Source organism: Anopheles ziemanni, chromosome 2 (assembly GCF_943734765.1).
Source record: "Anopheles ziemanni chromosome 2, idAnoZiCoDA_A2_x.2, whole genome shotgun sequence".
Classification (NCBI taxonomy): domain Eukaryota; kingdom Metazoa; phylum Arthropoda; class Insecta; order Diptera; family Culicidae; genus Anopheles; species Anopheles ziemanni.
In genome coordinates, this window is record NC_080705.1 from 58,379,757 (window position 1) to 58,503,444 (window position 123,688).

At 44.8% G+C, this 123,688-nt stretch overlaps 13 protein-coding genes across 13 annotated transcripts; 7 read left to right on the top strand and 6 right to left on the bottom strand.

Annotated features, from left to right (window-relative positions):
* The first annotated feature begins 19,045 nt into the window (after positions 1–19,045).
* Positions 19,046–29,614, top strand: LOC131293957 (large proline-rich protein BAG6). Its single transcript, XM_058322005.1, has 13 exons — positions 19,046–19,481; positions 19,617–19,761; positions 19,834–20,217; positions 20,297–21,229; positions 22,293–22,785; positions 23,174–23,326; positions 24,323–24,902; positions 25,447–25,479; positions 25,630–25,769; positions 25,836–26,017; positions 26,088–26,660; positions 28,442–28,918; positions 28,993–29,614. The coding sequence occupies exons 2-13, from the start codon at positions 19,699–19,701 to the stop codon at positions 29,485–29,487; spliced, it is 4,506 nt and encodes a 1,501-aa protein (XP_058177988.1). The 5' UTR covers positions 19,046–19,481; positions 19,617–19,698; the 3' UTR covers positions 29,488–29,614.
* Positions 29,615–37,947: 8,333 nt separating this feature from the next.
* LOC131281657 (protein slit) lies at positions 37,948–50,563 on the top strand. The gene is made up of 4 exons (XM_058311004.1): positions 37,948–38,249; positions 47,284–48,310; positions 48,384–48,582; positions 49,590–50,563. Exons 1-4 carry the CDS (start codon positions 37,948–37,950, stop codon positions 50,561–50,563), a joined length of 2,502 nt encoding a protein of 833 aa, XP_058166987.1.
* Positions 50,564–54,214: 3,651 nt separating this feature from the next.
* Positions 54,215–67,824, bottom strand: LOC131283059 (protein zer-1 homolog). The gene is made up of 10 exons (XM_058312625.1): positions 67,584–67,824; positions 58,338–58,938; positions 58,042–58,263; positions 57,754–57,956; positions 57,507–57,678; positions 55,665–55,826; positions 55,395–55,556; positions 55,120–55,269; positions 54,797–55,042; positions 54,215–54,722 (listed from the first exon to the last, which is right to left on the bottom strand). The coding sequence occupies exons 1-10, from the start codon at positions 67,760–67,762 to the stop codon at positions 54,486–54,488; spliced, it is 2,334 nt and encodes a 777-aa protein (XP_058168608.1). The 5' UTR covers positions 67,763–67,824; the 3' UTR covers positions 54,215–54,485.
* Positions 67,825–73,555: 5,731 nt separating this feature from the next.
* Positions 73,556–74,472, top strand: LOC131282664 (large ribosomal subunit protein eL8). The gene has a single exon (XM_058312188.1). The coding sequence runs from the start codon at positions 73,604–73,606 to the stop codon at positions 74,423–74,425; it is 822 nt and encodes a 273-aa protein (XP_058168171.1). The 5' UTR covers positions 73,556–73,603; the 3' UTR covers positions 74,426–74,472.
* A 556-nt stretch (positions 74,473–75,028) lies between these two features.
* On the bottom strand, positions 75,029–76,306 carry LOC131293958 (protein yellow-like). Its single transcript, XM_058322006.1, has 2 exons — positions 75,451–76,306; positions 75,029–75,345 (listed from the first exon to the last, which is right to left on the bottom strand). Exons 1-2 carry the CDS (start codon positions 76,304–76,306, stop codon positions 75,029–75,031), a joined length of 1,173 nt encoding a protein of 390 aa, XP_058177989.1.
* A 1,930-nt stretch (positions 76,307–78,236) lies between these two features.
* LOC131281506 (protein yellow-like) lies at positions 78,237–79,540 on the top strand. Its single transcript, XM_058310839.1, has 3 exons — positions 78,237–78,629; positions 78,706–78,902; positions 78,988–79,540. Exons 1-3 carry the CDS (start codon positions 78,237–78,239, stop codon positions 79,538–79,540), a joined length of 1,143 nt encoding a protein of 380 aa, XP_058166822.1.
* Positions 79,541–79,762: 222 nt separating this feature from the next.
* LOC131282341 (ribonuclease P/MRP protein subunit POP5) lies at positions 79,763–80,362 on the bottom strand. Its single transcript, XM_058311774.1, has 3 exons — positions 80,343–80,362; positions 80,037–80,277; positions 79,763–79,966 (listed from the first exon to the last, which is right to left on the bottom strand). Exons 1-3 carry the CDS (start codon positions 80,360–80,362, stop codon positions 79,790–79,792), a joined length of 438 nt encoding a protein of 145 aa, XP_058167757.1. The 3' UTR covers positions 79,763–79,789.
* Positions 80,363–81,035: 673 nt separating this feature from the next.
* Positions 81,036–83,156, top strand: LOC131282338 (FGGY carbohydrate kinase domain-containing protein). The gene is made up of 4 exons (XM_058311771.1): positions 81,036–81,224; positions 81,567–82,661; positions 82,734–82,952; positions 83,010–83,156. The coding sequence occupies exons 1-4, from the start codon at positions 81,036–81,038 to the stop codon at positions 83,154–83,156; spliced, it is 1,650 nt and encodes a 549-aa protein (XP_058167754.1).
* A 73-nt stretch (positions 83,157–83,229) lies between these two features.
* LOC131282339 (mitochondrial E3 ubiquitin protein ligase 1) lies at positions 83,230–84,508 on the bottom strand. The gene is made up of 3 exons (XM_058311772.1): positions 84,374–84,508; positions 84,118–84,287; positions 83,230–84,046 (listed from the first exon to the last, which is right to left on the bottom strand). Exons 1-3 carry the CDS (start codon positions 84,476–84,478, stop codon positions 83,302–83,304), a joined length of 1,020 nt encoding a protein of 339 aa, XP_058167755.1. The 5' UTR covers positions 84,479–84,508; the 3' UTR covers positions 83,230–83,301.
* Positions 84,509–85,446: 938 nt separating this feature from the next.
* Positions 85,447–86,902, top strand: LOC131282340 (ubiquitin-conjugating enzyme E2 J2). Its single transcript, XM_058311773.1, has 2 exons — positions 85,447–85,574; positions 85,636–86,902. Exons 1-2 carry the CDS (start codon positions 85,505–85,507, stop codon positions 86,298–86,300), a joined length of 735 nt encoding a protein of 244 aa, XP_058167756.1. The 5' UTR covers positions 85,447–85,504; the 3' UTR covers positions 86,301–86,902.
* A 440-nt stretch (positions 86,903–87,342) lies between these two features.
* LOC131283009 (calcium homeostasis endoplasmic reticulum protein) lies at positions 87,343–93,398 on the bottom strand. Its single transcript, XM_058312566.1, has 11 exons — positions 93,295–93,398; positions 93,003–93,173; positions 92,506–92,927; positions 92,272–92,434; positions 91,480–91,552; positions 90,846–90,920; positions 90,133–90,224; positions 89,840–90,038; positions 88,661–89,761; positions 87,883–88,574; positions 87,343–87,825 (listed from the first exon to the last, which is right to left on the bottom strand). Exons 1-11 carry the CDS (start codon positions 93,320–93,322, stop codon positions 87,659–87,661), a joined length of 3,183 nt encoding a protein of 1,060 aa, XP_058168549.1. The 5' UTR covers positions 93,323–93,398; the 3' UTR covers positions 87,343–87,658.
* A 960-nt stretch (positions 93,399–94,358) lies between these two features.
* Positions 94,359–99,223, bottom strand: LOC131293959 (nascent polypeptide-associated complex subunit alpha, muscle-specific form-like). Its single transcript, XM_058322007.1, has 5 exons — positions 99,203–99,223; positions 97,880–99,096; positions 96,113–97,248; positions 94,986–95,900; positions 94,359–94,915 (listed from the first exon to the last, which is right to left on the bottom strand). Exons 1-5 carry the CDS (start codon positions 99,221–99,223, stop codon positions 94,359–94,361), a joined length of 3,846 nt encoding a protein of 1,281 aa, XP_058177990.1.
* A 16,230-nt stretch (positions 99,224–115,453) lies between these two features.
* LOC131281200 (basic proline-rich protein-like) lies at positions 115,454–118,537 on the top strand. Its single transcript, XM_058310459.1, has 3 exons — positions 115,454–115,465; positions 115,613–118,134; positions 118,285–118,537. Exons 1-3 carry the CDS (start codon positions 115,454–115,456, stop codon positions 118,535–118,537), a joined length of 2,787 nt encoding a protein of 928 aa, XP_058166442.1.
* Positions 118,538–123,688: the final 5,151 nt, after the last annotated feature.

Genomic DNA, 123,688 nt, shown 5'->3' on the forward strand with positions numbered 1-123,688 from the left:
CAATTCGTATTCGTTAATACATTCACTTATTATTGGAAAAGCGATTGGAAACGCTCAGTATGGAAATATGTTTACCCAGCTATCGACAATTTTTATTAGATCTAACCAAACCTCGAGTCTGGCACCCTCCGGTACTACGAACGGATGACCAGCAATCTATAATATACCTTCTTTTGATCACAGTAACTCTCTTCGCCCCCACTAAAGTAGGAGTCTGCATAGTACGGTCAAATCCGGACAACCAACTGATCTGGCAAGTAAGAAAATTTTCGGAGAAAAAAAACATGTAAAAAAAACATGCAAAAGAACAATTCGATCGAGTTGGCGTTGAAACTATTGTATGAGGTGTTCAATACCAGGCGACATATTCATAGATTGTTATTAGACTTTCTCGATCACATTTTACTCTTGATCGTTTTAAAAATTCACAGCTGCGTGAAACTCGTAAACAATCCGGCGGCAAAAGAATATGTTTACTTTGCATCCACAATAAGGACCTTCAAATTATACAATTCATATTTTCCTAAGATCCGTTTTTTGTATACGTATTTTTGTATCCGTCATATCCTTGTGAACAACTTGCAGTATCACAAAGTTTCTGCCCGATGGGTGCCGTAACAGCTGACCGAAGCTCCGAACGCGCTGGCTGCGCGAGGCGGACGGAGAGTGGTATTCTGCCAGCATAGACAAGTTCATCGTGCGGATGCGCAAGGTGTTGGAAAAAAAATGGCGATTATGTAGAAAAGTAGCCAAGACCTTGGCCTTTCCAACGGTGTATCGCTTTTTGTAAAAAAATGTCATTTTCTATGAAAAAAAAATTGGAGACCTTACTTTATTGTCAGCCCTCGTACCTCAAACGGAAGTTATTCGATTGCTGGCATCGATTGGATGCTACATGATCGTAATTGCGAAAAGCGAATGTCAAAACCGGGCAATGGGCTAAGCACGATCAAAGATAAAGAAGGAGAAACATTTCGAACGACAAACAAAAAACATAAACATAAAAAAACGAGCTAAGCAAGAGAGTAGGTGGAAGAAATTTGGCCTCCGTTTGACGAAAATGCATCTCAAAGAAGTGCTAAATAAACAGAAGCAATGGCAACCTCCGTTCGTTATCGGCTATAACCGAAACGAACGAATGATGTATTTTGGATTCGTGTGGTAGCGAAACTAAAATACACAATGCATTGAACGTAAGCGACAGTTTCAGCAGTTGCTGAGCCTTTGAATGAATGCTCGATGTTCTTTTATCTTTTTCCTTCTATTCAAAGATGTTTTAACAAATTCCATCAAAATTTGGACTGACATTTTTATCATTCTTGGTGTCCAAGTATTTTACGGGATGCCCTAGTCTTGCATGGAACAATTGAAAGTTGTTGGAATTAAATGTACCATTTTGATCATATTAAGCCAATGGACAAAATCGATTTAATAGGCACGATTGGCCGGGAAGGGATTGTTGCATGATTACACTACGGATAAAAAAAACATGTGACTGAAGATCGCGACGGAATGACATCGATAGTACCTTGATAGGGGAATCGTTTCAGATCATCCAAAGAGCAGAAGGAAAGCTACGCTAATGCTGCAGCACCAATTGTTGGAACTTGGCTGTTTTAATGAAATAGTAGAACCGTTTCTTCGGCGTCAGTCTCTCGCACAGTATTTGGCCACTACTTGAAAAGAATTCCGTCAACGCAACAGCAGAAAACTGTCGATCGAAAATTGAGCGTGATTAGGAGAATTAGAGGAACATACACAACATGTTGTTTTTCATTTTCGTTTGTCTTTTTTTTATTTTATTATAAATTATTTCCCTCCGGAAAACCTTTGTTTACTTTCCCGCCACCTTATTCCGCACGACACTTGTTGCACCCATGTTTGCGGGTCTGTTTCTTTCCCTCTCCGATGTGTTGCTCAGTTTTTTTTAGTAGAGTTAATTTTAATTTATTGTTTCCTTTGTTTTTCCCATTCCTCCCACTAAAATAACGTTCTTCTTCCTTTGTCTTTGTTAATTTAAACCTGGTACATCGCGTTAGCGTGTGCCGTAGAGTAGGACAATTAGGGATTCGCCAGAGACAGTTCGTAGTTGGAATGGGTCTATCGAAAACTCGTTTTGACCCGGAACCTGGGGGAGGGGAGTACCGGATGACGTAAATGGCGGAAGAGAGGGCAGCAGGATTGACGCGAGACGTGAGAAGCTGCGAAAGTGGAAAATGCTAGTTGATAGGTTTAGTCCCTTAGAAAGATTAGTTTTCTTGCAGAATCCCAGAAATGAGAAAAAAAAACACACAGATGCAAAAGAATGCGAAAGAATTAAAAGGATGAAAAGGAGATAGAGAGCAAAAAACGTTTGTGAACGTTGTCGGTGTGGAAACTCTTTCGCAATGGATTAAGCCAGTAGATACGCTACAATGCTTTCTGGTAAAGAGGTTGAGAGATTTGAAGCAGATGCGAAAGAAATTGGAACTCGAAACTAGAAGCGCGCCGATCATCCTAGCACTATAAGACTAGTTTTTAGAGTGTTTAATACATTAAGTAGGATTTTTTTCGAAGGACTTTTTCCGCTCGCGTTCTAATTTTTTAATTGTACTCTCGTTTTGTTTATGTCCTCCTATTTTGTTTTTTATTTATATTCCGTTTCGTTCGACTTTTCGAACGATTGTTCTCGTTACTTGACTTTCCTTGCGAAGGGCTAAGCGATGCTGCATATATGTAAGCAATCACCATTTAACCTTCCACCTATGCTATACTTGTTTGTTTTCCTTCTCCGTTGAAACTTTGTTTTCCCTTTACCTTTGGTGTGATTGTGATAGTGCATTGGTGGCGACGATTAAATGAAGCAAGGAAAACTAGAGAGAAATAGTAAACAAAGCATAGAAAGGAGAGAGAAAAAGAGAAAGAGAAAAAACCATGGAGAAATGATATAGGAACGAATCGAAAAGCACGTGTAACGGAACCGGCTGGTTTAAATTAGTGAGCGAACTGTGCATGAAAATGTGAATCATGATGAAAACTTCCATACAAATTCCCAATTTATCTTTTTAAGCTTCTTTTTCCACAACTAGAGCTACTACGTCTTCTCATACTGCTACCACTACTACTACAACTGCTAGTTCTGCTACTGCTACTTCGATCTACTGCAATCTGAAATTGAACATTCACCTGCTTTATGTCTCGTGCTAATGAAGGATTTATTTTCCTTTAAGTTTTTTTTTTACTTTAATTTTTACACGTTGCGCTCTCCATGTTGAAAGGCTATCAACACCTCGTTCGAATGTAGAGTAAGATCATCTCCCAGAACTGTGAATTTTTATTTGTTGTGAACGGAAAAGGGGCGCATAAATCGGCGAGCAAGAAAAAAACCGCGCCGGTTGGGGGCGTTACGAAATGCGGAAATAAACGATCATGAGTAGAACGAGACCAAAGTTGTCCCCGGTTGGCATCCTGCCAGTTTATGGTATCATGGTATCAGTGAGAAATGTTGAGCAATGTTACACGCAACATGTGTTTTCTTTTTTTGTTTTTTTGGTGAGTTTTGGTTGATTGATTTGTGTTATCTTCTCAATTTTTCTAGTGGTAATTTCGTTGTCATCTCGTTCACAGAGGCAAAGATAGAATGGCTCATGTGAGAAACATACTATTTATTCTTGTTTTCTTTATCTAGAAACATACCTCACACTGATTTTCTCATTTGTATCGTTTAGTTCATGTACTTCTAATATTCTAATATTTTCTTTCGTTTTCAGTGCGTTAACAGATTGCTTCAAATCTTGTGGTTGTGTGTTTTTTTGTTGATTCATATTGTAGCAATATCGACTGATGGATTGCGCGTGACCTGATGCTTGGCAAATTGGCAAAACACAAATAGAAGAAATTGTGCCTTTTCCCACAATTTTTGTTTTCATTCTTTTCCTACGACGCGCGCGCCACGTGTGTTAACGGTTCCGTAAGGTAGATCCTTGGCCAGGCCAACATTATTCATCGCTATCTCTTGCCACGATGAGACGATGAGGGAAAGAATGCGCGTCCACCAGCTTGTGGTAGGAGGAAAACGGAAAAGCAAACACTTGAAAGTAAGGAAAAAAAGATAGTAGGCAAGCAAAAGGTGCAACATAAGAAAATAAAAATTGAGTCGCAAATCATTCAACAAACTAAAGCAACACGGATGCATATATAGCATACCAATAATTACAAAGACGATAACACTTGATGACGACTATTCGCCATTGAGCATGCGGTCAGGAATAAGAAAAACTGAACACTGTAAGAAGACAAACGACAAATGAAGCAAAGTGAGCAAGTACGTACGGGCAACCATATAAATAATAACTTTTCTACACAAATATTTTTGAAAATCCCTTTTCCAGTTGTTGAATTTGCATTGAATAGCACTAACGGGAGGCACGAGGCAACGGTTTGATATACGAGAGCAGGAAAATGCGAAAACTAAGATCTACTGGCCTGTCAAGGGTGTAGGGGATTGTTTTTTTTTGTTGGCACACAAACAACACAATAATCATATATAGTGATTTATGGAAATGGAGTTATTATAACGAGACAACCAATCGCCCATCATGGACCCGCGTCTACAACACTCTTTATGATAGCCTGTGAGGCTGCATCGCTACACTTTAAAAAGCAATCACGTTTACCTTCTGTTGAATTGTGGAAATTTATTTTAAAAGTGTAACAATCACGTGAAAACACAACACAGATACACATGTAGTAAAGTGGTAAGACAGAACTGTATCATCTATTTTAAATTTATTCTTACGTTCTTACGTCGATACCTTTCCCTGTTCTAATTAAAATGCTGTAAACGGAATACGGTTCTCTTGCTACTTTTGACTTGATCGCTTCTTATTGCATTTCTTTCTGTACCGAAATGATTGTACCAAACACCGCATGTACTTCAGGTCTGGAACATTTTTTCCGGTGCAAATAACATCGGTGATCGCGTGTAATTTCGAACGGTAATGACACTTATAATCACATAAACTCATATATACAATGTTATCCCGTATAGAATAATGGGCTCGGATCAAATCGTATTTGGGGCGTCACGAAGGAGAGGGGTGGCACACAGGGGAGTGACTCGTAAGCAATACATAGCCAAGCAAAAAGGTGAGGGAATGGGATGTGGGAGATTGTGCTTATTGTTTAGAACAGGAATAGACACTTTGCCTGCCGATTGCCTGGCCAGAGTACCGGAGCATTATAACCAGTACGGCCGGACACTGCCAGTGCAAATAAGCTATGTGATAATATGTTTCATGCTGTGATACAGAGTAATAGTCTCTCTTGTTTGCTGCTATCGACATTATTTATCGACTGGGGCATACTTTGAATTCCAAATCGTATAGTTTACCTTTTAGATAAGTTATGTTTTTACTACGCACTGTAAAGTGGCTTTCCTTGTTGGGCTCGACCTCGTGCCGATTTAAGTTGGCAACACTCAGTCGGAAGAGTGTGTGTGCTTTTTTTTCTCTCCTCCAAATTTTGTGTTTCTTATTCATCACAAACGCTCTAATAGATATTCATGATCAAACTAGTTAAACGCTGTCGTACGTACGGAAAGACTGATTCCCTTTTGCACGGCGCTGCCAATTGAGGCCTCCCTTCGGTCTGTGGTGTTTCTACGATGACGACGATGGGAAACAGATGATGTTGTGGAAACAGCTGTGTCCGCTGAGCAACACCTCGTAAAAATCACACCTACCTGGCCCCCGTTGAGCGGGCTCCGGAGTGCCGGAAGGCAATAGATAGGGTGGAGTAGAAGCAAATTATTTTATAAACTTTTCGCGAGCCATCTCGATTTGGAACAGCGCCACACAGAGATTGGCAAAATTAAAACACACTACACGTATACCGAATATATGGAACAGCTACTGTACAAAGTCTATAGGCGCGTAATATTTTACCGGCCAGCGTCCACGATGTATCGGAGTGGACGAGTTTGAGGAAAGGGGGGTTGGGAAAAATAAAATAAAAACATTAGCACACTCACAGCATAGATGATGATATTTTCCACATATTTGTAGAAAACTTTTTTTTTATTGCGCTTTTTTCCGACGACTTTTTGCGGTCACCGATCTCTGTTGCCATCGATTGCAAAGAATTTGTGCATGAGGATCGTTTGAGTACATCATTTCGGTGCCAACAATAAGACAAAAATTCCGATCTCCTACTGCTTTCAAGTACGTTTTTTTTTGTTATTCCATTCATTTTCAATTTTACACTTATACATGAGGAAAAGAAATGTATGATATAAAAATTCATCTAATTAACTTTAAATCATACACACAATACAACATTTAAATGCAAAACAACAAACAAATAAAGCATCGATACACTCGTGGGTGCCCAATGCAAACAAAAGAAAACAGAATGTTACAAATCAAACAAGCCAGTCAGAGAAGATATGAAACAAGCATACAAAACAAACACACATAAGTAAATAAAAACATCTAAACAATAAAATGGGGGAGATCATAAAAAAATATCATGAAAAAGATGAGGTGAACGTTTATGCACAGAAATAGAAAGCAGAGTGTTCGAAACACGAAAAACACATCAGATCAAACCTTCAGAGAGGTTCAGTGCGATGATTCACGAGTAGGATCGCTGTTAGCTAGACAGGCTGAGTAGCAAGGTGTGACTAGTTTATAGTCCTGTCCCTTTTCATGATCGTTTTCGGTTTGTTGCGATACATTAAAAAAACGAGTACTAGATAAATGTCCTGCGGAAGGTGTAGATGTCTTCTGTCTTCCAGACAAGTCACGTTCCAAGGTTGGTGTAACACTCTGATTATAACTGTTTGAAAGCTGGCCACTATTGCCAGTAGGAAATAGTAGTTTCAAGGGATAAGTAGATGACGTTTACTACAAAAAATGGATAGAAACACAAACCCTGCCGATGTAATATTCGAATTGTACAAGCCGTAGATTTGTTCCAGATGGAACTGTGAAGGAAGAATAGAAAGCCTATAGAAAGGTTGGAGACAGAATCGCACGGACCTCACACCTTCATGCACGCCGCTGGAACTTGCGAGCTGAGCTGTATGATCGATTCGAACCAACGGCAGCGTTACTGTTGGGGCTGTGTATTTGCTGCTACGCTATAGCTGCTGCCAGCAGCTGAAGAAACAGCGTGTCGGTGATCTATTCGGGGATCGGGTAAAGCGAAGATAAGAAACATTAAATTAAAGACACGCAACGCAACAAACGTACATACAAAGATGAACGAAAAGAAGAGAACATGAAACAAAACAAAAAAAAAACATACAAATGATGTAATACATTACAGCAGTGGCACGGTTTCTTGCACGGTGATTTTTTCGAGCCATTTTTACCTTTACCTAGGGGAGAAAGTGTTGTCGTCGTCGTCATCGTCGGACATCCGGTTCGGCGCGAATGCTTCTGTGAATCCTTGGTCATAATCATCAACTCACTTGCAGCGTGCCGGGGGGAGAGAGACAGATAGAGAGATAGAGAGATTATCTGCAGCCCAGAAGGGGATGACTACCGACTTGGGGATAGCAGAAGGAACGATATAAATATATTTGGCGACCGTATAAACACACCGGGTTACAAATTTCGAAAAAGACTCCCCAAGGCAAAGAGGGCAGAGATCGGGTTGGTAGGCAGGCAGACGCACACACGTTAGGTTTTTTGTGGTTTTTTGAACTTTTATTAGGACACCCACATTCGGGTGGACATTGGAAGAGCCAAATGATGAAACCCATACCGTGCAGTCGTCGGTAGTAGATACTCAGTCAGGTCAGCATAGTCGGCACATTTCGCGGCAGCAGTAGCAGGCAGTAGTGGTAGTAGGGTAGGGTGTAGTAGAAGTAGTAATAGTAGTAAGAATAGTCGCCAGTAGTCGCAGTGTAGGCGCACAGTTGGGGCAGTAGTATTACGCGAACCCACGTGTCCTCCATCTTCCATTCCAGCCGTGGACAGAGATCGGAGCGTATGCTGGTAACCCCGAGCCGGGACGGCAGGAACGGTGTAAGTTGAAACACTTATCAGGACGACGTTAGTCTGACTTTTTTTTCTAGCCCATTGGCCATCTTGGTATAGTTGTACTAGACACGATTTTGACTAAAACACACACACACACACACACTAGTCGGGGTCTTTAGTAAGGTATTGCGACTAGCGCAAGTTGTTGTTATTGATCCAAAGCGAGTGTGTCTGTGTACGAGTGTATGCGGGTGGGTGAGTGGTGGGTAGTGTGTAGAGAGTCGCGTGGCAAAAAAGGGATTGCATTTCCAAGAATTAGATTTATGTTTTCTCCCCAGTATCCACTCTTTAAGAGGGCCGTTTATGAGAGTACTCCTCTCCGGCATAGCCTAGCTGTTTGTGTGTCCTTGGTTAGAGGGAAGAAAGATGCTAGGCTAGGCCGCCAAAAAAACAAGCGGTCAGCAAGATGTAATTCTGCTTTCATGCGATCAGAACCCTGTTTTTGTGACACTGCACTTACGCAGTGGTTCAATTTGACCTGCAAAGGTGCGAAAGGTGAAAATTAAATGAACACCCACAGCTTGACAGCAGCAAACCCTGCGTCGGTGAATAATTTTAGAATATTTCCCTACCGGAAGGCGCTGTTTTGGGGGTGAAGGTAATAAAATTAAGCAAAAAACAAAAGAAATAGTTTTTCTTTTATTATTGCTTGACCGATTGAAACGACACAGTGTAGACACGAGAATCGATACATAAAGAACGTGGCGCGAAGAGCAGCATCTCCTTCGAGGACTGGTAAAGCCAAGTTCATTTAAAAGTAGGAAATTAATCGATGGGTGCCGTGGCGAATTAAATGTTGACGCTCTTGTAGAATAGGAAAGCACAACCGAAAGGGGTAGTGGAGTAGAAAGCGAGAAGACGAGAGGATGGGAGGGGGACGGATAGGGAAGAACGGAGCGATTCCGAGGGTACCGAGGCCAGTCAGCCGCCCGGACTCGTCCCCTAGTCCCTTTCCAATGCATGTGGTTGGGGATACAACAGGATTAAGTAGCTGAAATGAAAATGAAATGATGAAAGCGTGTAGTAGTTTTACTAGAGTTAAGAGAAAACAGCAGAAACTCTTAGGCGTATTTATATAGGTTATAAATTTAAGGTAGATTTGGAGGAAAAAAAGGCAAATGTAACACTGCAACTCACTCAGAATGGCTTGATGAATAATGATTAATTGAGCGCATGGGAAGGAAACGAGAAAACAAAACATGGCGATCGACGGTTCCAACCGCGCGAGGCGAGTTGATGGTGTTGGAGGATGGGGACGAACGAATACGGCAATGGTTCGGCCGAAGCGTCATGCAGTCAGGAATGGCCAGCGACACACCGCGCTTAGGATGAATGGCTTAGGGAATAAGAAATTGAATGAAATTTTTGCTAGTACGTAAGAAAATATTTAGGATAAAAAATTGTTTAGAGTTACACACAACAAAAACAAAAAAAATCGAATGGAATAGGGGAAAGGTGAAAAGCAAAAGCGAATGTACTGGGAAAGCGGAAGACGTAAACAAAAATAAACAAACAAACAAAGCTTGGAAGAGCTCACGCAAGGTTTTCCGCAAATTTTCGCATCCTAAAATCTATCCCCGCGAAACGAACGACCCAGGTGAACCGTAGTTGAGAGATGATAAAATTTGTTGAATTTATTTATTATAACACACGCTTTTTCTAGTACCATTCCGGTTGAATATGTTTTTAGCACGTGTTAGCAATCTTGGTGCAACCATTCGAAAATAGAGGAGAAAAATATCAAATGCAAAACGAAACACGAACCACTGAGTTTACTGAAGGTACCCACTTAAGTTTTTGGTCCTTTTATGTAAGTTGCTGAAATTAAATGTTTAAAACAAATGGATGAATAGAAAAAATTATATCTTCTCGGAAAAGCTGATTGAAAATTATAGGAACAGGAAAATTGCAAGCAAAAAGAAATCAAACCGAAAGAGACCTTCTTTTGTCCTGCGTCCTTTTTATATTCCTGCGGCTAACAGAAAACTATGTTTAATTGATCAAAAAACAAAACGGAATAAAATCACAAATTTTGCCTACACAAACGTTTCAAAGAACGTTTCGGAGGCCACAAACACAACAAAACTCCTACGTTTCCCATTACTTCCCATTGTAAAATAATAAAATGGGGATAATATTGCAAGACGCAAAGGAATGGAGATTGATAAATGGTGCAGAACTCACGCTTCCATCTCTCTGCCGTTCACCAGCCATCCACCAATCATCCAAACGCTTGAAGGACTGGACAGGAGATAGAGAGAGAGAGAGAGAATATAATGTAAAAACAAAAAAATAAACAACCGAAAAAGAATGCTACCAATAAAACAAATCACCATTACCATACTAGAACGAAATTAAACGCGAATGGGGCTTCCACCTTCGGTTCTGTTTTATTACAAGAGGAAACAAACGATTAAAAAATAAAACTTACGCTAAAGATGCGGGATGGCACGGCCGGGCAAACCTTGGGACCCATTGGGGCCGGTCAGGCATATACCCCCTCTTCGGAAACTACTGGATTTAAAGGAGGGTTTTCCCGCTGTTCTTTTCGATTTTGCTGAGAAATGAAAGCAACACTTGTGTCAAAAATGGGTTAAAAGTGTTCTCGAACCAGACCGTTTCCGTGCCGGTTGGACAGTGTAAGGGATGCAAAGGGAGCGTGGCCGAAGTGTAGCCGAAGATGTGCTCGAAAACGTTTCTTTAGGTTGTTGGTTTTTAGTTTTTTCTCACTTTTACACCACACTTACTAATCGTGCTTTGCGACCGCGATGTACATGTACTTCCGGTGCTGTTGCCGGGAAGCGGGAAGAACGCCGAGAGCTGGGCAGGACGGTAGGTGCGAGTTCCGGAATAAGAAAATGCTAAATGTTGCGCCACAGTAGGAATCCAGTGTTGCTGGGAAATGGACAGAAAACTTATTTTTGGTCTTATTTTCGATCGCCTAGTATTAAGGATGTTAAATGAAAGTAGCGATAAAAACGAACAAAGCAAATAAAAACCGACCACATTTTCTCCTGAAACATGGGGATAATGTTGGAGAAAAAAAAACAACAAAAAAACAGTAGAACTAGCAAGGGTGAAAGAGACCCGCAAAAAAGGACACTGGAGAGCATGTGGTAGAATGTATTATGTGGAATCGTTAGAATGAAATAAATGAATAAAAAAACTCGCCATCATACGGCTAAAATGATGCGAATAAGAGGATTCACGCTTGAAACTGATTTACAAGAACTAGTCGAGGGCGAGAAGATGATTACGAATGATGAATGATAAAAGAAGGTGACATTAAAAGGAAAAACTCCCTTGATCGATGAACACAAAAAAAAAACAAAGGATGAACCCAACACTCTAAAAAAAATAAAAATTAAAAAAAAAACAAAAAAATGAAGAAAATATCACCAACTTACGCTCGGGTGGTGAACAAGGAGGAAACCACCCATCCCACTCAGTGTCATCTCGAAATGGATGGAAACGGATAAATTCATAAACTGTTGCAGTAAGCAGGGTGTAGCATTAAACAAAAAAGGGGTAAAGAAAATGCCACAAAACACACTCACACACTTACATGAGACAAGAAAAAGAAGTAGAACAAAATGCAGATTGAAACGTTGTAGCTCTAAGATGGTGTTGAAAATGGAAAATGAATGAAGAAAACACTTTAGCTTCTAAGAGAAACGAAAAAAAATTGGAGAAAAACAGAACACACTCACATCTAGCTTTTAAGTCAAAAGAAAAATCGATGCAGAAAATTATGGAAACGAGTAAATTTGCGGCATGGAATAAAAGAAGAAAGTAAATTGTGGATGTCTTTTACTAACCTATCGTACTTCTATTGATGACAGTTTATAGAAGACTCTTTAAGGTACAAAGCAAACGGGTTTAGCATAGAGAATGTATCAAGTTTTCGAACAAACTTCTTTCTGTGTTTGAAATTGTTGATTTTTAAGTTCAAGACTGGTTTTTTAAATTACAGTACCAGACATTTCAAAGTTGACGCTCGAAAATCGAACAATCGTTTAACTTTGAGTTAAGTTATCTTGTTCTTCGAAGCAGCTAGCGACACGAAACTTTACACCTTTGTTCTTTACCTTTAGGTTGTAAAAGAAACAAAAAAAACTAAAACGAAAAAACCAGGCACCATTTTGTTTCAGCCGGCCTCGATTACCAACGACTTCGTTTGAAAAGAAATGATCATCCACTTCACGGAAACACTTGAGCGCCTTAGGTATAAACGAAGCTGGAGGCTTCAAAGGATCCTTTGAACATATAAGGTATAAACGCACAGAGTTCATTTTTCACCGACCGTCGAACGGATTGTATCCGATCGTAGTCCGTGCTCTACCCGACTGTTACGGCACGTCTAACCAAGTAGATCCCGCGAAGGAAGACCTCCTTGCTTGGTTATCGGTGTGCAACGGGAAGTTAAGTTTCTGCCGGCTAATTGTCAAAGTCTCTGACTCTCTATTATCATCAAGCTAGTTGCCTCAAGCTTATGACGGAGGCCTATGCAACAGATGGGGAGAGTTGATCGTTTCGAACTTTCGGATATGGCAGTGAGTGAAAACGGATAAAAACCAACTAGGTTACCTTATCACCAAGGCCAACCCACGTAGGTGTTTTCGTAGGTAACCAACCGTAAGCAAAGCACGTCATTTGAAAAACAAGGCATGGTTTCATGGACTAGTACTGGCTGTTAAAACAAAGTAAGCTACGTCGCCAAACGAAGACAAACAACCAACACTAACGAAAGCTGTATCCAAAAGCGGATCAATCCATTCCGGAGCCCCAAGCGATGGGATAATCGGGGCCCTCCAGAAATTTCGATTGCTCTAGATCAGGGTTCTCCAAACTTTTTAACACTAGAATCCAAATTGGGGTCATTTTGAACCCAACGCAGTTTTCGATTTTAATATCCCGAAAACGGCAGAATATTTTTACAAGAAAAAATAAGGCTTTTCTTAAAATCCAAAGCTATATCTAAAACAAAAATTTCAGATTTTTCTGTTCGACCAGTTCCGAGAACCAACTTGACTATACCTAGAATGCTTTTTAGGGGTCATTTTGACCCCTACTTGTAAAACGCTATAACTTCACTATTTTTGAAGATTTTTCAAATCCGTAAACTGTTACTTTTTAGTATATTAGTTGACTATCTTTTTGCGTTTTTGGTTTTTCGATGCATTTCTTCATAATTCCGCTAGCTCGGTGTATAGCAAAAACGGTCGAAACTGCGTTTTTTTCACCATTTATTCATTCAAAATCTTTGATGTAAACCTAGAAAAAAAGTGTGCGCTAGAAAGTTAGTATGTTGAGCAACATTTCAAAAATAAAGTCATATTTTTGCCATTACATATGACTCCATCAATTGGCCTCAACGATTAAAAATAACGCCAATTCCCATAGTAACGCATCGTGCATAACGCTTCGAAACGCTCGCGTACGGAATAACAGAACAAAGCGCAGAACGGAAACTACCTATGGAAAATGTTAAAATCCACATCTTTAAGATCAATTTGTGGCGTTATTTTATAATTTAAAAATATGAAATTATTTTTCAAAGGTGGCCTAATATATCAAAATCATAGCGTACTCTTTTTTCCGAAGTTACATGATACATTTTGAAAGAATAAAAGTTGAAAAGGATTAAATTTCGACTCATATCGATCCTTTTTTGCTATGCACCGAGCTAGCGGAATGGTGAAGTGGTACATCAAAAAATTAAAAACGCCAAAAGATAGTCAATAAGTATACTAAACCGTGACAGTTTACGGATTTAACACTAGAATCCAAACTGGGGTCATTTTGACCCCAACGCAGTTTTCGATTTTAATATCTCGAAAACGACTGAATATTTTTACAAAAAAAAATAAGGCTTTTCTTAAAATCCAAAGCTATATCTAAAACAAAAATTTCAGATTTTTCTGTTTGACCAGTTCCGAGAACCAACGTGACTATACCTAGAATGCTTTTTAGGGGTCATTTTGACCCCTACTTGTAAAACGCTATAACTTCACTATTTTTGAAAATTTTTCAAATCCGTAAACTGGTACTTTTTAGTATATTTGTTAACTATCTTTTGACGTTTTTGCTTTTACGATGAATTTCTTCATAATTCCGCTAGCTCGGTGTATAGCAAAAAAGGTCGAAATTGCGTTTTTTTTTTCAACTTTTATTCATTCAAAATCTTTGATGTAAACCTAGAAAAAAAGTGTGCGCTAAAAAGTTAGTATGTTGAGCAACATTTCAAAAATAAAGTCATATTTTTGCCATTACAAATGACTCCATCAATTGGCCTCAAAGATTAAAAATAACGCCAATTCCCATAGTAACGCATCGTGCATAACGCTTCGAAACGCTCGCGTACGGAATAACAGAACAAAGCGCAGAACGGAAACTTCCTATGGAAAATGTTAAAATCCACATCTTCAAGATCAATTTGTGGCGTTATTTGTTAAGTTAAAAATATGAAGTTATTTTTCAAAGGTGGCGTAATATATCAACATCATAGCGCACACTTTTTTTTTTAATTTACATGATACGTTTTCAAAGAATAAAAGTTGAAAAGGATTAAAATTCGACTCATATCGATCTTTTTTGCTATACACCGAGCTAGCGAAATGGTGAAGAGGTATATCAAAAAATTAAAATCGCCAAAAGATAGTCAATAAATATACTAAAACGTAACAGTTTACGGATTTGAAAAATCTTCAAAAATAGTGAAGTTATAGCATTTTCAAAATAGGGGTCAAAATGACCCCTAAAAAGCATTCGGGCAAGTTTCCAAAGCAATGTATTCTAGTGTTAATGGCCTTATCACACTGGTCACCAATGGTGGCTTTGCAAAGCCACCGAACTGTCAAAATTTGGTTTTGGCATCCAGTTTGACATAATGGTGCCTCTTGGTAGTGTGATAAGGCAGGCCACCTGGGAGTGGGAGTTTATATAATTCACTTTCGGTTCATGCGGTTTTTGGTAGTTTAAGATCAAAATACCGAAATTCAATAATCTTATCATGCTTATAATTAATTATTATTAAAATTAAAAAACATGAATCACTTTCAAATCAAGCTTAACATGCCAGATACACCAAACTCCACACAATGACAGCTCGGTGATACGCGTAAGCTCATTCACCAACCGACCCCAGTCACTCGGGGTCCACACTACAGCGCGACGTCGCCTGACAGCAGCTGAACTCCATGTAAAAAAAACCTTGCGCGATGTCGCGCGAATCGCGCTAGGTTTTTTTTTGCATGGAGTTCAGCGCCTGTCAGGCGACGTCGCGTTACGCGACGGTGCAGTCTAGAAAGCGTGTCACTCCAATGTCATTCGGTTTCGATGGTCGTTTGACAATCCAGTGCTTTTTCCATGCCACCTTTGGTGACCAGTGTGATAAGGCCATAAAAAATCTTCAAAAATAGTGAAGTTATAGCGTTTTCAAAATATGGGTCAAAATCAAGGTGTATAAATATAGAAGGTGACTTTATGTCACTTTGGAAGGGGTGCCATATTTGAGAAGAGTTAACTCGCGACCTTTTCTCGTCGCGCCAATGTTGCTATCGATAACGCCAAAGTTAAACTTAACAAGCCCAAAGTGCTTCCCAACGAAACCAAACAAAAGTCGTGCGCGTGCAATTGACTGCCTAATACCAACAAAGCGCAGCTTGATGCCGACGGGCACGAGGAAGTTTTGGAAGAAAACGAGGAATTTCTGGTAGAGGAGGAGGAAGAGGAGGACGAATTGCTGGTAGAGCAGATGGAAGATCAGAAGGAAATCTTGGACGAAGAGGAGGAATTTCTGGTGGAGCAGGACGAAATTTTGGAGGAAGAGGAGGATTTTCTGGTAGAGCAGGAGGAAAATGTTATAGAAGAGCAGGAAGATGTAGAAGGTAGAAAAAAATTGCGAGTAATGGTAAGTAAGAGAAACAATAAAACCGTACCATTACTCGCAATTTTTTTCTACCTTCTACATCTTCCTGCTCTTCTATAACATTTTCCTCCTGCTCTACCAGAAAATCCTCCTCTTCCTCCAAAATTTCGTCCTGCTCCACCAGAAATTCCTCCTCTTCGTCCAAGATTTCCTTCTGATCTTCCATCTGCTCTACCAGTAATTCGTCCTCCTCTTCCTCCTGCTCTACCAGAAATTCCTCGTCTTCTTCCAAAACTTCCTCGTGCTCTTCCATAAATTCCTCTTCCTCTTCTTCCAAAATTTCGTCCTGATCTTCCAGAAGTTCCTCCTGTTCTGGTTGTACATCGTCTTGCATTTCTATTGCATCCTCCTCCTCTTCCTGCTCTTTTCGGCACCTGAAACACCTGAAACAACGGAAAAACTTGATTAAACCCATTACGTTATTTTTGAACCTCTGTATCTAATCGTTACACAAGCTCAAATAACAACATATGTATGCTGCGATTGATTTATAGACTGTTTTGAAGACAGCAAATTGCTTTTCATAGTCAACTAGATTCAATCGATATGATTTAAAAATTTTACAGATTCTATTTAGATCTCAGTTGTCTGAAATTTTAAATTGTCTCAATTCCTGATTGTTTAAAATCTACCTTCTACATCTTCCTGCTCTTCTATTACATTTTCCTCCTGCTCTACCAGAAAATCCTCCTCTTCCTCCAAAATTTCGTCCTGCTCCACCAGAAATTCCTCCTCTTCGTCCAAGATTTCCTTCTGATCTTCCATCTGCTCTAGTGTACTGAAATATGTTAGACGACATTTCAAGAATTTGGCAAAATGGGTGAAAATGTTGTTTCTCCATCGACGCGAATTGAACCCCTATCGTCCGAAATCGTGTTTAGCCGTGAACACGATTGTCTAAAATGCTGTTGGTGATGCCTCGAATGCTAAAGCGACTAAAGTACGGTACCGGCCTTTTTGATGTAAAATGCAGCTACGGAAAGCAGTTCCAATTGCACACCTCATACAACTTGCTTCACCCTGCGGGCAGGCACCGCAGGGCTGTATCTAAACGGTATCGTGCGCAATGTTGAAATTGACCGCGTAACGCAGTTCAGGAACAACACCGTACGTAGGCACCGTTTTTATTTCTTGAAGAGTGCGTTTTGAAACATGTTTCAAAACAAACCCAAACTCTCCACTATCTCTCCACAGTTCATAGTCTACGTGCAAACGGTTTGATTTAAAATTTCCGTAATTTCTGTTTTGATCTCTGTCTGCACACTGATGAGTATATTTATATGTGAGGTTTCATATTTTTCTCTTACTTAACAAAACTCCCAAATTTCGTAGTTCCTTTAATATAATTTTTTTTTATTTTAAAGACTTTGACCTATTCTTCTTTAATGTAATGATATTGATTACGGGTAATATAAACACCTTTTGTGCAGCGATTTAAATGTTTATTTAATTTGATTTGTTTAAAAACATCAACTCATGTTAGTCATTGTTTCAATTACAAAATTGTTACATTTTTACAAAATATACAAATACAAAGTACAAAAACAATAATAAATGAAACTACATCTAGCTACAAAAAAATAAAATATGTAAAACTCCCAAAAACCAATCCATGATATGTTTTTTTTCTGTGGGGCGACGATTCCGGTATCCTTTTTATCTTCCAGCTCATCTAGGAGATCTTGGAAAACCAACTCAGTTTCATCTTCTTCTTTGACGTCTTCGAGCGACGGTCCCCGGCCCTGGAAATGAGAGAAAACATGTCAATAGGTACGGTCACTCGAGACGAACCTTTGATGGCGAAGCTTTCACACACTATTACAAACGAATGCCAAAAAAAGGTTCGCCGAACCTTTTAGCGTTCACACGTAACGAATCGTTGATGTAGTTTCATTGATAGTTGGTAAGAATAAATCAAAGTAAGCATTGTAAACAAATGGGGAAATCGAACGGAACGTCAAAAAGGTTCGCGGCAAAGGTTCGTGCTATCCACCAAAATCGGTGAACCTTTTCTGCTCGAAAAAGGTTCGCGAACTCTGCTCGATTCACTAACACATTCAAGAAAAGGTTCGCCGAGCGTCCAAATTCGAGCAGGGTTCGTCTCGTGTGACCGTACCTAAAGAGAATCAATTTTTTGGCTTCTAATAAGAACTTTTTTAAATGGACACGCCGAAGCGTTTGAAAACCGACACCTTTCTCGGCCGCCTACGCTGGTTTTTTCGGCCGCCGAGTTTTTAATGAAACCCGGCCGACAAGCTTATCGAAAAAGCACGTGTTCGGGAGACTGGGCTCTTCAGTGCGAACAAAACTTCCCTCCTTTTGGTATGAATCGAGAAGGGCTGAAACAAAATTAGAAAATGTCTAGCGGGATACATCTGTTTTAGTCGATGTTTGAAAATTTGGCGCAAAACGACCTAAATCAGAAGCAAGGTTATTAGAGTGAAGCAATGCTAGAAAGTATTTCTTTTCCAGTAACCTTGACCACGCGGCAATTGCCTATTTAGGATCAATCGTTGAATTTACGCTATGCTTAGAATAGAACTCTTGTAGTTTGATATTTTGGCTAGGATCTGAATCCACAAGATCGTTTAACATTTAAAATAATTTGTTTTGAAAAATAAATTGAATTTCTTTTAGGATAAATCACCTTCTATATATATCTTGAACTCAATAAATGGTTAGTGGTGGGATACGCATTAAGGTGCGACATTTTCTAATGAATCAGTTTAAGTAGCTCAGATTCGGAGCTAATTAGCAACCATGGTACTTCATTGTTTTTTTGTTCATATTTCAGTGCTTTAGAGTTTTGATCTTACCATGGAAATATTTAATGTAATTGTTGTCGGCGGTTACGCACCAGGCTTACTTAGGGGACCATTTTTTTAAATAAAGATATTTTCATACAGATAATTTTTGGATCGGATCGGAATAAGAATCTTTCTGTAAATGACCAACGCCATCCACCCTACCTCTGCGAAACGAAACGTCGTGCGGTTAAGAACTAAAGTCGCAGGAATATCGGAACATTCTGGACCGCGGTCCGCAAGACCGATTTTTATTACGTTCTGCTAACTCTTTGCTCTGTGAATTTCCTCAATTGTGATGTAATTGCGTGTAATCCATCGACAGTGCTAGCAGAAATTGCATGTGATTGCGAGCGACACACTCGCAACATAGTCGACGTAGCAAACGTCGCGATCACCAAAAGGGAGCTACTTTGGAATGCTGGTTCGGGCAGCCTGTCGATTGCGCTACCTGATCGATATTTTCCGTTTCCGCCACCAACAACGAATGTAGTGGCTTAGTCACCAACGAAAGCGGTTGCAAGTGTTCTTTTCCGGTGGGGCCGCCGTACCCGTGTGCTTCCTTCCTATGTGACTGTGATTATATTTATCATCCAGTTATCGAGTGCGAGAGAAGGGGACGGACGTCTGTTGTTCGCAGCTTGTGCGCATCTCGCAGCCGACTAGAGAGGAAGTTCCTCGCCCGTCAATAGCATAGTTGCAAAACACCAGCAGGAAAAGGTATGCAAAACTTATGCCGAACCCAGAGGAGGTGGCCCAAGTCGATTTTTTCCCTTTTGACACCCGCGTTGTCTATTTTCCGTTCGAGTATCTCTGGAATGAATCTTTTTTAATCGTTTTATTGGTTCGTTTCAGTTGCGTGTGCAAGGTGACATCGGAAGCAGGCAGCCAAGCTGGAGGTTTAAAAGAAATCTACATCACACGTCACTCCTAAAAGATGATTAACTTGAAAGTGAAAACTTTAGACTCACAGAATCACGATTTTGCAGTAGATGATGAGGTAAATACTACATGCACTCCGTTATGATGTTTACATCCCTCGTTAAAACTTGCTTCATTTCATTCCTCGCAGATCACCGTCCGCCAGTTTAAGGAACAGATCGCTCAAAGGATCAATGTTTCCGTGGAGCTCCAGCGGCTCATCTACTGTGGTCGGGTACTGGCGGACGATAGAGCGCTCAAGGACTACGATGTGAACGGGAAGGTCGTACATCTGGTGCAGAGGGCACCGCCCTCGGCCCGTGGCACCAGCTTGAGCGGTGGTGCTGATGCGGGTGGACGTGGTTCTGATGAAGCTACGCGTGCTTCGCGTCGCTCCCGAAGCAGTGACAACGCATCACGTAACGCCGGGTTCCGTGGTTTCGAGGGACAGGGCAACCTGTTCCGTGGTTTTGACGGCCTCGATACGATGTACTTCGGTTCGATGACGTCGATACCGCTGAACGTGAGTGCAACGGTAAGTTGGGGACTATTATGGGCTTCCGCTGTCACGTCGTTGTTGAAAATTAATTGTTCCCCCTATGTTTCCGTAACAGAACGTCACACAGATTCCCTCGGTTAGCTCTTCATCGACGCTATGCAACAACCGGATCACCGTGGCGCGTCATATGCTCGACTGTGCCGACAGCATTCTGAGCTACCTGGAAAATCCGTCCCTGGGTCTGAATTACAGCGCGATGGACTACCTCTCTCAGCAGACGATGGAATCGACCGTGTTCGAGGTGGGCATCTCTGCCGTCGGCGATATGGAGGTACCGCACAGCCAGATGCAGAATTTTGTGAACGCGTTCCAGGGTGCGGTCAGTGCGGCCTTTCGCCAGAACGGTATGTCGAACGTGACCGTACAGCAGCCGGACGGGTTGAACGGGTCGGTGCAGGTGTTCGGTACGGTGCCGGACTTTGCCGTGCTAACGCCACCCAACACGAGTGCCACGGCGACACCAGCCCACGAAGGATCCGGCACGTCGTCGGCGTCGAGCAGCAGCAGAAGCAGCAGCAACGCCAGCAGTAGCAGCAGCAGCAGTAGCAGCAGCCGAGCCGGAACCGGTGGAAGCTCCAGCAGCAGCTCCAGTACCTCCTCGAGCACGTCGTCGTCGGAGTCGAGCGCTGAAAGTCGACGTCAAGCTCGCCCAGGTCCGTCCAACAATCAAACGACCAGCACGCAGACGCTTGGCGAAGTCGTGCAGCATATGAGGAACGTACAACGCCGAATGGAACCATTCATGCAGCAGTACCTGGATATCCTGCAGGATGATCCACCGTTCGAAGAGTCCGATACGGTGGGGCGCGAAAACGCACAGCGTGTGTTCGATCGGGTTTCGGAAGCGATGCACTACATGTCACATGCCCAGCATGCCATTAGCGACCTCATGCTGGACCTGCAAATGGCCACCCCACGTCATCTCTGCTGTCGACCGATTTTAGTGGAACAGAACGCGTACGTTAGCTCCGGAATGGCTGCTGTGCCGGTAAGTATTTTCATGCCTAGATCCGTGTTATTTCTCATTGAGGAGTAAAGTGATGATTTTATAAACAACTGAAACGAAAAAGTGATAACCGTCACGTATAATCAAACAATATTAGAACTTGTTATACTAGGGTGGTCCCCGTAAACCAAAACAAGATCCTTCCTCTTAATCTCCTACCATCAATAGCGTAAATGTAATACACACTAATTGTGGAATCTTGGAATTAAATTATGGTACATCTTTTGGAAACTCATCAGGCATTGGTGGAAATAGTATTCCATATGTCGGTATTCTTCTAAATGCTGTTTGGTTTCATTTATCAGAAAATCAAAGTGATTGGGTCGCACCTGAATGCCAGAAATTAATCTGTTCACGACAAACTCTAAAGTTGCGAACAGACGCGCAGTTGCGTGTTCGTTTGTGGATAGTCCCATTTAGTGAAAGAAGCTGGATCATTTTCGTCATTTTATTTTTTAATATTTATGATTAGAAGTTCCTCTCTAAACCATTTGTTTCGTTTGAACTTGTGCGTGGACGATTTAAACACATATATAGTGATATCACGTAGCCTATATCTTATGGCAACTTCGGGGAAAATTAATTTTTCCTGCTTTTCTTTGTTATACTCACACAACATTCTTTTACACTACAATATACTCACAATTGTCCTCGGTCGTTCATGGTTTTTTTCTTTTTGGTTAACATCGCACGTTTAAAGAAAATTATATATTATTAATATCAAATTTACGAAATTTGGTTATAATTACACAAAAAGCAATAGAAAAAAAGTAAAAACTATTGCACCATCTCTCAAAAGGGTGTGTGGGTCGTAACTCTCAGTAGCTCACCCAATTGCAATTCACATTACTCTTTTTTTCCACTGGTAAACAATGCTATCAATGCTAACATTTTTGTCAAGGGCTCATTCTTACGGTTTTTGTTGATATTCTTGAAAAATATAGAACTGGCTTATCCATGCTGCCATGCGTTTACCACGCATGTGTAGAAGTTGAATATCATTTCTAATTATTTCAATGTAACTTTTTTTCTCGATCGCCCCCAGCACAACATAAATTTGGCAAGTTTGTTGCGCAATAACATGAACAACAACAACAACAACAACACCAATAATAATAATAATCCTGAGGTGGGAAACAACAACGTCAGCACGCCGGTCATCAACATAGGCATAACACCGCAACCGGCATTCTTTACGGGAGTTTCAAGTGGCGGAGGATCGCCAGCAACGTCAATGCGTCCACCATCGAGTGCTGCCGTAGGGGGAGGGGGAGGAGGAGGAGGAGGAGGTAACGCTACGGCGGCACCAGGAGGGCCAGGGACGACCACTACCACCAGTAGTGCTTCTCAGTCCCAGCAGCAGCAGCAGCATCAGCAGGCTCCAACAATAGGTCAGTCTACAACACCAACACCATCAAGGCCACATGGTGGCAGTCGCGATGACGACATTGTTACCTCTGTGTACATCCCGCTGTACGACATGGACAGTGTCCGAGCGGTGCAGAACATCCTCGGCGAGATGCCTCCACCAGCGGCAGGTTAGCAATCATAGCGAATGTGTGTGTGTGTGGGTGGTTGTGCGCAAGAAGCAGCAATCTAATCTCCTTGCTACTTTAAGGCGCCCGCTCTATCAAATTTCGTTCCGTGTGTTAGCTTCCCCCGCCCGATTGGTGTTCAGGTGGATTGCATTACCTTTGCTTGGCTACTATTGTTAACCTGTTCATTTTCAAATGAACGTGTGTTATTCCTAACGTTCTCGCGATAATACGAATAACGGCGCTGGTGCACAATGTGTGATGTGGCTCAAAGGCGGCTTCCACGTTGACTAACATGCGATGCTACGTTCGACTACAGGCTTGTGCCACTTCACTATACACTTTACTTACATACACACAACGTTCCTACCTCATTCTAACGCTCTTCTAGGGAGAAGAGACAATCCCGTGGTGCTTGTCCGCGACCTGCTGCTGCCGAGGGCCCCACGGACAGCGTCTGCCGATGGCCGATTGCAACCGCCATCGTCCGGTGCGGGCGCCAACAACCCGCAAACACGTAATCAACCCACGGCCAACATTAACTGTACGTTCCATTTCCAGTTTTTCTTCCTTCCCACCAATGTTTAGTGATTTTTGTTTCATGGTCTTTTTAAAATTTGTTTTTTCGAGGCTAATCTTTCCGATTTCAATTTAACGTAACCCTCGAATGTTTAAGATGTTCTGATTGTATCCCCACTAAGTTAGTATTTGTATGCTTTACGCATTCCACCGTTTTAAAAATCTACATTTGAGTCGGGCAAACTTCTTCTTATGTCATAATATGCTCGATGATAACAGAAAAGATGAAGTTGGTTTGCTATCCGGCATAACACCGTATCTTGGTTGGGATGGTATATTTCAACAAATGCTGACGGAGGGATCGAAAGCAAATAGATAATCTTTATACGGCTTTTTTCTCACGTTTCATATTTTTTTTTTTTTGTGTTTGAGAGCTAGCTGACGCAGACATTTCCTGAACTTGAATATTGATTTACTAAAACACTGTAAAACACTGTGTTGCTCAGGTGGTCTAGACGAACTCAGGCCATCCCCGGTTGGCATAAAAAGAATCCGTCCGGGATGAAGACTAGTTATTGTATTTGTTTTTTAAGTTCGAATGTGTTATTTCTTTTCTTTTTAAATAATTTTGTCAGTTAAGTAACTAGTCATGTTATTGATTGGGAACAAAAGTACAATTTGTGTGTGTTTGCCCTATAGACAAGAAAGTTGCTACCCCGTGTGATGATGGAGTGTTCCGATGAACATCAATTCGTTTGGCTTTCACATTGATTGAATTTTACGGTCGGCCGAGTTCAAGTGTTAATTGATGCTTATTGATTGTTTTAACTTGCGTATACGTTTTCGCTAGTAAGAGAGAGGTTGGCTAAGGTTTTCTGTACCTACTACTGTTTGAAGTCAAAAGAGCTCCTTTCTCGGTACTGAAAATCTTTACATTAGGAGTTTACAGAAACAGATGAATGAATTTATCACCGCAGATGTAACTACATATTTGATTTACCATCGAATTTCATTCTTCCAGCAGCAGCAGCGGCCGGAGCAGCAGCAACAACTGGAAGGGCTCCAGCCAATAACAATAGCACCGGAGCATCCGCTGGCAATGCCGCTAATGCAGCGCAGTTTCAGAACAACAACACGCACATGCAGGTTGCTCGCCTGATACAGGCGGTCGTCAATGCTGCCCCCATCCTCTCGGATATTCACGTGCAGATCAACACGACCGGCGGGCCGGGTGGTAATCAAGGTGGTGCTGGTTCTAATCCGATCGGCAGAACACCGCCAGAAGCACCGACTACCGGTGCTAGCGCACCACCGCAAGGTGGCAATCCGACCAATACGACCACCACCAATACCAATAGCAACGGAGGAACGGCCACTGCGGGTGCTGCAGCTGGTGGTGGTGGTGGTGGGGCTGGTCCGACAGTAATGGAAGCTGCTGGTTTGGCCTTTGTACCCCGCTTCGCCACCGTTACACTGCCAACCACCTCGACCCAGACACGTTCCACGTCCCGTCCGCACGTGCACAGCATACCACCACCGGCGGCATCACACATTCGTAATCTTCGTCCCGTGCCGACCAATATACTGTCCACGTTTGATCGGTAAGATTTTATGTTCCTCATCTCACGCTCATCTTATGGTAGTTTTTACTGTTTCCTGAAAAAACAGCTGATTCATAGTAACTTTAGAATGGGTTTAAATTCTTTCTCCATTATGGCAAGAGACGGAGCATTGACACAGCCTAACTGATTTGATTTCAGAACAAAATAAACTTGATGCAAACATTCGCATTGAAACTTATTTGTATAACACCACCCCCTGCGGTGGACAAAAAAGTTGGTGTTATAAAAAAACAAAATTACTGTACTTCGAAAAATCTACACTGAAAGTTTAATATTTGATGGACCGTTTTTTCGACATTGCCGCTGTACCAAAGCGATTGTGGGTGGTAAAAGTAAACCATCTTTCAATATAAACGTAGCTTTGCCATTCAATAAGCAACTGCTTCTTGATACAAATAAGTGCGATAAGCACTTTCTTTTAAGGAAGGCAAACGTCCAAATAACATACCCTATCTACCACAGAATCGGCTGTCTTGTTCAACGCACTGCTGACACGTCGTATTTGTTTTCTTAATCTTTGTAGATTTCTACCGTGCAATAGCCATCACATACGAGAAACTAGCAGCACGGATCGGCCCGGCGATGGACCCGCCAACAGAGCCGAGAGCACCGATAGGCCCCAGCGAAACAGTGCTGCAGCCGAAAGATCCCAACAAGGTGTACGCGCAACTGCTGGTGATAGAACCAGACAAAACAGTGGTACCGGTGCAACCGCTGCTGCTGCTGCTACCTCCGCCACGCCATCCTTGGCTAGCAATGAACAAGCTTCCGAGGGAAATTCGGCTGCAGCTGGCGCAACGGCTCCATCAGCACCGGAATCCCCAGAAGATTTCGATATGGCATTTGGTAGGTGAAGGACGATAATGAGATTAACACTCTTATTGATGTGTCTTTCGCTTCATTTTTCGACAGCCCGTGAGATGTTCGGTCCATCGCCTGTCACCCTGCTCGGAAGCCATTTCGACCTGTCCGATTTCTTCAATCTTGTACCGTCTGCGAACACGTTCAATCGCGTACGCGACTCACTGCAGACGTACGTCAGTCAGACGCTCTTTAGCGGGCGCCCATGGGACGACCAAGCATCAATACGGGAGGTAGGTTTGTCCGATAGTCCTCGAGCGAATAGCAGCAATAATATGTGCCATTTTATATCCCCTGACCTAGGTGACCAACGAAATCATCGAACGAATGCTGCCCGTGCTGGCCCAAGTGACGCAGCACGATCGCACGCAGTACGACACGCGTGCCTCGCTGGCCAACCTCGTACGCAATGCCTTCCCGACCTGCCTCACGATGATCCGCCAAACCCGGACACCCTACTACGGCGTGCAGCTGGCACGCTTCCTTGCGGAGGTCGTGCGTCGGTTCTTCATGATCCTGGTCGTTGGAGTGGGCCGCACCAATGCGCGCACCATCGTCACGGACCTGCTGCGCAACACGCTGCAGCAAAGTCAGCTTTCCGATTCTGACTTTGCCATGCTGCTGCAGCCGACGATAGACCGCTATTTGGACGGTGCCAGCCGGGGGCACATCGTAGAGATCGATTCATTTCTGGTCATTCGTCTTCCGGGACCACCGTCGGCGGGCGATGCTGCCGTGTCCGAACTGACACCTGCCGCAGCGGATGTTGTTGTGCCGGAATTCCAAATCTGCCCGCTGGTAGATGCAGCTGGCGAAGGCGGCAGTCGTTCGTCCAGCATGTCGTCGAGCACCGGAACCGGCCAGCGGGAGTCTAGTGTGAGTAGCTTTTTTTAAGCTGTATGGAGAAAGCATGGTTTACAAATACCTCTTGGGTTGGATAGTCTTCTGCTTCTTCATTATGCTAGCCGGGGTGTATCCTTCTACGCTAAATCGAGTAATTTGTTCCCTTATACTTATTCAAATGCATATCGACTCTGTCCGAACTTCTATGTCCACCACCCAGCGAACAGAAATTCCATGAACAGAGCTCTGATGATCAATCTGATGGAACCATGATGAACAGTGCATAAAATCGCGTGCAAAAGGTCCGCGTTGCGCTGCTATCTGCGAGTGCAGAGTGTACGTGTATGGGAATTATCGCCGGTTTAATCTTTTCACCAATACTATGTATGTTACGGGCTATGGAAAATGCTTCGTCATGGGTTCCATCAGATATCTGTTCATACCATGATCAGAGCTCTGATCAGAGCAATTTTGTTTGTCGGGCAGCCATCCACGGGAAGGATGTTTCCTTCCGTTTGTCAGATCACAAAACCACACGGTCAGCTTGATCGGATCAAACACCACGGTTGTATGACGCCTGGGTTTTATCTGACTTAGTTTTGGGTTTGTGGGTTTCGGCCGTAGGTTTTGAGTTACAGGTTTCTGCAACGGTCCGGTTTGCCCTACTTCTCGTTACCCTATTTCAGGACAACCGTGCACTGCTAGCCGCACTAGTGCGCTGTTAAACTGTGACTGAGGTTGAATAGTCAGTGTGATTTCATTTTCAGAATTTTTGAAAGTAATGATACAAACTTGTTTTGTACAGCAAACCTCTGCTACATTTCGAGTTGGATATTGCCCATTCCATTTGCGCTGCCGAACTGGAACTGATTATCGAGCGATCGAATGAAGTACTGGTTCATTTGTTTACGTTTTTAGAAAAGATTACGCATGCGATTATAGAGTATGAAAGCCAAAACTGATTAAGACAGATCGAGTACAGTTCCAGTTCGGTAGTGCATCAGAGCGGATGTTAGCAGTGCACAAGTTTCCTGAAGTAGTTAGCAGAAAAGTAAGGTTAGCTTACGGCACGACCGCGTGGTAACGCCGAGCTGGAGCTCAGGTCAGTTTCAGTCAATCAAGCGGACCACGAGTTTTTGTGTCCTGACAACGGAAGGAATTATCCCTCCCGTGGACGGCGGGTGGACATATGGCTATTATAGCCGGTCCTAAAGGACGAGCCCCTTCATAGGAGTTCGGACAGAGTCGGTACTCTGATTACGAGTAAGGGAACAAATTGTTCGACTTAGCGTAGGAGGTTATACCCCGACTCCCATAAAGAAAGAAGAAGAAGACAGATCGAGTATGGAAATTCACAATTACACTAACGATTACGCTTCGTATCCCGTATCCTTTGTAATCAAATTTGAAGTATGTTTCAACGACCTTGATTACGCATCCTGATTTCCCGCACAGTAGTTTATCGTATTACACACGAATGACCGCTAGTGTTGGGTCGTAGTAAGGGACACACTCACAGCACAGCAATGTGTGGTAGCACAATAAAACACACGCACCTTGACAACAAGTTGTGGTAGCACAATAAAATGTCATACCGTCATACCAATGTAGTTCATAACTTCTATTGATAGGTTGAAGTTGGAGAGAAACAATTTTCCAATCGTTTGCCAAATACCAAATGATACGCACCCATTTCATACTGGCATCATCAGTGCCCGCTTAAAAGCATTCGGACATGATTCCAATGCAATCTATTGTAGTGTTAAAAGAACTAGAGATAGATATCAATATAATTTTCACTTTCGTTTCTACAGCCAATGGACGTCGATGACATGGAGACTACGTCCACTCCCGAGCTGGTGTCGGACATAGCGGAAATTTCGATTTCGATTGAGCCACCCGTCATGAACGTCGACCAGTGTGCAGCTATAGTGATCACAACTAGTCCGCCTTCCGTAGACTCCTCCAGTTCCTCCGCGTCTGTCAGCGCTTCGGCGGCAAATGCTCCCGAGCGGCAGCAGCAGCAACAGCAGTCGGGTGACGGCCAGACTACAGCTTCCGCAACGAGCAACGCAAGCGAAAAGCCGGCATTAGGTACGATGGCGGCCGCTACCGCCGCCGTGACGCTCCGTGCAGCATCACTAGCGGAACCCCCGGTTCCACCGCCACGGCCGACCGATGATGACGAGGAGATGCCGACCGTTAATATTGGGGCCGAGTCATGGCATCGGCATTTCCCATCCAACTGGATACCGGTTATCTCACGAGATCTCGGCAGACAACGGCGGCAGGTAGGTCTCAATACAGACCACGGACTCTCGCTGGTTGAGCTGAATCACCATTACATCCATCCCGTTTTCCACAGAATCCTCAGGCACCTTTCTCGGACGCCTACATCTCCAGCATGTCCTCGAAGCGTCGGAAGGTGATAACGGAATCGAAACCCCCGAACGACGTACACTCACTAATATCGGACGGCATTAGGCGCTCCTTCCTCGGCACTGGCATCACACCGACCTGTACGGGCTCATCCACAACCGGTGGAGCCAGTGGACGCCTGCGTACTGCGGACACATCTTCCACATCCAACGCGTCAATGGCGGCCGCAAGCAGCAGCAGTGGTGGAGATGGCGGTAGTATTCGTGCTGCTGCCGGGGGAACGCCGGCCAACGTTGGTAATGCTAGCGGCAACCGGTTCCGCACGCTGGATGAGCTGGCCAACAGTATCGCCAACGACGGAGCACTGCAGATGTCCTACTGCGAAGCGATGCGTGCCAGCATACGTGAACGGCTGGCAAAGGATCCAGATTACGACGCCACCCGGTTCCCGAACTGTTCCAAGTTTTTCGAGAAGCAGTAGAGCGGCCAGCAAACGATTATCAGCTTAAACCCCGCCACAGCCGCGCCAACACACTCGCCGCCAGCATTTCTTTTTCCAACCCAAAGCGTATCTTCGTTGATCATTACCGGAAGAGTCGGGATTTTTTTTGTTTTGTCAAGATGCACTTACTTAAGGTATCTTTTTTTTCGGTTGATTCACCTTTATTCTTAAGAGAGCTGTAGCTTTTCTTTCGGTTCAATGTGTGCGTGTGTTTTTTATTATTGTTTTACATTACCCTTGTACACATTCTCACACCGATACTAATGACGTTAGTGCATGCGATGCGCTATGCCTTTGTTTCTGAGGAAAATGCAAAAAGACGAAGTAGGCGGAGAGATAAAAAGAGAACGAGAAACAGTAAATATTTAAAGTACAGATTAACGGGCTGCTGCAGCCCACGGATGATGATAATGACGTTGCCAGCGCTTGAGGAGTGCAAGTTCTGTAAAATGATACAAAACATAGAACGGAATTATAGAGTATAGGCCGTCGGAGATCACATGTAGATGAAGAAGGCAAATGTATAGTTTAGTAAACGCAGAGACTGGAGCAAAGAGAAGGATAGAATATTTGTTGCCACAAGGAGTAAAACTTTGTAGGCTTGAACGAAACACAGGACTAAGCCTATCCAACCTAGATTGATGCACTTGTTTCGCGTGGTCCCCGGACGCTGATCCATAGAATAGGCTTCAGCATGGAGCCCAGCGACGATAAATCTAAATCATATTTCTATTCTAAACAAATGCGTGGTTTTCGAAACAAGCGAACTAACGAACATGATCGACTTCCCCTGTTGGCACTTTAAAATTCACGAATTAATGGAACATTTTTGGAATAGATGAAAGGTGGAGTTAGATTTTTGTTTTTTCTTTCACTTTCATGTCGCTTTCATCATATCGCTTGCGTGTATGCTAGCATTATTACGCTATGTTTTCGCCCTCAAATCCCCAAAAATACGTGTCGTAAACACACGCAATCGCACTATAGTTTGTTTCGAGTTTCTATTTCGTACTCAGTAGCCTCCGGAATGGAAGGTGATTGTTATTTGGTTTCTTTTGTTCCATTGGATTTCAGTTCAGTTTCAGTGTTACCTCATAACGGGCAGAAAAGTGTATCGAAGTGCTACAAAAGATGAAGAAAAATACAAAAAAAAACATAGATGAAAGGGACACATCTTATAATCTACTCAAAATAACTAGGAAGTTACAAATAAATCAAGCTAGCCTAAAGGGAACGAACGCGGACCGCCGTGTGGAACCGTTTTATTTGACCGATGACCGAAGGCATACGTTGGCAACAAACTCATCTTTCCCTGGCAACAACACACGAATCGGAATCGGTCGGCGTCAGGTTGTCTATTTTGGAACCATTATTTCACCGTTCGAAATACGCACTAACCCCCGTACACCGAAGATGGAAGGTGAACAATTAAAATGCCATACCCGGAACCGAAGGAATTCCACTTGAAAAGTCGTATCTCACACGTTCACCGGGTTGTTTGGCACGGGATATCAATCCTTCTACCAGTGTTGCGAAATTGATCATCTCCCGAGACTCGTGTATAGTCAGTGGCGATAATGACGTAATGCACGGTCCGCTGAATCGCAGAAACTCCTTCCAGTGACGGCATTGGACGGCCCATCCTCCCGGGGGAAAGTTTACTCAATCGGTTTCCATTCATACTTTCTCGACAGTTTGGTGCTGCTAATCGCTTCATCACTCGCAAGGGAACGGGGCATGTCGGCCGGTACGATCATGTGATCGCATACAATACGATCGTGGTAGAGAGGGCGGACCGTAGCTGCCTGCGGGACGAGAGGACGATTCTGGAGCACCCCATGGAATGCTAAGAATGTTAATTGGTGTGTCCGCCCGCGATCGTTTTGGCGGAACCGAACCGGCTGAAGTCGCCGGTTTTCGATCGAATCCATCGGAACCGGACTTGTTGAATGCTGAGAATGCTGAGGTGCTGCTCCACCCGGTTCCTCGGCTAAAGAAAACCCCGTGACTTTGGATTTGGAACGAATTCGGTGCCGATGACGTTCCCCGGTAAGCGTGTCAAGTGGAGGTAAGTGGACTGTTTTTCCATGGTGAAGGAATGCGGGATCGCAAAACTTAATAACCCGTCCATTAACAAACATGCATTCACATTTGTGGATCGATATTATAAATCCTACTTCAATTGTTCGACGAGATTGTATGAGGTAGTGTTTGTGATTGTGATTGGATTTTTTTACGGCCATCTCCGTCTCCGGCTTGTCTCCTCGAACTAATCCACGGATCCACGGTCGATCGCCCCCGTCTTCGGCTGTCCACCCCATATAAAACCATTGAGCGATCGTATTTCGCCACAGCGTGGAGGACAGCAGATATTTTTAACCTGTTTATCAAAGTGGCAGTTAAATTTGCGCATAAAAAAGCGATCAGACGGATAAAAATATCCATGTCCTCCTCTTTTGCTACGGAAAAAGGTACAATCATGGTTAAAATTAACTCAACACCTTCATATCTCCATGGACAACGCGTGGGTTTAAATTTGGAACCTCACAGCCGGCGAAATGCGAAGAATGTCAAATATTCCTTCTGGCCGATTGATCCACCCGGCCCCACCGGGGTGCAGGCTGTTCATGTCCTGCCCGGTTCGATTCGACCGCAGTTACGCTCGCCACATCCTATAGGCGCCACCGACAACATTTGTTATGACAGGTTTACGAGTTTATTTTCTTCATGTCGATGGGATAATTTTGGGACGATGTTTGTTGTTTTTTTATGTTACTATCATTCTGTTCGGAAATAAAATGCTATTTCCAACACATGCTTCCCCCTGTTTTTCTCGTCCCGCTGGACATGGGAAGGTGCATGATTCACACATTTTTGGATTACTACTCACTCACCAGGTGGTGTGAAGAGTAATAAATTGCAGTGAAATTTTACCATCGACAATTGTAGTTATATCAACTTAGCTTATGGTTCGTTTTAATTCAAGTTCTTTTATTTTTATTTTTGCAAATTTAGGTTAGCATTTATTCTAATACCCCTTTGCGTATTACTATTTTTTTTTAAATATTCTAATGTGTTTACAAAAGAAATGAAAAAGGTCATTCATTCCTTTCATAAAAGTACAAATTCATAATAGAAAATAGGAAACATAATCGAAAAGTCAGATCTCAATCCAATATATTATTTTACGTGACCATATAAACTATGAAATACAAACAAGCGAAACATATATGTACACTTTGGCCCAGTTCAATCATTCAAATTTGAGTGAAATTAGCTATGGAAGTCGTGTGTGCCGCAAGAAACGATTTTGAAAAGCGTTTGAAAAAGGAGCTTCAATTAAGAAAAGTCCAAGAAAATCTTATTTAGTGTTATGAAATAAAAGATGTTTCAAATTTTATGAGAATATATTGGTAAGCGACATCGATCGCTTACCACCAAACGATTGGTAGAAACATCGAAGGGGATTACACTGATATGAAGATCGGTAATCCAAACGCTTAAAGGTAAAAAATGGTTTCGCATTCCGCTTGTGACTGAAATTTGCTACTCGTCCTTTTACGCAAATTTTGTTTGTTTTAAGGTCTTAATCAGGATTCGCTTAGCAATGTTCAATGTCGTTTCTAAGCTCAAACACGATTAATCCACGGCGGCACTTTATGGTTGCGGATCATAGTCCAAATGCCAGACACCAATTGCACATCCGATGCGGAATGCATCCGTTATGTGACCCCAGACTGGCAAGAGAAGAAGATGACAGCGAGAGTTAGTAAACTCTGATTTTTCTTACCGTTTTCTCCGACATGCTTAGGCCTCCAGATTAACCACACGACCGGGTTCTTTTCCCAAGGCGCGTTTGCGGGATCGTCTCAACAGTAGCCAGGACACCTACTCATCCGCACCCCGCCATTTGGAGATGGTATCGAATTAATTTTATTTATCGCAACCATCATAAGCCCCACCGTCATGGTAATTAATTTGCATACCGATAGCGATGTGATGGCGCCCGAACGAAACCACCATTCCTTTTAGGCTTCTGGCGCCTAACCTTTTTTTTTATATTTTTAAAGGAGCTCGCAAAGCGAAGCGAAAAGCAAAAACATAGGCACCTTTCGGCCCGCAAGACATTCGCACATACTTTTCGTCCAACGAACCGCGGCAGATTTGCAGCAAGAATTGCACAAAATCGTGTAAAAAGAATGTGCTTTAACGCTCGTAAAGGATCACTGATGGGGTACGCTTTTGGGCCAACGGTCGCCCTGACGGCTTCCGTACGGCTTCGTGGCGCTCGATTGAGAATGTGTTCTTTTTAGTCCGTATGTCCGCGTGCCCGAGGGATGGTATGCGAGTTATGCCAAATATGCGGATCAACATGATGTGCTCTCTTTTTATAATATTTTTCAGCGCGACATAATCTCGCCCCCGCAGAGGAAAGCACCGCACGGGTCAGGCGCCATCCGCCATCTTCGCTGGGCTGCCGTATTTTGCCAAAGAAGATGAATTTATATGACTGTTCCGGCTTGTTGTTTCGGTTTTTTTTTCTCATACAGGGTGCCACGGTAGGAGGGCAATTCAGACAGGTTTTGAAGAAATTTCGCGCGTTAGCTGCTTATAACACTTTTTATTTTGAGTCCAGGTGTTTTTTTTTTTGCATTTCGACCCGTATATGCTGTTGTATTCGGGCAAGCAATTTACAATAGAATAGAATTCTATTACTTGCATGAGTTATTGATTGGAAAAGAATAGCATTAAAACACATTTTTATTGAGATTTTAATCTGCAAATTTATCCATGCTTTATAAATTCGATCAAAAGCCAAATGATATTTACAACCACTAATTAAACCATCAAAGCTTTGATATTTGTAACGTTGGTTAGAACTCGGCATTTTAGCGCTGGGTTTGAATCTCAATCGACCCGGAATCTCCGGAACCTTCAGCGAAAAAAGATGAAGGTTAAAATAATACAAAAATTATGTTATTTATACATAATCTAAACAATTGTAAAAAAAACACACTATGCCAGTGATGGTAAACTCGTTTAACCTCGCGGTCCGTATTTCCTCCCAAAATAGGTTTGCGAGGCAAAACGTATAACTGACTGGATTGATGAAAATATGTTCATATCAGTGTGGTTTTATCTTAACAGTCAATCATGTTTTATACTTTCATATTATTATTACATTATATTACTTCTTTCATTATATTACTTCTTCTATTAATAGAGAAGGTTTCTTAATCAATCGTTTTCCAAAGATTACGAATTCAAATAAAATTTTTTTTAAATATATGTTGCAGTTCAACACTATTGTGCTTTTTGGTAAAGATTTTAGAAATGTAAAGATGCATTATTACAACAGGTAACTTATTGCTCCACATCTGTTGCATTCCATTTAGAATGCAGTATGCGATAACTAGAGCGTACCTCAGAAATATTTGAGAGCTTAAAAATTAAACAAAATTACCACCGCGCAACATCTTGAAACATGCCATTTCCAATAGCTTAACATCGTTAGACAACCATTGACAAAAATCAAACAGAGTAATATCAATATAAGGAGTTCTCTCAAAAAGTATCATTTTGATATATTACCGCTGAGTTAGTTTAATGATCGTCAGAAACATGTTTGACTCCCTGTGAAACACAAATGCGTTCAATTTTTTTAAACTATCAATTCTACTAATTTAATGATACACTGTACAATACGATGTACCTATTTGTGGGCTCATTGTGTTAGTTTGTGATGGAGAAAAAATGGTTCCACTTATTATTGTGGAGCAAATATAGCTGTTTCATACAAGATTTACACCGAAACGTTCGTAAATTAAACATCTATTAAGTAGCGCTTGAGGATAAATGGATCAAGGAATCAATCCCAAAAGGGACCACTACTAATCACTATGATGTACGTCGAATAGTTCCAGCAACACGGAGAAGCAACCAGAGCAAGAAGGCATGATTTACGTGACCACATGGAGAGAGGGTTGGGATGAGAAACCGGAGAGCTTGAGAGATCGGATTTGCAGCGAGGGCCATCATCATCGGCGCCGCCGTCGTCGTTGTCGTCGTCATCTCACGGCTCGCCGTGAGAGCATCGGCTGCCGGTGGATGCTGCCGGCGCAAAGATTGGTCCAGACTGTGACACACACCGTTGGTCCCGTCGCCGTCAGGACATACACCGACACCGACGTTTGGCTGTGTGGCTGCGCGGGTGTGCGCGGGTTTGTTTTGCCACCTTTTCATTAAAAGGAAACTGTCCGTTACGCTCCGCGCTCAGTCGATGCGAGACCGTGGTAGGATGAACACATCAGTCCGGTCGGTAAAGCAGCAGCAACAGTAGCGACAGCATCATCAGCATCACCCATCGTACAAGTGTCGTGCGGTGCCGCATTAGTAGCCGCGTTACGGTACGTTACATTTCCCGGGGCTGCGAGTACCGGGTCGAGTGTGTATTCGATCCGCGGACGGTGGTTGTGGTTCTGGTCCCCTGGAGGCACTTCGGGAATGTACGGTGAGCGGATAGTGATGAGTGAGGATCGTGCGAGAACGATCGAGCCACGACCTGCCTGCGCTTCACCGGGCATCATTAGTACGCGCAGCGTCTTATCAGACGGATCGGTCGGTCGATCGTGGAGCTTGCCGAGCTCCCGGAGCCTCGTTCGAGATTCGCTGGAGTGAATTTGGTTAATTTTCTTCTTTGTTCGGCCTCTGTGAAAAGTTTGCCCTGGTTTACCTGGAACTGTGCGGAAACGGACCGAATTTTGCCTTGGGTAAGACTGAACGGGGCCGGATTTTTCTTCACTCATCTCACCCAACACGCAGCGATCGCGCTGCTGTGAGTGAGTGAGCGAACGAGATGCAGTGCCCATGGGCCCCTGGGCCAAGCCAATCAAACCCAGAGACGGGTGCCAGTGTATTTCAAAAAATAAGTCTCGGTCGTTCGCATTCTTATCAGCCGTCAGTGACATATTGAGTTTGGAGAGCAATTTTCGATCCGCAGCGATCCGGTGTCGATCGGTTTCTAGAATTTCCTCCTGCAGTTCTTCATGCTCATTAGTTTCGAGTTTGGTCCCACGCGGGAACTGTTTACGGGTAAGGCGAGTACACGGTGGCTCGAGTTTGGGTTCGTAGCCGAACCTTTCCGTTCTGGACCGTGGTGGTTTGGGTGAAAACCGTAAAGTGTCCACTCCTCCCGTTGCATCATCGGGCTCAGGCGCGTTAGATTTCTGTTATATCGACGTAATTTGAACCATCTCCTGGGGGATGGCGCCATTTGGCAGGTGTCGCGGGGCCGGTTCGGTTGAATTTGCTGACCAAATTTAAACAAGCCCGTCTCGCCGCAGTCGATTTGAGTGTTTGTTTTCGACGGGATCTTTGCATCGCGATCACCCCAATCGCCACCGCTGCTGGAACGGCTGGAGTCGAATACACTCAACGTGCAAATTCGACATTCGAAAAACGAGTATTAACGAAAGAGCAGGAGAGTAAAATACCCATAATAAACAGCATCAACTTCCCTTGCCCTTGCCCTTGCTGCCTCACTGCCCCTTGCCTGACGCCTTTAATATTCCTTGCGTCGTGGGTACTGTTCACAACATACCCGCCCCACCCCGGCGGGTGCAGGTTCTACCGTGGCGCTTTGCGCTAGCGGTGTCTTCCTCATGTTCCGCGGCGGCGGTGGCGCTAGATTGTCGGCAACGTTGTTACGTTCGCATTATCGCAAGTAGCGCACGAAACGTAAACACTCGACCCGATGGAAGGAGACGCTACGGCGGACCAAACGGCGGAGGAAGAAAGCCGTTCCGCGGGAAAGACAGATTGTGCGAACCGAACCGGCCCAGGGGCCACCGCCGCCGCCGTCGCGTTGATGAAGCTAGTGGGCTCGCATTGATTGACAGAGCCAGAGCGAGTCATCATCGAACGAACGAACGGCAAACGAGCCCGATCCGTGCGCCGTGCGACCCGGTCGAACGAACAGACAAGCGATCCTTGTGCTGGACTCCTGTGGAATTCCTCCTCGGCGAAAGACCTCCACCGTATCGTCTTCCGGCAGCCTGAGAACAGCTGAGAATGCAAACAGATGTTTGCGTCGATTTAATCGGTAGAATCAGTGCATTGAGTGGAGGAATAACAGTAGCGAAACTTATAGTACAAATCCTTTCTGAGATATTACATACCCCGTCCCATTTGAGAGTGTTTTAGGCTATAATTCTTGTGATTCTGTTTTTCCCCAGTGCTAGTCTAGTGGTTTTGACATAACAGTGAAAACAAAGTAAAAGTGAGCAAAAAAGATTCGTACAGGGTCGTCCCGGTGACTCCTGACCGTAAAAGCGTGACTTATACAGGTGAACGATCCTTCCGAAGGAAGCGCATCCATCGGTGGATTATAAGTGACAACAGTCAGTGCTGTTTTAGGGTGTAGCGTGTAGCGACGCCATCATGGCCACGCTACTGTACACGATCATCGGCATGACGGCGAGTGCCTCGCTGAACTGCGCGGTCCGGCGCGAGATCTCGCCCTGCACCTGCTCACCCCGCCTGTTCGCGAACAACATCGACGTCAAGTGCGAACAGATGGAGTCGTTCGGGCAGGTCGTCAACGCGCTGCAGGACCGCTTCACCGAGGACCACAACATCTGGCTGACGATTTCGCACTCGCAGCTGCTCGATCTAGCCACGCTGTCGTTCTGGGAGATGAACATGAACATCAAATCGCTTCGGATAAACTACGACAACCTGAGGTACGTGATCCAACGGGTTGGGTAGTTTCTCTAGTTCTTCAGATCCCGTTCAAGCTTAAATTGTGCTACTTTTTTGTATGCGAATTCTTCTATATCCATGACATCTTTAATAGACTAACGAATGGCCGCACCTTGGCTATATCTCGATTTATATGATCTGGATATCTGGTCCGGAAGTATGAGGCAGCAATGTTATTATCAACCCACATTCCGGCAATTCTGGAACTGGTATAAAAATGCCTCACTCAAGGGTAGACACAAGTTCCCCGTATTTGTCACACACGTTCAATCACTCATTTATGACGGATTTTCCATGTTAGAATGTGCTCGTATATGGATCTTCCAAGTTGTTTTGCGAAAATTCCCAATTAAACTTACGACGTCACTCGATCGCATCGATTCCAATGGATCGATAAGAGACCCGACTTCGCCCGTCGCTCACGCATGACCGCCATGGGACAATTTTGCAGACCCGCTCCTCCATCGAGCCATCGAGTGTGTGTGTGTGGAGGTTAGCCCACGATAGGGTCGGTCTAGCACAGCTTATCTCCAACCCCCGTCCGCGTCGGCCTGACTCGTCAGCGCGAGGAAAGCACAATCCCCCGTTTGGTGATAGCCGATGTCCTGGCGGTCGCCGCCATTGCGGGTAGCAAAGGTTGTCAATGCGTCGTGGCTGCCCGATTGATGATCCTCCGATGCCATTATTGTTATTTTTCGTTGTCTTGTATATTATCTTGTGTTTGTGTTGGTAATGCCATTGGAGGAAAAGGAGAAGCTACCTACACACGCGCCGAACGCCGTCATAAACGTTTCTGCTAGTCGACGACGTGGAAGCTGTGGATTAATCGCGGTGCAAGTAAACAATAACAAACAACACGACACGACCGGAGGGAAGCCGTTTTTTCCCGAGTACAAGCTCCCAAGCCAATGGAGTTCATGTGCTCCGTGGGAAGCCAGCCAGCTTTTTGCAAGCTGGTACTACGCGTCGCATTAGTGTGGTCCTGAGTATTGCGGGAAGGGGACTTACTAGAATTCTGCTGTAAAAGCGACCTTTGCATTCCAACCTGGGGAATCTAACCATGAATAATCGCGTGTTTAAAGTGGCAGAAGTGTTTCATACCGAATCGCTTGTCACGAGAATGGTTATATCGCCCATGTTATTAGCAAAAGACTTAAAGATTTATCCCCGACAACGATCGATCGCCACAACAATTGAACATTACATTTCTTGTGTCAGCATTACTCCAACATTTCCGTATGGTTTCCTTATCTTTTCACCGGTTGTTATTATTAAAACAAATTAATCCAACGCGGAAACCAGCATATCAAACCTTCTGTTATGTCACTGTAAGCAATGTTTTAAATGCGGTGGAATTCTGAACACTTCGCACAACACTCGCATCCCTGAAATAACACTGGAATACCCCAATTCTAACATTCAAACAAACTCCTAAAAAAAACATCAACAAATCACATCCAAACCCTTAGGCCAAGCTTTTACGAACCGTATACGGAACGCCGGCGGGGTCGAAACTATAGTTTGTAAATAAACGTCAAACACTGAATTAATTAAGTACCAATTTGCGCGCTTATCAGTGCCGTTCCATGCATGACCCGGCATCGTCCGGTCCGGACAAAACCGAACGTCGGATTTGTTTCCTGTGCAAATGCCCCGGAATAGCATTCGGGCAGGAGTTATAAGGGCATAATTTTTAACGTCTCGTTTCGAAGCACAAACGCCAGCTTCTTAAGCTATTGTTGACCAGCGGTTGGCTTACCGTACATCAATATTTTTCCTTCTCCTTTCGGTTCATCCTTGCGGGTGGCCCATCAGGACCAGTTGACTCACATCATTCGAACGTCGCGTGTGTGCGCGTGTGTGAATGTGAGTGCGGTGTACCTTATCCTAAGTTTGTACAGCTTTTCGCCACCAAGGGAGAAAATCACATTTGTTTGTTCAGCTGTGCAGGCAAAGGCAGATAAAACCACTAGAAAAGGAATGGTATCGCTCAGGCACCACCATATATCCTCGGTGACTCTTGGCATGGGACTTAACGCCTGCGATCCCCTGCCACCCGCAACCGCCGGGTACCATTACCTGCCCGGGGAAATTTGAGAATCAACTTTCCCGGAATGGGTGCAAAATAAACAACAGCTTGATTTCGTCTCCGACCCATGTGGAGGACGGAGGATGTTGGTGATTAACAGAAATTTGACTTTTTGTGGAAACCTATGCACACCAAAGCAGGGACACGCCAGACGCATAGCCCAAGAGACCTATCTGGAACCGTATTTCTTTTAAAATTCTGAAATAAAGAATAATGATTCTCGTCCCATAGCTTGATGAAGTTTTGAATAGATACATTTTTAGTCCGCAGTAAATCATGTGCTAGTTTGCTTTACGGACAACCAGGCGTCCGCTTTTGAGCTGGTTGGAAAGAAGATAATATGATCCTCAAAAAATTAACTGTCAAACACTGTTAGTTCCTGCATTAAGCTTCATCGTATTTTAAAATGTACACAGATTTCAATAACCCCTAGACACCGTTTTTCCCATGGAAAAAACACCCTTTGGCTCAAACGATGTGAAGAAAACAGACATACACACACACAAACCTAGGTTACGATCGGTTCTGGCGCAGTTAGGTGAGAGCTCCTAACCGAGTTGACACTGCGCGGGACAGAGTTTAATTGAATTATCATTGATTGATTTCAATTATCGACCGACTCCAATCAAATCATATCGAAGCCCCAGAGTTCCCCAGAGTCACCGCCATAAGTCCGAAGGTTCGCCCGGCACCCAGTGTCCGACCACGGTCAGCCCCCTACCACGACGACGCCGAGAATCGGGATTGAAGAATCACGAGCGGCGAAACAATCGTCTTTCATTCAACGGCTTGAACCGCCGGGAAATGGAACGGGAATGTCGACGCGGCGTTGCAATCTTCGATCGACCAAGAAGCAGAGGCTGGCGCTGCCGGTACTTGTATGATATCCTCTAATTTGACCCAACGTGTGCCCAACCCACTCGGGAGATCGAGACCCAAGGAGAGGTCCAGAATTTCCCAGGAATTTCTACTCGACTCGCGTTCGTCGACAAAGAGCCGTTTTGTGTGAGAGGGTAGATACCAACACGAGGATTTTGCCGTTGGAGCTGGCCCAGATGGGAAAACAGAAATGCCGAAGCGATAGCGATCGATGATGTTCGCGGAGCATCCGAGTCAACTAATGATGCCTCGAAGTGGAAGACAGTTTTTGTTTGTTTAAATCGAGCTAATCCGGGCCCGCGGGTTTGCATAGATGATGGATGGATAAGGGCTGCAATTATGATCTCGATCGATCAGCAAACCAACCGTCTAGAAGGTAGCATCCAATCCGTACTGGTAAAGACTTGCAATAAATTGTTTGGACAAATTGCTTGATATTTATGTCCACGCAAAGTTTGCACTCTAGGCGGGTGTGACTTTGGCGTAAAAAATCATCATAATAGACGAGTATAGACCACTTTTAAAACGAGAAAGGAACACATTTGAAACCGTTTCGTGGTAGCAACGATACATTTGGCTTCCATTTTGAACGTTTTAAAAATCGCCCACTGTCCTACGATTGCTTACGTCAATGGCGAGCGAGTTTTACTTGATAGAAATAGATAGACATCTAATTAGACGCCACACCTCCGGCCATCTGGGCAAATGCGACTGTAGCGGTCTATGATCGTTTCTGTCACTGACTTCGGCGGCCCGAAATGCGTTTTATCCAAGTGCTTCGTAATGCTGACGCATGGACCGAAAGAGTCCTGGCTGAACCAAGCCGCAGTTATCGATCGATCGGATCTACCACCCTCTGGCGTGCGTTTCCACCCGCACCCGCCGATGAGACTGGAAACGAAACGTGTCATTCAAATTTAAGTGTCCGCGTTTACCTAGTCCACGACCTAGACTCCCGGTCTCTGGACTTTCCATGGGGGAGCCATTAGTGACTCGGGGAGAGAAAAGGATAAAACGAAGCAACACGAAGGACCAGGATCCCTTAGCAGTTGCCGTTCCCTCGGGTGTGACTTATCAACTTTCGGCGTCTTACGATCAGCTGGATGATGGACAGTACGATGAGGTTTACGATGCCGGCCCCGTTCTGTGGCTTGTCGCGCCTCGTGGCGAACGTGTTGAATCTTCGTGGGCAATCTGCTACTTTTGGTGCACGGAAGCAATTTTCCTGCCTCGAGCATTTTCACGTTGCTAGAAATGAAAGGAATGTTTGAAATGTTTGGCTGGTCACTTTAGGTGGCTTTTGTTAATCAAAAACATGGCGCAAAAAAGAATACATAAATTTTACTCTACCCTCCAGATAGTGGTCATTTTCTACGCAATTTCCGTTTTTAATACCTCGAACCTCGGTTGCATATTTGTTCGACTAGCTCGGAGAATCAACTTGACATCACATTGTCTTTAAAGTTTTTCGAACGTTTCGGTATATAACGAGGTGGATAATAATATTTATTGTCCATTTATCTTTTTATGTTTTTCTTAAACTTTGAACATATCAAGTAGGTTTTATGATTCCCTCATACATAATATTAAATAAATTTTGAAAGCCCATGTATTTCATCGGTAGGTCAATAAGAAATAATTGGGTGATTAAGGCAATTTAAGTCTACAGACTTCGACATAGATGAGTGTACGCTGTAAACTATATTTTACGGGCTATCTTTGGAGATAGTCATGGAGTTTTTGATAAATTATGTGCTATGCACAACGAACAGTTTAGAATATTTTAAAAGAAACAGTTCATTATCGGTCTTTTCAAAAATTTCAAAAGTTGCAGATTCCAATTTAAAAATATACTTAAAGGTAAACAAACATCGAAAGGAATAAATAAAAATTATATAGCTCACCACCATTACATGTTTTAGAAGATTACATGTTTTAGAAGATCCGCTCATATATAGATAAAATAAGTTTCATATAACTATTTCGAACAAATAATTTAATTGTTTTCTAGTTGCATTGCAGTTGGATATTATCTAACATTGGCTAATCAAATATTTGTTGGGTCTTTCAAATAATTTAACAAACAAAATCTGGGAATTAAAATCAGTGTGATCGATTATATCGAGGGTTATTCGAAACACTCACCCATTGTATAATCATTTAAATAGGAAATGAATTTCACGTGTTCAGCATTTTGCAAAATGTTTAGCCAAGCTCAACATTACCGGGTAAGAACAAGTACATTTCATTTTAGGAGATCAGTATTGCGTGATCTTTTTGTAGATTTTTTCATGTAGGAACTAGCCCATAGCGACTCATTTCTACTTTTGTAAGTGACACAGTCTTGTGGAATATTTAGGGGAAAATTCCAGCAAGCTAAATTTATCTGCTCAACCTAAACAAAGTCACGCATCGAAGCAGGCTGAAATGTGACTTATGAGTTTCAGATGCTAATTGATGGACAAATCGTATCTGCACACAAAAAGGTACTAATGAATCAATTAAATATGTTATTTTTGTTCGAATAAACGTCCGTATGTGTACAATAGAGGCACTATTTTGCTTCAAGCTCCCAACTACCTAAAATATATTGCTACACATGGCAATTCTTACAAGACCGTTGAGAGTAAGACATGAGGAATAAACGAAGACTCTAACAATCCACCGGACAGTTAGTGATTGATGCACCACGATCGGGTCACATGCTCCGACATGCAACTGACCGGCAGGCGTCAAAGAAGCTGGCTCACCAAGCAGGTCATTCGAACACAGAGTACCGGCAGACGACGGTTCCTTCCCGAGTCGAGCCGGGCCGACCTCCCCGCGCGCCCATTCGGAGTCGAAGTCTGCGGCTGATTAAAATACGACCGTGTCGGTTCAACCGATTGACCCCTTTGGACCGAGAATTGGGTTCAGTTTCGCGGGGTTAAATCACTGGCGCCAGCTGTCCGTAGCGTCCCCGGCATGGCCCTTTACACGCTCGTGGTTTGAAATTCTGGCTGGCTGCTCCGGTTCGGATCGGTTCGGAGCGGGCGTCAAAATTCCATCATTCCGCAAGCAGTCAAACACCCGAAGCGGATTCACCAGCGTAAAAAAAAGGTTCCGCTGAACTGCAATGTTGGGATGGGCGAGATGACGCATGCTGCTGTGGATGGACGGGAAGCGGGCGGAAAATTGTCGGTTATCTCGTCGAGCGAGCGAGCAGTGTGACGGCAGGGCAGGGAACCAGAACCACCACCCGTTCTGAATGGCGTCAAATTTTACGATCCGATCGGCGACAACGTCCACCCTGATCGGTTGATCGAGTGCGCGCCACTCGGCGTCGCTGTACGGGTTTGCTCGCAGAAAAAGAACTGGAAAAATCGAGCGTTATCAATTCGAGCGGGCCTCGTCGGGATGGCCGATGGCAATAACAATAATGTTTAATAATTTCTGCACTGATTTACGAGCGTGTTAATTGGTTCAGGCCACCTTTCTGGTCTCGGGTCCGGGCTCTCCAGTGCGCTCCATTCACCGCTGCGTGGCCTGGTGGCCTGATCCGAGCGACAAGACTGCCACCACTACTACCACTGTTCCACTCCGGAGCAGAAGTACCGGAAGGGATGTGGATGCGAATGTGTGGGCCCTCACCACCTTGAATGCACCATCGTCGCATGCAGCTGCAAACCGGCCGATGCGGGAGTTTGTTGCACATTTAGCAAATTGTGCTGGCCTGGGAGGACGGGGGACGGTTGTTGTAGTGGCAGCGGGGTAGACAAACATACTTCGCTATATTAATTAATTAAATCAGAACTTATGAAGCCATTTAACACCGAGTTTGACACGCGGCCACGGCGAACGATGACGCCTGTGCTCGTTGACGCGATGCTAGTGGCAACAGTTTTCCAAACGCATCGGAGCTGACTTGATTTATGCTGACCTGACAGGTCAGCACCGACATCCATTCATGACTCTCGGGGTACTCCTCCTGTCCTGTACCGCACCCTCACCACCAACGAACACCAACGTTGCCGGTGTGCAAGGTAAGGGCATTGCTTGGGCTCATGCACATCTCTCCGGTACGGGATCCTCTGCTCACCCCGAAGGTCAACCTCCGCCGCGTGGGAAGCTGACTAAGAAGCCTCCATCTTGGCTACCTCCAGTGACAGTTTGGTTGAGGTTTTTGTTTTGTGTTGCACCGTTTGCATTTGCACAACAAGCAAGGCGCTTCCGGCGCCTGATGGAACGACAAAATTGAATAATCTCACTCCGCAAATCTCGTTCGATGTTTCATGATCCTCCACGTTATACGCCACTGTTGTGTGTTTTCGTTCGACACGGCTTACGAGGGCATCCAAACATGTCGCTTTGAATAGTTCCGCCTAACGTTCTGCAATCCAGAATACAAATGCGGGAGGGGCTCGGTAGCGCCAAATTACAACAGGTTAAAGCCTGCCAGTAACATTTTGGACACACATTTCCTTTGCTAGTAGAGATCTTTTTTATTTCTTGAAAATCTGGATCAAGGAGCTATAAGTTCTGAGCAATATCCCATATCATTCGTTGTGTAATGTGAACGACAAAGCAGAGCCCCAAATGCTGTTTAAAAAGGTTGATGAGACGGTACGGAACAAATGCAAACCCGAAAGAATATCGATGCAATTTCATTGTTATTCGACGCTAGATCCCCCAAAAATTATCTTACATTCCTCAAAGGAAAAAAGAAGTGGTTGCAACTTACTTACTTATGAGGCTCCGAAATTCCTCACGGTCGCTCGCCAAACTGAGCCAATTCCGTATCCCAGCTGCTCTGGGAGCACCTCAATTTAAGCCTACTAAGCCTCCTCTGTCCATCGGGAAAGCCTTTAGGGAGTAGGAAATCCGGTTCAATCTACATGACATGAACAGCACACCGTAGCATGGAGAGTCTCAATTCGTTGTACGTCAGTGAGGTCTCCTTATAGAGCTCGTCATTATATCGGCTCCTCCATTGTCCCTCCTCACAAACGGGGCCAAACATCCTCCTCAGCATCTTCATCTCGAACATGGCTAAGAAGGTTCGGTCAGCTTTAGACAGAGTCTATGTTTCGGAGGCGTATGTGAGCACTGGAACTATGTCCAGTATAGTCCCAGCTTCGACTGTCTTAACAGGTATCGTGAGTGGAAGAGTTTTCTCAGGCTGTAACAGGTTAGCTCCCTAGCGCGAATTTCTTCGTCATAGGCTTTGAGGAATTGTTGACAAGGCCACCATCATCTTGGTTTTTCTCTCGTTAATACTTGTACGGTTGCAACAACATACTTGTAAATGCTACGAGATCTGTTGAAAACAAACGTCTTCCTACAGAAAATTCGTTATCGGCTGGCATTCTGAATGCTTTATTAAGCAAAACAAAGTTCGAAAAAATGTTTTAAACCAAAATTTTAAAATACATTCTTGCGAAGCATTGTACATTGTCGTATGTACAGTATCTTTTGCCTTGAATATTGTTACTGAGCTTTTCCCAGCATACCAGTAAACGGTCTGTTTTGTCCTATCCTTGGTCAACTCATTACGGGTTGGGTAGGCCGTTGTCCTACGTTTCACATGACCAGCCCACCAGAGCTAGGCGAGTCCCATTATCTGCAGCATAGTATCGTAAGGATTGTTAGCCCCCAGTTGTGTCGGTTCGTCCATTGTCCCTTCTTACCTAAAGGGGCCAAAAATCCTCCTGAGGATCTTACTCGCGAACACGACATAGAGCATTTCGTCGGATTTGGCCAAAGTCTGGTCACTGGAATTGTTTGGTTTCAGGTATTTTTTCCCAAGAAAGGTAAAATTCTGGATACCATAAGTTCAATTGATGGCAGAGCCCCCGCCACAGATGGCAGATGGTACTACCATGAATATTCCCCTTTTGTGTAAAGGCTGAAGTTTTTCACCACGTGTTCACTTCTTAGGTAGCACAGAAGAAATATAAATATTACTTAATAGTTGATACTGGATACTGTTTACTAGTTGAACAATACTTTAGACCAGATTATCAATGTTGTCAGATTAAAAACGCTTACCTGCCCTTTTTACATTGCAGTCAGCTTCCGGTTTCAACGTTCAAGAATCTGCCTCGACTGGACCTGTTCAGCGCGGCGGACAATCTGCTCGAGGAGATACCGCCGGACATGTTCGAGCACATGCCGAATCTGGGCACGCTGGATCTTTCGAACAGTCGCATAAAGTACATCGCCAACGATACGTTCCGGCATCTGCAGAACTTGCGGCATCTGTTCATGGCCACGAATAATCTGCAGCGTATCGACTCGGATGCACTGCCGAAGACGATCCAGAATCTGCAGATCGGCATGAACCAGCTGCGCTCGTTGAACGGTAGCATCCGCCATTTGGACGAGCTGAAGATGCTGCTCATAAGCAATAACAACATAACAACGCTCGAAGGTGAGCTACCGCGCGGTCCGAACGGTAACTCCAACCTCATCATGATCAATGTAGAGGATAACCAGCTCGAGCATCTGCCGTCTGAGGTGCGCTATCTGAAGAACCTGGACTTCCTGAACGTGATCGGAAACCGACTGCGATCGCTCGATGGTCTGTTAGGACGTGCCACGCACCTTACCAAGCTGAACGCCCAACACAATCAGATCGAAGAGTTGCGTCGCGAAGAGTTCCTTGAGGCGGAACGCCTGGAGGAGATCAACCTGGCCGGCAACTGGCTGACGCATCTGAACGGTTCGCTGCTGAGCTGCAAGGGACTGATCAATGCGAACTTTAGCGGCAATCGGCTTAAGGAATTTTCGCTGCAGGAGGTCGCCGGACTGCGTAAGCTGCGCATGTTTGACCTCTCGCACAATCGCATCGAGGTGCTGACCGGTCGCATGGAGAACCTGATCGATTCGGGCCTGATCATCAGCGAACTGCGGCTGAATGACAACAGGCTGCAGTCCCTCGACGGTGCGCTGATGGGGTTGAACAACTTGCGCGTGCTGAACGTGGCCCACAACCAGCTGCAGACGATCACACCGAACGATCTGATCGGCATGGAAGAGCTGGAGCGGTTGGATCTATCCTTTAATCAGCTCAAAACGCTGGAGGAACTCTCCAAGGTAAATGCAATCTGAAGCAGTTGATTGATGCTGGTTTTTATGCTAAACATGTTTTTTTTGTGTAAATTCACAGACGTTCCTGCCATCGTTAGAGTCACTGAACGCTTCCTACAACCAACTGACGACCATGCATAAGGACTTCCACGGGCTGCCGGTTCTCTGCGTGGCCGATCTTTCCAAGAACATGATCCGTGAGCTGTCGATCGATCTGGTGTCGAACACGCGCTGCAGTAATCATGGCGTTCCGAACCGACTAGAGATCTTCCTCGATGGTAAGACTCTCTTTTTCTTTTTATACCTATCTGAAAACTAATTCAATCTTGATGTAGGAAGCAAAAGACAAATAGCTATAAAAAACTGTTCTTAAGTTACCAATTCTGTGCGAGGTTTGTTGCTATCCTCAGCAACGATTTTTCAAGGTTTTTTTGGAAATATTTCAACCTTCTTAAATAACAATTAAATCATCATTACAATAACATAACTTGTATACGATTGGGGGTGCCCATGGCGCAGCGGTAGCGCGAGGAAACACCACACCACAGGTGTGGGATCGAATCTCGAGTCTGGCACCCCCCGGTATTACGAACGGCTGACCACCGATCTATAATATACCGTCTTTCGGTCACACAAAAACTCTCTTCGGAGAGAGGCCTTGTCCCACTAGGGGATGTCGTGCCACATAAAAAAAAAAAAAAAAAATACGATTGAAATTGAAAAGTTTATTTATTATTTCTAACTCATGGAAGGCCTTACTATACAAATATTGAATTTATAATTAAACAAACCGAAACAATTCATGTAAGATTCGCGAAGATTCATTAAGGTTGTGAAAAATGCATCAATGTTGAAAAAACTACAATGAATCTTAGGTGCAAGATTTATATGAATCTCACCTAAAGATTCGTAAGGTACAACACTAATCGAAAGCCCATTTTTAAATGATAGCAACTTTCATCAAGCGGTAAGCGGTTAACGGTTAACATTTCGTTCAAACATGCAATTTTCTAAAGTATGACAACAGCATATATAAAAATTATCTTCAGGTGAACTTCAAACGTACAAATCATATAAATCCGTAGATTTTTTTAGAGTAAGATGTACACTCCAAACAATTATTTTTTACGAGAATAATACACAAATGCTAGTTCTTTCCTGTTGGAACTAAAACGTTTGACATTCGTATAAAGATGCTTTAGCGATATGTTGCACTTAATTTAACTATTTTTTAAACAATATACCCTACTGACGATATTTTTATACACCCTTCTCTTCGTTGTAGAAAACCCTGTCCTGTGCAATGAATCACTCCCGGAGCTGATAAACCAGATGGAGTTCTACCATACGCGTCTAAACGGCGTGGCACACTGTATCGTGCCCCAGCAGATGCCAGTGGAGACACAAATCTTCCTCCAGCCACCGATTGCGATGCTCCAGCCGCTACTCAAACCGCCCGCTCCGCTCGTGCCCTCCAACGTCATGATCCAGCCGCCCTCGATCGTGCAGATTCTCGTACCATCGACGCTCGTTATGCAGCCTCCGGTCGCCTCAGCCGTAGCACCACCATCACCTTCATCCCCGCCCTCTCCAGCGGTCCTGCTTCCGGCCGCTTCCGCCCCATCGACCATCCCGATCGCTCCAATCCTTCCGGCACTCCCACTGGCACTGGCAACCATCGCTCCCATTCCGATCCTATTCGAGCAAACAACTCACGTGCCACTGCCGGCGGCCCCTCTTCCACCCGGTGGGGTAGAAGCAAGTGGCCCCGTCCTCCCGAACAGCATCCCGCAGACGAGCGAACCGGTCGCTGACGACACGCTCAACGATACGGACGATGAGCAGCAGATGGGTGTCAGTGTACTCACCATTCCGCAGCAGCAGCCCTACGACGAGCTGAAGTACGATGCGGCTCCGGAGCCGGACCCACGCGATCCAGCCAGTCCACCAACGCACCATCCGACGCTGCTGCTAGGTCACGCGTCGGACGATAACAACGACGTGGCCCGGTCGAACCTCGGAGTCGACGGTGCCACCAGCACCACCACCATGCAGACGATACTGGAGTTCAAGAACCTCATCCACGACAGCAGCTATGGTGGCGGTGGTGTCGTTGCAACCGGCGGCTCGATGCTGGTGCTGCCACCGGAGGTTCTGCCACTTCCGCTCGACAAAGCGCAGGGTCTTTCGACGGAGCCCGAAGAGGAACCACCGGAAACGCAGCAGGACCAGAGTATTGATCTGGACGAGTTGCAATGAACACCCGCTCGGAGGGTGTGAAGGAACCGAAGATGTCGTCAGCTGACGAGGAGTGGAGAAGCTTCCGATGTTTAAAGGGGGCTCCAGCAATTTATTGTTTATTTATATGCCATGATGGGGGAAGCAAAAAGGGAGGATACCACGGGGAAGGGAGGACGGTGAATTTTTTTTTTATTAAACGATACAACACATGACTGAATGGTGGTTTCTGGTGGTTTACCGTCCTCCTCATCCTGTTTTTTTTTTTCTGAACAAGAAGTGTGTGTTTGTCGAACAAGGAGAGGTTGAGATCAAAACGGGTCACGAAAGGAATGGACCATTGGCCACTACCCATGTATCCCCTAATTCTTGGGCTGGTCGAAACATTCATCCAGGAAGGCTTGCCTATCGAAAAAGGACCGAATTTCACACTACGAACGACAAAACCGGGTTCATCTTTTGTTGGCTTTTTAGTACATTTGTGTACCAGTGCGTATGTGTGTGAAAGAAGAATAATACGTATGGTTGTGTAAGCGTGTGTGTGCTTGTGAGTGTCTGTGTGTGTGTGTGTGAGTGAGTGAGCGTGTGCGTGTGTGTGTTTGATGAATCTGACTAGAGAAGGTACAGGAAAGGGAAAACACTAGGAAGCACAAAGGTGCGTTTTTATCAGATTGTGTTGCATTCACCTAGCTTAGTAGATGCTTTCTCCAATCAGTCACTGTAGGAGTAACGGTTGAGTATCGTCTCTTCTTATCACACGTGTATGCATACCAAATTTAGGATACATGGCGGATCGGGTTTCTTCCCCCCTTCCCCTGATAGTGCCATGCTTGATCGTCTTTTCTCCAACTGCTTTGTGCTTGCCATGTAAGACGCGAGGCCATACTTTTTAGTGCGTAGATAAACTGCGTCCTCCTTTTCCTGTCGTTTGCTAGAGATCGGGGAAATAATGAATGCGAAAGTCTATCGCAAATGTAACACTCAAGCGAAATGATTAAAGTCAATAAGTCGAACCAAACAATACCCTAAAAACCCAAGAAAAAGCATGAAGTAAAAGAAACGAACGAACAAACAAGTAACAGAAGTAATGAATCATTAGGGATTAGCTTCCCACATCACCTGCGCAGCACCTGGATCATACAGTAGGGCATTAACTACGGCTTTTTTTCCTGCTAAATAAAAAATGCGAGCACAAACATTGAATGATGCGATTAACAATGTGATTGGAAGAGAATGATTTGTAAGATGCACGCAAATTCGGATCGGAAAACGGACATTGAGAGCCCCAGTTTCAAATGAACATATTAAACATTTGTAATGTTAATAATACTTCTGGTAGACTTCTAGCGACTATGATAGGTGAAGATAAACATGTTTTATAAATGATAAACGTAGTGCAGATAATAGCAACACTAGAAGTAGCTTTAATGTAAGCAGAAAGATTGAAAATACAAACGGACAACAACAAAAATATGGAGCAAAAGCAACCCAAGTGATTGTATGTTTTGGTTGAACCGGATCTAAGGCAAGCGGAAAGGCTGTAGATGATGCAAACCAACGTAACTAACTGAACTACAAACACACGCCATCAGAATGCATAGGAATTTGGCGAACAAAATATGCGGCGAATGGTGGAGCAAGGAAATACAGTAATAGTCAGTATGTTTGAGCATTAGAATCTTTTTTTCGCGTAGCAAAGAAAAGGAAGTTACGCCAGAAAGCCTTTAGTAGATGGTTTGAATAGTGTAGTGTAGTGTAATGTTAATGTCATACATTCAACGATAAAACAAAACAATGATGAATTATTCAAGATTATAACACGGATCAAACTCGTTGCTTGTGCCACCGATCAGCGTCCAAACAAAAAAAATACTGTAAGGCTGCGGTTTTCCAATATGTATTGCTTCTTCGATTAGAGTAAATTGAATTGCAAATAAATCTAAAAACAAAATCAACTTACCAGTGTGTCAATTGAAAACATTGGTACACTAGCTGAGCAAATAGATCCTGGAACACAAATCCTTTGCACTGATCTTATTCGAGCGGTACGAATGTTTCGAGCAGTTATCAACAGGATCGTGTCACCGCTAATCGGCGATGGCGGGCAAAAAGTTGGGACACACTTACACACTTGTATTACTAGGCACTTTCATATTGTGAGTTGTTGAATATCGCATTCGGATTAAGGAAAAATCAAGACAACGTTTTTTTATGTGTTCTTTCGAAAATTGCTTTCAATTTATTATGCTTCATTTTGTGTTTTTTTTGTGTTTCGTTATTATTAGCCTTTTTTGACAAACGATACCTAGCGTGCACGCGGCATCCTATGCTTACGATAGTTGCCGTCTTAATCAGCGTTTCCCTTGGCACCGAGTGCTACCGTTGGGAAGGCGCGGTTATCCCAACTACCGTCACTTTAGGCTTAAATTTTCATTTGTTTTTTCTGCCAATAATATCCCTACCAAACTGCAGAAACACGCCTGCTCGATACATGTGGCGGCGTCCGATTTTGGTTGCCTTAAAAAGCCCGACCCCAGAGCAGAATTGATAATGAAATTAAGAAAACAAATTAAGAAACCACAACAGAAGCCTTAAAACGGCAAGCATCGCACATGATCGCTGTGTGCACTGATGTTTCGTGATGTGCGTGAAGTGCGCGTGAGGTTTACTTTGTCAGTATAATATTGAAGCATTTATTTTTTTAACACAAATATTACAAACGCCATCGTTTTCCAGGGGCGCCCGCGAGCGGGAGGAGGGAGAACCGATGTGGTTATTAAATTAGTTTTAAACAAACAGGGAATATATATTACAATGTAGTAACGCTACGGTAAATCCTGAAGCCTGCAAAACCTTTTGTTTTTATCGTTCGGAAAATGGACATTTACAATAGAACTACCCTGGGGCAATCAGTGAAGGGTCGGTGGCGGACCAGCAAAAGCGGTAGAAGATGAACATTACACAGAGTACATCACCATCCACTGGTATCATCAAACCACAGTAGCCTACTTTAACACTAACTTTCGACGGATCCTGTAATATCTTTCGCGAGCGTGTAAAACAAACAAAGAAACGCGGATACGCACACTCGCTCCATGCGCCGACAAGGGCATGGAAAAGACGAACAGTGAAAAGGTCATTTGACGATCAAAAGCGCGAAATCAAACCGTATTGGGTAACAAGGCTTTGTTTCGTTTTTCGCGTGGCTCTCTAGAACAATCACTACTTTTTTAGTCACTTTGCTTGTCTATCACTTGGTGTGCACACATACCGCTAACAATGCACGCCTAAAGACACACACACACGCACACGCAACCTCACAATATTCGACTTTGATGCCACGTGGTACACCAATCCCGACCAACTCATCACACGTGTTATGTACAATTAAGGGGGGGGGGGCACTCGGTAACAAACAATCAAACAAATTAACTTAAACGAGATAACCGCACAACAACTCCTCCCTCCTCCCGTTTTTATCCTTGTTCTCGATTTCCACGACCACGGACCGAGAATATACCACCAACCGGCAGATCCTCCAAGTGCAAAAACCATACCACTGTGTCCAGTTTTGTTTTTTTTTTCTCGTGCCAAAAGAACACAAAACGTAGGCTCAGTCGCAAGCCGAGCAATGACTTTTTCTTCTTTAAATATCACACAAACAGACCACGTTCAACATCAATCGTTGTTAACAAGCCGCCGCTCAGCTTTCAAAGATCCAAAGCGGAACGCAGTTAAAGAAAAAGGGAAAAAATTGGGGCGACCTCCAGTTTGTCTTGCAAACAATTTCAAAAATCGTCAACTTACAAGAATCGTTTGGCTGTGTGAGTGTGTATGTGATTTAGTTCGCGGCTTTTTTGACTGCGATGCTCTACGATGCGTGCGTTGCGCTTTTCTATACTATTTTTTTTCCTGCAGCGTCGTTTTAACTTGTCTTCGCTCTCTAACCATCCAGCTCCATGACGGTTGGATCCGTGTTCGAACCGTCCGTGGCGCCACCTGCACCATCACTACCACCCGCGCTAGCTCCCATCGGTTCACTAAGGTTCCTACAGTGCGTCAGCACGATCTGGGCCAGCTCCTTGAGCCGCGGGTACGGTGCCGGATGCTCGATTAGCTCCTGCAGCAACTCGACACCACGTTCCTGTTCAACCACCCGGCAGTACTTTGTCGGGTAGACCTAAATATGACGCAAAAGAAGGTAAGTTAATATACTAGCAGTGGCAGTCCCCCTCCTTTGATCAATCCACTCACTTTGGTTAAATTCGCTAACGCCCAGACGGCCCAATGCTGACACTGGGGCGTGTGGTAGCAACGGATCAGACCGAGGATGGGCTCGAAGCTACGATAGTTTATGTTGCGCTCGGCTGAAAGGTCCCACCGCTCGATCGCCTCGACCATGCGCACCAGCACGCTGTACCGGGTCGGGCTAGGAATCGTCCAGGCGGCCTCACCGTCCGAGGCGATATGCGCCAGAACACCGGCTGCATTGTAGCTCACCTAAAACCGGAGAAAATCGAAACGTGAACACTCCACCCAGGAAAGCAGGTCAATCAAACGCTGATCGAATGGTTTACCTCAATGCCGTCGCTGGACGAGTCTAGCAGGTTAGAAAACTCGGTTATAAAGACGGGCGTCATAAGCCGAGGCCGAAGCTCCTTCACCTCCGCCACGTTGCCGAGCAGACCCATCATGTTCCGCAGCAGGTCGTCCCGGTCCGGAAATAGCTGCAACGCCAAAAGTGTTCGGAATCGGGTACGGAAAATAGAAAGAAAGTCCACAATAAGCTGCCACTGTCGAACGAGAGAGTGATATTGCCACCGCCATCCTTTCCCCTTGCTCTCTGGCTCACCTTCAGGCAACCGATGAAGTACTCCATCCCGCGACCATCGAGGAATCGCTCGCAGTTCTTTGCCGTCTCATCCGTCACGTTCCACATCGTCGACCAGGCCACCTCCATCACGTCATCGAACATGCGCCTCGACAGACGATCGCTTATCAGGTTCAGCATGGTCTATATTGGAGAAAAAAAGAGTGCGGGAAGGGAAGTAACATTCCGAGAAGGTCAGTTCCTAATGATGATTCATAACCGTCTCACGCCGGCGCATTGTTGCCTGCCTACCGATATAGCACCCAGATCACCCAGGAACAGCTTTTGGCTGCCGTCCACCTGGCAGGCGAGCGAGTTCAGCAGGTAGATCGCGATGCGCTGCACGAAGCCTTCCTGCTCGCGGTACGACACACCGTGCAGCAAAATTTGGACGAGCCGCTCGTATTCGAACATCTGGTGAAGAAGTAAGTAGGATACTATTATATGGACACTATATGAACTAAATAAAAAAAATTAAACGTTGAGTAGGGTAAGTGCTCCTGGTTCTAGTACCAATAGTGGATGTAGTGGAATGAAATTCTAGCTCTACGACGAAATAAATTCAATGGAGATATTTGTTCTTCTATGAAATGTTCTTTGATCTTCTGCGGAGTGGTTAAAAGATAAACCGTCTCATTCCGTAATAAGTTAAGGCTCCAAAATTAATATTTTCCGAACAGATTGTACTAATATGCTGGATTTCTTTAGAATTTATCAAGTATGCCACGATTTCCTTAAGGCCACAAATCACTGCAAAATACATTGGTTTATGAGAGGTCTTTGAGGCCAATGCAGTGGTCTATGACCAAGACAATGCATTGGTTTATGAGTAATTTTGCCATTCTGTTTGAAATATGCTTCAAAAATAAGTCACAGTCAAAATATATTCAGTCATTGCCAAGTACTACCACCACTATAGGAACCATACCACCATTATAGGAGCAACCAACTCGGAAGAAATATACGCTTTTTTTCATGTATTTTAAATGTTTTAAGATGGAAATAGATGTTTCCTAGAAGAAAAGTCGTGTTTCGATCATAATTGGTACAAATATGTAAAATATTGTGTTCTTAACGCTCAAAAAATTACATCATATTGTTAGTTACATTACTAAGTGCACCACTATTGGTACCGTTACCCTATGGATATTGACATAACTTTTAATTCGAAGCTCAACATTCGGCAAAACATGTTGGGTTACTGCCATTGTAAGTATGCGAAAGCCTTGAAAGCCTTCACAGGGTGCGTGCATTTATCCACTTGGTAAATGAGAAGGAAAGATCATTTTGCAGGGTTGTTTTGTAAGTTAAAGGGCACCGAATTGCTTTTAGGCTTGCCCTCTTCATAAACACTCATGTGAAATGTTCCTGAACGAACGATCATGCTAACATTTGCTGTTCTACAGTGTGGGGCAGGGAAACTTAATGATTCGTAAAGTCATTTTCAGAAAAATTGCAAACAAAGCTTATTAGTTCCTATTTTTTTCTATGTAGTACACTCTACGAAATGATAGTTTACATCATTTCATGAACGACATTGGGCAAATGATGTCCCTCAGAAAAAACACGATTGTAACTATTTTTGAAATTTTTCTGCGCTATTCCGAATATATCCACAAGGATATTATCAATGGCGTTGCATATGTTAGTTCTCTGCTCTTCCACGGGCCGAAGTTAGTCTTTTTAAACGATAGATTAAAGATAACACCATGAAGAAGTAACAGGAAGCAAAATCGGTGGAGCGCGGCACATCACTTCTCAACGAAAAAAAAGCAATCGTGTATATGAATACTTGACAGCGAACGTCTGTCTACCCGTTTTTCAAACGCTAGCCGACATGTGGTTTGTGTGACAACCAAATTTCGACAACTCAACTTTTAAATAAGCCTATTTCCAGCACATTCTGACCACTGACATTCTGACTACATTTTGAAAATTGGCGGCTATTTCAAATCATCAAGTTTCTCTGCCAACCCGGTTACGGTTGTACTTCAAAATGCTCCACAGTTCGCTTGGTCGTGATCCATGTGATCCATAGTTACTAAAGCAACTATTATGCTATAGCCTACCAAACATCTGATATTGGTTACTTACCACGTCTAACGGTATGTTGAACTGGCACAGGGTTAAGCAACCGTTTCTCATCATCGTATCGTCCGTCAGGTGCGTCGACATGCCATTGAGCAGCGTGTGGATGATGTGATTCTTCAGCGGCACGCCGAACTTCATCTTTTCTCGCCCTTTCACAATGTAGAACAACGTGGCGCTACGAGAAAATTGTAATGGTTAGCATAGGAGAAGGGACTTGAGAAACCACTGCGGCGTCCACCATGGTGTTTACCTGCCACTGATTTGAATGTTCTTGACACGTATATGCTTGTCCATCGCAGACAGGACGACGTCCAGCGCCTTATGGATCTGCTTGCACGTCTCGAACCGCAGCAGATGGTACAGGTCGTTCAACACCTTCGTCAGCAGCTCGTGCCGATCCTGGTAGGCAACGGCGGCCACCAAAATCTGCTCCTCCGTGGCCTCTCCAGCAATCTGTGGGGTGCAAAGAAATGCCCACCGTGAGTGTAATGCCCACCGCGGCAGGGCCCACCTCCCAATCCTGTCCACCCTCACTTACCCGCAGCGCCGGAATGTCGTGCCATTTGCAGGCCGAGTGCGACGTATAGTAGATGCCGAGAAAGTCCAGCGGCCGATCGACGCGACTGGCGAGCCCCGGGATGTCTGAGCTGCTTCCGGTGCTGGAGCCCGCCTTCTCGGCCACCCCGTCACCGGCCAGATTCGTGCCGGAGATGTCCAAGTGGCGCAATTTCGTAAGGTTTTCTACTAAATTTGCTAGTAACTGTGTGCGAAAGTGCAGAAGAACGTTTATTTTAGCGATCGAAAGTTCCACTCTTCGCTGAGGTTAGCACTTACTTTGTTAGGAGTTAGATAGTTGCCATCGACGTTCGCGCGCGACACGGACAGATCGAGCGTTTCGAGATTTTGCAGCTTGCAGAGCGTCGGGAACTCGTGCTCCAGGGGCCACACGTTGAACAGGATCAGCGTGCGCAGGTTCGGCAACTCCAGCAGAGCCTTCAGGCTGAAGTCGGCGAAGATGCAGGCCGTCAGGTCGAGGTGATGCAGCTCGGTCAGGTGCCCGAACTGGATCGACGGCTGCAGGACGACACCGTTCAGCTTAAGGCGCTGCAGGCGCGGGAGCTGCAGCTGGAAGTTGATTGGCGTCTTCTCGTTCGGCTCGCTGTGCTTCAGCATGTCCACGAACCGGCCGAGCTCGAGCGAGCGCAACTGCCGGCAGTGCTCGATCAGGATGTTCCACGAGGCGGTCGTGATCTTGTTGCAGTACCACATGGACAGCGAATTCAGCTGGTGCCGCAGCAGGATCCGCATGCCCTCGTTCGTGATGGTGCTGTTGCGCAGGCTGACATTACGCAGGGGCGTCTTCTCCGTGTCGCGGAATATTTGGATGAAGCGATCGTTGATGTCCTGCCCGCAGTCCTGCTGGTAGCGTAGGAATCTGCGAACGAAAAAAGTAACATCGATGTCATTAGTATGTACGCTGTTCATTTTCATTCAGCTCTCACTCTCCAAACCGGCCCCCATCCACACTCGATCCCAAACAGCTGCGGAATGCCACTGAATCATCAACCGAAACGGACTAGATTCTTTTCCAGCAGCATTTTAACCGCCGTCCCTCAAAGCTTTCCAGATTCCACGGCGCATAAGAAAACGGGGAACGGGTAAAAATAGTTCCACCAACATCGGCTACCAAGGAGCGGCCATTTATTTTTAAAATAACGACGCAAATCGGTTTTACCACCACACGGAAATCTCGCCAACCTCATCGAAAATCATGGCAAATGGCACCCGACCAATACCTGTTTGTCTTCCTCCCGGCTGATCAGCTCGCCAAATTAAACTTTAAACTTTGTTCCGCCAGATAGCACACATCGGATGAAATTCAAATTTCAAAAATGCTCACGAAAAAGATCATTCAATTAGAAATAGAACCAGCAATTTGATGTTTGTAATATGCGCATCGAATCTTTTTTTTTATCTTATCAAATATGCAAAAAAACGCGCACCCAACCGAAACTGCACCCGGGTGCGATGGTTCTTTGGGGCCGGAAACGGTGCGAATCACACGGCCATTGAAGGGCTATAAATTGTTCAAGGCATCGTTAAACAAACCAAATCATAAATCGTCTCCGTTCGCTCTAAGTTTGACGTTTACCCGGAGTCAGCGGAAAAAAGGCAAACGAAGAAACGGAACGGAAATATAAACGGGCGCGTATGGTAGCGAGTGGCCGCCATAGCTTTACTTCGCCATAATCATGATTCATTTCCCATGACCTTGCCCACGAAAAATGCAATAAACAGAGGAAAGCCAACGTAGGAATGGGACAAGCTGTGGCTCTCCGATGATGGCTCATCAGAGGCGTACATGGCGACAGTTCGGCATTCCCCGTTCGCTGATGGTGGTAATTAAGACCGATTGGAAAAACAGGCAGAGGCCAACCAAACACCAATGATGATGGTGGTTAACTGTAGGATTTTGTAGTCTGGCCACCATTAGTGGTAAAAAAAAAACAGGCGAGCCGACAATGGCCAAGCCGAGGGATATTGAAATTAAATTAAATCGTTAAGCGGACGGTCATCACCATCTTCTGATCCTAACCGTAAACGTTGTGAAAAGGGCTAAAAGCTCAGCTGATGTCCACGTCCTCTCCTCTCCTTCTCGTGGAATAGTAATCTTTCACAAGTCATTTTGTAGCAGCCCCTTAAAGATGGCAAAGTGAAATAAAATAGAAGATGGCCCAATTTAAGGAGACCAGCGATTTTGCTCATCCATTTCCACCGTCAATGCCATTCGGCATATAAAACGTTCGTTTCGTTTGCGCTCAATGAAGGCCATTCTCTCAACAGAGTCCCGCGAGCCTTGCGGTCTTTACCAAAATGTTGGCACAAGTGACGCCGTGAAACATTCCACCAGGCGAATTGTAAAGGAAGGAAATTTTAATCTCTTCTTATTTAACGTGTCTCAATGGCTGCGAATTGCCTAGTATGAATCAAATTGCCAAACCAAAAGACAAGCCTTAAATCGACACGTGACCGTCGCATGTATATGTAACTGCTTCGTTGTACCGATGCCGACAATGCCACGTGTGACATGCTCTCAGTCGAGGAGCTTGCGATGCAAGGGAAAAGAGAAACATCTTAATCAGGCTTGTGTGTTCGAATTGATCCACAACAAAAAATTAAAAAAAGGAATAAGTATAATAGTTTTTTTTAAATCATTGTTAAACCACTGAAAACCTGCCGAACCAGTCAAAAACCATTGAATCATAACGGTGGTTTTCACTATCTCTTACTCATGCGAGATAAGTATGACGCTCCTATCTCAGAATCGAAAATTGATAAGAAAATGTTTGACTTACCATCTCGGGACTTCAAAATACTCTAATTAATGATATATTCTTTAGCGCTCCTTCGCAGGTGTTACGTAATAATAATTAAAGAAAACTTCATTTTACTAACAATACCAAGCGGAGCAGCATCTAAAAATGCAAAACAAGCTCGCTCCAGCAATGGCAGTTTGTAAATGAGATGAACATATTTGCAATGTATGTGGACATCTATATTCATAAGTACGACAACAATTGAAATTATTAAGAATTGTAGAGAACATCTCTTATCTATACAAGAAGAATGAAAGTAGTGGCATGACATTCTGCTACCAACTAAAAATATTCCATACCTCAAAATAAACAACAAAGAATCATTCAGAAGTGTTTCTCAAACTATGGGAAACCTTCAAATCTATTCAAGAATATTGCTGTATATAGCATTTTTATAAAAATTGATTTCAAGTGCTCAATCATCAATAATATGATAAATAAAGCAAGCAAAGTACGTTCGTATTTAAAAAAAATATTTTTAGAATAATAACAAAATGGACGAAATCGCGATACATGTCACCATTCAGATAGACAATTTTATTACAATTGTCGGGTAAAACATTACCTACATAAAAAAATATTATGGCATTATTTTGATCCATCCAAAAACCTCTCTTCACCAATAGCGGATGTAGTATCAGTTAAGTGAGTGAATGAGTCATTAAAAAACAGGATAGATTTTCACTGGACAAAACGTTTTTCCCAAGCATACAAATACACATAAAACCTTCCATCGCAGGGCTCTAGATGACATTCAACAAATCTGTCCTTTGAAGGCCAAAAATATCGCATGCAAACCGTACGCCAGCAAGCGGCAAGTGCAATTCAATAATGAGCACACATGGGAAAGGACAATGTCGTGACATTCAAGCCCACCGCGACGGTAGAAAAGGCAGACGGCATCCATTGCGCACGTAACCCGACACTAACGGCCCCAAGTGGGCAGCTAGCTCGCTTCTCCGTCCCTTGCTGATCCTCGGCCGATCCGCGTTTTGAAGGTTGATCTTACCGAGCGACAAAGTCTCTGTCAAACGCTCTCTGTATGTCTGCGGCATCTACAACGAGTGTGTCAACATGACTCGGAACAAGCATATCGTCGGGAACCACAGCGATTACAGACGCACAGCTGTTACATTTAAGTGCGACGACAGTTTTTGACAGAGTATTGGTGGACGACAAGGCGCATAGTACATTCACTTTGGAAGGTTGATTCCTCCCTGAACCTTGCGCAAAGAGGAGTGGCTTTATTATTGTTTCAAATAGCTTATCAAAGTAGTTAGAAACAGTGGCGGATTTACACTCTATGGGGCCCTAAGCGGTAAAATGAATGGGGCCCCCGCACTACCGTAAAAAGTAACAGATTTTCGTCTTGTTTATATGCTTTTCAATAAAATCAATGTTAGATATTATTTTATCATCAAAAAGTTTTCTGGCTGACTCCTCGAAGTTCTATCTATATGTTGTTTAACAAGTCTTATGCAATAAAGAATTTTTATTAAAAATGGTATGCAGAACAAACGCATTGCTTACATTGAAATTGTTTTTCATTCGCATTATTTTATTCTTATATTGATTATATATTTGATATATTCTAAAATTTTGTTGTTTTGATGCAAATACATGCTTTTTTACAATAATTAAACTATAAAAATTGTATCTTCTGTTACTCTTCAACTCTGATTATATACCGGACCAAACTTTCTTAATTTTATTATGGTTCTTAGCATTAACTTTTATAGGATACAGTACAATGCACTTAATGCACAAAGCAAATTAATGAATTCTATCGAGTATTTGTTTAAGTATAAATTTTACAAATTTGGCCGCAGAAGGTTCGGGGCCCCCCGCGGCCGATCAGTCCGCGCACCGTTAAATCCGCCACTGGTTAGAAAGTCCACTTTCCGGTTGGTGCAGTGTCGCATCAACGTTTAAAGCAATTTGACTTTTGATAGACTTTATCAACAAATGCTCGATGCGGTGCTGTCTAAAGAGTGGTTTAAACATACAACAATATAAACAAAGATAAGAATGTCTTGTGACTTTGATGTTTGCTGCTTCTGTTTCTAGTAATTTTCAAATCCTATGTTGCGGAGGAAGAAAATTCTCTAAAAAACTCACTGACTGTGTCAACCATCAGTAAATATTATAGTAATATACAATAGTGTAGTAACAAACTGAATAAATGGTTTGTAATGAAACAAGGGGCCGCGACAGCCGAGTTGTAGCGCCGGTTAGAAGATCGGCCCATGAGCGCCGGAGCTCACCACCTCCCCTATACGAGAGGACTGACTATCCACGTACAACAGGGAAACAAGTCTCGTAAGCCCTTAACGGGCAGGCATGACCAAGAGGTCGTTACGCCAAGAAGAAGAAGAAGAAGAAGAATGGAACAAGTAACTATCATGGGGTGGGCGAGAAAAGCGATGGAATAATAGTAATCTAAACATACATCATTTGAGGAAAATAAAATGATACTTCCAATGTCACTTTATGACACCCTTTTCTTTTGGAAGCAGATTTGAACACGGTGGGAAATGTAGAATAAATCACCGAAATGGAACCAACTATCAATTTTTATGATCAAAACAAATCTTTAAGCCTCTGTAGCATATTTCTGATATGTTTTCCACGCAAAAATTACTTTAACTAATTAGATCCAAAGTTGGCACTCTGCAATGTGTATGGGATGAATGACAGTTTTTATATGTTATTTGTTTATTGAAACAGTAAAGATTTCGCTGATTTGCCTGTGAGGGTAAAGATTTCGCGTAATTTTTTCCTCCAATCCTCAAATTAAATATTTGAATCAAATAAAGAAGTTTCATAATCAAACTTTTTTTTCGGCTTTCACTTTCCTCTGAAGTTTGCTAATGAAGTGCAAAGTCTAGGCGAAAAATATAGTACAAAAAAACGGAAAGTAAAAAACAGGAAAAATTGCAGATTGCATGAAGCTACAAGAAATTCTCTCATTGTTTGTTATCAAAGCGATTTAACACTAGAACTACCGCGGTTTTGACGCTTGAAACTTTACCGCGATTTTTGTTCAATATTACAAAGAAAATTTTACTTTCGAATACTTAAAAATAAAGATTCCATTGGATGTGTGAAATTCATGCATTGACATTTGGTAGAATTGTTCAGCCTTAAGAAATAAATGTGATTGAAAAAGTACCTTACCAGTCAAAATGATTGGTCCGGTGTTTCTAGTGTTATTATAACAAATTTGCAAAAAAGGCCAGCGAGTAAAAAGAGTGATGCTCAACAAAAGCTAACCGCCAAGAAACCCGATATCGTCGTGCCACAATAGAAACCACCAGAAGCAATTTGAAATTGCATTCAACATTAACTCTACAACTTCCACCTCGGTTTTGCGTGGTTCAAGCAATTGCTTCAGGCTGGTAGCAACCGTAGGCCACCGCTGTATGTGTGTACACGTGAAGCGCATGAATGCAAATGCAGTTTTTACCAGAATTGCACACATCGGCAGTAAGAAGCGTGGTTTGCCCTGACCTGGCATAATCTGAATGGGCACTCGAATAAGAATGAAACAAAAAGTAAATTGCAGAAAAACCTGATTACAACCTTCTTTGATTGCATGAACATTTTTGATCCAGTTATGTTTTACCTAAAATACAAGAAGGTATGGTAACAACTTAGTTACGGCAAAGAGAAAACCCGCAGACATACTAGAAGATCGTTCCAGAAAGCATTATCCCCCACTAAAACCGGTTCAACAATGTTTTTCCCGATGAAATCGATGTAGCTACTACGCTGCCACCTGAAAAATCGGCCTACCATAACAAAGAACCATAAAGTTAGAACTAGAAAATTTGCAGGCCGTTTCGAGTTTCAAGTTTCACCACCTCTAGCTGCTAAACTAGCTTCTTGGATGTCAGCTGAGCTGAAATCGTAGGTGTGCGTTGCTAACGTTGTATACTTGTAGTGTAAAGTGGTGCATATAAGCGCCGCTCATTGCTTTATCACATGTAATGTGTAATAAAATTTCCTATTTCTGTTGTTTTCACTACAAAATGTTTGTAGTGTAAGGATAAAACAAAATATTTATGTTGCATACAGACGCCGCTCATTTCTATATGTCATAGGAGAAATGTGACAACATTTCCTATTTTTGTTGTTATCGTAAAATGTTTGTAGTGCAAGCAACATTTTGTTTAACTTATTTTCACCCTCCATTAATAAAAAAAAATCATTTCTATCATAGCTCACAATCACAAAATCCTTTGTAACCTCATTGAATATACGTCAATGTTTATAACAAGCCAACAAACAAGATTGTGCGTGATTTTACTATCCTGCAGCGAATCAAATTTTCCAGGCCTCGCTGGGCTAGTCATGTCTCCTTCCAAACGGAATCAATAATCTTCTTAAAAAAACCTAAAAAAAATTTTCTTAGAGTACTAAGAATACAAGAAAAAGAATACCAGACAAGTAATGGGAATTTTAGTGTAAACATCGACTGTAATATAATTCCTTTGCGGCCAACTCCTGGTTCTCATCGATATAGTTGTTGCTGGTTCAAATCTTTTCTCAACAAAAACATGTAAAATTCTCTAAGGTAAAAATCGCACGGATCTTAGGGAGTTTTTTTTTTTTTTTTTTTTTTTTTTTTTTTTTTTTTTTTTTTTAATGATGATGAGTCCCACCGCTTACCCCTACATAGGTTTGAGAGGGACGAAAGTATCTTGCGATATTGAATATAAATCATCAAACGAGAGGGGGCATTGGGGCATTACTCTCCAGAACAATCGCATCCATCTCTGCTCCATTCATACAACGGTCGCCATCAATTGCACAAAGAGGTACATCTTAGATTTCCCAACTAGCAAAAGGGGACCACTTTCCGGAGTAGGGCAGGTTTTTTCGCACAGTTTTGGTTAACACCGCCAGCTATCAATGGTTGATAGTGTGGTGAAACCCACCAGTACTACTTAAGGGACCTGATCTTGTTCCTTGCATACAACGGTCCCGAGCAATCACCTCGAAAGGCAAATCGCCGAGTCCCCCAAGGTAACGAGGCACCACCTTCCGGAGTGTAAAAGGGTATTTCTGCTCTGTTTGTAGTTCACACCGCCAATTACCATTGGTTGATAATGTGGTGCCACTATCAAGAACAGAAAGGGACCCAACTACAGCGAGATGTGTAGATACTACTAGTTCTTTTCGTACAGCCATGTCCACCAATTGTGTTTAGGTTAGAGATTTTTACAAGATCTTACCGTTTATCATTTCACATCCAAAGAAATGGATGTGTTTTTCCACACAGTTTTTCCAATTGCCTTACGCGGAAACTGACAATGTCAGCTGTAGGATTTTGTATTCTAAACTGATGAATGTGCTTGAAGCATACTCAATGCGCACTATTAACCCACCTTACTCTACTGAGTAATCCACGGTGATGTGGAAAATAAAACCTTGCATCAGCGAGTGAACGTGCCCAACATTGAATGCCCTCGTTCGCGTCGACCGTAGGCTCCCGAGGGGGGGTGGGCAAGGGTGTTCTCGGTGATGAGGGAAGGGCATGGGCATCATATGATAAAGAAAACCTGTTCACCACCCAGCCCTGGTTTTGGTGGCTTCGGGTGGGAAGCACTGGTACAGTGGTGGGCACTTGAATGACCGCGTCTTTGCGTAGATCGCCCGTTCGACTTCCGAGAGTTGTGCTCGCGATTGTACTTTGCCGCAACAACGGTAGCACAAACAATGATAACGCGACGGCTAGCAACCAACAAATACGGCCGGACTGCGCTATCAAAAACGCATCTATCTATCACGCAAGAATGTTGCAGTACGATGTCAGAATGAAAGGTCGAGCGGTCGGTCAGGCGGCGGGCGTACGGAGCGTAAAACAAATGCATGCAAACAACGCCGCTGTAAAAACAGCTGATTTTAGCATCCAATCGCTGTGTCCAACGCGTCGAGCAGGCAGGCGGTTGCAATTGTAGATTTTTTGTCGAAAAACACCCACTCGCGTTGCACTGCATAGAACGAAGCGGTAGAACAAGATAGCATTATATAACGAATGTTGTTTCGAGAGGAAGTGCCCCATCGTGTGGCTATCGTTGAGGACAGAATGTATATTCCCATCCCTCCCTTCCTCTCTTCCACTACCCTTGCATACACATACATATGTTGGCGTGCCGTCATAAGAAAGTTGGCGTCGACGCTTTTCCTCGGCGCTCTTTGTTCGGGATACAACTCCGAGATTGCCCTTTGGCTACCGAGGAAGCCTGGTAGAGGTGAAGAACGCGGGGAACACGCCTAGTCGTGCGTCGCAATAGGCCTACCGCCCTGCGCTAGAGGTTATTAACGGGGACCAGAAGCACTCCGACGTACACTTTTAGCCTGATAACACACGTCATTTGTCAAGAGCGAGAGTTGCTGAGGCTTTATAGAGCGACGTGTTTAGCCGAGATGGACGAAGGAATCTGATGAGATGCGTTGAAGCAAGATAGAGAGACACAGAGAGAAGGAGAGGGAGTAGAATCAATGCTTTCAAATGTCATTCTCCCTTCGGGCAATGTTCGCCTTACGCCTAATGCAGCTTTCACCGGACGACGGTCAACAAAGACCGTTCGATAAAAACCAGTGTCTATAATCATCAGGTGAGCGTTGGGTTGAAAAGAAAATAGGCCAGAGGGACAAAGGTAGCACACGCATTAACACAGCACACCGCGTGACTCACCGATCGCAGATTTCGTTCGGTATGATAACGTCGTCCTTCAGTTCCAGCTGATGCGTGACCGGGTCGGTGTTGCACATGACGTCGAGATTTTTCGCCAAGAAGCGGATGGTCGTCTCCAGCAGCGTTGGAAGTTCCTCGTCCATGATGCCGTTTTCTTTGAGTCTCACACGACCCAGCATTGTATTGTTACTGCTGCTCGAACACGGACGTTTTCACTGCGTTGCACACCGCGCACACAGGAAGAAAAACCAACCGAATTTCTTTTGAAGACTTTATCGCCTGCAAAGCCGTTCTCTCTAACAAGTGTTGATAGCTAGAATCGATATGATCAGATTGTGGCAGCGTATACCAACAACTGGACACTAACTCCCAACACGGCACCGATCTTTTCACACAGGGACAGCCCTTGCCAGAAGGGGTAACCACAGACACACACACACAATGCACACACTTTTCCTATGCGCGATTTTAACAGCAATGCACCCTTTGTTTTTCCACACAGCCAGCAAAGCCAACTGCGACGCACAATTCACTGGACACTGCTATCTCTCCACTCCACGGCTCTATCAGTGCATGGTTAACGAAACAAACAGACAACTGATTATTATATGTTTTCCGATGGCATATTACAGCTTAACGCACGTTCTGTTGTTTTCCTAGGGCAGTCTAAACTCATACTGCTTTTTCCTAAACCCGCAGCATTCCGATAACGATGTATGAAAAGAAGCACTGCGGACACACTAATGGACGATAATGATTGCTCGTGACGCGACAAAGACGATGGGGACGTTCAAATTGCCCCTAGACCGCCGTTTTTACCATTAGTAGCTGCTCAGGGCAGGATGAACCCAAAAGTGTGCATGCCCCTTCCGCTCGCTGTACCGCAAAGCATGCAAAAAAGGACGCTGCAAACGGTAAAGAACTACGTATTTAGGACACATCGATCGGGACACAGCACTTTGCACAAACTACTTCAACTACGACACCATCTCTACTAGCAGTTCAGCACTGGGAAAAGGACCGACATAACGCCGTGCCACCCGTGCCTCCCTTCCCTGCTGCACCAACTATGTGTGTGTGATATGACGTCGTAACATAAACAAACCCGCTCTCGTCGTTCCGTGAAACCAAAAACACAAAGAACGGGCAAGCGAGATAGCGCGTGGGCTTGCGGGCATTCGTTCCAAACACGTTCCTCTAAGCTATCCTGCACTCCTTCTAACGCGCACGAGTGCCTATAGACTGGTTCCATCTGGTAGACCTGCTGGTCCCGTTACGACCCAGCTGGTGTAGTGATCTCGCTCTCATCGCACAGGCTGTCATGCCTAGACAAATGCTAGTTCCGTCAGCCCATCTGGTGCCTGACGGCACGGGTGGAATCCACTTTTCGTGACGTTTACATATTCGGCCGATCAGCGTACTATAAGTAACCTTCAAATTTCTCGAATCGCCCGGAATTGATTCAACATGCAAATCCACTATTGTTACAATGAACAACGCAATCGATTGCTAGCAACAATATTCGATAGTGCGCATCACACACACAGTGAGGGCGAACGCTGGCGCCATTCAAAACAAAACATCAACCTAAACTTTGCATCACCTGATCGGGCTCACCTGAAAGTGGCACAATGGAAAAGTTTAATCCATTTTCAGAAACGCACACCCGAGTCGAGAAATTGTTGAATGAATGGGAAGCATGTTGATGTTCTGTGTGTTGCCTTTGTCACCGCACATGGAGAAGTACGTCCTTGGTAGACGAATGCGAACTACTTTTCAAGGCGGTATTAAATGGGGCGATGAAAAAAACAGACTAAGGCCCGGAAAGGAACGGGTGATACAGGGTGCCTAAGAAGACAGCGACTTGAATTTACAAAAGCTAAAAATAAATCAATTCTTTCTACTCTTCTTCTTCTTTTTACCAACGCTCAAACAGAATGAAAATTGCCTGGCTGCATGTACAAATACACAGATGGTGGTTCACATAATCTCAATGCCACTACAATAATTCCATCCTCGAACTTCACCGAGTGCGTCATGTGCCACGACGGTGGTATTTTTTAATCTAGAACCAGTAACCGCCAGCTGTTTCGGTTATGCATGCGAGCAGGAAATGTCAACCTCACATGCTCGGGCACACTATCGCTTAGCCTGAACGAAATGTTGCGGCTCGTTCTGCCGCCCGAGGACGACCTTGGGGTATCTCGATTGCACGCGAATGCGATAAACAGAGGCTGGTCTTAGCTAATTCTTCATTTTCCCTATCATCTTCGGCCGCACACAGTGGACCAGCCCGTGGCTGTGAACGTCAACAATAAGAACACATGTTGTTTTGCTGCTGTACTACGCAAATAGCCACTGTAGCACGTCGGAGGGATGCATCCTTTTGTAGTGGTCTTCGGAACGGGGCGACACATGTACGGAAAAAATCCTGCCCCTCGCAGGTGCTACAATAAATATCACAAACACACATTTCACCCCGAACGTCAGATGTTGAAGATTTCACAACGCAAAAAAGGTTCTACACCACTTCCGCATCGAGAAGATTCGTGGTGCAGCTAGCTGGGTCTTTCGCTACTGTGCGCTACGCACTTTTTGCCTTTCCCGATGACTCCTCGTAGAAACAGTTTAAATTATGCTAGCAACACATGCAAAACCGATCAATTGTTGACGAATGCCAACATCTTTTACTTTTGCAGAACTTCACACGACTCGACAAGACCGTCCGACCAGATGACGACTTTCGAATGGTGTAGAGGTAGTGTTGGCACAATCGGGATTCAAAAGATTCAAAAACTCGATCCGTTGGCCGATTCCATACGATTAGATGCGCAGGTAGTGTAATGTTCAATGAATTGACTTTGCACAACTGGACACATCAATAGCAGGAATAAACAAGGTTGGTTTGAAAGAAAAACACTTTTCTTGAATGAAAAGAATGGATAAGAAATTAGCCTCAACAACAGTATTTGTTTGGTTCGGTTCCTTTGATATGATATGTATGAACATTTGATAGCTCCCCGGTTAACAAAAATTCATTTTGTTTTCCAGCTGTCATGTAGTTACAGCAAGTTTTTCCATGGCAGATTGCTGGGACTCTTGCTGGAACTACATGATAGCAGCAAAAATTTAAATTTCTGTCAACCGGGTCGTTTCAAACGGATTAACTCAATTGAATCGAATGAGACTGAGAGGTTTTGTGTGCAAACTTCTTCTTCTTCTTCTTCTTCTTGGCGTAACGACCACTTGGTCATGCCTGCCCGTTAAGGGCTTACGAGACTTGTTTCCCTGTTGTACGTGAATAGTCAATCCTCTCGTTCGCATGACAGCTATCAATCGACTTTATTCTACCTTAATAACATTTCTATACCCTACACAGGGGAGGGTCCGTTCTCGGTTGGGATTCGAACCCACGCCGTCGAGGTGGTGAGCTCCGGCGCTCATGGGCCGATTTTCTAACCGGCGCTACCGCTTGGCTGTCGCGGACCCCCTCCTGTGTGCAAACCAAGATGATTCAAGACTGAATAGGTGACTTTTTAAGAAGTATTTTTTTAGAAAATGGCGACCGTGGCTTTTGACAGCATGCTGATAAACAGCATAGAATGTTAACAACTACCCAAGGAGAACCTTGCTGCACTTTCCTACCAACGGTATACATGCCTACTGTCGTGATCGCCAGACATTATTTCTTCTATTTTTTTATCTTTTTTATTACTTTCTTTTCTTTTTTTATTTTCGCACCACTGTACTCTCCAAAGTCCTCTTCAAAGTCAACCACAAGACTGCCACCCGCAATCGAGCTCGCGCTTTACCAGCTCGCCGACGCCGGTCCCCCTGTCTTCCTCTTATTCGGTCCTTCTCTCTCAATTTCGCCCGTTTTTTGGCTAACACCCGCGTTTCTCTTCCTATCTCTTTCTCTGACTCGGTGCATCTCTTCCTATTTCGCCCCAACCACTACACCTACCAAAAAGAACCTTGCCAAGTGTATTTTTGGTAGGCATGGCACTCATCATAACCTACCAATATTTTTTTTGGAAGGCACCGCAGTGGAAAGAGGTACTGGCTGTCAAACCTTTGTTTGTTTACTGTTTACTGTTTACTGTGCAAGTATGGCCCACTAGCAAGCATTCGACCGTGTTTTTACCAGCGTATTCGTTGTTTCATTAGTTGTTAGATTTTTCTTATAGCCGTTGTTACCGGGTGTAACATAGTATCGGTGGCCAGTGTTCGATAGCAGCGCTTGGATCGATCGACTCGGGGTGGTTAACCGGGGCCGGGTTAACTCGCACCAGACAGTAAGTACGTGAGTAAGAACCCACAGGAGAGTTCTTACTGATGATGATTTTTCCGCGCTTTTCACACATTTCAGTGTCTCGACAAGGAGGAAGAAGCGACTTAAAATGAACATCAACGTGTTCTACGTGTTTTCACTGGCCACGGAGTGGTGCTGCACATCGTACATCGAAGGAGCCTGCTACGATCCTTGGTCGCTGTTTGCCAGCACGAACCAGAGGAAGGGTCGGACGTTTTCTGGATGTTTCGCCTGATCGCCTTCCGAACCGGACGACATGTATCTATTATTAATATCGGTAAACCATAATAATAAAACAAACAAAAATATTTTCCTGCATGAAAATAATTATTATGGGAAAGAAAAGATATCCTGAACTCAACTCATATAATCTACTACGAATGGGTATACGTTTTTTGCGCGTATAGTCAGAAATAGGTATTATAAACGCACAGTCACGTCAAAAGCGTTCTCTTTTGAGGTGTACCGCAAGTGTAAAGAGAATTGTTTTACACTTCTTTTCAGAAGTCGTTTTACGCCTAGATGGTCAAACCTCAAACGGTGGTTGCAGTGCTGACCGTGAGAACGCGCGGAAACGGCGGCGCGCCCGCAGCGAGCGCAGCGAGCGGACTACGCTAGGTCTACCGAAAAAGAGAGTTTGTTATTATTTTGAGAAATAAGGGGGGCCCTCGGGCGATTTTGACACTCCGTCGTAGTGTAAATGTTCGTCGAGAGGCCTTAAGCAAGCCGTAGACGTTGCGAACTTGTACGCGCGAACAATTTGACAACCAGGCATTGCCTATATTAAGGAAAAGAAAGGAAGATATAAGAGGCTATCTTCCTTTCCTTTCCTTAACATAGGCAATGCCTGGTTGTCAAATTGTTCGCGCGTACAAGTTCGCAACGTCTACGGCTTGCTTAAGGCCTCTCGACGAACATTTACACTACGACGGAGTGTCAAAATCGCTACGCTACTATGCCGTGTGGACGCGGGGTAACGGAATATTTTGACACCTGAACGGAACAAACTACAACCGATAGTTCGCTGTTGTGTGAACACGGCCTAATAATTCTATCAATGGTTGTCATAATCGGAACTGAAATGTGCTCAGTAAAAAAATGTTTTTATTAATATACTCAGCACCTAAGCGCAGAAAAATACATATTCGGTTTACACATTTTTGCAAACCGGAAATTAAAATAAAATTGGATGTTTTATCAGAAAAAACATCACTGGATCAATCAGTTCCAAAAAACAGTTCCCACATCAGTTTGACGTTTTGCTGTTCCACGAACCCATGCGGAAATGTGTATTTGTTCAAAACGATAAGTTTTAACAAGGTTGTCAAAAACGACTAGTTCCGAGAACAAAACACATTTTTATTTCGAATATTTTGTCCCGAAACTTTCCGGTGTGATAGAGCATGCATGCTTATTGCTTATTATGTTACAGGAATCCATCGAAATGTGATGCAAATCCCTATTTTTGCAGTAACATGACTTGGTATGAACCCGAATGTAGTTCACTTCACAATGGATTCGAATCTTTGGAATCCGTCTAGGGATCGAATCTTCGAATCTTCCGCATCCCGATTCTGCCAACCACTCCACATGACAGTCTTCCTTTCTATATCTGCTAGTGGAAGTTGAGGTACGATCAAAATAATCTCCGTTGATTTTGCAGCAATAGTACTAATTTAGTGCAATTTTACAACAGGATCCATCCACCATGGTTACTAAGAAGCCCACGAAGAAGAAGGTTGTGACCGGCAAGAAGATTGCTGCCGCCCCGCTGGCCCCGAAAAAAGTTGAGGTTAAGAAGGTGGTCAACCCGTTGTTCGAGAAACGTGTTAAGAACTTCGGCATCGGTCAGAATGTGCAGCCGAAGCGTGACCTGTCCCGATTCGTTCGCTGGCCGAAGTACATTCGCATTCAGCGCCAGCGTGCTATCCTGCAGAAGCGTCTGAAGATTCCACCGCCGATTAACCAGTTCTCCCAGGCCCTGGATAAACCCACTGCTCAGCAGCTGCTGAAGCTGCTCGAGAAGTACCGCCCGGAGAACCCGATCGCTAAGGTACAGCGTCTGAAGGCAAAGGCTGAGGCGAAGGCTGCCGGCAAGGAGGATGTTGCTCTGCCGAAGAAGCAAAACACCCTCCGCCAGGGCGTCAACACCGTGGTGAAGTTGGTTGAGCAGAAGAAGGCCCAGCTGGTGGTGATTTCGCACGACGTCGACCCGATCGAGCTGGTCGTCTACCTGCCCGCGCTCTGCCGCAAGATGGGTGTCCCGTACTGCGTCATCAAGGGCAAGTCTCGTCTGGGAACATTGGTATACCGCAAGACGTGCACCTGCGTTGCCCTGACTCAGGTGGAGAACTCGGACCGCGCCAACCTGGCCAAGCTGGTCGAGACGATCAAGACCAACTTCAACGATCGCTACGATGAAATCCGCCGTCACTGGGGAGGTGGTCTGCTCGGACCCAAGAGTATGGCACGCATTGCCAAGATTGAGCGTGCAAAGGCCCGCGAAGCCGTTACGCAGAAGGCTGTCTAAGCAGTCCGATTTATATCGAGTGGATGCAGGTGATGGTCTGCATTGGAATGGATAATAAATTAAGTTTCTGAAAACGGAGAAAATCCTCTAATGTTTACCTTTTTCCATCTGGATAGGCGTGAAGCAACTGATAGTAAGGTATTATTAGCTGATTCTACAGGGGTTGCGATAATAATAATGAAATGTTTTCCTCCCCTTTTATGTTCCACCTCTCTTATTCGTGAAAGGATTGTACTTACTAATGGAGCCGATAAACCATGTACTTTTCTATGTGAGTTACTTTGTTGCTTACAGTTGATAAAATCAGTCAATTTCAGTTTAAAAGATTAAAATCATTCGATAGAAAAAGTTTATTTGCTATTTCGCTTCTGTTCATCTTCACTTTTTTGAAGGGTTCAGTCGAATATGCGTACATCAACTGTGTTCAACAATCGACCCGAATGAATTTCATCAGTCATGGCTTTATTGTTAAGACTATCCCTCCTAGCTCTCCACTGCTTATCACATGTTTACATAAATATATTGGAACGATCGACATCCAAAAACCACCAAACCACCAGGCTGCTAGATTGCGCTATGCTCAAACCGTCCAGCCTACTGTAATTACAGGGATGCCGAACCGCACTTGCAACTTCCGTCCAAGATCGAAATCTGATGCAACGTGCCACAGCCGGCATGATCCTTGACGTAGCTAGGGAAGTCGTTTTCCAGCACCAGCATACGGTTCAGTCTGTGGTCGGGAAAAGCGTGGGTAGCGTACAATCCAAGTACGCTCTTGTAGACCAGCTTGAAGTTGGATTTTTTGCAACACGTGTTCGTGTCCCAGTAGTAGATGTCCGAGTCACCTTCCTCCCGGAAGAACACACCGTGACCCCCGTCGGTGCCAAGGAAAACGGGTACGTTCGTTTTCTCGCCAATGTCTGTATGGATTTCGGGAATTTAAATTAGTTAGTTTCACCACAGCCACATGCGTTCATACTCTTGGTTTTCTTCTAATGACCAGCTTGTATAGTATGTATGCTTACCTATAATGTTACCGCCGTGACCCTTCCGCAAGTGTTCCGTTTTGATGGCGAACAACCGAGATCCACCAAGGTAGGTAAAGTAAAGCCTTGTGCCTTCCTTGTGCTTGGAGAGGAACACATACAGCACGTCGCGGTAACGGCAACCTAGATGGACCGCTTTCGGCAGTACCACCCGGTATCCGCGGCCACCGTACACATCGTACACGATGATCGCATTGTTACCCGCGTCGCTCACGTAAACGTAGCAGCGGCCACCCTTCAGACACTCGACCTGAAGGTACTGCAAGCGCGATTTTTCCGTCACGAATCGTGCCAGATTGATCGTCTTTAACTTCTTGCCCGTCTTCACGTCGTACACGACGACCTTCGGTGGGCAGCGCTGGACGGGCGTTCGAAGTGACTGCGTGACTCCGACGTCCAACACCCACAAGTAATCGCCATCGCTGTACAGGTCGGTCACGGACTGGAGCGCATTGCAGTTGCCTTCCTCCTGCTCGGACCAGCACGGGAACGGCTCGAACTTGACGTCGCAGCCCTTCTTGGTGGCGTACACCTTGCTCAGCGTAATCGGGTTGCTGCTCTTGTATCGCGGGAAAGCGCACAGAGTGTTTGTACCGGCGCGCTGACATCGCATCGCAATCAGATCACGTGGCGTGTACTTGCCTGTACTCGTGATGAGCCGCTTCGTGGTCGGACAGGGCCAAACGATGCGTCCACCTTCCCAGGTGTAAATTGCGCGTGTACAATTCTCCGCCGTACACGATCCTCGCTCGGCGCTAACTACTGTCAAGGCGTAGCCAAACAGAGCCACAGCCAGTGGTAAAAACCGGCACCTCGTTGCTATCGATCGCATCATACCGGATATCGACAATCCTTAAATTGTGTCTATAAGAAACTAAAGCCACCTTAAACTGTCTGTTACTGTCTGTCGTCCTATGCGTGTACCCGTCTTCAACACTATCCACCTGACTGTTCCCTCGACGATCGTACACGAATGGTTTTATAGCTTCCGCTAGCCGTTGGACACAATTTTGGCTACTGTCTTCAACCCTGCCACATAACTCCGGAGCAGCCGGAAAATCTGCGCGGGCAGAAGAGAGGGGCCGAGGGCAGACGATACGACCAACGGTCGTTGGTCCGCACTCAATGTCAAGAGCCAAGCACAGTTGGGGTCGTCGCGTACACGGTGGCTCTGCCGTGGCGCGATGTTTATTTTTTCATGTTTAGAAATTCGCACCTGTTGACGAAAGTGCCGCGACCGAGCACGGACGGAACGGAAGAAATGGACACGGAGGTGTGTTCCTGGAAGGCACGAAGAGAGCAGTGTGGCCAAGTGAGTACAGTTTAAGTGTTTATCTTCCACCAAAGAATACGTGTGAAATAAGTACACTTAGGTAAAATTGAGAATTTTGGCGGACCGAACCATCGCCGGGTTATCACGTACTGCGCGAGCAACCGACGTGGTGTATGTAAACTCAACTTCAATATTTCCAGAACAGAAATTCCAAATTTATGTATATACGGAAAGTGAGGAAATCTATAACGATCATGCATAACCGTCGCGGTGGCTTCCCAGCCTTCCACGGGAAGAACTTGTTCAAGGACGAGCCTCGATTTGCGATCGAGGCACGTTTCTTGCATGGGAATGCAATGGAGAACAAACCAACGTTTCCGGCTATATTTTCTTTACAGCATGCGTATAAAAACCATGCTCCTTTTTTTGTTTATCTTATGTTCATTATAACAAAATAATGGTTTTCACGGCACTGTTCGAAATGCTTGATAAAGAATGTAGTACCGTATTATGAAATTTAAAATTGATACACTCAGTGTGGCAAAAAGTGAGCACGTGAAATCTAGTTTAATTTGAACAGAGATTTTTTCAGATTATCGAAAAGTGATTAAAACAAATTTTGTTTATTTTTAGTTGTATTAGACAGATAGCAGAAAAAGTTCATAATACGCCTATTTTAATATTTAAGATTCTTTTGTATAATCTTTAACTTCATTCATCATCTCACCCCAAAGAGGCCTTGAGAATATCTCAGATCAGTGAAAAGAACACAGTTTTAACCAGTGTACTTTACTTCTTGGTTCTATGATTTCTTTACCTGTCTTGAAGACAGATAACATTACACAGATATAAGAAATGCCCGCAAAATTACACCTATCTCAAAAATTAAGTTAGTTTTGTTTAATTTTAAAATTCATTCAACGTTTCACGTACAAACAATGCAAAAAATTAATAGAGTATGTTTTAATGTGTAAACAAAATACCGTTATTTTTCATTTTTTTTTACAATCTTTTAAGGGAACGTGATGGTAAGAAATCACATTTTTGGAATGAGCGCCTTCGAAAGCACGAGTATTTTGGTAAGTGATAAACTGAAAATTTCGCAGATGGATTCGACGGTTGTATTAGTGGTCGGTGCTTGGTGGTTATCCAAAACTTCATAACTATTAAATGTGTTTAACATGTCTGTTGATCGTCGGTAGATGAAGACAACACACATTCCAACGTCCAACGTCCACAGCAGGGCATGACCATGTCATCAGCCCATCCGTGCACGTAGAAGCCGGGTATGTTGTGTTGGCCTTGGAAAAAGCTAGTTGTGTTACGCTGGCTAGGTGTATATATGGGCACCCATGTCCCATGCAAGCAATTAGTTACATTTGTACAGACAAACGGAGAACTGGTGTTGGCTACGAGTGGGTCGCGGATTTTCCAGGATCGTAGTCGTAGTCTCAGTTCCTAGTCGCTAGAGAAATTTCAAAATCGACACAGAATGGGCCATCGTACGATAGGGCTATCGCTGGCCGTGCTCTGCTTTCTACTGTCGGCTTTTGCCAGCAACGAGGTGCACGAGTACTGTGACAAAGTGTACCGCGTCAATGGCAATTCGATTGATTTTCCGTGCGAATCGACGAAGAACATCTACTGCTCGACGCAGCGCTACATTCCTAGGAATGTGATACCGGTGCGTTGCCAGTATGACCATGAACGGGTTATACTGGCACTGCCCCGGCTGAAGACCGGTGTCCCGGTCACGCTCGGTCAGATTGACCTAAACAAACCGAACTGCTATGCGCATATCAAGCCGTTCCCGTGCTGGGCCTACCAGGAGGAGGGAAACTGCAATTCACTCCAATCGGTCATTGATTTGTTCAAGGATGTAAAGGTATGTCATGTTGTTTTTTTAATGCAACTTTCCATTATATAAGCCGACATATCAACACTTGTTTCATCCTTTTCAGGGAATTCTGTGGGTTTTGGATTCCGGTATAACAAACTTCCTGCAGCAACCCATCAAACGTTGCCCACCGAAAGTATACGCTTTCAATTTAAACAATGGCAAGACGCTGAAAACGATCGATCTGTCGGAGGTCGTAAAATCCACTACGCGTCTGCAATATTTGGTAACGGACTATGATGAAAATGGTCGTCCGTTCGTGTAAGTAGTTCGTCAGTTGCAGTGGCATCTCTTTAAAAAAAAAAAGAACATTGGTTAATCTGTTATTATCACTTTTTACTTGCAGCTTTGTGTCCGACGCAGATGGTGCCCTCATTTCGATCGATGTGCAGAACAACAAAATCTTCCGGGTGGTGCTGCCACGTGCAATCTCGGCCGGATGTGGTGACTCGGATGTGCTTTATCTGTTGCTGATCAGTAAACCGAAGGGCCAAAGTTTGGTGATCTTCAGCTACCTTTGCGGGCAGAAAGTGTACTCTATAAAATCGGAGCATCTACGCAGCGGCAAGGGTGCGAATGCGATCGTCGAAATGGGCACGAAGCGGAAGCACTCCGTGCTCCTCGGAACCGACGGCGGAAACGGTGTGGTGCTGCGCTACCGCAGCGAGGCAGAGCTGTTCCTTTGGGATACGGACCAACCGTACCGGGAGTGCAACTTTGCGCTGATTCAGAACGGGGACGAGTGTCGACTGTCGACGCACGTTTGTGTGGGCAAGAATGAACATCTGTTCAGTTTGTCGTCGAATTTGGGAGATTTCTTGAACAATACCTGCGGAGTTGGCGGAGCTTCATCGCGACTGAAGTACGTTTGTAAAGAGTGTGACGACGATTGCTATTGATGCGTAATGCAATTGTATTCCGCTGAGCTGACGAAGCGAAGGATAAGATTAAATTTCGACCACCAGACCCCGACCAAACGAACACTGTGATATGACGACTGGACTATCAACTGACTGAAGGACTGCTCTTTTCCTTACGTGCGCGCCCCACCTCTCCGGAACAAACCATTTGCAATTATTTATTAGCCAACTTGAGAATAGGGCCCAGAATCCTTTTTTGCCTAATAAAACAGATTTTAAATACATACATTACTGCCGGACCATTGCGGTTACGTTTTCTATCATTTTTTGCTTCTGTTCCATTCCCTGATAGTATCCGATCGTTCGGTTGATGTATCGTTGCTGATATTTAACCACAAATTTTTGGCACTGTTGAACCGTTGCACCAACGTAGAGCGTTCGGAAGCGGAAAACATGTTCATCCATCTGGACAGCATGAACAGAAAAATGGTAGGGTTAACAGCTGCCCACCACGGTCTGGCCGGTTAAAACTTACCTGCGTGAGCAACGGAAGTACGCTGGTCACAAAACGATGCGGTCCGTGACGAGTTCGTATGATGCATAGGTGAGTTTTGGCATTAAAATACATCACAAGCAACCTTTGCACGGTGGCGGCCCCATAATTTCCATAGTATTTGGATACTTGTTTTCTCAGATATACTGAAAGCGATTTTGAAGTAACTTTTGGAGCATCATCTTTCGGTCGATTGTCGTATTTTATTTGCACCAAAATGTACCTGGTTAAAGTAAAAAGGGTAAGTGCGAACAGCAATACAGTTACCTAATGAATTCTTGAAATTACCTATGCTTAACGCGCACCATATTTGAGCACTGTTTCTTCTAACAGCAGAATATTCGCTCAGTTCGCTGTAGGCTTTACAAAAATACGTTTTGTTTATGCCACAGATAGCAAATCACAACAAAAAACAAAACGTGTTTGCTTTGTCAAAAGAACTCGAATGCTCAAAAAAGAACGTGGTTCGAGGTTCGAGCAAGTTTGCTACCTATCTGATACACGAACCAATTGGCTACATGACGAAGTTGCTAAGGTTCTTAATGCAAAGCTAGCTGCATCCAGTAATTCTTTGCACCACGTCATTCGATTGGAGGGTTAAAAAGTTGGGCGGGAAAGTTAAATTTTTAAATGTTAGTTTTCCACACCGCGTACATTTTCATCAAATTGTATGTTTTTTGTTCGCTAAAAATAAATTCTAGTGTAATAAATTTGAAAATAATCTTTGACGAGCTTGAATCACCCTGTTGAGGAATTGAAATGATTATTATCAAATATAATAACAATCTGCTGGGACTTACGGACGCCCCGCGCGTACGAGCACCCTGAAGTCAATTGAGGCTAGCACACGCTTCATTTTCCTTCAGACTTTCGTAAAGGAAAGATCGCGTTCCTTTCTCTGTCGGAGAGCGCGTTGTGCACAACTACCCTACGGGTGTACGCAAATAAAAGGAAAGGTGAAAGTTTGTACGCAGAGCAGATATGGCGCATAATCGAGCGTTCCTTGTAGGCGTTGACGTAGGCACCGGCAGTGCACGAGCCGCTTTAGTTAGCGCCAATGGTCAAGTGCTAGAAACATGCGTAAAATCCATCCAGACCTGGAACAGCCAGCCGAATTACTACGAGCAATCGTCGGAGGATATTTGGACGGCTGTTTGCGAGTGCGTCAAGGTACAACAAACTGCTAGTAGCAACTATGAAAGTCACTATTCCACTCATTGCCGCGCTTGGTTCATTATTCTCCGGTCATATTGAGGAAGGGCATAAAAGCGTCAGATTAGTTTATTACCAGAGAGTGTAGATAGGAAGGACGCTAAGGAGATAAGCTCACATTGGTTGACCTCTAGACAAGGGAAAATATCTCAAGTGGATTATAAAAAGAGTGTTTGAATGCGAAAAAGGAAGGCAAGTTGTAAAAATAGGAACAGTTGACAATATAGGTCATCCCTAGTTAAGTTATTGAAAAATAGGATATACATTTCTTTTGTATTAACAACGTTTATTGAATTTTAGAATGTCACCGCCAGAATTCCTAAAGAGAAGATTAAGGGCATTGGCTTCGACGCCACCTGTTCGCTGGTGGTTTTGGACAAAGATATGCAGCCGTTAACGGTGAGTCCTTCGTCCAAGGATAATCAACGGAACATTATCCTCTGGATGGACCACCGTGCGGAAGAGGAAGCACGTTTCATCAACGCAACGCGACACAAGATGCTTAACTACGTCGGGGGCACCATATCGCTCGAGATGGAGATACCGAAGCTGCTCTGGCTGAAGCGTCACATGTACAATGACGCGTGGATTAAGGCGGGTGCATTTTATGACTTACCAGATTACCTTACGTTTCGGGCGACTGGTTCCGATGGACGGTCGATTTGTTCCGCTGTCTGCAAGTGGAACTACGACGCCGAGAGTCGTTCCTGGTGTGAGGATTTTCTGCAATCGATCGGTCTAGCCGAAGAGCTGAGCGGTAACAGTTGGAAGTTAATCGGGTCTCGTGTGTTAAATCCAGGAACGCCGATTGAGGGCGGCCTTTCGGAAGTGGCTGCTCGTGAGCTGGGGTTGCGTGTAGGAACGGCCGTTGCCAGCTCGATGATTGATGCGCATGCTGGAGCACTAGCGCTGCTAGGATGCCACGGTCCCGGAGACGAAAGCAAACTTACGACTAAAATGGCCATTATCTGTGGAACATCGTCGTGCCATATGAGCCTCACGGAAGATCCAGTACTGGCCCCGGGAATTTGGGGACCGTACAAGCATGCCATTATTCCGGGGCTTTATCTCAACGAAGCAGGGCAGAGCGCCACAGGAATATTAATTGATCACATTCTCAAGACCCATCCTTGCTATGGCGAGCTGCTGACAGAGCATGGTTCTAACGGTAAAATATATGCCTATCTCAACGAATTCCTGCTCGAGCTGGCGAAAAATCGTAGTGAATCGTCTGTCCATCGCCTGACGCTAGATTTACACATTTGGCCCGACTTCCACGGCAATCGATCTCCGTTGGCGGATCCCAATCTTAAGGGCATGTTATGCGGCCTAACGATGACTAAGGACGTTCAAAATTTGGCTCTGCTTTATCTCGCACTAATTCAAGCACTTGCGGTAAGAACAGTTCATTTTAATTGAAATTTCCATTTCTGTCAACATGAAATTGTGACGTTTTTCTCTTAACAGTATGGCACGCGACATATACTGCAGGTATTGGAAACATCTGGCCGCAAACCAATCACCTGTATACTGCTTTGTGGTGGATTGAGCAAAAACTCGCTATTTGTACAAGCTCATGCCGATATCTGTTCGGTCCCGGTGTTGCTTCCTACGGAATCAGAAGCGGTTCTGTTAGGATCCGCTATAATGGGAGCGCACGCCGCAGGATTATACGCAAGTTTAGAGGTAAGTAAAGTATTAACATTAAGATGGTTTCTAATACCTATTGCTCGTCTTTTTCAGTTGGCTTCAGCGAATATGGGCGGTAGTGCAACGATCGTGAAACCGGACTTAAGTGAGAGCAATCGTGATTACCACGAACGGAAATATCGTGTATTCCAGCGGATGTACCTCGATCAGCGAGGTTACGAGCGCATAATGAAAGGTTAAATACAGCATATGTGGATGCAAATTCGATGCGCACACTTTATTTGCGAATTCATTCCTACCCTCTCTAAAAATATTCTTACCATTACCGGTTAGGGATTTCGCTCCGCTACTGTTATATGTGAGATGGTGTGTATCAGGCGATAGCCTAAGTAATAAATGCAGCCGCTTTCGTTTCAATGACTGCTCTGCAAACCGGACAATTGTCGTTGATTCTTTGTGCACAGTTTTCACATAAGCATACGTGGCCGCAGGGTAAGCAAATCACCTCTTTAGGGTTTACGACACATACGACGCACAGCTGATCTTCGCTGAGCTCTGGCGGACGCGTACGGGCACGACGCTCCGCACGGGATGCTTCTAATTGTTTGCGCAGCTTCTGTTCTTCCCATTCTTGTTTCTTTCGTTTGTAGAATTTCCTGGCAATTAACCCAATTAATACGACCGATATGGTGCCGCTCAAGATTACCTTCAGCAGTGTGGATGATTTTGCTTCCTGTAAACGCTTCAGCAGCGTACTTTTAGTAGCTGTGGTGAGAAACATTGGCGAGCCGTCGGAGGGCGGGTGCAGCCGGATGCCGGTGTCGTCGAATTCGAGCTCACCAACCGCCGTAATGAAGCTTCCATCGCGTAACATCTCTTCCGTCGTTTGCAAGCCCTTCTGTCGAACTCCGGAAAATAACCCGAACAAATGATCGAACACGCTCAGCGACGATGGTTCGTAATTCTCGTACACCGTGTCCATATCGAGCAGCTCGGCAGATAGGCCATTCACAATCTCGACCCCGTACTTACCGTTGACTAGCTTGAACGGAATTTCATTGGCAGACACGTGAATGATTTGCTTTTCCTGTTGCCAAAACCCGAACATCGCACGGGCCACACGGTGTTCGCTAAAACATACCAGAGAATATTTATTAGCATACTGTCAACGATGGTCAATCGTCGTTCGTCGTTTACTCACGTAAGTGTCATCGTTTGCAGCACACCGGTAACCGACGGGGACATAGCACTTCGCAGTGCCGTCCCGATGGGCGTAACACTCCCCCGGATAACGACATAACCAAGCTTCCGCTCCGGTTCCTTCTTTAACCGCTCGGTCAGCTGGCCATCGATTTGTAATTGCGGTGCATCCTGAAGGGGGTAGCAGAAAGTTATGACATAATGCAGTCACTTTGAGGTTTGTAATACTTACAGGTTCCACTGGAACATTGCCTTACCTTGAGAAGAAGTAAATTTTTCTTTAATTTAAAGTACTGACTGCTGCATATCCCCAACACTAAAAGGTCGACGCCAAGCAGCACCGCCTCCTGAATATATTCCATTTATCGCCGATGCCGTTCGAACGGATTGCTCATTTTGCCTGACGAAAACAAAACACTTCATTTCATCATGGCGGCAGGGTTGTACTTTCGGGCATTCAACAATAAATTAGTAATCATCAACATTGTTGTCGCTTGGATGACACTGGCTTCTCATAAAATAAAATTACTTCGCGTTCCCTTTGCCTATGCCGGACGCTGGAATAAATCTTGTTTTATTCGAATAAAAAAGCAATTGGTGGACTACCCTGGTAGGTCATGATTTGTCGGGAATACTACCTGGATAAAGAAAACAGTAGCCCTGTGTCGCTGTGTGTGGCAGAAATGTCAAGTGGAATGTTTTTCTGTCGTAGTTTGGATGTTATTTTTTGTGACCGATCGACGAACGAGCCAGCGTTTCGTGTGATTTAGGAAAAACCTTGGCCGTTTTCGTCGGGCGCACTTGTGGGTTGTGTATTCCCGTGCTGTCTGTTGGTTGTGTGTGGTAATACGTACCTTTTTTGTTTACTTTATCGCTTCTGGAAGCCTGTAAAAATATCGTACGAAAGAAGGTGCACACGACTCCGTAAGCGAGCTTACGGTTAGTTAGCGCTGACGTGTAGCCAAAAGCAGTGTCTAGTGATTATTTTTTTGCGTCAGAACCATCGGAAACAACTCAAAATAGAGACTCCTGTAATCTTTCCCAGTCCATCTGTATTATGGTTTTGAGCGTAACACTATCCTTGAAAGAATACGGCAGTGTATATTGTTTATCAAGGAACTAGTGTACTCATGAGAAGAATACACATTCTTCTATTATCGTTTTCTGTGCCATCAATATTGGAAATAGTGTAATATACTGCTAACGTAAGCTTGCAACTACACTTTGTACGCCGCTCAAATACAACAACTGTGCTTTCGCGAACTAAACAGTCTAGAACCACTCTTGAGTAAAGTATCGAAGCGGAAGTTTTCTATTTTCTTTCGGTTCGAAGCAGATCCGTTTGCTCTACCACGCTGCGATAGGACGCAGGATATCGGTGCTCCACAATGACGAACCAGAAACCGACTGCTACTTGCCGGCTAAAACAGGACTACATGCGCTTGAAGCGAGATCCAGGTAAGGCTCTGCTGGTAATCCATTATGAACCTGGCATAATTTAACCTATCCTCGTCCACAGTGCCGTACATCACAGCCGAACCGCTGCCTTCTAACATCCTGGAATGGCATTATGTGATCAAAGGGCCAGAAGATTCACCGTACCACGGAGGCTACTACCACGGGACGCTGCTGTTCACGAAAGAATTCCCCTTCAAGCCACCGTCGATCTACATGACGACACCGAACGGACGATTCAAAACTAACAAACGGCTTTGCTTGAGCATATCGGACTTCCATCCGGACACTTGGAATCCGGCCTGGTCCGTCGCTACCATTCTGACGGGCCTGCTGAGCTTCATGCTCGAGACGACCCCGACGATGGGTTCATGCGAGTCGACGACCTACGAGAAGCGCCGTTATGCGCAACAGTCGCTCGAGTTCAACATGAAGAACGAAGTCTTTCAGGAACTGTTCCCCGAGATTTGCGAAGAGATCACCGAGCGGTTGCAGAAGATCGAAGAACAGAGAAAACTGGCTGCCACGGCGGGGGAAAGCGCGTCCAGTAGTACCGAGGCTGCCACCGGAGGTGGAGAGGCTGCCGATGGGGGCTTGTTTGTTCCCGGACGGTCCAGTGCGGACGACAGCAACATCTGGCATTCACTCTACACGAATTTGATCCTTTTGGTTGGCTTCGTTGTGTTTGCGTTTATAGTACATTACGTTATCAAAACTATGAACATTTAATAATGGGCCCTTACAAAAGCGGTGCGGTGTAGGATATGTTTGGTCGACTAAAAGAGGTTACGCCTTGCCAGGGGTTTTGCCGGTTCAGCACGCTCACGGTGCTTGCTGTGTCGCGTAGAGCGTGACCGTTGCCTACCCTTAAACTAGTGAAAGCTTTTTATTCTTCTGACCAAACAGACCTCCAAGAGGTAGAACATACAGATACAATTCTTAACGTTTGGTAAGCGGTATAAATTATATGTTAGTTTATCAGGCTTTCTAAATCGTTTAGGACTCCACGTGGCAACCGTTTTCATCCGTTACAAATACCAAACAAAAATGCTAGCAATAGAATCACGGAACTGCTAGAACCGACAGAGTGTAATACGAAAAACAATGGTAGCGGGTCTGCATAACTTTCGCTGTAAAGTGGATTAATATGAAAGAACCAACTCGTCAGAAGAGTTTGGAGCAAGGGGTAATGAAAGCAGTAAATATAAATACCTATATGGTCACTGTATCGTTCCGAGAGGAAACCTGTTGTAAGATAATTATATTTTAACCTGTTATTTTGCACCTTCAGCGGAACGAAGCCATCCGCCAACTATTCACGGGATTAAACCGACCCGGGGTAAACAAGAGCTAAGAGAATCCAAAAAACCAAATCCAAACTAGCTGATGGTAAAAGTGTTAATTACGACAGGAGTGTGAAGCCATAGTGATCGACTCTTTGTTCCGTGGTGTGGCTGTGCTCTTTAACAAGAAAGTTCTAATAAAGCATGTTTATCGATCAGTTTGTCGATACTGACGAGAAGAAATTCTCATGTACTTCATATGTGGGGGTAAACTAGATGCGCAAATAATCATCATGTTTATGACAGGAAAGACGGAAAACAACTTCCGTGACTAAAATTCCGGGGCATGGTTTGATCGCTTACGTGGACGCGGGAGGCAATTAAGGTGGAAGATAAAATTAGTCAAACATAAACAATTTTACCGTTGCACAGTAAACAACGGTAGTAAATAAGTAAGAAGAAACAACAAATTTTGTCGCTATACAGTATTTATTTGAAAATTGAAAATAAACCGGTACACTACCAGTGACGATACGGATCGATTACGGCGCTATTGGTTGGTCCTTTTTATCAGAACTTAACGAAAGATTTTCGCATGGAACTGCATGAACTCCAATGAACATTGGATGAGGACAAAGCAAAACCCGTTGGCAATTTGCAGAGGATTTCATTGATTTTATTTGCTGGGTGCCACTGGTCTTAAAATAGTACTACTTCTAATTATTCTTTTCTATTTTGACTTTCACGACACGATGAACATCCCGAGCAACAGGAACACGCATTTCTAATCGTCATCCCGAAGTTTTAGTTACGTTCGTCAGCGCGTGCCTTCATACGCGTGATGAAAGCTGCACCCTTGTTTTTACGAAAACTTTCGTACGGATCAGCTGGATTGTGCGCCTCGTGCCGGAACGGTTCAATCGTTGCCCCGAGCCCTATCCGGTCGCCACCCATGCTGCCTCCCGAGCCACCTGCCCCAACTGAGCCCATGCCGCCGCCGCCTCCACCACCACCAACAACACCACCACCAACACCACCGCCACCACCGCTACCACCATTACCGCCACCAATGCCTCCTCCCTTCATTACATGATGCACCGGGTGACCGCTACCACCGGGTTTACTGGTTTCCTCAAGGAAATTACTGGGCTTCATGTACCCGCCTCCACCAAAGCTGGGCGGAGTGGGCGATCGCCTTACTTCCCGACCACCACGATCACGATGGTCACGATCCACACCTGCGGAACCCCCAGCAGTACCGGATCCTCCGCGGCGTACTGGAGACCGACTGCGGCCTCTACGTCCCGTAATTGAAGCACCGGACGATGGAGAACGTCGCGAGGGCGAACGGGATCGCGAACGGGACCGAGATCGGCTACCCGAGCGACGGTTACGATGATGGTGGCGTTGGTTATTGCGAACGGTTCCGCTGATGGTACCGTGCATCGCTGGCTGCTGCAGTTGCTGCTGATGGTGCTGGAGAGCTCCTCCCGGCACACTGTCGGACGGTGAACGCGATCGGGAGCGCGATCGCGAGCGGCTCTTGGAGCGGTAGGTACGCTTTTTCTGCTTCTTGGTGGCCTTCAGCAAGTCTGGATCGATTGGCGAGGGCGAGCGTGATCGTTCGCGTACACCCCGCTCAAGTTCATCCTCCTTCTGCTTGCGGGAAGCATTTTTTACCTTGAAATATTCGTACAGTGCAAGCTTCTCCCATCCTTCCCTACAATAATGTGTTGCGGTGGAGAGAACGAACGTGTTAATTTGATTATGATATACAATAAGTTTTACAATGAAACACACACATACCCATCACGTGGCCTCTCGTGGCTCGGCGGTGCGTAGAACGCTTCGACGGCACCCATCAGCCGATCGTTCGTGGGCGTTGGCGGTGGGAGACGAATCTCGTCCGGATCTAGTGGATGGTAGTTGAAGTCCTCCAGCCGAATCAGTGGAACCATCAATCCGGCCGGTAGTTCAAAGTAAGGAATTTTCACCGGTTGTGGGGCCGCGACCGGCGTGTCTCCATCGGAACCTTCACCGAGTGCTTGCTTCTGATGATCGTTTTGCTGATCTGGCTGGTGTTCCGAATGGTGATGATGCTGGTCAAACTCGTCTCTGTCGCGATCGTCGTGCATCAACAAGCCTGACGATCCCATCGGTCGATCGTGTCGCTCGTCGTGATCTCCGTCCAGCCCGGGGTGATGATGCTGCTGATGGTGCTGATCCCCACTACTATTGCTGTTGCTGTTGTGCATCCCATCGGCTTGATGATTCGATGCAGGCCCGTATTGAAAGTTGGGCGGTGGACGCGAAAGATCCGGAATTGGGAAGTTGGGCGGAGGCTGCGTGTAGTCGGAGCCGCCACCACCATCAGCATCGCGTCCCGATGGCGGAGGTTGGAGAGGTGAAATGTTATTCGCACCACTCTGTACCATTCCCCCCGGACCACCATTGCCCCCAGAAACAGGGCCGTTGTCTGTAATATTTTTGAGTTTTTGCAATGCCGCGGATAGCAGATCAAAGTTTATGTTTTGATCGAGAAGAGATGGTATCTGACCTCCTGTTCCTCCACCAACACCACCACCACCAGCTCCCGGTCCTCCGCCGGGTGCAGCAACTCCTACTCCACCTCGATCTCCGACCGGCAGTTGCTGGGGTACCGACGAAGCAGAAGATACCAACACTCCTACCGGTGGACCTCCGATTGCACCACCGGGTGGTCCGTTGGCTGTGCTGCCATTGTTGGCTCCGACTACGGCTGCCATGAGTTCGGGCATGAGGGGTGGCGGTATTTGTGAAAGGCCTGCCTTACGGGCATGCTGCTCGAGCTGCTGCTGCTTTTGTTTCTCCAGTAGAGCGATCTGTTGCGTCGCATGCTGAACGAATGCTTGATGCTGCTGTTGATAACTAGAAACGGTGAAAGAGAGGAACACACATTCGTTATTCTTCCACAATATTTGGCGGGTTGACTAAATTTGTACCCACTTTTCGAAGGTGGTTTTTGTGGCTTGGTGAATCGCTGCCACAACGTTCGCGTGCTGCGTCATTAGACTGGTTTGATATTCCTGCAGCGAGGACGGAGGAGACTTCAGCTTGGAAATGACACAGGCGTCGAAAAAATTGCCTTTCGATTCCCAAAGCGAAAGGAGTTTGGACAGTTTTCCTCTTTGCTCCTCGTTGGCGGCTGCTGGGACAGGGACCAAATAAATAAGTAAAACAAAACAGTTGGCATAAGAAATAAGAAGCTATTGCCCTAATCTACGGAAGCAAGCACTTACTAATTTTTGCATTGCAGAACATCGGTATTACCGCACTCTCCAGACACTTTTTCAGCTCGTCGGCGTTTTTCCGGATGCTGTAAGAGTGGTTACTAAGTATGTGTTCTTTGTTTAAAAAAAACTGCACTAAAAAAGCATCGCAAGCCAATTATCACGTGGAAGGAGTAAACATTAGGTCCGAGGATAACGCGTTAAAAGGGTTAATGTGCGCGCGACTACGTTCTACGATGTTTACTTTTATTCTTCTAATTCATCTGATGCTATGTCTGGACCGTTTCAAATCTGTATTATTCCAATTGACTATTTTTCAAAAACTATGCTATTTTTAAGTATTTTCTGATAATGGATGTCGTAAATTAACAAAAAAGGTTGTAGATAAAACAACAAAACAAAGACAACCGAAAATGATTTTTAAAGAGTTGAAAAACAACACCAAAGTTGAATAATAATTGCCGTTTTGAATCTTATGTTTAAAAACAAAATTAATTTTGTTTCTATTAATCGGTCTTGGAAAAAAGCGTGGGGAAATATGATGCAAATCAAAAGCGTTAACAATGCGATTAGTTTTTGGCTGCAAGGCTAACGATTGGTTACTATATGTTTTTAATGCATAAACCACTCAAAAAAAAAAAAAAAAACAATTACACAACACTGGGTGGTAATACGTACGGGAGCAAAAGGAATTAAAAGAAAATGGAAGCAAGAGCACTTACCAATGATGTATAACATCATTTACTAAATATATCAGGTGCAATTTTTGTGTAAATAAAACTCCAGCTATTAACGCCCTATAAGTAGATAGATAAAGATCGGAAAAACGAAAGTTCGCAAAAGTCTTTTTGCTGTCCTGCTTTTATCAAAAATTCTTCGTCGATATTGGGGCCGTGGTTCGAAAGGGTTGAACTGGGTCCGAAACTTTAGAAGCAACCTGACGGATCAAGTTCGATTGTTGGTGATTGTGTACACGATATGTGTATATTTTGTTGGTCCAATTTTGTTCCTGATTCGTCTAATTTTGTTTTTTTTTTTCGTTTCGTTTAGGTTTGTCTGTTAAAAATACAAACATTTGATCACATTAGTCCTACCGGTGTTACTTGGAAAATTGAAGTCTCATTGGAATGCCTTAGGCTTTAGTCGTATTGTTTATCTGATTGCATACTTCGTTCCCAAGCATACGTCGATCGGTCTGTGTCATTCCCCTTTCGAACACACAAGCACACCCAATTCAGTCCGCGTGTGAAACGGATGAACAGATTTTGAGCACAATTCCAAAATCACACAAACATATAGATAGAAATAAAACGAAGGACATTTAATAAAGGGCAATAAACGGTATATGATGATTACTTTCTCAAAAGATACTGCGAAATAATTTGACATTTTCCCGAATCGGTACAATGCTGTAAAATCCAGCCTTTTCCTAAAATTGTAATTAACAAAAAAATATATGTAGATTGAAATTTGTCATTAGAAACATGGGATGTTAGTTTTGGTAATGAATATTGTGTTTTGTTTTGGGACGTTTTATAATCTAGTAAAAATGGTAGGGATTTTTTAAATGTGTGGGAATGCAGTGGGAAGTGGAAACATAAACTATTCGCGCAATATCATTTTCAGCAGAGCGAAGGGAACAGATACGTGCTGTTTAAAGTTTCGGTTCGATAAAGGCGCCGGTTTGGACATAAATGTTTTTTATAAATTTGTAACGTTTTATTTAATAGTAGAAAAATATATTACTTGCAAGGTATTCTCAGATAGTTTTTCTCTTTACAAAACTTGTTTGATAAATTCTATGAACAAAGAAACAACCAATAATCATAACCTTCGATATCAATGTTCTTAAACTGATTTGATAGTACATCAAAATTGTAATGTGTTCATAGAAACCAGCGCGAGGTAGCAGATCAACAGAAGAAATGGAAACAAATATAACATGTGCAATCAGAAAAGGGATCGAAAAAGTTTAATGACCAAAGAAGGGTTTGCGCGACGAAGGATCTACGCAACGACAATACGGATAGTGTTCAAGCTCGTAGTAGAGAGGCATGAAGGCAAAAGGGAATTTTCGTTGTTTGTTTCATTTTCTGCGAATGTAAACCGAAAGGAAAACGAGAACGGGATAGGGAACGACCAACTTACCATTGGAGATACTGTCTTTCGTGCAGGAATCGATGATCGGCTGCAGTTTAGTGTCAAATTCGTGCAATGAAATATTGTTTTCTTTCGCCTGTGCGAGCAACATTTCTTCCTGAGCCCTCGTGAGGGATTCATCAATCTGTACTTGCTGCTGCTGTAGCAGAACCTACGGGAGCGAAAGTAAAATGGGAACAGTAGAATTGAAAGCTATGATGCGGCTTATATTATAACAAATACCCCATGTTGTGCTGTGAGATTCATTTCCGACTGGCGTATTTGCTCGCTGAGCGTTTGTTGCTGTTTTGTGAGTGCTTCAAGTTGTGCCGTAAGCTGACTGTTCAGGTTATTCGGTCCAAGGGGCAAGGCCGGATTTGGCGGACCAGAATTGACCGGGGGTGGATTGGACCAGATTTGGGCCATTGTGTTGGTGGATCCGCTTCCATTTGGGTTGGATGGTGGCGCTAGTTGTGATGGATGCTGCACTTGCGATTGGTGCTGCTGTTGCTGCTGCTGTAAAGCACCGGGCGGTAGTTGTGTCTGTGGCGGTGGTTGCTGTGGAAATCCAGCAAGTAATGATGGAATCCCGTGTTGTCCCATTAAAGGAGGGAGGGACATGTTTGGTTGCGGTTGTTGTTGCTGCTGCTGCTGCTGTTTCATCACTACAAAACCAGCGAAAGTATATATGTAGGCTCTAGATTCGTACGACTTGTGTCGAAGGTTTGTGGATCACTTACTGGCTTGTTTTGTAATCACTTTGTACTGATAATAGTTGTAAAATTCGCCACCGTAGAGAAATTCAAACTTTGGATTGCCTCGCTGTTTGGACTTGGTCATCGATTCAAACTCGGGTCCATTGCGAGCCACAAAGTCGGCAAGCTTATCGATAATATTCCGCTGTTCGATATCTGTGAAATTGATTTCCAATCGAAGGAAACACATGATTTGAAAAAAACACATATGAACGTAAAACTACTACCATTCTTCAGCAAAACAAAGTGAACTCTCAAAATCACTTTACGCACTTACCATTTGGTGCAAGAGGTGGTATTTCCATCGTCTAAAAAAAAACCGGCAAAAAAAGATAACAAAAGAAAAAACTAAAACCTAACTACCGCACCAGCCACTTTTCATTGAGCCGGACTTTTTCCGATATGAATTTTAAAGAAGCTCTCACTTTGGAGCAGGAAAATTTTAGCTTATTTGCCTCGAACGACGAATATCGCAGACCGTGAAAAGAGACGCCATTTACAACTTTGGCAGCTCCGCAATAGTGTTGGTAGATCTAGATCTACAGGATTGGATACCATTTTTTCGGATTCGGAGCAGATTTGATTCACATGGTTAAATACCAATCAGTTTTGATTTAACTCGATCCTGACTTGATTTGATTCAGATTTCGGTAAAATGTCTCATAATATTATACATGCTCGCTCTGGGATAAAGCTCAATGTTTTTGCACGATGGATAAAATTTTAATGGTAATCCTCTCATATTTGTTCTTGGACCAAAATAAATGCCGTTATTGTATAACATCGAGTAAATCAATTAATCTTTGCATATTTCTCACTAAGGGCTAAAGTGTTGGAGTTAAATTTATGTAAATAATTGCAAAAATTTTACAAACGATATGACAAAATCGGCAAGTTCGATGTGCACGCACGATGTGACGGACTGGGAATTGGATTTGAAGATCCGGATCTAAAAATCGATTTGAATCGAAAGATTCGAATCCCTGCAATGATTTGATTTCTCCACCACTCCTCCACAACGAAAAACTAGCAGTGTTGCCAGTATAGGTTCAAAATGATCTGTTGATTCGTTTGACATCGTTGCTGTTGATTTACAGGACCAGATCGGATTCTGTCCGTATCCAACACCATGTGCGTTCGTAAAGAGTGTGATACGATGCCATTTACGTAAAGTTAAATCAAACAGTAAAAAAAAACTCGAAACCAAGGTTTAAAATTTACATGAGTTTAGTGTGTATTTATTGCTATTCACAGATGAACGGATCTTAAACAATTAGTTAAGAAAATTTCAATGGACATACAATACAGATACCAAGGTGATCCCTTGGGCAAAATTTAAAACTAGAATGTGAACGGTTTATTAGGTCGTTTGTAATGATATCCGTCTTCTTCCAACGTGTGCGACGGTACTTCACATTTCGGCCCCTGACCACCGTTGGTACAGCAGAAAGGCAGCACACCACCATTAGTGCAACCAGGTGCTGGAGTAGGTGGTGGTGGTGGTGGAGGTCGAGTCGGGGGAGGAGTTGGCGGAGGAGGGACATAACAGTTCGGTCCAGATCCTCCGTTGGTACAGCAGTACGGCGGGACTCCTCCAGCTGGGCAGCTTGGGGGACGGGTTGGAGGTGGTGGTGGAGGACGCGTTGGTGGAGGAGTTGGTGGTGGTGGCACATAGCAGTTCGGTCCAGATCCACCATTCGTACAACAGTATGGTGGGACTCCTCCTGCAGGACAACTTGGTGGTGGAGGACGAGTAGGAGGAGGAGTTGGCGGCGGGGGTACGTAACAGTTAGGACCAGATCCTCCGTTAGTGCAGCAATACGGTGGTACTCCACCTGATGGACAGCTTGGTGGAGGCGGTGTTGGTCGAGGAATTGGAGGAATAACACAATTCGGTCCTGTGGAAGAGTAGCACATAAAAAAATGTAGATTTGTCTTTTGTTTGCAGTTGGCTGCTGGTCTACTTACCGACTCCCCCATTGGTGCATGGTGGCAGGTATTCATCCTTTCCAGGAGTTGGCGGTGGTGGCGGCGGTCGAGTAGGCACATAGCAGTTGGGGCCACTTCCTCCATTTGTGCAACAGTATGGTGGGACACCTCCGGCTGGGCAAGATGGTGGACGGGTCGGGGGTGGAGGAGGACGGGTAGGAGGCGGTGTTGGTGGCGGAGGGACGTAGCAGTTCGGTCCAGATCCTCCGTTGGTACAACAATACGGTGGAACACCACCGGCTGGGCAAGATGGAGGACGGGTCGGGGGTGGAGGAGGACGAGTAGGAGGTGGTGTTGGTGGCGGAGGGACGTAGCAGTTCGGTCCAGATCCTCCGTTGGTACAACAATATGGTGGAACACCTCCCGCTGGGCAGCTCGGAGGTGGTGGTCGTGTCGGTGGAGGAGTTGGCGGAGGAGGAACGTAGCAGTTCGGTCCGGATCCTCCGTTGGTGCAGCAATACGGTGGGACGCCTCCGGCCGGGCAGCTTGGAGGACGAGTCGGTGGTGGTGGAGGACGAGTAGGAGGTGGAGTTGGCGGCGGAGGTACGTAACAGTTGGGTCCAGATCCTCCATTAGTACAGCAGTACGGTGGGACTCCTCCTGCCGGACAACTTGGTGGCGGTGGCGGTGGTGGTCGCGTTGGAGGAGGTGTTGGCGGCGGGGGTACGTAACAGTTAGGACCAGATCCTCCATTAGTGCAGCAATACGGCGGTACTCCACCTGATGGACAGCTAGGTGGGCGCGTTGGTGGTGGTGGTGGTCGTGTTGGCGGGCGAGTAGGAGGTGGTGGTACGTAGCAGTTAGGTCCTGTTCCACCATTAGTACAGCAGTAAGGCGGTACTCCACCGGACGGACAAGATGGTGGACGCGTTGGCGGAACTTGGCAGCTTGGTCCTGAGGAAAGAAAACATAATGTTTTATCCATACCGTATGCAGTTGTCCTTGTCTAAGATGAAGTCGAATGACAAAAAAAAATTTAGCAGAACTACTAGCTGTAACTCAACAGTTTTAGAGCCACACATTATGAGCATGCGGCAAGTAGTAGAGCAAACAATATCTTGAGTCCAACATTTGGGAAATTCCTATTGTTTCCAGGTTCCACTTACCAACACCACCGTTAGGGCACGGAGGAAGATACTCATTGCCTTGCGTCGGTGGAGGTGGAGGAGGCCTCGTCGGCACGACGCAATTCGGTCCAGAACCTCCATTGGTGCAGCAGTAAGGTGGAACACCACCGGATGGGCAAGCTGGAGGACGAGTTGGAGGTGGTGGTGGTCTCGTTGGTGGTGGTGTCGGTGGTGGTGGTACGTAACAGTTCGGTCCGGATCCTCCGTTGGTACAGCAATACGGTGGGACGCCTCCTGCAGGGCAGCTCGGCGGGCGCGTCGGCGGGCGCGTCGGCGGCGGAGGTGGTCGGGTAGGTGGCGGAGTTGGGGGTGGAGGGACATAACAATTTGGTCCAGATCCTCCATTCGTACAACAATACGGCGGGACACCTCCCGCAGGGCAGCTCGGTGGTCGTGTTGGCGGTGGTGGCGGTGGCCGTGTTGGCGGAGGTGTTGGCGGCGGAGGTACGTAACAGTTAGGACCGGATCCTCCGTTAGTGCAGCAGTAAGGTGGGACTCCGCCAGCTGGGCAGCTCGGTGGGCGCGTCGGCGGTGGTGGTGGGCGAGTTGGTGGAGGAGTTGGCGGTGGTGGCACATAGCAGTTGGGACCAGAACCGCCATTAGTGCAGCAGTATGGAGGAACTCCTCCAGCCGGGCAGCTTGGTGGTCGTGTTGGGGGTGGGCGAGTTGGAGGAGGAGTTGGGGGAGGCGGAACATAGCAGTTCGGGCCTGATCCTCCGTTAGTGCAGCAATACGGCGTAACTCCTCCGGCCGGGCAGCTCGGTGGACGAGTCGGTGGAGGTGGGGGACGAGTTGGCGGAGGAGTTGGTGGAGGAGGGACATAACAGTTCGGTCCAGATCCTCCGTTGGTACAACAGTACGGAGGGACACCTCCAGCTGGGCAGCTCGGTGGACGAGTTGGCGGAGGTGGTGGACGGGTTGGTGGACGCGTAGGAGGAGGTGGGACATAACAGTTGGGACCAGTACCTCCGTTAGTACAGCAGTACGGGGGAACACCGCCCGAAGGACAGCTCGGTGGTGGCGGAGGTGGTCGTGGAATCATACAGTTCGGTCCTTGTCCGCCGTTGGTGCAGCAGTTTGGTGGAACTCCTCCATTAGGACATCCAAATGGTGGCCTGAAAAAGTAATTTAGAAGTCAAGGCTAAGAGACCGTTTTCCTACAATAGCATATGTTAAAAGGGTTAATCATGCGAAGTTCCAGCAAAGTCGTATACGGTGACTCGCATTTTTAATACTAGAAATTTTCTGAAAATAAGCCAACGACCTAGAACTTCAGAATTGCAGGAGCAACGTACATGAGTAATTAGACGATGGGACGGTGATAGTTATTGACTTTTACTGTGCCCAAACTCCACACACATTTCGCTACTGAATAAAAGGAGACGATTAATCCTTAGTCGCCAGTGTAATCGTGAATTATACTGGTCTCTCTTGTATCATCGTCGTTCGAGCCAAGCTTAAGATGCGGTCGGTGTGTTGAAGTAAAATTGGAAAAAAGACTTTTTTTGGAAGCTACGGCTATTATTTTGTTGCTCCTAAAATACAAAAACAACGCTAAATATCCACAGAAATTCGATAATTCAATTCGAGGACTCATTTGTTTGTTTGTTTTGTACTGGTTTGTAGGTTTTCAAAGGATATGAAAGGATATTCTTTTTGACAGACTGAGTAGCGGAATTACATGACTGTACTAGCGATTACGTTTCGTTTTCCCTACCGTTTAGCACACTTTACTAGTGAACCTACCTTGGAGCTGGAGTTACAGGCGGGCGCGTAGGTTCTACACAGTTCGGCCCTTGGCCACCGTTCGGACATGGCGGTAGGTACTCGTCACCTTTCGGGGGGCGTGTGGGAACGACGCAGTTCGGTCCTTGGCCGCCATTCGTACAGCAGTACGGTGGAACACCGCCAGCTGGGCAGCTAGGTGGACGGGTTGGAGGTGGTGGAGGAGGACGTGTTGGTGGAGGAGTTGGGGGTGGAGGAACGTAGCAGTTCGGTCCGGATCCTCCGTTGGTGCAGCAATACGGCGGAACTCCTCCGGCAGGGCAACTCGGAGGTGGTGGTCGTGTCGGTGGAGGAGTTGGCGGAGGCGGAACGTAGCAGTTCGGTCCCGATCCTCCGTTCGTGCAGCAATACGGTGGGACGCCTCCGGCCGGACAGCTCGGTGGACGAGTCGGTGGTGGTGGAGGTCGAGTCGGAGGAGGAGTTGGTGGAGGAGGTACGTAACAGTTCGGTCCAGATCCTCCGTTGGTACAGCAGTACGGTGGGACTCCTCCAGCTGGGCAGCTTGGTGGTGGTGGTCTTGTCGGAGGAGGAGTTGGCGGTGGTGGCACATAGCAGTTCGGTCCAGATCCTCCGTTGGTACAGCAGTATGGTGGGACTCCTCCAGCAGGACAACTCGGCGGTGGTGGTCGGGTTGGAGGAGGAGTTGGCGGCGGAGGTACATAACAATTGGGTCCAGATCCTCCATTAGTACAGCAGTACGGTGGGACTCCTCCTGCTGGACAACTTGGTGGTGGTGGTGGAGGAGGACGAGTTGGCGGAGGAGTTGGCGGAGGAGGGACATAACAATTTGGTCCAGATCCTCCGTTGGTACAGCAGTACGGCGGGACTCCTCCAGCTGGGCAGCTTGGTGGTGGCGGCGGTGGTGGTCTCGTTGGAGGAGGAGTCGGTGGTGGAGGGACGTAGCAGTTAGGTCCGGTTCCTCCGTTGGTGCAACAGTACGGTGGAACACCTCCAGAAGGGCAACTTGGTGGTGGTGGCGGTGTCGGAACTACACAGTTTGGTCCTTGGCCGCCATTAGTACAACAGTACGGAGGAACGCCTCCGGCCGGACAACTGGGTGGTGGCGGAAAGGGAACCTTCGGTGGAGTGTAGTCGTACCCGTTCTGGCCCAGGACGGTCGTGATCTCGGCATTGCTACTGGACGCCGCTAGTAGGCAACCGATCAGCAGTAGGAATCGCTGCAAAAGATGAAAGTAGCACCGACAGCCATTAGGACAGAACTTTAAGACATTTCTCGACCCAACACAGCAACATTGTTGTGCTGGCAGCTGTGATGAAGATCACCTGATCGTTCTCCCTACCCATCTTTTGAGCGATCAGTATATGCAGCTATATGCATCAGCGCCTTCGACCACAAATCAAACGTGTTAACGTGTCAGCAACGCCTTGGATTGCGTACACAACACGTCGAAAGCCGGGTGTCTGCCGGCCACTGCAATACACGTACAGGAGTTATTGCATCCCTTGAACAATGTGCCATATCCGATCGCGTTGGATCAGCTAAAATAACTCATCTTCCCATTACGAGACGCGTTCTACTAAGGTGGTCCCTCCGGCCAGCGTCTCACTGACTCACTGACCCAGCCCGGAACGCAGGTAGGGTTAGGAAATGGCGTTCGAAACCGGTACCTCCATGAGGTGTCATGATGGATGACACGGTCCGGAGAATCCTTCGCTCGGCTTTGAAGGCAGCACATCGTTCAGTCTAACACGATCACCATGAGATCCACCCGACCTACCAAGGGACAACCTTTGTTGGCGCGTTGGCGATGGAATGGGCCGGGTTTCCCCCACGTGCTTGCCGGCGCAATTACGAGCGCCTTTATATCTCGCGTCGCGTCAACGACTCCGCGGCCCGAATCCGATTCGATCAGTAATTGGAAAGAGATTGATTATGGTGACCTTCGTGGCCGATGTGACGAGCAACCCCATGGGAAAGTCGGGTAAGGCTGGGTACGTTGCCGGTCAGTTAATGAACTTGCAGGAGTCGCTGTAAGCTCTAGCCTCCCTAACCTATTGAAACTGCGCGACCTACTTCCCGCGCGGGTCGAATCAAATACTTCGAATGCGAAAAAAGAACAGCTGATGCCATGCGTGGGTATACGGTTTTTGGAACTTTTACTTTCAGCGCGTTACTTTTTGTTTCTTTTACGGGAATTGACGATCGATTTCATCCAACCCGCTATACGGCTTGCACGTTCTAGGGAAGGTACAGTCCAAAATTATGCTCATTTTTTCGTATGGGAAATTACGTCACAGCTGACAGCTGAAGGCTGTGCGATTTTGGGAGGGCCTCTTTTCGACTTTCGGCGAGTTTTGTACGGCGCTTCATGAAGATGTTGTGCGGCAGTAAAGATGACATCGAGCGTGGATGAGGTGGGAGACACCACTAATTTGTCGTTGAATGTCAAGTGTTCCATTACGGCGATTCGGTTTCGGTACTGCCAATTTTTGCGAAATTTGGCTTACGAAGTGAGGTCGCTATACTGCCACACACATGTGTTATGAATATGCGAAACGGAAGGCAAATAAAAATTATATAGCACTACGAGGCGTGGATGTAGGTACCTGTTCTTTCTGAAAAGCTCATTTTCTCATCTGATTGCTATTTAATCATGCAATCCACCCCCCCGCCCCCTACACCCCTTCCTGGCTATTTGACGTTTTGAATGTCGCGCAAAAATCCTACTCTTTACCAAGCATCATTGAGGCCTGATCGCTTTCGTCGGTTTTTTTTATTCTAAACATCTTGCATCCGGGTTCGTCACGTCACTGCCCGTTGAAGTCTTTCGTACGGTTCGCACCTGGATGGAAGCGCTTTATGCCACCGGGTGACTTATTAGCTGTGGCATTTTTTCATCTCGTTAAATCGCATCGATGCTGCATATAAGCTCATCGATTTGTATCTGTGCTTTTGTGTGTGAGTGTGTGTGTGTGTGTGTGCAATTGTCAATGTTTGAGAAAAGCATCGAAGCGGTGACATGTGGCGCCCATCGACGACATACGCCTCCCGTACCGTTCCGCGCGGGAATTGTGGAGACGGTTTGCAACGAGCAGCGGCAGTGCATACACGGGTGCTTTGTATTGTTGCGGTTTATCGCAACTGCATGACATAACTTTATCGGTTAAATGCTAAAGGGTACGCAAAGCGAAGATGCTGCAGCGGGCCGCTCTGGCCTCATAGTTCACCACACACTTCATGGGTTCGTGAACTGCCCGGCGGGTCAGCATCACAGGCCGGACGGCGGTTGCGTGGTTGCGAAGTATGTTTAATGTTTAAATAATAAACACCTCTTTCGCCCAGCACGGGCCAGAGTAATAAAAGGAGACAGTTTTGTAAGCGACAAAAATAGTAAATCTTCCGAGTCATCTAACCTAACTGGTTTTTTTAAACAATATTATCAAAAAACAACAGCATCCGAAATGATCGAAAGCCGAAACAAATCTATGCACCCAAAAGCACGTCCACCGATGCAACGCGTGATGAAATGCTGTGACGTTCATCTTATCTGCCATTCAGCAACTTTCGTTGACATTGTGGCGGTATTTGCATACTCCACATGGAATAGGTTTTGCTGCCTCTCGCCGAACATAAATTAGCATTGACAGTGGACGAATACAATTTTTTCTTCCCTTCCTCGGGCAAGACTGCGATTTCGGAAGCCCCGTATCGTTTCAGATCCCGTCTCCGGTTGGGTAAGGATTTCATAATTCATTCACATTAGCATTTATGAATTCACCTTGAAATCAGCAGATCTTGCTCAACGGTCGCATGGGAATGCGCGGACATTCCAGGCGTCCGGTGGAGCTTATGGTAAATATGCTGAACCACGATCAGCCAGCAGCCATTTATCACTCCACGTACGGAAATTTCGGTTGCCCAGAGCAGAAACCATGAGCAACGACCGGTTATTTTTGGCAGCCCTACGATGGGTCCAATTTGATTATTTTAAAATGTGTGTTGTTGATTTTTGGATTTTAATTTTTCTCGTGGTTCCCGGGAGCTTTTGCTTTCCTCTTTGGTTCCACGAAATAATTGGGTGTGTGCTGGCTGGTTTTGTTTTCGTTCAAAAGCGAAATTAAATGTCGAAGATCATCATCTTCGCACGCACGCGATCGAAAAGGGAGAAGAAATGGTCGCCGTCACTGCTTCATCTCTGTCGACTCGCCCGAGGGCATGGACCTTTGGTGGGCAAACTTTGTTTCATTTTTTCATGTTTTATGGGGACAAGGTGTGTTCACTCGACGAACATCTTCATACTACTGACCGTTAGGTAATCGATCGAAGGAGATGGCCCTCTGGTTAAGTTTAGCTCCTGTTACGACTATCATTAACCTTGGAAAAAGGTCGTCAAGATTTCCGTGAATACCAAAAATACGATTTTGAACTAGCCGATTGTTTTGTTTTGATTTATTTCGAATGTAGTTGTTTTTGAATTTATCTTTTACTTCTCATAATTGAGGGCATTCTCAATACTATTAGTAGCGTCCATTATTTGAAACGCTAAGAGACATGACAGGTTCCTCGTCTTGCAAGCGTTCGACGTGAAAACGCCTCCCTTTTTACGACCTATATCCATTGCCTCACCGGGAAAATGACGTACGACTCACGGCGAAATTGAAATCGAAAGTGCATCTTCCTCCCAGAGACTCCCGGACGAATTCTCCTTCGTCGCGGCCAACCTAACGTCCCAGCAGCCGTGCTCGAGAGCAAGAAAAGGGAGTTTCAGGAGTTTGGAAACATCTTTTTCTACCCCCCCCCCGGCTCGCCTGTCCCCCGGTGTTTACCTTACTCCGTTACGGTTCCCTTTCACAAATAGGTTAGCACATTCAATTATCGAGTGGCAATTGGAAAAAAGGGGGCTTTTGCAATGTTAAAAGCCCATCGTCGGGCATCGCGAAGGACAAGTTTGTTCGGTGCTCAAGTTCGGTACGGTGTTCGCTCGCAGTACGGTGCTTGTCGCGCGGTCTGCAAGAGGGTGGAGATCACATTGAACTGAAATTGGCGATCGGCCGGCTCGGGAGTGTTGATATTTGTTCCCTCGGTCACCAGGACGGGACATAAAAACATCAAATTCAATTTGTTGCCGATAACAAAAGTGCCCCAAAGTGGGTCGATAAAAAATAGAATTGGCACGATGAACTTTAGCGAAACTGTTCGCTGGCGCGAATTCGTTACTTTGAGCCGAGAACCAGAACAAACGTCAATGGAACCGCCGTTTTGGTTCAACGAAACGTTGGAATCGGGGTGAACTTTTCAGCTCATCATTAATCACTCGGGGCCGTTTATGGTTATTGGCGGTGGTTCGGAGTGTTTGGACGCTGGTTAACCGTTCTGCTCTGTGGTCTTTAGACGCCGGTGAGAGAGGTGAACGAGCATTAGAAGCTGGCCGTTCAACATTAAACGGCGGACCCGTCCGAGACTTAACGGTTGGGAGCTGCAGACGGACGGATGCAATAGCATCGCTGCAGCAGCAGGAAAGGTGTATTCCGTACGCCCACGTGAGGTGTGTTAGGTTGAGTGCCAGTTACTTTTTTATGGTTGCGACCGGAGGTGTGGAGTTGATTTGGCACCAAACCCACGGCTTCACGCGCAGAAGACCAAGGGAAGGAACAAATGTTCAGATGCTTGAAATGTGCTAAGTGATTTAAAGTGATGAAGCTAAGTAGCATTAGGAGTTTGTTCTATGTCAGTCAAGTGGTAGACGCTGAACAAACCCTAGGAAGGTCGTAGGGTTAAGAGAATAAATCAAAACCAATCGAAATGTGGAGTATGAACGATTTTTTTTCCTACAATGCTTTTATTGTCTAACGAATGCAAATAATAGATACATTTCTTGATTCCTTCAATTTCTTTCGTTAAGCTTTGTTGTGGATTTGTTTGTTGTGTAGTGATTTTGCAAATGCTCGCGAAGAGAACAATTTATTAGCAATCAGATCCAAATTCGATTAGCATGAATCTTTTATTTCCAAATGTCTCAATGCCAGTCCCGATTTCTTCAATACAGAAATAAGATCGAAAAGGGGCTTTAAGAATGAAAATCAACTTAGTTTCTCGAACAACAACATTGGGTCTACTGATTTTAATTAACCGTTTGCTTAAAGAAACCCTTCTAAAATTATTTTTTTTCATGCTGATGCTAAAAATAGCCTCTTTACAACTCCACCAACCGAATCAACGGAAAAAAATATTGGAAAAAGGTAAAAAATTGGTTAATCAAATATCATGAACACGATAAAGACAAGCAGCATCAATCACCTCGCCATCGGTGTTGTGTGCTCCCCCTCCCCCTCATCCCGCGCTTTGCCTGCTTTGGCATGTTTGTCATTATGGCATCATGGTTCTACATATCCGTGTGGTGTCATAATCGGGCAAACAGACACCGCTCAGGCGGCCATTAAATCATCCATCCTTGCGGAACCGCAGTGCTCTCCCTGGTGGTTTATCTTCATCTTGTTCGCATCCGAGCATCACCCGCCGGGTGGGTCGACCTTTTGGTGGCTTGTGACGGTCGTGCGGGAGACGACACTTGGGTTGGATAATGTCCATACGTATAGCGGGAGGGATGCGTTTTGGCAGAGCACAAGAAAAACAACACCCAAAACCTATTTGACAAATGTTTCACACATTCAGGCGCGGCGCTCTGCCGGAGGCTTCCCCAGATTCTTCACTAGCGAACACTATTTCTTGCACGAGTATTATGCATGAGAGAAGGCGCAAACGGGTGTGCAAAAATAATTCAAATTTGGTGTGCCAAATCTGACCTGTTTTCTCCTGTACAGACTGACCTGTAAAAATAGGTTTGTAAAAATCAAGTTGTTAGTGCAAACAACGAGGTTAAAAAAAAGCTTTCTTCTGTAACGTCGCCTTCCTTCGCCTTGATTGAAATGTCAAAGCGTTGGGCTCAAAAATAAGAGACGAACCGCAACCGAGGAAGGGTCTAAGTGAAAAACAGTGACCAACGAACAGCAGACAAATAAATACAAATAAAAAACACCCAAGCACCGGGGAGGGAGTCTGTATTGTTCCACTTTTTACTCCAGCCACCTTTTCGGGGACCGAGTTTCCCAAAACGTTCCCAAAGGCCTTCCGTTGGGCAGAATCATTGTCCATCGGTGGGGTTCATTGGTCGAGAAAATTGCACGTAAAAGAAAAACACCACGATCCGAAAAAACCGTGTAACCGAACGAAGGGGGATGCAATGGCACAAAATTGCATGCGCCGAAAGATGGAGCGAGCGTTTGTAAAAGTCACCAATGTAGAGGGCGTCACGGATTGCATAACGGCTCGAATCGATCGAACCGAGTGCAATAAAAACTAATAATCTTTCGCGACGCTCAGGCAAAGGTTAGGAAGCGCCACGATCGTTTACTCCGACCGATTGGCACCACTTTCGTCCCCAAAGGGTGGACATGATTTAATGAAGACACTTGCACGGGAGGAAAATACACGGCCGTTGTGTTGAACATCTTCTTGTGTCTTCGCTGGGAAAAGGGTTTTTTTATGCATATGATGGAGAGGGTGTCTACTTTGTTTTATCCTCTCGGTAGCAGTTGCCGTTCGGTAGCATACGCTTTGCTCCCACTTGCAAACCCATCCATGCACCTGCCCCGTGGCGCATCTCGTTCGCGAAATGGGCAAAAATCTCTCACGACCCTTGAGTGTGCGGATTTTTTTGTTGTTTTGTGTGAATTTGCAACAAAGTGTAGTGCACCTTTAGGCTTAGGGCTAGAAAAAGTTGGGTCAGAACGGGGCAAAAGTCAGCCGGTCAACCGGCCCGGCATGGCTTACGATAATGCTCAATTAATAATGCAGCACTTGGACAATAAAGGCAAGCAAAACAAAAGCAAAACATAATTAAGCACAACAAAACGATGTGGGAAAGGATAGTACAAAAAACAAATCTGCAACAACATGAGTGCTGACAAGCGGAGAGATAGAGAGAAGAATAAAAATGGCAAAGGACACCCTTCGCTCCGGTCACGACATTTCTTGACACATTTTGTCGCACGTGCAGCACACAAATGATTGGGAAAAAACACTCGTTCGCATGCACCTAAAGACACGCACAAACACGAGCACACGAGGTGCAGTACTACAAACTCATTAGGCACTAGAAGATGGAGAAAAACCGGATGTCGGAATTTCGCACTTTTTTATATTTTCCCCCTTTAATACCTGCATTCTGTTTTGACACAAGCTTAACGTAACCAAAAGTTGATTTGATAAAAATTCTCACCATTTTTGCAACCGATTGACGAACAACTTCACGACAGAAACGAACCCGCCGGGCGGGAGAAGAATTAATATTCAGCGATCTTCACCAATGCACTGTTTTAAGGAAAAGTCCTTCTTGGAACCGTATCGAATATCCTTGTCCTGATCCTGTCCCGCGTTTGTCTCGGGAAGGACACACCAACACTTGAGCCAATTCCAGCTAACGAATGTATCCGATTTTGTCCGATTTCTTCTCACTGATCATGTGTGATGATCACCAAGCCACTGAACGTAGGACACGCGTGAACCGTGTGTCAGCGTGTCGAGGACCTCGGTCGGGTCGTGGGGCCGAATACTAGCACCCGTCGTAGGTTCACACGACTGAACGACCGCTCCGTATGGCACGGTTTATTTATATCGTCGGATTTGGGTGGTGCACGATGGACCAAGCCACCGTCAGCCAGCGTCAAAGCCTTCGTCAAAGAGGAGCGAGTTGAGGAGCTGAAGGGTTGGGGGGAGACGGTACTCATCTTCCTTGCAGTGTACCAGTGATGCGGGAGGCTCCATCGTGGCGGGGTTTTCCCGTGGCCGTGCCAGAGCGAGATGTCACGAATCCGAGTAGTACGCGCGCGGTAAGGCCTAGTATATGTAGACACCGGTACCGAGGGTGCGTACGGGCGTACCGTCTTAGTAGGACCATCGTGTCCACCCCTCCCTGCTTGCGGATACTGATTCACGCATCCATAAGGGATGCAATGTTCTCTCTTTTTATCCCAAATTTGCTCTTTTCGACTACACCGAGAGAGAGACAGATTCGGAGCCTGCGGACCGCAGGAGGGGAGGACAATACAACTGATGGAAAAGATGGAGCAGCTTATAGCAGTCGGTCGATCTCACGGAGACGAATCTTCTCACCGGCGTACCATAGAGAGTGAGAGTGATCTAGCCTCGAAGAGGGAGCAACAAGATCGTCTTAGATTGGTAGTGGGTAGTGGGAAGAAAAGAATGAGCGAGAGAGTGATCAGCCATCCGCAAGCTTCGGTCGGCTGGGCGCCGGTGCGATCCCTCTAGGGTGTTGATTATGCCGATCCTTCCACCTCCATGCTTCCCTACGCAGACCTTTGCTCAGGGAAGAAAGGTCAGCAGCGCACGCGACGTCATCGCTAGTACGTACTCCGCTGCGACGACGGTCGCTGCGAGCTTTGTAGAATCATCTTCACTCGAGTGGCAATCCCTGGACAGAAATGTCCGGTTACTAGCAGTTCAGCAACAAGGTTGAAAGAATGATCCAAAAAAAAGGTTGCGTGTATCACCTGGATGTGGACTTTCCGGAGTCGAAACGGAAATAGAATAGCGTTTTTGAATAGTTTCAAAACATTCCTTGTTGGGTGCTGTTGTAATAACGAGACCACATCGAGATTCCGCAAGCTCTCGGATGTGTCACGGTGGAGAACATATTTTACCTGATCGATCTCCAACCCGACCGATACGACGCCGGATGGCAATCATCGAGGTGGCATTTGGGTTCCATTTGGGATGATAGTTTTCTGAGCAAGTGCGACCATCGGCTTGGGCGGTCGGCATCTAATTTATAAAACGGACAGATCAGGTTTTCAAGGCTTTACGACCACGCCTTCCTTGAACTGACTGCTACCCGAGAAGAAGCACTCAGATGTATTGCACGCACCTTAGACTGTCGAGTGTGTCATCCCAGACGAGCGGTTGGTGTTGAAGCCAAAGTAGCACGTTGTACCGGTCGAGTGTCAGTAAGGTGTTATCTAAATTTATGAACGCTACTACACCGGCTGTTGGAGTAAGGCACGGTGGCTTATTTGATTCATCCGTGGCTCATAAAAGCAAAGACATAAAAATGGAATGATCTTTTAATATCATCAATTTTAATTTAAACATATTCAAACGGTTTCATGGACCGGTGTAAAGCATGCCGCATTGAAAACAGTTGTCTGGTATCTAATGGTAGTTAATATTTAGCTATTTAATTTATAACTTTGCACCCGGCACTTTTTTCAGAGAAAATGGCCTCAATGATGTTACTCTCTTCCAGATTAAACTTATTAACTTCATACTAGATACTTTGATGTTAGCCAAACATTCTCAAACAATTAAGAGAAAAATAATATTATCAAAGTGTAGTTTATTATGCTACATACTTGTTTGATAAGCGTTAATACTTCAGTAGCTTTTTAACGCTTCCCTCAATTAAATATATGGAGCTTGATCTCCCGCATGCAGAGCCGTTAGACAAGGTTCCATACCAAACTTTGTGAGCATTTTACCTCTATTCGATATGTAGCATCGTTTTGTTTGGCATCGATTATCGATTCGCCAATTAGTGGGCGTCAGCACCGCCCCTAAGCATTGGGCAACACATGGCGGTGTCGCATGTTTTCACAGGACCACAAATAAAAAAATCGACCGTGGAACATATGTGGCTCCACTTTTTACTCTTCTGCATTGATTATGGCAAGGTATGGCTGGGTATTATTTTTTACCATTAGCGTCAACTCAAAGCTACTGACCTTGACGGGGTGGCGTCTTTCTCGGATTCGCACACTTTCTCGGGCGACAGTGGTTTGCAGGTTGTTAACGCTTGTTCAGGCACCTTGTGTTTGGTTGCATGCGCTCGCGCAGGAGCAAAAAGTCGAGAAGAGTTACGGTTCGCGAAATCCAGGCAGTTATCGTCTTGCAACTCAGCTGATGTAGAAAATTGTTGGTGTAGTTAAAACGTAGCGCAATTTATCAAATTGATTTCTTTTCGGAAATCTCTGACTTGTAGCTGATATTAATAGCGCACGGATCAAGTTACAGGGGTGGGAAGTTTGGGAAACTGTTGACACTATGGAGGATTGGTCATTCCCATGACGATGATCACATCGGTATTCAATAATTTGTAGTTAAAAGTTCTGAATATTGTTTAGTACATAGTTGAAAGCTAGTGGCGGCGGCGAGGCAAGTAGATCATCATATTGATCAAATAAGCTATATGTTTGATGTTGTTGTTGGTAAAGTTTCATTTTATTTGATGTTACATAAGAAATTTTCATATTAAACTGTTAACATTTTACAGAAGTGGAACTTTTGCTTCAACTTACCTTCTTCTTCTTCTTCTTGGCGTAACGACCTCTTGGTCATGCCTGCCCGTTTAAGGGCTTACGAGACTTGTTTCCCTGTTGTACGTAGATAGTCTGGCCTCTCGTACAGGGGAGGGTCCGGTCTCGGTTGGGATTCGAACCCACGCCGTCGAGGTGGCGAGCCCCGGCGCTCATGGGACGATTTTCTAGCCGGCGTTACCGCTAGGCTGTCGCGGACCCCCCCTTCAACTCACCTTCTACGTCACCAATATTACCGATCTTGTATGGTAATATAAAGTAGCAACATATTTCTCAACAAGTAGACCACTCCCTTGTTCATTCTGTTCGCACACTCTCGATCATCTCTATCGTCCCAGGCGTATCATAATCCGTTCAGTGTGGAGAAATTACCCACTTCCAGCTCATTAGCATTGCTAATCGAATCAAGCCAATCGGACGCACTATGCTTAAACCACTATTCCAATGTCAGCATCTTTTTTATATGGCTTCGTGTGTTTATATGCTTTTGTTATTGGTAGATGGTTGCATTTATGCGCCATGCCGCTGCTGGGCAAATTTTTTGGCGCAAGGTCACACCTGATGCATATGTTTAAGGCCTAGGCGACAGAAGACGCCCATGTGTGTTGATGCGATTGCGTGATTCCTCAACGGAAGAACATGTGCGATTGATCGATAAGACAGTTGCAATCCCAAGGAAGGAAGTGCACGACAATCACTTCCAGGAAGATTCCATCAACATCACTTAGGATCAATCACAACCAATTTCCAATGTTTGATGCTTCCATAGCTCGGAGCTTTGTATCGTAGACTGTACAAAAACAACGCAAGAAACACGAATCTCTTGCCACGCAATGTTGCGAACAGGAAAAACATAATCAAGAATCCGTTCAGAAGGTCTTCCCGAACTAAAAAACGATATATCGAAACGTGAACTACGATTATGTTTCCATTATCAATGTCTGCTATGTTTTTTTTCAACGCATCTTGTTTTGATTGCACAACCCGTAAATTCAAAATCATAATAAATATAACTTCTTGACAAGTTGATTTGTGCAACCAACTCGTTTTAGGTTGGTACAGTTTTGCAAATTTTCTAGTGACCCCGACATTCTCGACCACTCTCAAGCTTTCTTTCGCTTAGTATTTATATATTCGGACACAAGCAGAATCGTTGAGCCATTGTGAAACGGTTATCATTGTAGAAGTTTGAGGCAGAGCGGGATCTTTGCTGTTAGCAACGATTAAGCTTTATTGAGAAATACAACAATTTTATAGCGATTTCATTGCGTTTTTGGCATTTACGTTTATCATTTTGAATATTTATATTTTTGTGCACGTGGATATGTTTGGCGAGGTGTTGCGTTGCCGGTTGCGTATGTCAGATTTTACCATCTGTTCGTACGAAGACGCTCCCAGGTGAAGTTTCCGATGCTAATTTTGATGAATTATGTTTTGGCGACGATTACGTTGCCGATACCCGAGTGAAAATGATATTGATTAATTTTGACATTTTCATGCGTAACTGCTCACGCCGAAAGATGATTAATGTAAGCTTTGAGGCGAACAACAACGCCATGCGTAGGGTGGCGTGCTGACGCTGGATGGTATAACCCCAGAACAAGATAACGGTAAACTATGGCCGAAAGGTAGTTTGGAAATACATGTAGTTCCCCTCTTCTATAAATAAAAGGAAGAACCAGACCCGTCAAGAGAACAAGTGTTCTGAGTATTCTTTCATTTCTACTTAAAATGTGTGTGATCAAGATACGAGCAACATAAAGGAATGAATTTCTTTTAGAAAATTAATGAAAAATACTTTGCTCAGGCCATAAACCAGTGTGGGTACATTCGGTAGCTGGTAAAAGGTCATTGTACTTTCAACACATTTTTAATTTGGTTCTTCTTATTCTTCTTCTTCTTGGCATAACGACCTCTTGGTCAAGCCTGCCCGTTAAGGGCTTCTTAAGGACTTGTTTCCCTGTTGTACGTGGATAGTCACTCCTCTCGTACAGGGGAGGGACCGGTCTCGGTTGGGATTCGAACCCACGCCGTCGAGGTGGTGAGCCTCGGCGCTCATGGGCCGATTTTTCTAATCGGCACTACCACTCGGCTGTCGCGGGCCCCCATTTGATTGATTTTGATTTGGTTATTGTTTACAAAATTCGTAATCGATTAATGAGTAGAACTATTACACAAAAACGTACAAGCAGCTTTAAATTGATCCCGTCAAGATTTGTCTGATCTTTTCTTTCATTACTACAAGAAATTATAAAGGTCACTGTTGGGATATATTTGGCTCTTATATGAGGCTGTTTTTCTCATCTTAACTTGAGAATTCTTATTTTTTCAATTATTTTATCTCTTTGTAGAAAGATTCACCCATTGTTAATGGTCTGGTGTTATAAATAATTTTGATAAACGTTTCGCAAATAGTTATTGATATGTAAAGATCTTCTTCTTCTTGGCGTAACGACCTTGTTGGTCATGCATGCCCGTTAAGGGCTTACGAGACTTTTTTACCCTATTGTACGTGGATAGTCAGGCCTCTCGTACAGGGGAGGGTCCGGTCTCGGTTGGGATTCGAACCCACGCCGTCGAGGTGGTGAGCCCCGGCGCTCATGGGCCGATTTTCTAACCGGCGCTACCGCTCGGCTGTCGCGGACCCCCAATATGTAAAGATAAAGATGTCTATGTCTTTCAGGTTTCCATTCGTTCTTATCTTGTTTCGTTGTCGAAGTTGTATATCTCCCCAACTTTTGTCGATTCTCCTATTAAACTTGTTTCAATCCATTTTTTTATTTAGATTTCAGGTGGAATCCAAACCAAAACTCAGAGAACTAGCAAAAATTTATATTTTATTTGTTTCGATTTACTGATTCTGACGGTTTTTTCAATGCTGAAGATACTGAAATTAATATTCCTTTATAATCTTTTTGTTTTTAACTCAATATGATCATTATTTTTTTTAAACAAGCACTTTTCCTTCTTAAAATTTGAATTTTATCCAAGTTTTTTATGAGAATATTTTCTTCAGATTCGCTTTCTGCCAGACAGTTTTCAACCTTACACACACGCTAGTCCGCTTGTTGTTGATGATCTGGCGTCCTCTCTGGTTGACGTTCGTTGTTAGACTGGTCCGGTTTAAATAGAAGCACTGGCTACTCGTCCGTATCTGCTTGATGGTATCAAGATAAGTGGAAGCTCTCGGAAACTATCTGTCGGCGCATTCGGAATCTGCCCACTTCGTCAGCGGTTGCTCAATGGTCGACCACATTGAGCAATACGCTATCAATTAAATAAATGTTGATGCATTTAGCATTTGACCGTTTTTGCTCAAGCGAGCAAAAAGCGACACTAGCTTTGCTGCGTTTTTTACTTCATCAGCTCTGCACTGCTAATTTTACTGTTCTTTTGGGAGAATTAAAAAAGCTAAAACAAACAAAATCTGCATGCTAATGTTTTGGTTGAGAGATATTTGTCATTTACTGTAAAATGTCACAAGCCTGTAATCTAAATTGCTCTGTTTGAGCTAACTGACGAAATGTCAATAAATAAATGAACTCAATCGAAATTTTTGCAAGTGTTACTAATATTTTAAAATCGACACTGATAACACTGATGTGATATTAATCTCAATTCTACCTTGAAAGCATCCTAGAATAGAAAATAAATTGAACAAACTAAAAGGACTATTTTGCATCTGCTTTACATCTCCTAGAAAAAAAATTAGAACAGTTTGGGTGAATCCGGTTTTTAGCGCATCGCAACTATTTGGCGCTCAAGATATTTTGGCACGTTTTCGCTTAAGAATTTGCAAATCCAAGCGCGCATCAACTTGCCCAAGATCACATTTTGCCTTTTGCAGCGGTCTGAGAATCCGGAACTCTAAAGCTACATAATTCGAAGCTTACCAAATGAATAATCTAGAAAAATAAAGAAACAACATCGTACGTGTTATAGCGAAAATTAAAAAAAAAAACCGTAACGAACCAACTCACCTCTTCAACTTTTCGCCGGGATGTCTTTAGAATGAAAACTGATGACTATTCCTTTTCCTTTCGTTTCAGAACTAAATATCAAAAGTTCATCTGGCAGAAAGGTTCAAATTAACATGTAGGAGCAGGGGGTAGTATGCACCAGCTTTCGTGGGATAAAATGGACCAGTAATTGTGAAACAAAACGCACTCGCTTGGAAGACCAACCGATAATTGGTAATGCACGATTTTGGCTCAGTTTTGAGTTTTGACGATCATTACAATGATTAACTGATTGTTATAATTTTGATTTTCAAAACACTAAAAATCATCTACTTATGCTTCTTTTAACAGCACAAGCTGCATAGCAGCTGCATATTTTCAAAGTGCGTTTTCTCCCCGATTTCAGCTTAATTTTTTCCATAATTTTCAAAGATATATAAACGCAGAGGTTGTTTTATTAAAAACTGGTTTAATAAAAATTCTGTGATGTTGTGTCATTTTGTTTTTTTATTAGAACATCAAATATTTGAGTTAAAACATTTCACTCGCTTAAGTTAAAATATTGTAATGCCATAATTCATTACGTTACAAAACTTAGTTCTGGCTAACAAGGTGTTAGGTGAGATGTTACCTCACGTTCCCCTAAAAATTAAGCGACCCAGTATCTAAGAACTGGTTTTATAAGGTAAATTTCACGGGTTAGAAAACAAGGAAGCAGCAGGAAATACATCTTTCATATTCTATCCGATACGAAACTTTCATTTTTATTTTATCAATTCTTCACACATCATTTCACACCAACTCATGATTTCTAAATTTTCAATGAAGAAATAAGTATTAATATGTTGAAATCGGCGAGTGGTTTTGGTCTCCAAATTATGGTGCAGATTACTAAAACAATCTGAAACATATGCCACACACATTTTCATACAGTTTCTCAGCAATCAACTATCGTTTTAAAGTTTTAAATATCTTACTTTATATCTTAAGCTTTGTATTAAGAACCTGTTTCGTAAATAGAAGATATTTCCTATTTTTAGTACAAGTTGTAAAATAATAATAGTAGTAAGGTAATGAGTTAGAATGATAAAATTTTTCAGTTTAAACACTCTACTATTGATGGAATTTTGGACCAGAAACTTTACGGTTGATAACATATTCGTCTTCGGACTGACATCGGTCAAGGATGTTGCCAGCCTTGACTTTTAGTAACCCCGCAGAAAAACAAAGTGTAGCTAACTGGCCAGCAACTGGAGTCTATCGCCATCTCCGTATGTTGATTAATTCGCTCACGCGTCGTCTAGTTCTACTGCAAATCTCGATCGCACAGAAATACGCAGATTAGTCGACCAGGTAGCATCAATCCGGCTTCCTCTAGGCCGGGTCAGAACCAGTCGGATGCATAATGAACTGTCGCGAAACTTCGCCGGAGTGTCTCGTCCTAGCTAGCTGGATGCCCAAACTTTATCACCTTATGCCCGCGACCAAGAAGCCAGCAGAACCAGTTTCACTTTCGGTCGGTTCATAGGCTGTTGCTGGAGGGATCACTTTTTGGAATATTTTTTTCCTATTGTCGATTTCTCTTGCCAGAGGATTTTTACGATGCGTTCTTCCTTTTCGCACCATTGATTCGCATCGATGGAGTAGACAATTTTTTTTTCGTTCCTGACCGGTTGCCAAAGTTCAGGCAGTGTTTTGCTAAATTTCTTTCACCATGCGATACGATACCGCCATTCCGGGCGATCTTCCTGCCGAAGGTCACACTAATGGTTGGAGAGAGCGTGTTGGAATGGATTACCACCTGCGATCTGGCCTGTCGCCAATCGGACAGAAAAGGAGCAGCAACCAAAGGCAGCTGAAACCGAAACAAAAAACAAGTAGAGGGTTTTGCTGATTTGTCACAAAAAGTTAAAAAGCTAGCAACGTATTCAAATGAGCCTCTGATCGTCGGATCGGGGCGTTTGGGCGAGAATTCGGTTCACTATCAGCGTGCGGATGGATGGAGACATCTTCGGGCAGTAAAACTGGACTGGCGAACGGGTCGAGGCACCAGCACGGCACGGTATAAATATGTCCACTCGAAGGATCTTCCTAACTAGTCTCAGTTCTGTGTGGCAAGGAGCAGCAAGTGGTTGTATGGTTTTCTTTTGTGGCGGAACAATATAAGATCTATAGGGAGTGCATAAGGATCTAGCAGGAGCTTTGTGTTATTGCGTCCAGGAAGAAGATGGAAAACAAGGTATTCTAACGCGGTTTTGTTGGATGAGGTTCTTGTGTAGTCTTAATTCTTTAGTGAGACGGCTGTTGAGATGCGTTGTGAATCTGTTCTATCCAGCAAAGTGTACAATAATCGGATATTGGTCTTTGCTTCCTGTTTCTCCTGTAGATAGTTTTCCTATTCTTCCTCGGGGCCCTCGTTGTTGCCACGAGGGGTGATGCCGTGCCAGATGAAACCTTCCTGATTACCTCCGTCAATAAGCAGAACCTGCTAAAAGCCTTACTGCAGCAGGAATCTTCAGAGCCGAACTCTTTGCCGCGAGGTACAGGTAATAGGGACAAAGATGGATACCACTACGACCGCCCGGATGATCCGCTCTGCCTGCTGGGTAATGGACCCCACTGTCAGCAAACGCATCCAGACAACGGATACTTGCCGCCATGCTCTCAGGGAAATCAGGGAGTGCACTGCACGCCTGTAGCACCGGCCTGTCCTCAGGGAGGGACTCCGCCGCACTGCTGCACCAACGGAGGAAACGGAGCGAACTGTGTGCTTCCTGAAGTGCCACTTCCGCCAATCGTCGTCCATCCAGGTCACACGGGAAATCCAGTCGTACAGGTGCAAACGTTTGTCTTTGGAGCCTGCACGAATGGTGGTTCCGGACCATACTGTTGCACGAATGGTGCCAATACACCGGATTGTGCTCTCACTGGTGCGCCGATTGTGATTCCTGCTCCGCCGCAGCCACCACCAACGCGACCACCGCCACCTCCGCCAACGCGACCACCGCCACCTCCGCCAACGCGACCACCGCCACCTCCGCCAACGCGACCACCACCACCTCCGCCAACGCGACCACCACCACCTCCGCCAACGCGACCACCACCACCTCCGCCGACGACTACGAGGCCGAGACCTCCGCCGACGACTACGAGGCCAAGACCTCCACCAACGACTACGAGGCCAAGACCTCCACCAACTACTAGACCTCCTCCGCCGCCAACAACTACTCGCCCGCGACCGCCATCAACGACCACGAGGCCACGTCCTCCACCAACGACCACGAGGCCACGTCCTCCACCAACGACCACGAGGCCACGTCCTCCACCAACGACCACGAGGCCACGTCCTCCACCAACAACTACGCGTCCGAAGCCACCACCAACTACGAGACCGCCACCGCCACCACCGACAACTACGAGACCAAGACCTCCACCAACCACAACTAGACCACGTCCGCCGCCAACTACTACAAGACCTAGACCGCCACCAACTACTACCAGGCCGAAGCCACCGCCGACTACGACGCGACCGAGACCTCCGCCAACCACAACACGTCCTCGCCCTCCGCCAACTACTACTCGTCCACGACCTCCGCCAACTACTACTCGTCCACGACCTCCGCCAACAACTACTCGGCCACGACCACCGCCAACTACTACTCGTCCACGACCACCGCCAACTACTACTCGTCCACGACCGCCGCCAACAACTACTCGTCCACGACCGCCGCCAACAACGAGGCCGCCGCCGCCACCAACTACTACCAGGCCAAAACCTCCGCCAACTACTACTAGACCACGTCCTCCACCAACAACGACACGACCGCGCCCTCCGCCAACCACGACTCGCCCGAAGCCTCCGCCAACTACCACCCGTCCCAAACCACCCCCAACTACTACTAGGCCACGTCCTCCGCCAACTACTACTCGCCCGAGACCGCCGCCAACTACGAGACCGCCAACAACGAGGCCACCAACGACGAGGCCACCAACCACGAGGCCACCTCCACCGCCACCGACCCGGCCACCACCACCACCACCGACGCGGCCACCACCACCACCACCGACCCGGCCACCACCACCACCACCGACCCGGCCACCACCACCACCACCGCAGCCACCGACGCCATATCCGTTCGTCCCCGTGACTGAACCACCAGTGGTCTTCCTGGGATGCCCGAACGGTGGAGTTGGACCGTACTGCTGTACGAACGGTGGTGTTGGTCCTAAGTGTGAGATACCACAGGGACCACCCTATCAGACTTGTGACAATGGAGGCCAGCCACCATACTGCTGCACAAACGGAGGAGTTGGGCCGTACTGTGTCGAGATCCAGCAGGCCATCGAGGTGCGTCCACCGACGCAGATCTACTACACCACTGGAGCGCCGCAGGTGTTCTACCAACCAGGTCCAGTTGTCGTATCGCAGGGTGACGCACAGATCCCTGGTCAGGCACCGCTGCCACAACAGCAGCAGTTCCAGATCCCGCAACAGCAGTACCAACCGCAGCCACAGTTCCAAGTGCCACAATACCAACAGCAGTACCAACCGCAGCCACAGTTCCAACAGCCGCAATACCAACAGCCGCAATACCAACAGCCACAATACCAACAGCCACAATACCAACAGCCACAGTACCAACCGCAGCCGCAAAGACCGATTAATACTCCCAGCTACGGTGCCTATCGTCCGCAGAACAGCGTTACTATTCAGCCCAGCTCTCCGGCCAACCCGTTCTCTGTAGGATCGCGCGTCCAGACTGATGCTCAAGCGTCCGCGGGTTCGTCCACCCCAGCAGCTGCATCTCGACCACAGCCTGCTCCACAGCAACGACAGCCGCAACCGGCTCCTCAGCCATCGCGGCCAGCGTCACCACCTAGGAATCAGAATACTCAACCAAGACCGCAGCCAACTCCGCAGCCGGCTCGTCCAGCTTCTCCACCGAGGAATCAGAACACGCAGCCGTCTCCACAGCCGGCACGCCCTGCCTCTCCACCATCTCCACCCCGGCAGCAATCGGTAGCACCACGGCCTCAGCCTACTCCCGCACCGGCCAGGCAGCAAACTCCGCGACCGCAGGCTCCCGCACCGGCCAGGCAGCAAACTCCGCAACCGCAAGCTCCCGCACCGGCCAGACAGCAAAGTCCACGACCGCAGGCTCCCGCACCGCAGCGTCAGGGACTCAACGGTGACTTTTCTAACAGACCACCAGTCCGGCCAGCTTCCGTCTCGGGACCGGGCGAGTGTGAAGGATCCAACTGCGAGCATGGATTCTACTACAAGCAAGGTGATCAGCCGGTTATATTCTAAACCCTAGAAATCGTACCTTAACCTGTAAGAGTGGTATATGTAAATAAACGAATGGTGGTTCCATCGCATTTGATGGAACAAGAATTAGTTCAAAAGTTTGTCTTTTTGTCCCGGACAGTCTCGCAAAAGTTTGACGTTGCAGCATTGTGAAATTTTTTCGTTTTCATTTCGGAATTCCTTTTGTTCAGATTCCACTGCGCACAAATATGTATTTAAAACAAATAAATACATACATTGTTTTTCATCGCGGTTCGTTGGAACTGCATGGTGCAATAAAAGATACCTCTTCCACTTCAAATAACTACCGTTGTCAAATCAATCGATGGTATCTCATTCTGCCTGAAGAGTCGGTCGCATGGCACACGGTCACCGAATGTCGCAACAATTAATCAAAGACTAGGCGAGGTGAGTTTCTTCTGCCCGATACCCGACACGACATGGCTCCTCATCGGACGTTTTTCTTCTCGATGCTCACAGTGTATAAAGGTCACAGGGCTCACCGACTTTTTGTTGGAAGCCGTGGCAGGTCTGCTAATTTGTTGCCAGTTACCACGCTAGAGAAAATCGATGCATGGTGCCCGCCGGTGGCGTCTTCAAACAATCGCGGTCCAACGCATAGACCATCGCGTATCCGTCCTACCCATCAAATCGACCATCGCAGTGCCAATTCGGACCTCCTTCTCGCGACTCGTGACGTGACGGTTTAGGCACACCAATGTTGGCACGAAGCGTTGCCTCCCGGCAGTAGCCCTTGCACATTGCGAGGGTCCGGGAAAGAGCGTGTCGAAGCTCGACGGTTCAATAAAGAACGATTACCGGTAAAAGCACTGCCGAGTGACCCGACAGAGGATACCGGAGCCTGGATGTCACGTGGTTGCTTTAGGCAGAGCCAGCATCTGATACTTTAACCTGCTTCATATACACAGCAGTTATTTATGACACAAGAGATTAGAACCAAAAACGTTTGCTTTGGGATTAGATGACACTTTTCTAGTATTAGATTCGAATCATTTTCAAAGCATATTGTGTAATATTAAGTTACGAAAGTGAATTTCCAACTTCAAATATCTTAGAAACTGGTGTATTTTAAAAAAGTGGTAGTTTTTTTGTGATAGGGTAACTGTACCAATAGTGGTGCACTTAGTAATGTAATTACCAATTAGGTGTAATTTATGAGTGTTAAGAACACAATATTCTACATATTTCAAACAATTATGATCGAAACATGACTTTTCTTCAGAAAAACATCTATTTTCACCGTAAACCATACAAAATACACGAAAAAAAGCGTATTTTTCTTCGTAGTCGGTTGCTCCTATTATGGTGGTATGGTTCCTATAGTTGTGGTATCGTGTTCCTATAGTGGTGGTAGTACGAAAAACTTGAATATATTTTGACTTTACTTATTTTTGAAGCATATTTCAAACAGAACGGTAAAATACTCCTTGACCAATGCGTTGTCATTGAAAAGACTGTATTGATTTACCGAAATACACTGTACCCATAAAGTCAGTACACAGCAGGCTAAAACAGCTACAAAGGCCATTTACTTTGTAAGGAACCAATGTTTTAAAAAAGTAAAAATGAGGGATTGTTCCTGGCACTATCCTCTTCATTTTGATGTAATTTGGCCGCGATACGACTTTGGGTTTCCGAGATATGGTTAAAATAGTGCCACAGCACCCTAAACACGCACCAAAAAAGTGAGTACACAGCAGAATGTTTCATCATGTTTTGTATTGTAGTTTGCTTTTGCGTGGTATTTTGGTGATTGTTTGAAGTTTTATGACATAAAATGAGAACGTTTTAATCAATTCATCAATGGTTGATAACAAATTCCTTCTTTTTTGGCCTAAAATGGCCAGAAATGGAACTCCTTTGCAGAAGAGGTTTGATATCATCCGATTACTTAAAAATGAAGGAAAACGGTACAATAAAGTTGCTATTTTATTGAACTGGAACATAAATACAGTAGTAAGAGTGGTTTAACGATGTGAAATGGTTAGCCTTCTTGGAAATTTATCAAGAATCGGTCAATTTACCGTCATACCGAACCGGATGAGTCGCATGATTGAGAAGATTGTGGCTGCTGGGCCCAAAACAGGTGGCCAAACTGGTGCGTCAATATTTCATTAGAGGTATGACCTATCAATCAGTGTTGAATCTATTCAAAAATCATGCACACATTTAACTTAAAAGCATACAATCAACGTAAGAAGTCTCGCAATGGAGCATTATATCCCCAGCGATGATAAGGCTGCCCAAAACCACTAAATAAATGATTCCCTCGGGTTCTCAGAACAATGCAAGTAAAGATCAAGAGTAAATTTACTATTTTTCAAAGGGATGGTGGAACAAAAGTGTGGAGAAAACCCACGGTAGAACTGAATCCCGCTATACGCCAAATACCAAGGTGAAAGCGTCATAGTATGGGGCTGTATGGGTGCAAGAGGGGTAGGGAATCGGCAAATTATAAAAGCCAAATTGATCAGTATGTCAGCATATAACTCATACAATATTGTTAACACAGTTTTGGCCACTTATATTGGGCTCAGCACCCACAATCGTCTCAATCATGCGCCACATCCGGTTCGATTTGACGGTAAAACTATCGTTTCTCGATCAAATTTCAACACCATCCTCGTTTTTCCGTTGCTAAACCATTCTAGCTACTGTTGTTTGGTTTATATTGAGTAAAATAGCATCTTCATACTAACTTGTTGCTCCATTTTCGAACAATTGGATGATATCAAACCTCTTCTGCAAAGGAGTTCCGTTTCTGGCCATTTTAGGCCAAAAAAGAAGTGAATTTGTTATCAACCATTGATGAATTGATTAAAACGTTCTCATTTTATGTCATAAAACTTCAAACAACCACCAAAATACCACGCAAAAGCAAACTACAATACAAAACATGATGAAACATTCTGCTGTGTACTCACTTTTTTGGTGCGTGTTTAGGGTGCTGTGGCACTATTTTGACCATATCTCGGAAACCCAAAGTCGTATCGCGGCCAAATTATATCAAAATGAAGAGGATAGTGCCAGTAACAATCCCTCATTTTTACTTTTTTAAAACATTGGTTCCTTACAAAGTAAATGGCCTTTGTAGCTGTTTTAGCCTGCTGTGTACTGACTTTATGGGTACAGTGTATGTCCAATTTTAATTCATAAAAAATGCTCTGAATATTACAGCTAAAACTATAGTATATGCTTTATAGCGTATCCTTCGCCCGCTTTCTTTTTTCTTTTCTCTGCTTCTTCTGCTGAGCCTTCTCTCCAGTTCCGCTTTGTTTATTTTGTAGAAACAGAATAAAATCACTAAATTTCCCTGATTATTTTGGCCAAAACCGGAATAAAAGTAAAATATACTTGTGAAAAAATCTATGGCTACTATAGGAACAACTTGGGTTTTTGTGCCTATAGTGGCACTATAGTAAAAACTATGAAAATATAATAAAATTATGGTAAAATGCACTAAGTTCGTATAAATCAATTATATTGGGGTATGTCAGTAGCGAAATCAGATAGCTTTAATGATTTTGTAGTGATTTATAGCCTTAAGGAAATCATGATATTCGTTATAGATTCTTAAGGAATGCAGCATGTTGGGACGACCTGATTAGAAAATATGAATTTTGGAGCTTCTATATTACGGAATTAGATGATTCATCTTTTGAACACTCCGCAGAAGATCAAAGAACATTTCATAGAAGAACAAATAACTCCATTGTATATATATCGGCGTAGAGCTAGGATTTTATTCCACTACAACCACTATTGGTACTAGCTCCACTATGGGTGCACTTACCCTATCACTTTAAAGTTGGTCGCTCCGTATCGAAAAACACCTTAACAATAGAAAGACTTAGTCTTTATTTGTCAAAAAACGCCTATCAAAATTTTACGCATATGGAATTATTCATGATGGGAATTAAAATGAATTCCCGTCAGTTGAGTTGTGAATGTTTCATGTTGAGAAACTTGAACAATTCTTACGTCTAATCATTCGGCAGTGATAGCGTGACGACACTGCTGACCACTGATCTATAATTTATCGTAGAACAATAAAATTTAAAATGCACTAGCCTTCAGTCATGGCAACTTTTTTACAGAAACAGGTAAATTATATGAATTCTGTTTTCATTTATTAAGATGTACTATAATGCATAATGCAAGGAAAAAGATACCATCTTGGCATAACGCCTAGAAATGCCCTTGGAAAACCGTGATGACAGACAATACCTTCCGGGTAAACAGTGATCAATAAAAAAAGCAGCAAGTCCTCTTCTATGATTCGACGTTATTTCCGTCAGACTTTCGCCTTGAACTACCACGGTAAATACGTGTCAGTAGGTACCACGAAGAGGCAGAAGGTTGCGAGTAAGCTTTATCTTCGTCTTCCAAGCGGATATGCCCTGCAGAGGCGCGTACGATGCAGAAGTAATAAAATAGTGCATGCGATCGAATGTTCCACCATACTAATTCGGTAATTATCGATACTGTCAATCAGCGATCGGATGCAGGGCCAAGATGATGGTTCTGTCCCAAGTCCTAGAAACCATGTTGCCAACAGAGGTTATTAATTTGCCGAACTCACCCGCCGTGAGGTTCAAATTCGTTGGAAAGGTTTCGGTGACGAAACTCGAAGCTCCAGTAAAAGCATTATGGCGAGGAGCTGCATGACGCATGTAGAATTGTCATCTGGAGTGAGTGCACGCCAAACCATGGGGGCATTTGCGAATTTCGAGGCCGCAGACAACATAGGTAATTTGTTGAGCATTCTCCAACGAGCTGCATGCAGGCGACACTCCCACTTCGTTGGCACTTTTGCTTTGAAGCTAGTAAGTCTAGTGACGTTGTTCGGTCGGTTTGTATGGCTAGGATTAGTGCTGTTAATGTTTGCAAGAAACATTCATCTTGTAACCACCGGAACCGCATATTAATTCCAACGTCTGGTAGAATGTATTAAAACATGCTCATTCGCAATAGGGTAAACCTTGGCGTGGAACCTGAAGTAGGCCGGTGCAGATGCGCGCACTCCACTTCAATCACCAGCCATTTTTTTGGCAATAAATAAGTATAAGCATTGCCGAAAAAACAGCATCACTCAAATCAAAACAACGCCACCACGAAGGACACACCGGCAAG

Bases quoted from the DNA above. Each gene is read 5' to 3' on its own strand.
- LOC131293957 (XM_058322005.1), top strand. From the start codon at position 19,699: ATGATTAACTTGAAAGTGAAAACTTTAGACTCACAGAATCACGATTTT. The intron at 23,327-24,322 runs GTACGTTCCATT...TCATTCTTCCAG, and splicing joins ACCCACGGCCAACATTAACT to CAGCAGCAGCGGCCGGAGCA. The intron at 25,480-25,629 runs AACTAGCAGCAC...CAGTGGTACCGG, and splicing joins AATAGCCATCACATACGAGA to TGCAACCGCTGCTGCTGCTG.
- LOC131281657 (XM_058311004.1), top strand. From the start codon at position 37,948: ATGGCCACGCTACTGTACACGATCATCGGCATGACGGCGAGTGCCTCG. The intron at 38,250-47,283 runs GTACGTGATCCA...TTTACATTGCAG, and splicing joins ATAAACTACGACAACCTGAG to TCAGCTTCCGGTTTCAACGT. The intron at 48,583-49,589 runs GTAAGACTCTCT...TCTTCGTTGTAG, and splicing joins ACTAGAGATCTTCCTCGATG to AAAACCCTGTCCTGTGCAAT.
- LOC131283059 (XM_058312625.1), bottom strand. From the start codon at position 67,762: ATGCTGGGTCGTGTGAGACTCAAAGAAAACGGCATCATGGACGAGGAA. The intron at 58,939-67,583 runs GTGAGTCACGCG...TTTCGTTCGCAG, and splicing joins CCGAACGAAATCTGCGATCG to ATTCCTACGCTACCAGCAGG. The intron at 58,264-58,337 runs GTAAGTGCTAAC...TTTCGCACACAG, and splicing joins ACTATCTAACTCCTAACAAA to TTACTAGCAAATTTAGTAGA.
- LOC131282664 (XM_058312188.1), top strand. From the start codon at position 73,604: ATGGTTACTAAGAAGCCCACGAAGAAGAAGGTTGTGACCGGCAAGAAG.
- LOC131293958 (XM_058322006.1), bottom strand. From the start codon at position 76,306: ATGATGCGATCGATAGCAACGAGGTGCCGGTTTTTACCACTGGCTGTG. The intron at 75,346-75,450 runs GTAAGCATACAT...AAATCCATACAG, and splicing joins TCACGGCGGTAACATTATAG to ACATTGGCGAGAAAACGAAC.
- LOC131281506 (XM_058310839.1), top strand. From the start codon at position 78,237: ATGGGCCATCGTACGATAGGGCTATCGCTGGCCGTGCTCTGCTTTCTA. The intron at 78,630-78,705 runs GTATGTCATGTT...CATCCTTTTCAG, and splicing joins ATTTGTTCAAGGATGTAAAG to GGAATTCTGTGGGTTTTGGA. The intron at 78,903-78,987 runs GTAAGTAGTTCG...TTTTACTTGCAG, and splicing joins GAAAATGGTCGTCCGTTCGT to CTTTGTGTCCGACGCAGATG.
- LOC131282341 (XM_058311774.1), bottom strand. From the start codon at position 80,362: ATGGTGCGCGTTAAGCATAG. The intron at 80,278-80,342 runs GTAATTTCAAGA...TACTTTAACCAG, and splicing joins ATGGTGCGCGTTAAGCATAG to GTACATTTTGGTGCAAATAA. The intron at 79,967-80,036 runs GTAAGTTTTAAC...CATGCTGTCCAG, and splicing joins TACTTCCGTTGCTCACGCAG to ATGGATGAACATGTTTTCCG.
- LOC131282338 (XM_058311771.1), top strand. From the start codon at position 81,036: ATGGCGCATAATCGAGCGTTCCTTGTAGGCGTTGACGTAGGCACCGGC. The intron at 81,225-81,566 runs GTACAACAAACT...ATTGAATTTTAG, and splicing joins CTGTTTGCGAGTGCGTCAAG to AATGTCACCGCCAGAATTCC. The intron at 82,662-82,733 runs GTAAGAACAGTT...TTCTCTTAACAG, and splicing joins CACTAATTCAAGCACTTGCG to TATGGCACGCGACATATACT.
- LOC131282339 (XM_058311772.1), bottom strand. From the start codon at position 84,478: ATGGAATATATTCAGGAGGCGGTGCTGCTTGGCGTCGACCTTTTAGTG. The intron at 84,288-84,373 runs GTAAGGCAATGT...TACCCCCTTCAG, and splicing joins AAAATTTACTTCTTCTCAAG to GATGCACCGCAATTACAAAT. The intron at 84,047-84,117 runs GTGAGTAAACGA...GGTATGTTTTAG, and splicing joins CTGCAAACGATGACACTTAC to CGAACACCGTGTGGCCCGTG.
- LOC131282340 (XM_058311773.1), top strand. From the start codon at position 85,505: ATGACGAACCAGAAACCGACTGCTACTTGCCGGCTAAAACAGGACTAC. The intron at 85,575-85,635 runs GTAAGGCTCTGC...CCTCGTCCACAG, and splicing joins GCGCTTGAAGCGAGATCCAG to TGCCGTACATCACAGCCGAA.
- LOC131283009 (XM_058312566.1), bottom strand. From the start codon at position 93,322: ATGGAAATACCACCTCTTGCACCAAATG. The intron at 90,921-91,479 runs GTAATCATCATA...ATCTACTTATAG, and splicing joins TCGCAGTATCTTTTGAGAAA to GGCGTTAATAGCTGGAGTTT. The intron at 88,575-88,660 runs GTATGTGTGTGT...ACATTATTGTAG, and splicing joins CACGAGAGGCCACGTGATGG to GGAAGGATGGGAGAAGCTTG.
- LOC131293959 (XM_058322007.1), bottom strand. From the start codon at position 99,223: ATGGGTAGGGAGAACGATCAG. The intron at 97,249-97,879 runs GTAGGTTCACTA...TTACTTTTTCAG, and splicing joins CCTGTAACTCCAGCTCCAAG to GCCACCATTTGGATGTCCTA. The intron at 95,901-96,112 runs GTAAGTGGAACC...TTCTTTCCTCAG, and splicing joins GTGCCCTAACGGTGGTGTTG to GACCAAGCTGCCAAGTTCCG.
- LOC131281200 (XM_058310459.1), top strand. The intron at 118,135-118,284 runs GCCAACTCCGCA...CGCACCGGCCAG, and splicing joins AATACTCAACCAAGACCGCA to GCAGCAAACTCCGCGACCGC.